Consider the following 128,087-nt stretch of genomic DNA (forward strand, 5'->3'; position numbering starts at 1 on the left):
CTGGCCCCAGGATATTCTTGAGTGAAGCTGACTTTCTTTTGCCTTTGCCAGGCCATAGCAGTAAACAGTCAGTTAACTCCTAGTACACTGATTTCACTGATGCTAAGGCATGACTTTTGCTGATAATTGCTTTTGCACCATCCATGCACATTTCAACACAGTTGTATCAGAATAAACCATAAGATTCCGACAGTTATTCAACACTTTGGCTATTTCAGCACATGTGTGTTTGTTGCCAAGCATTTATGTAATAAAATATCTTCAATCATTAACTGGGGCCAATAAGAACAAAAATAAGAAAAATAACAAATCCAGTTATATCTGTAGATGTGTCCATTTTTAAAGCACAAGTGCAATTCTGCAGATGGTATATTAGTCTTCATGTTTATAGTGAAATCTGAAATTTGACGAGTTACTGTGTTTTGGGGAAGTGGCACTGGTTTCTTTTACTCACTTGTCCTTCAGCAGGCATTGAGCAACGTCAACTGTGCAAGGCTTTGTCATTCAGCTAGTATATGTACTTTTCCAGCCAATGCAATATGATAACTCACCCTGTAGGATGCTTTGGTGTCTTTTTCATTTCTAGTTTGAAAACCTGAAGAAATATTTAGCTTTTAAAAAGCTCATATTTTGTACATTAAAAATATTTATTTTCCTTTATACTCTTATCAGTCTAAAAATAACAATTTGAAATTGTTTTGTTGCATAAGACACAATAAGGGGAATTGTTAGTAACCACAAAGGGAGGGAAAGATATCTTTCATTGTGTTTTCATTTCTTCCTCCAGTTTTTTTTGAAGTTGATCCACCCTTCCATGAGTCAGGGAACTCTGATATTTCAGGTTCAGGTACGTCAGCATCTGACATGTAGATGCTACATGTGGTAATTGAGAAAGCAAGCCAACGTTCTATCCTTAATGATAAGAAAAATATTCTATAAATAACTTTTCTTTTTATTTTAGAATGTTGAACTCTAAAGCAACAACAGTTTTAGATGATTTTTTTTTAATTTATGAAGTTTTGAAAAAAATTTAAAATGTTGCAAAACAACACAGTATATTATTTGTTGTTGAGTTTTCAAATAGATGCAAGGGAAATTCGGGATTTTGAAACAACAATACATTGGACAATAATGAGGTTACAGAAATTATAGCAGGTATAATGAAAGATAGATACTGCAGTCAAAGTATTAAGAACAAACTGAGTTAATCTCCGAAAATGCACATATATATATTCTAAATCTACCACCTTAGAAAATTCTAAAAAACACAAGAATACGAAAAGCACTTGTTGCCAGACAGAACAAAGCATCCTAGGTCATGTAGCCTCTGGAAGCTCTACCATATTCTTAAGAAAGGATGAAAGCAAGAAAAACAAATGATGTCTTCATATTATTGTAAAATAGTTTTGACCTCACAGTCCTCCTGAAAAGATCTTAGCGCCCCCTGGAGTCCCCAGACTACATCTGATGAATCACTGGTCTAGGGAGCCATCAGTTTTAAATGAGTTTTGATTATCTTAAATATGCTTATTACACTTTCTTTATTTGATGCACCTTGTAGAACCTAAAATTAGATTTCAGGAGCTGCTGATGCTTTGAATGAAGTAAGAGACATCAGAGGTTAACAGTTCAAGAGCCATGAATTCTCATTTTGATCCATTAACTCCTTCTACCTTTGTATCATGAGTCTGGAAGCCCTGATTCAGTCCTTGTTAAAAAGCTGGAAATAGGCCGGGTGCTGTGGCTCACACCTGTAATTCCAGCACTTTGGGAGGCCGAGGCGGGCAGATTACCTGAGGCCAGGAGTTCGAGACCAGCCTCACCAACATGGTGAAACCACGTCTCTACTAAAAATTAAGAAAAAAAAAAAAAAAAAAATTAGCTGGGCGCGATGGCACATGCCTGTAATCCCAGCTACTCTGGAGGCTGAGGCAGGAGAATTGCTTGAGCCTGGGAGACGGAGGTTGCAGTGAGCTGAGATTGTACCACTGCACTCTAGCCTGGCCAACAGAGCAAGACTCTGTCTCAAAAAAAAAAAAAAAAAAAAAAAAGAAAGAAAGAAAAAAAGAAAAAAGCTGGAAATAGCTGTTTTGCTGTTGATAAATGAATGGATTTAAATTCCCACATGTTGCTTCTCCAGATCATTTCATGATCACTCAAGCGGAAACTGCAGCAATTAGAAGTGTTGCATATGGTTGGAATTTAATCACTTTACATTTTGAGCATTCCTTCTAAAAGCAATTTCTTTTGATTTAATGTAAAAATTCGTAAGTACATATCAGGCACCCATACTATCCATGTATTAAAGGGAATACAAAAGGTGCATATCCTACTCCTCAATTATTAATTTTTGCGGCTGGGCGCAGTGGCTCACGCCTGTAATCTCAGCACTTTGGGAGGCCAAGGTGGGCAGATCACCTGAGGTCAGGAGTTTGAGACCAGCCTGGCCAACATGATGAAACTCTGTCTCTACTAATAGTACAATAATTAGCTGGGCGTGGTGGCAGGCACCTGTAATCCCACCTACTGGGGAGGCTGAGGCAGGAGAATCTCATGAACCCAGGAGGCAGAGGTTGCAGTGAGCTGAGATTGCACCACTGCACTCCAGACCGGGATTTAAGAAAATGTGTAAATATTGCCTCAAATGTAATCAAATGCTTGAATGTAGCTTATAAACAATGAGAATAGGGCACACAAAGAGATTTTCATTCTTCACAGAAGTGAGACTTAAAAAGGCCTTGAAGGATAAATAGAAATAGATGGAAGCAGAGTAGAAGGGTCATTCCAAGAGAGTATTAGTTTGGATGAGGGTACAGAGGCAGGAAGATGGAGCTTAGCTTGAGGGAATGGAGGTCACTGGTGTTGTGAATATTTGCAGACAGCCATATCCAGAGCTGAGAGGTGAAGGAGCAGACTGGAATAGTTCTTTTTTTCTTCACTCTCCTACCCTATTTGCCTTTGGTTTAGCAAGGAGGATCGAAAGTAAACCAAGAGAAATGGTGGGGGGCAGCAGAGGGAGGTGGGAGGGAAACTCCAGGATGTTATGGTTAGCCAAAAGAAGCTGTTGAAATAAAATGACCAAGAGTTAATGCCATTTTAGGTGTGGAGATGCATAGCCTAGATCCCCTTCCTCTAAAGGACTTGCTGTCCATCCACTGAAAGCTTGGTCATCAGCCAACCTGCAGCTATCAGCTCTTTCGGGGCCTGCCTTGTTGCAAAGGGCCGCCTCCCTGCAAAGAGCTGCCTTGCTCAAAGAGCCACCTTGCACTAGGTCATGCTCTTCTGGTGGCAGCTTGCATCCTATCACGGAGAGGCAGGGGTGTGAAAGGGGTGTGAAAGCACAGCCATCTCATATGCTGTGCAGGACAATATCCACTCCAGAGTTCCTGCTAGACTGGCCAAGATCTTGTTGCAGCTCAACTTCTTTCCCATTCTACTCATGCCCTCTTTCCTTCACAGGTGTTGAGCCCTCATAAAATTTTGCACCTGAAATTCTGCCTCATTATCTGTTTCTGGAGAATCCAACCTGTAACATTTTCCTAGCCAGGGCTGAATACACACACACACACACAAACACAAACATATACACACACACACACTCTTACTCTGTCTCTATATATATATGTTTATGTATATGTATATATGTATGTACATTTTTAATTACTTTCCTCCATTTAATAGCATACTGTTTATCAATTATTAGCAAATTATGTTTTCAAAGCATGATTGCTTTGGCATTAGTAATGCTAGTCAGAAATATGAGTAACTTTTGGTAAGAATGGGAAGCACTCAACTTGTAACTTCAAAAAGACATTATCTGAAAGGTTGAAGGCCAGTTTCTGATAGTACCTGGTGTCTTGGCTTCAGGGCTCACAGCAATCCTGTGGAGAAAGTATGAGTATCCCATTTCAACAAAGGAGGTGAGGCTTAGAGGGAAAGGAAGTTGCTCAAGATTTGCTCTGGAACAGAGCCAGGATTCCCACTTAGATCTTCCAACTCTGAATCCTGCAGGCCTTCACCTGTCAAGCACTGAGCACCTGCCTGCCGGCTCCAGAGCTCCTCTGGGGCCTTGGTCAGTGTGGTGGTGTTTATGTCCAGCACACATTCCCTTGGTCTACTGGAGGACAGTTTCTCTACATGCAGATGACTTCCTTCCCCAAGGACCTGTGCCTCTCTCCCTGAGGGCTTTCTCTGACACCATCTGCACATGGGCAGGTTAGACTGAAAGTTTCAGAGGTCAGTGGCTTCCAGAGGCACCTCTCTAACAATAAGGGCCCAGATTGAGTGGAAATACCCCAGCTTCCTTACCACTCCAGCCTCCGTGCCTTTGGTGGCGTGATTCCGAGATGCATCCTACACTGACTTGCAGTGGCTCCCTGGCCACAGCATTCGCGTGGCCCTCAGCAGCTCTCCTCCTTCCCTGGCTGTCTTCCTCACCACCTCTCCATGATTCCAGGAATCAGCTCCCAAATAAACGACTTGCACCCGAATCCTTGTCTCAGGGTCTGCTTCTAGGGGCACACCAAGGAAGACAGCAATGCTGTCTTAAGGTTTTGCACATCTGAGCCAGAGGGACCCCCTGGGACTGGGGCTCAGGACTGAGTTTGGAGGAGTGGGAGACACTCAGGGTGTAGCTTGAGGAGGGATGAGGTGAGGCTTTGAGGTTGGCAGATGGCATTTCTGGCAGGAGCCTAGCATGGAAGGTGTGAGAGGAAGAGGGAGGTTGGGGATAGTGGACATCCTTGGGGGTGGTGGGGAAGGAATCAAGGCTGGGAGCCCGCCTCTATCAGCAAAGGGAACTGTGCCAGTGGGCCCCAGGGCCAATGCCAGGGAGGCCACGTTCACCCAGAGGCTCAGCCAAGGTTTTTAAGGAGGGGAATCAGAAATGCTGTTTACTGGCTTGCTGTTGGCCCAGTATTTCTTGTTTTACATTTTTGCTCTGGAATTTCCATTATCCTTACTCCTTAGAGGTGACTACACTTTTGCAGCTAGTAAAATATGTTCTCCAGGTTAAATGGCATTTCAGCAAGTGCCATCATTACATTTTTCAGCACCCAGCCACTTACATCACTCTTCCATTTTGTCCTTTTAAAATCACCCTGTGCAGTGAGCAAGGCAAGGGTTATATGCCCACCTTTGAGATGCTGGCTAATGTGTTCACAGCGCCCCAGCTGTGAGTAGTGTGGGTCAGGGGAGTGCACAGAGCCTATCAATGCGGCTTCACTCCTATGGCAGGCTCCAAGGGTGCCGGCCCTCTGCTGGCAGACTCAGTGCTATTCCAGGAGTGGGCTGGGCTGGCCCCACCAGGGGCAGAAAGCCGGAGCCTATAGATGCAGCTCTCTTCTACCCACCTGTCCTCTTGAGTCCCCACTGTAGCCGACTGGACTTTCTAACAGCAGAAAGCTCTTTTACCAAGGAGATTTCCAAGTCCTGGTTTTTTTCTATTGATTCTAGGGATGGCAATGTTTGGATAGAATATCAGAGCTTGGCTGGTGCCTGGGCAGTCATGACCGTGGGACCTGGCCGTGCATGGGCAGGGCAGCATGGTGATGTGGGGCTGGGCTCAGGATCAAATGAGACAGGCCTGAAGTCCATCAGAGCTTCTTAAAGCCTGGACAAGTGGCCGGTTCTTTGAAGGGTTTATATCTATATAGCCTAGTGCAGCTTTCAGATGTGTGGTTTAGGATGTTGAAAGCACTTGTTATTGCTTGTGTTGATATGATGAAAGCAATACTACTAAAGTGTGGTCTCTGAGGCCGAATGAATGTGATCTCTGAGGCTGCTTTCCCCAACCTGGGGGAGGTGGGCTGCTGGGTGGCCATGTCAGGTTCAGTTCTGGCAGGATGCTGGGGCCCTTCCGGCAGCACCAATGCCCTGGTTCAGAACCTTTTGCTTGTTGCTCCCCAGGGGTGATTAAGGCCAGGGAGCAGCTGTAAGCCTTCCCAGCAGGGCTAGCTGTGGAGCCAGAAGCAGGGACCCGCCGCATCCACCCACCACAGACTCCAAGCCCTTCCAGGCCTGGCCCCGCTGCTCAGTCCTGCTCAGTCCCACGTGGAGGGAAAACTCCGAATCCTAGAGTGCCCTGAAGTCTCCCAACTGGGGGGCAAGGAGTAGGCAAATTGGTACCCTTTCTACTGGAATACCAGCTTCTTTGTCATGTCCAACAACTCCAGGGATTGTGACCTTTTCGACCAGCATTTTCCTCTAACCTTTCCATCTTCCTCCCAGGAAAGTGAGGACTCAACAATGCAAGTTATGAAACCCTTCTGCTGGAATCAGACCAAAAGGAAGCTCTCTAATAAGAGTCTATTGTGAATGTTGTGCTGTTGTGCCTAGATCTCCACAAGGGCACAGATGACTGGGAATTCACGTCTCTCGCTCCTTTTAAACCCTCAAATCTGAGTCTAGCTGCTGCGATACAGAGACTGTTTCCCTGTGAAGTTTCTAGACTTGCCACTGAATTGACCTGGCCTGTAGAGAGGACATTTCTCTTCCCTTTGGATAGAGAAGGCTATCTTTGAAGCCTCGAAAGACAAAAGAGTGGTTTTTGTCTCCCTTGTTCCCATAAGGAAAAAGATGTCAGGTGAGAGGCCAATCTTGTATCAGCCTCCCAGAGACCACCCCCATAGGAATCTGCCCCTCCTCCCCTCTTAGCTGTAACTAGCTAGATCAGGGTGCGCTCTGACTAAAGGGTAGCCTCTCCCAAGGCCACTGAGTTGTGGCCTGGTGAAAAAGATGATCCTGGCCTCTTAAGATTCCTCCTTCAGGACATAAGTTTGGGAAACTGAGTGGCCGCTGACATTTGAAGTGAGAGCCAAAGCAGGATTTTGGTGCAGAAAGTGGGGAGCAAAGAGAAACAGGTCATCTCCATGATGGTCATGTGCAGGTGAGGGCATCAAGGAGCCAGGAGCAGAGTCAAGAGAATGGAACAGATGCTCAGAGAGCAGGGTCAATGCTCCACAGGTTCCTGGAAAGATGGGAATGTGGCCCTAGCTTGGGATGGCTTTGCCCTCTCAGTCCCAGCTCTCATGAGAGCCACCCAGGCCAAGGCTCCTGTTCTGAGACACCATCTCTTCAACATAGATCCTTGCACAAAACCCCCCTTTTCTGAGCCAGCCCAAGGAGGAGTCTCTGTTTCTGAACCTCTGCTTATCAAGGGCAGGTCTCCTGGCTAGTTGAGAATAATGCTAGAAACCTGCCTTGTCCAATGCAGCAGCCACTAGTTACACATGGCTCTCAAGCACTTATAGCTCAAGCACTGTGACTGGTCCAGACTGAGATGTGCTGTGAGTCTAAAATTCACACTGCACCCTGAAGACTTAAGGCCAAAAAAAGAAGGTAAAATATCTCACTAATATTTTTTCTGTATTGATTATATTAAAATGAGAATATTTTGGATATATCAGTTTAAATAAAGATATTATTAAAGTTAATTTCACCTGTATCTTTTTACATTTTTAATGTGGCCATGAGAAAATTTACAGTTACATATGTGGTTCACATTATTATATTAAATATTTCTATTGGATACCCTGCCTTATACTGAAATATCCCAGAAAGAAGAACTGTAGATATTTTAGCAATCACATTAATTAGTTCCAATACTGAAATTGAAGTCTCAAGGAATTAACACACGTAATCTCCTGCCTCCAGGCATGCTGAGCCTCAACAAGTGCAGCTAAAATGGACCTTCTTCTAAAGCCCCCACTGTACCCCAGGGAAACCCTCTCACCTGCACCCAGCAATCCTCTTCATGCCCTTGCAGTTGCTGTGCTATAGTTGCTGTTAGCCCTAGGTGAGATTATGTATGTAATGTTTACCATTTTGGAGACCCAATGCAGATTTTATTATTAAATAATCTCACATTGAATTTACACAAGATGGAGATTTAAAAAAAGAAACAACCTGGGATGTGTCATAAGATCCAAGGACGCCACCAGGCTCTCAGCCATAGGATGGGGCTCTCTCCGTCTTTTATCTGTGTACCTCTTAAAGCACCTGCTCCATTTTTCTCTCTGCTGACAAGCAGCCTCTGCTTCCCCAGGGTGGGAAATGTGGGGACTGCCCCACATTTGACAGAGTTGACAGCCCACAGCTCCTTTTTCGCAGAGAGACACCAATGCTACTCTAGGTCCCACGTCCAGAGGTCCTGGGAAGGGATTCATGGCCCAACTTGAGAGAACCACTATGGCCAGGAGCCAAGCCACATAAGGATATGACTGTCCCCCTCCCCGCAAAGCTGTGTAGTGAGAGGATGGGATGGTTCCCAGAAAGTAGGAAGCGGACCCTAAACAAAACAGGAAATTTTCATGATATCCATGATTATTAGTGTTTGCTTAATCTGGCTCTTTGGTTAAAAAGAACTGTTCTTCCATCCATGGAGGGCTCCAGATGACACCTCCCACTCCTATATCCTCCTTAGAACTTTGCACACCTGCGTGAAAACTTTCACCTCCTCTCCAACTACTAAAATTTGATAATGAAACAATCTGTGAAATTCAACATGGACCTGAGCCATGCAGTCTGTGGGTGGATCACATGAGCAGCAAGGCAGCCATTTGGAAGAAAGCAGTCACTAAATCACAGACAATGAGAGGAGCCCCACGACAGTGATGCCACAGAGACCTAGCAAAATTGGTCACTTCAGGTGATGATAGGGATGTTTCAGGGAGCCTTATTTAACCTGATTCGTGGCAGCACCTGAGGAAAAATCCTGAGCGGGAATGAGTTCATCCATACCTACTGGCTATTCACGTCCTCCCACAGCCATCTGGCCCTGGCTAAGTCACACTGCTTTGGAGTTCATTTCAAAAGCCCAGTCATATGCATGTTAAAGAGGTTCACGTATCATTGACTCATAGTAAGAAAGCCAGTTTTCTGTGTGATTTTCAAGAGTCTGTCGGTGGGCACACCCAGCTAACCTAAAGTCATTTCTCCCACTACTCCCTATGGACCCTTCCACTGCCACCCGGTCAGCCCAGACACCGTCTTGCTCCTGCACACACGATGTGCAGGTCACCTGAGAGTCTATTTCTGTAGCCTGAAGATGGCCTAAAAAGGTCTAAACCCAGCTCTGTGCGTGACCAGCTATGCCATCCTTGGAAAGTTTCTTTTTCCTTGGATAAAATTCAAGTAATTATCACCACCTGGCAGGGTCGTTATAAAAATCAAAAAAGATTTAAAGCACTTAAGCTGTATCTGGAATACTTTTGTTCTTTAAAAAAAATTCTGAAGCACATATGGCAAATTTTAACATGTTCACTGGTTGAATTTTCTCCATATTTTTCTATGTGCTTGTAATTTTTCACTTTCTTAAAAATGATAAATATTATTTTGGGGAAACAGGGACCAAACTTGCCTCCTACCATAACCAGCTACAAAAATGGACAAATTATATACCACACCTGTGTTCAGGTATTAGACAACAGTCAGCCTAGGACTATGATACATGAGAGAAGACAAATGAATGAGGTGAACCCTCTCATTGCCCCAGGTTTCTGCCTGGGGACAGTTTCTGGGACCATATTGCAGGCAGTAGGATCCTGGGAAGAGCATGGTGGTCTTACTGAGTTGAAGTATCAGAGATCAGAGTTCAGGGAGGCTGAGTCAGCCAGAATTTGTGTAACAAAGTACCTTGAAGAAGGGAGTTATGCTGAGAGAACTTTCAGAATCTGCAGAGGGGTCCCCTTGAACCTGCTGCTGAACACTAAGCTGAACTTGAGTACGGTGAAACTCCATGAGACTAAGTAAAGGACTACTAGGCAGATATAAGCTGAACAATTCCCAGCAGTCACACAGGGCTACAAGATACTTGCATTCAACCAGCCGGCATAGAAAGTCCACACTGAGGTTCAGAGTCATTCAGTTAGAGACCACAAAAGAGTCACACCTTAGCAGAAGTGCTACCAAAGCTGAAAAACAATCCTCAAAAGGGTTAAACTATTCTGCAAGTAACTTAACTGCCTGCCAGAGCAAAGATCAACATTCTTCAAAAGAACATAACAAAATCCAACACAGAACAAAATAAAATCCACAATGTCCAGCATCCAAAAGAATATTACAAGGCATGAAAGGAAGCAAGAAAATGGGACCTATAACCGGGAAGAAAATCAGTAGATAAAAATTAAGAAATGACAGAGATGATGAAATTAGCACACAAAAACTTTAAAACAGCTATTATAAATAAGTTTATGTAGTCAAAGAAAAATGAATATAATGAGAAAGAAATGAAAGATATGAAAAAGAACCAAATGGGACTTCAAGAGATAAAATGAAAATTTCACTGGATGAGACTAACAGTGTATTTGGCACTACAGAAGAAAATAACAGTGAATTTGAGGACGTAGCAATATAAACTTATCTAAACCAAAGAAAAGAAAGAAAGAAAACTTGCGGGGGAGTAGGGAGAGACAGCATAGCCTCAATGACCTGTGGGACAATATGAAGCAGTCTAGTACCCATGAACTTGGAGTGCCACAAAGATAAGAGAGAGGAGGAATAGAAAAAAGCTGGAAAATTTTATAGTGAATTTCCCCCTAAATTTAAGGAGAAATATAAATCTATAGAGCCAAATGTCTTACACCAAGATGTTATTAATATATGACCGAATTTCTGAAAAATGGCTCCAAAGAAAACAGCTTTAAAGCATCCAGAGACAAAAGAAACATTTTACACAAAGGAGAAAAGATAAAACTTAATGCAGACTTCTCATCAGAAACAATGCAATTCAGATGACAATGGAATGCATTTTAAAGTATGGAAAGGAAAAAAGCAAACCCAGAATTCTAAGTCTAGCAAAAATATAATTTAAAATGTTGCCAATAATAATTCTGAATGCCATTATCCTGAATGTCAAAATCCCAAAGATTAAAATCCGGCCTGGCATGGTGGCTCATGCCTATAATCCCAGCACTTTGGGAGGCCAAGTCGGGAAGATCACTTGTGGTCAGGAGCTCAAGACCAGCCTGGCCAACATGGTGAAACCTCATCTCTATTAAAAATACAAAAAAATAATAATAACAATAAGCTGGGCGTGGTGGCATGTGCCACTCCAGCTACTCCAGAGGCTGAGGCAGGATAATCCCTTGAACCCAGGAGGCAGAGGTTGCAGTGAGCTGAAATTGTACCACTGCACTCTAGCCTGGGTGACAGAGTGAGACTTCATCTCAAAAAATAAAAAACAAAAAAATTAAGATTAAAATTCCTAACGTCTAAAATCCTGAAAAATCACAATCCTAAAAAATTAAAATCTCAAACTGAACTGAAATTCTGAAAGCCAAGTTCTGGAGAAGGGATTAGTGCGTCTTCAGTTGTGCACAAGATAGTTGAATCATGTTGGCTGCAGCATGTTAGGCAGAACTATTACCTTGTTATTGTCTTTATTTGGAAATTAAGTTTGGTTTAAGGAGATGCGTGTATGTGCCAAATTGACAAGGGGAACTGTGCACTTAATTTCAGGTGTCAATTCAACTGGATTAAGGAATACCTAGAAACCTGGTGTCAATTCAACTGGATTAAGGAATACCTAGAAACCTGGTAAAGCATGATTTCAGGTGGGTTTGTGACGGTGTTTCCAGAGGAGATTGCTGTGTGAGTCTGAGTGGACTAGGTGGGGAAGATCTGCCCTCATCGTTGGTATGCACCATCCAGTCATCCAGGGATCCAGAGAGAACAGATACAGAAGGTGAATGAGTCTCTCTCTGAGAGCTAGGACAGGCTTTTCTTCTACCACTTTGGACATAAGAGATCCAGACTTGACAGCCTCTAGACTCCAGGCCTTACATCAGCAGCCCCCGCCTGGATCCCAAGGCTTTCAGCCTTGGACTGAGAGTTACACCATTGGCTTCCCTGGCTCTGAGGCCTTCGGACTTGGACTGAACCACACTTCCCATATTCCACAGTCTCCAGTTGGCAGATAGCCTGTCGTAGGACTTCTCAGCCACTATATTTGCATGAGCCAGTTCCCCTAATAAATTCCTCTCATATACCTATATACAAATCCTATTTCTTCTATCTCTCTGGAGAACACTGCCTAATATAGATTTGGTACTGGGGAGGCCAAGTATCATTCCTTCTTACCGTATTCCTTACAGAACAATGGAAAAGAGCTGTGAAATTGTTCCTTACAAAAAAAAAAAAAAAAAGTGAAAAGTTAAAAGTGTACAAGGTTACTTAATGATGAAAGATACAAATTTAAAAGCTAATTTTAGGCCAGGAATGGTGGATCACAGCTGCTATCCTAGGACTTTGGGAGGCTGAGACAGGAGGATCGCCTGAGCCCAGAAGTTTGAGATCAGCCTGGGCAACATGGCAGAGAACCCATCTCTACAAAAAATTTAAAAAATTAGCTGGGCCTGGTGGCATAAGCCTGTAGCCCCAGCTGCTACTTGGGAGGCTGAGGTGGCAGGATCACTTGAACCCAGGAGGTCGAGGCTGCAGTAAGCTGAGATTGTGCCACTGCACCACTCCAGTCCTGGGTGATAGAGTGAGACCCTATCTCCAAAAACAAAAACAAAAACAAAAACAAAAAAAAGCTAATTATGGCCGGATACAGTGGCTCACGCCTGTAATCCCAGCACTTTGGGAGGCCGAGGTGGGCGGATCACCCAAGGTCAGGAGTTTGAGACCAACCTGGCCAACATGGTGAAACCCCGTCTCTACTAAAAATACAAAAAATGAGCCAAGCATGGTGGTGGGCACCTGTAATCCCAGCTATTCCGGAGGCTGAGGCAGGAGAATTGCTTGAACCAAGGAGGTGGCGATTGCAGTGAGCCGAGGTCGCACCACTGCACTCCAGGCTGGGTGACTGAGTGAAACTATGTCTCAGGAAAAAAAAAAAAGTAATTATTTTTGACACCGCAAAAACAGAAAATTGCTTAATTGCAACAGCCAAGCAATAACCAGAATTTCAAAAGGACATCATATACTTACAAAATTTGTACACCACAACCACTCTCCAAATACAGGTTCAATGAGTGTTTCAAAGATCAAAGAATTGAAAATGCAGGCAAAAAATACAAGAAATCTCCCCTGCTAAGTTATTCAATTGTGTGTGATTTCTGCCCCTTCACATATAACACCAATTTGCTATGCTATGTATTTCATCTTCAAATCATTTCCAGTACTAAGTATAAATTGTGTAAAGACTTTTAGTGAGTTCTAATTTGTTTTATGAAATTTTTGCAAATGTAATTCCATAAAGTTGCATTATCACAGCGTTGACTTTGTCGTATAAGCATTGTCCATGGATGTAAAATATTGAAACTTCCTCAGCAAACGAAAAGATGTTCTTTTTGTACATCTGCACTTGAGAAAGATAAAATGTCTCAAAATCTTGGCTCTTTGGGCCACTGCATATACAGTGGTGACCCACCGAGGTTTTTGATTGATTTCATCAAAAGACTTAGGTTGCCCATCATGTTATTTCAAATGACAGCGGTTATAAAGCTGGGCACACACAATTACTGACCATAATGACATGCATGTATACATTTTGCATTTTCACCTATTCCTTTATGAATATGATTCATCTGCTTATAACTATTATATCCATGTGACTATTGTTAGTATACCTGAGTGTTTATGCTTGTAAAAATATGTATGTTGTGATTGCCCATTTTATTGGGTAAAGTATGAAGTGCTCTGTTGTGTCTTTATATGTTTCTCAAGGAAATCTCTCTTTAAAAATGTAAATAAATGTCTTTAAATAATTTTTTGAAATTAGTTTTTCCAAAATTAGATTTTCAGACTTTGATCTTTCAGCGTTATGATTTTTAAGACTTTAGACTTTAGGGATTTTGATCTCTTGGGATTTTAACAGGATTATGGCATTTATGATTATGTCTTTTAAGATTATGGCCCAAACCCACTTTTAAAATGAAGGTGAAATGATGACTTTTTCAGGTAGACAAAAGATGAGAGCACTTGTTCCCAGGACTACCGGACTTAAAAAGGTATGAAAGTTCTTTAGGCAATAGGAAAATGATGTCAAGTGGAAACTTGAATCAATACAAATAACTGGAGAGACTAGGATATGGCAAATACATGGATAAGAAGAAACTACTTTTTTTCCTTTTCCTTTATTTAAAATTAGTTTTTAAAACAATGATTTGAAACAAAAGAAAGTATTGTGATGTTAATAACATGCAGCAGTAAAGTATGTGTATGACAACAATATAAAAATGAAAGATATTTTTGGAAGGTTTTTATATTATATGTGAATTAGTATAATATTATTTGAAGGTAGAGGTGATATATTAATTACGTATATTTTAAACCCTATTGCAACTACTAAAAACAATAAAACAAGGTGATATATTTTGCAAGTCAATAGTGGAGATAAAATAGAATACTAAAAAATGTACAATGAATGCAAAAGAAGACAAAAAGGAATAAAAAGGGAACAAAGAACAGATGGGACAAATAGAAAACAAGTAGCAAGATGGTAGATATATATCTGACTTAATCATTACATTAAATGTAAATTATCTAAACACTATAATTCATAAACGTAGATTGTCAGACTGGATTTAAAAGCAAGACCCTACTATACACTCTTTAAAAAGAAAACCCTAAAATATAAAGATACAGTTAGATTAAAGGAAAGGGATGGGAAAAGATATACCATGCAGTAATACCATGCACAACATTAATTATTTAAAAAGTCAGTGTAACTATGTTAATATCAAAGTACACTTCAGAACAAAGAATATTGTAGGACTGTGGATAAAGAGAAACATTTCATAATGATAAGGGGGTCAATAGATCAAGAACAAAGCAATCCAAAATGTATATGTACCCAATATGAAAACTTTAAAATACATGAAGCAAAAAAATGACAGACCTGAAAGAAGAAAGACACAAATCCACAATAGTAGCTGGAGATCCCAAAATTCCTCTCAGTAACTGATAAAACAAATAATCAGAAAACAAAGATATAGAAGACTTAAACAATACTATCAACTAACTTGACAGAAATGACATATATAGTACACTTCACATGACAATAACGGAAGACACACATTTTCAAGTACACATAGAACATTTACCAAAATAGACTGGATGCTGAGATGGAGAGTAAGTCTCAAAAAACTTACAATAACTTAAATAATCCAAAGTACTAATACTAATATGAATGATCATAGTAATTTGAAATTAAATTATAAATCAGTAACAGAAAGATGTGGAAAATATGCAAATGCTTAGAAATGTAAAAACTCACTTCTAGTAACCCATGGATCAAAGAAGAAATCAAAGGGGATGGAAACATATTTGAACCAAATGAAAATGACCATACAACATGTCAAAGCTTGTGAGATGCAGCCAAGCAGTGTTTGAGGGATATTTATAGCTTTAAATGCTTATATTAGAAAAGAAAATAGCTTTAAAATCAGTGATCTAAAACTTCTAGCTTAAGAGTGTAGAAAAATAAGAGTACATTAAACCTAAAGTAAGTAGAACGAAAGAAACAATAAAGGCAGAAATCGATGAAATGGATTGAAATCAATGAAATGAACAAATAATGGAATAAAATCAATGAAAAAATTGTTTCTTCATATATATCAATAAAAGTAATAAACTTCTAGCTAGACTGATCAAGGAAAGAAAGAGAGAAAATATAGATTACCAGTATCAGGAATTCTATATAAATTAAAAGATCTTATAAACAGAATAATAAGGAAATACTATGAACAATTTTAAATAAATTTGACACTGCAGAGAAAATGAATAAATTTCTTGAAAAACACAAATTACCAACATTGAATCAAGAAGAAATAGAAAATCTAAATAGCCCTACATCTATTAAAAACTGGATTTTTGATTTACAACTTTCCATAAAGAAAAATATAGCCCCTGGTAGCTTCACTGGTGAAATTCTATCCACCATTTAAGGAAGAAATACAAATACTACACAAACTCTTTCAGAAAATATAGGAGGGAATGCTTCTCAATTCATTTTAGGAGTCTAGCATTACCAATACTAAAGCCAGGAAAATATATTATAAGATAATTACCAACCAATATTCCTGACAAACACAGACACAAAAGTTCCTGCAAAACATTAGCATAAAGAACCCAGCAATATATAAAATAAATAATACCTCATGACCAAATGGGACTTATCTAAGGAATGCAGAGTTGATTTAATATTCAGAAATTAATCAAGTAGTTCATCATCTTTACAAAGTAAAAAATAAAAAACAGTTATCTCAGATGCAGAAAACAGATTTGACAAATTTCAACATCATTTATTGTAAAACTCTCAGCAAACTGAAAATAAAAAGGAATCTTCTCAACCTGATAAAGAAAATCTAGGGAAAACCTATAGCTAATATCATCCATAATAGTAAAGACTGAATGCTTTCTTCCCAAGAATAAGAACAAGGCAAGGATATCAATTCTCACTACTCCTATTCAACATTGTACTGGAGGGCTAGTCAGTGTACTGGCTGGCTGTTTCTGTGAAGATTTCTTTTTGGATGAGATTAACATTTAAATTAGTGGACTTTGAGTAAAGTAGATTATACGCTATAATGTGGGTGGGCCTAATACTATCAATTGAAGGCTTTAGTGGAACAAAGACTAACCTCCCCCAAGCAAGAAGGAATTTTGGCAGCAGATGGCCTTTGAACTTGAACTGCAACATTGGCTCTTCTCTGGATCTCCAGTCTACCAGGCTACTCTGCAGATTTTGGACTTGCCAGCCCCCATAATTGCATAAGCCAATTCCGTAAAATAAATCTTTCTAAATAAATATATGTATTCTATTTTTTTTTTTTTTTTTTTTGAGATGGAGTCTCGCTCTGTCGCCCAGGCTGAAGTGCAGTGGCCGGATCTCAGCTCACTGCAAGCTCCGCCTCCTGGGTTCATGCCATTCTCCTGCCTCAGCCTCCTGAATAGCTGGGACTACAGGCGCCCGCCACCTCGCCCGGCTAGTTTTTTTGTAGTTTTAGTAGAGACGGGGTTTCACCGTGTTAGCCAGGATGGTCTCGATCTTCTGACCTTGTGATCTGCCCGTCTCGGCCTCCCAAAGTGCTGGGATTACAGGCTTGAGCCACCGCGCCCGTATTCTATTGTCTAAATGTTGATTTCCCCAAAAAAATCATGTTAGAATTTAATCCTCATTGTAGTAGTATTAAGAGATGTGACTTTTAGGTCGGGAGGGCTCCACCCTCTTGAATGGGATTAGTGACCTTATAGAAGAAGCTATAAGGTCTTATAGAAAAAGTTACCTTATAGAAGAAGCTATGAGAAGCCTGTTTGTCCCTTTCTTTTTTTTTTTTTTTTTTTATTGAGAAGCCTGTTTGTCCCTTTCATCATGTAAGGATGCAGCAAGAAGGCACTGTCTTTGAAGCAGAAAGCAAAGCCCTCACCAGACACTGAATCTTTTGACACCTTGGTCTTGGACTTCCCAGCCTCCAGCAATAAATTTATACTGTTTATATTACCCAGTCTAAGTTATTTTGTTATAGCAGCTAGAAGGGACTAAGACATACACAGATGCTCACACACACAACCTTTTGGTTCTGTTTCTCTAGAGAACTTGGATGAATACAAGCAATAGTGTTTAAAGTGTCAGGCTCGGCACAGTGGCTCACATCTGTAATCTCAGCACTTTGGGAGGCCGAGGTGGGTGGATCACTTGAGCCCAGGAGTTTAAGACCAGCCTGGGCAATATATCAAGACCCCATCTCTAAACAAATACAAAAAATTAGCTGGGCATGGTGGCATGGGCCTGTAGTCCTAGTTGTTCAGGAGGCTGAGGTGGGAGAATCACCTGAGCCCAAGAGGTTGAGGCCACAGTGAGCCATGATCACACCACTGTACTCCAGCCTGGGCAACAGAGTGAGACCCTGTCTCAAAAACAAAAACAGAAAAAAACAGTCAGTTATTCCCAAATTGCTTTACAGATTCAGTGCAATCCCAATCAAAATCCTAGCAGGCTTTTGTATAGAAATTTATAAGATTTCTACAAAATTATTATTTTGTGGAAATTATGCTAAAATTTATTAGAAAATACTAAAGACCTTAAATAGCTAGGAAAAAAAATGAGAAGAAAATACCATTACATAATTTAGATGCCCTGATTTCAAGACTTAATAGTAGTGTTCACTTCAAATCACAAAATTTGTAAGTTTGGAAAGGATAACTTTATTTCTTATAAAGGGTTGCAACCTGAAGACTTGGAGGTGTAGCCTCTGGCAGAGACTGAAAGCAGGTATTTCGAGGGAGGGAGTGTGTTACAGGAGTCTCATGCTTGGTCAATTGGATAGACATACATATTTAACAGGTTACAGCAGGGGCCATGAATATGCATGAGGGAACGTTGCACGCATGCAGAGTAAGCAAACATGTGTTATATATGTCCCGTGTTCACTTTGGGGTGGAGACTTAACATTAAAATGCAGTGAAATTAGGCTGTACACATCAAAAGTTAAAACAAAGGACACACAGGTGCTCCGTATGCAGCCTCCGTGGGCACGCCAGAGCCAGTCTGTGGTCAGCAGTCTCTTATCAGGAAGGAATGCTGGTTGATTGTTCTGTTGAAACTGAAAGAGGAGGGAAGTCTGGCCAAGGTACCAGGTTGTTGAGTGGATCTTCTCTTCTTTGTTTTCCAGGGCTGGTTTCTGTTTAACTCTTAGGGAAAAAGTCTAATAGTGGTTAGCAAGGGAGGGGGTAAATGGGGCGTGACCAACCTCCCATCTCGTCTTGGTCAGAACACTTAGTTTTTAAGGTTCTTGGGGCTCTCTTTGGCCAAAAGGGGTCTGTTTAGTCAGTCAGGGAGCTTTGGATTTCATTTTTGTTTCACAGGAGTAATCACGACTGTTGGTATTGGCATAAGTACAGAAATATAGATCAATAGAACAGAATAGAGTCCAAACATAGACCCACGCTTATTTGGTCAATTGATTTTCAACAAAGTTTCCAAGGCAATTTAATGAGGAAAGGATATTCTTTTCAAGAAGTGGTTCCGGAACTATTAGATATCATATAGAAGAAGACAAACTTTAACCCTTACACCACACCACACAAAAGTTAACTTGAAATGGATTATAGACCTAAATGTAAAAGCTAACACTGTAAAACAGCAAGATGAAAACGCAGGAGAAAACTTCAGTCATCTCTGGATGGATAAAGATTTCTTAGATAGGACACAAAAAACACAAATTACAAAAGGAAAATTGATAAATTTGATTTCATAAAAATTAAAATTTTCTACTCTTTAACACTACTCTTTAAGGAGATAAAAAAGCAACAGACCTGAAGAAAATATTGGTAATACATGTATTTTACAGTGGACTTATATCTAGAACACCTAAAGAACTCTTACTAGTCAATTATTGGAAGGCAAATACCCAATTTTAAAGTGGCCTAATTATTTAAACTAATTTTAATCCAGACACTCATAGAAGATATACAAATGTCGATAAGCACAAGTAAATACTCTACATTATTAATCATCAGGGAAATGCAAATTAAAACCACAACGAACTACGACTACACACTTACTGGAATTGCTAAACTTAAAAAGACTGACAATACAAAGTGTTGACAAGTAGGTGGGGCAACTTGAAGTCTCATACATTGCTATTGGGAATATAAAATGATTAACCAACTTTGGAAAACAATTCATCAGTTTGTTATAAAATTTTTCACTCACCATATGACTCAACAATTCCACCTCTTCATGTTTATCCAGGAGAAATCAAAACATGCCTACACAAAGGCTTGCACACAAAGGTTCATAGAAACTTTATTCATTAAACCCCTAACCTGGAAACAACTCAAATTGTTCACAAATAGGTGGGAGGATAGCCTTACAATGGAATACTATTCAGTATTATAAAGGAACATCTACCGATACATGCAACGACATGGATGAATTTCAAAAATATGCTGAGCCAAAGTTGCCAAACATGAAAGACCACTTGCTGTAGGATTCTATTTATGTGAATTCTGAAAAAAGCAAACCTCATCTACAGTGATGGAAAGTAGATCAGTGATTGGCTGGAGGGAGGGAGCTGGTGACTGATCACAAAAAAAAACATGAGAATGATGGAATTTGAGAATGATGGAAATGTATACAGTTGTCCTTTCATATCCAGCAAAGAGGTTGTTTCTAGGAACCCAGCCAATGCCAAAATTCGGGTCCTCAAGTCCCTTATATAAAATTGTGTGCTATTTGCATATAACCCACCCACATCCTTCTATATACTTGAATCATCTCTAGATTACTAAAATACCTAATACAATGTTAATGCGATGGAAATAGTTGTTATGCTCTATTGTTCTTAAAATTTATATTGTTGTTCATTGCTGTGTGTATATATATATATATATTTTTGTTTTGTTTTGTTTTGTTTTGTTTCCTTTTTGAGACAGTCTTACTCTGTTGCCCAGGCTAGAGTGCAGTGGCACAATCTCAGCTCACTGCAACCTCCACCTCCCAGGTTTAGGTGATTCTCCTGCCTCAGCCTCCCAAGCAGCTGGGATTACAGGCATGATAGTGTTATTTTTTTATTGTGGTTTTTTTGCAAATATTTTCTGTCTGCAGTCGGTTGAATTCATACAAGGGGAGCTGCAGATACAGAATGTTGTCTTGTATGTTGATTGTAATGATGATTACACAGGTATATACACTTACCAAAACTCATTGAACTGTGCACTTCAAATGTATGCTTTTTCTTATATATGTAAATTAATACTAAATATAGTTGATTTAATAAGCGAGATAATATGCACAAACCCCAGCACCATTCATGGTACACAATAGGTGCTTAGTAAATGTTATTTCTCATCTCACCAGCACCACCTCTTTAATTTCTCTCTGTGTTCCTGCTCTTTTCACACACTCTCAACTTAATATGCTTCTCATACCTCGCTGCCTCTCCAAATTCCTCCCATCCTTCAACGTGCAGCTTAAATCCTTCCAGTCTGAATGTTTTCCAGGTTACTCCAGGTCACAGTGCAGAACTCTTAAAGCATCCACCACTTGCTTCTCCAAAATTAAGCATGGTTGTGTGGTGACATGTGTCATTCACAACTCGTTTGATGCATCTGTGTCTTGCTTCACCGTTGCTTTTGAATCCTGCAAGGATGAGTACTACTTTTTCTCCACTGAAACCTCACCACTGGCTGCTACAATACTGCCAGGAGGTGTTTCTCATTGCCTGGGATGGAGCCTCCCATCTTTGCTGGAACCCTGCAGATCTCTTGCCACTGGACAGGGAGTCCCTGGGGGAAAGAGGCTGGTCTGCAAAGATAGTACGGTTGCCTTTGCAGCCTAGCTGTCCTGGTTTGCATCTCAGCCCTTCCTGCTGCCTACCTGTGTGGCCCTGGCCAAGTTACCTAGCGAAACTGATCCTCAGCTTGCTTATCCATTTATTGGGTGGTATTGTTGGAGTGAAATGAGAGAATTGTGTCAGGACCTGGCTGCCATCTGCTGTCACTGAGAGCTGGGTGAATGGGAGCAAGACCAGGTTCGCAGTCTGGCAGGGAGTATGTGAAACTGGTAGGCAGGTAACACCTTGACCTGGGTTTTTTTTGCCAGTTTTAAACTAATTTCCCCTGAGAGGAGAGAAACAGGCTGGGTCTCTGGGCTCTGCATCCCTCACAAAAGCTTGGTGTTTCTTCAGCCCCATCCACACATCTGGTTGTACTTACTGCTCCAAAAATGTATCCATCCTGCTTACCATGTTCACATTTCAGAACATGGGGCAGCCTCAGGGGGAAAAGATCTCAGAAATCCCAAGCATTTAAAAAAAGTAATGACATGCATTTACATACTTCCAGAAGATGAAGGCCCAGGAACATAACTTGCTCTGCAAGCAGCAGGCACCATGAACACAAGGGCTGACCTGCCAGGGTCTCCCTGGGCGAGGAAAACCCCTCCAAAGCAGTGAACAGGACTTCCTGTCTAGGAACCCAGAAAATAAAAGATTCTTTTGTCTTCCTAGGAAATGCTCACTTCCAACCATGAGAGGAATAACAAGGAGAGGTCAAGAGTCGAGACACCTGGCTCTGCCTTTCAACTTCCTGGGTGACCAAAAGCATGTCACTCAGCATCCCTGGGCTCTCTTACCCATCTGTGCATAATTGCTTCTCTCCACTGCAGCTGTGACTCTGTGAACAACTCTGAAATGAGTGAGACACAGATATGTGTCCACGTGTTTGTATTCACGTATCTTCATGATGCCTAGTGCTTGGCATGTAATACATTCTCCACAAATGGTTTCGGGTTTTCTTTCTTTCTTTTTTTTTTTTTGAGACAGAGTCTTGCTCTGTCACCCAAGTATGACCTCTGCTCACTGCAGCCTCCACCTCCAGGGTTCAAGTGATTCTCCTGCCTCAACCTCCTGAGTAGCTGAGATTACAGGTGCATACCACTACGCCTGGCTAATTTTTGTATTTTTGGTAGAGATGGGGTTTCACCATGTTGGCCAGGCTAGTCTCTACCACCATTCTGCTTGTTGGTTTTGCAATGGCTATAGGCATTTCCCCCTTTCTTTTGTCTCTTCTCTCTTCCACCTTCCCACTCCCAGTGTGATGGTGTACCTCCTGGAGTTTCTCACTCAAGGGCCTGTCTCTGAGGATCAGACCAAAGAGAACTGGCTTGTGTTGTAGTAGGAGGTTAGATCCAGGTTACAGCTGAACAAAGGCTGTGAAGCTTTGAGAGAAGTTATGAAAATCGGTGGAGAATCTCTCCACAGAAACTCTGCTGGGGAAAGATACAATAAATGTTTTCCTCAGCGTGGACTAGCTCCTGTGTTGACACATGGGGAGGGGCATGAACTCTATAGGCCCGTGAACAGCTCACAGGCATTGTGATGAGGCCAGCGGGCTCAACTAGAGATGCTCTGTGTGTGACCTGCTCTACACTGACTCACAGGTCTTTGAGGTTAAAGAGCTGCTGAAATGCAGTACTGTTGCCTGAGGACAGAGTGAAAGAAGCAGAGCCCTGCCTGGTGCCCTGAACCAGCCCAATACACGGCTTTGAAAGAGAGAATAGAGAAAGGCCCTCACCAAACCTACTTTTCCATGAGGCCCCGGTGTGTCCTTCAGAAACCTCCTTACAACCTTAGAAGTTTACCTAAGGACACCTTGGACACTTGCCTGGGTTCCAGCACAACTTCAATGGCCAGGTCAGTTGCGGCCAGGCAGGCAGGGCCATCAGCTCTACAACAACCCCTTCTCTCCTTCTGTCCATTTCACTATGGTCTCAGTTTGCAATGGGAGAAGAGTCATCACACTCTCAGCTGAGCCACGTATCCTCCAGGGCTTTCCATCAGGGCTGGAGCCTTTGCCAACCATCCCGCAAGTTCCATATTCAGTAACAAAGCTGGGTCCTTGGACATTGTTATGAGCACCTGCAATGGGGGTAGGTGGAGGTAACGGGGAATGGATGTCATGATTGCGGTTTGAACAGAGAGGAGATAGGAACCTCTGTTCGTGTGTCTTACTTCACTAGCTTTGTCTGTGGCAGTTGGGGATAGGAAGTGCTGATCCATGACTGACAGGCAATATGAAGAGCTGGGTTAAACTGAGCAGAACTGAGCTAAAGTGAGTTGAGTTGAGCTTAGTTGAACCAAGCTGAGCTGAGTTGAGCTGAGATGAGTTGACCTGAGTTGAGCTGAGCTAAGTTGAGCTGACCTGAGCCAAGCTGAGTGAAAATGAGTTGAGTTGAGCTGAGCTGAGCTGAGTTGAGCTGAGCTGAGCTGAGTTGAGCTGAGCCAAGCTAAAATAAGCTGAGCTGAGCTGAATTGAGCTGAGTTGAGCTGAGCTGAGCTGAGCCAAGCTGAGTTGAGCTGAGCCAAATTAAGCTGAGTTGAGCTGAGCTGAACTGAGTTGAATGAAGCTGAGCTGAGTTGGAAAGACAAATCCTACCCTCTTAGAATCCCCGGGGATGAGGCACCCTTTCCAATGCCAGAGATTGTTATTCTCAAAACTGTTTCTGGCACCTGAGAGTCATGCTTTACTTGTGGATGAGACATCCCTGAAGACCACGTCTGGGTCCTCTCTGGTCCTCAGAGGAGCATTCCCACAAGTGTTCCTATAAAGCCCCTCCCTCCGGCCAGCCCCTGGGACGCCTCCTTGTCCTGTGCACCTTCCCACCCCTGCTCCTCATCCCCACGTCTCCTCTCTGCTATCACTCCTCTTCTCCCATGGATGGGAATGACTTCCCAGGGCCTTCTCCATGGGCACTTCAGAAACAACTCTGCTCCAAGAGCATCTGCATTTACCCACCCATATATTATCTCCAATTGCTGTGTCTGTCCCTGGCTCATTTTCCCTGAATAATTGTGAGTATTATGTAGGAGAGTCTTGAAATTCTTTTGTGTCTCCCAGAATACTGAGTTCCGTATATAACAGTATATAATAGGTGCTCATTAAAGACTTACCTCATATCTTATAGTGCACTTTTAATTAATTTATTTATTTGGCTTGGGAAGCCCAAGATCAAATATAGTGTAGTTTTTGTTTTTTTTTTTTTTTTTTAGGTTGTGTTAAAACAGGTATGCACTCAGCTTATATCTTACGATGTGTTACTGAGAAATGTGTTTTTTCTCTGACTCCAGGCTTGAGTGCTCTGAAGTTAATGAAGAGCAGTGAAGTAAGAGTGAGGATATTAGGACCATGCCCCAGCCCTGCCACCAATCTGTGTGTGATCGAACATGAATCATGTAAGCTTTCTCCACATTTCCCTACCTGTGCAGCCGGTCAGCACCTACTCTTACGGTGTTGCAAGTGTACAATGGCCCAAAGTTTTGGATGAGCTTGTTAAATGCTGAATACATGAAGGAGATTATTATTCTAAGGGGCTCATGAAGAATGCGTTCAACAAAGCTGTATTGATGATTTACTCTCTGCATCAGCTCCTGGGACTGCAAGTATAAAAGTGATTCAGACCTTGCCCTTGGAAAGCCAGGGAGAGACTCAAATAGCTAACAACAGGGTAAGTAAGCCTTATAGTGAAGTGCCAGTAACAGAGGGGAAGGAGGCAGGAAAGCGTAGGAGAGGGGGTGCAAAAGGGAGCAGCATTTGAAGAGATCTCAAAGAAGTCACCAGATGTCACCAGAAAGAAGGGGAACAGGCAGTAGCATATTCCTGAGAGCGTGCTGAAGGCTGAAGGCGTGGCAGGGCAGTGAGTGGTGCCTCGTAGCTGCAGCAGAAACGATGAGGGTGATGAGGCTATGTGGAGGTGACCAGAGGCCCAAAGAGATGGCAGCGGTGGCTGTGAGGCTGCAAGCTCTGTTACTCGAGCGGGGTGTCGTGTGGGTTGGGGGAGGTTTTGGAACTCCTTGGGACTCTGGCCAGGTGCAGGCTCTGGCATAGCCTGGAACTACCGGGTGAGCAGGCAGCCCAGGCTCTCTAGGGAGCTCTGTAGGCCATGGGCAGAAGCACAGGGCCTGGTCCTTCCCACTCTAAGGAGCTGCAAAGACAGAGAAGGCCAGGGAGGACCCCGGGGCTTGCAGGTAGGAGGTAGGGAGGAGGCCCAGGACCAGATTCTTCTCCTGCTTCCCAGATAATGTAAAGCTCCCTGTCCTCCCGGACTACACTTGCCTTCCCTCTGCACGTGTTGAGTTCTTCCTGCCTCTCCCTAGCCAGGGCCCAGCTTCCACATCATTCTTCTGCAGGCCCTCCTTCCCCCCAGTCGTCTTTGCTATTCTCCATTCTCTATCACAGTTTGTTCCTTTCAGGACACTTAACACAATTTGTTTGTGTTGGGCTTTCTAGCTCTTCTCTCCCCACAAAAGTGTCAGTTCCATGAGGGTGGGGACTTCATCTCATCCCAAGGCATTGCCAGTGCCTGGCACATGATGTGTGGCATACAGTAGGCACCGAATAACTGAATCAATGGTCTGGCTGTGCAGCATGACTTCAGGAGCATAGCATTTGGACACACAGTATTGTCTCTGGGTTAAAGGAGGGGTCCACATCCCCCTCCGTAGAGACCAAGAGATTGGGGTCTCACTGTTACTCTGCAAGATAAGACATTAAGTGTCAGCTCTCCTCCCCTTCTAGTACAGAGCACTCGATAATCCAGAGTGGATTCAGTCCTAAATCCAGCCTGGTTAAAGGACACCCAGGCTAGGACATATAAGGGTCTCTCAGTGGACCCCAGCCAGCTACAGAATATGGGAAGAATAGGCTTCAATGGGCAAAAGCTGCCGTTTCCTTACTTAGCAATACATGTGTCTTTCTAAATAACAGATTTAAATAAGTAAGGCAAACTGTGAAAATCTGTGGTTAAAAATGTAAGGGGTGGGGTGGGAATAGAGAATCTAGCAGATGGTTGCCGTGCCTCCCTCTGTGACAGGTGGGATAGACTCATCTGCATGAGCACATCTCTAAAGGTCTTCTTTTTCATGGGCACATTTATTGGCACACTGTAGAATGAGCCCTGTACATTCAAACAGCAGAGTCGGCCCAGCCCAGAACAGCTCTGGAAAGGAAGACCTTGGCCTTGGCTGTGCCTCACTTATGACAACAAAGCTGCTTCTCATCAAAAAGAGGAAAAGGAGAGAAAATCAGAAATGCCTGGTCAAAAGTGTAGAGACCTGATGAAGGTGGGGCAGGGAGACCTGAAGCTAGTCCTTGGGGTGGGTGGCTGAGTCACAGCATCCCACACACATGCCACCTCCCACAGCCCCTTGGCCTTCTGCCCATACCTGCTCCCAGCCCATGGCTCACTGTTCACTCTGCTCTCCGATGGCCAGAACCACACGCTGCAGTTGACCCTTGGAAGACCCCACCTGGGCCACTCATTGGTTCGTGTGAAGAGTCTTCTGTCCCCAGCCAGATGGTGCCCTGCTTGGAGGCAGAGGCCAGGTGCTGTCCTCCAGCATCCCCATGGCCAGTCATCAGCTGCCTCTGTCTAAGGCATTTCCACAGGCCAGGTCCTGCCACACTTGGGCACATTTCCCAACATGCTAACAGTTTGGGGACAGGCTCCATGGGTGGAGTCACTTCTTATTAGCATTTCTCCCTCTGTGGTTCCCACTGCCTGTCCTGAGCTGGACCCCTCATCTGTGAGTGCAGAAGCCTGGAAGCCTGAGCTCATCTGCCCGGATGATGGCAGGGCGAGCTCTCCTAGGGACAAACCATGAGCTCAGGGATGCCTGCCATGTATCCCGCTCATCTGGGCAGGCCCTGCTAAACCCTATGTATGCAGAATGGTGTTAAAGCCTTACAACCACTCCAGGAGGTGGTGTCCTCATCACAATCCTCAATCTTCATTTCATTTATAAGAAAACAGAGACATAGAAAGACCTTGGCCAAGGTCACAGAGTTGGTCATGGTGGGCCAGGATTCAAACTCCTCCAGTCCGACTTCATGCTTTCTGCTCTAAACTCCAACTAGGCTGCAGTGGTATTGTACACCGCACCCTGACTTCACCTGTTCCACAATGTCACAGGCACCTGTGTGAAGGCCATAGGACAAGTGCAGGCTCCAGGCAGGAGGCCGCCTCTTGGCGGTGGTACCCTTGGTCAAGTCACTGTTCCCTGCTGAGCCTCTGGGCTCTAAAATGGGGTTTATGATAGAAGCTGCCTCCTTAGGGGATTGGGAGGATTAAATACGCTCATCTGTGTGAGGGCTTGGAGCAGCGCCTGGCACTGGAAGCACTCAGTAACATGCATCTTTGCCACAGTTATTAATAATATGATTATTCCCACGGGAACCTTCCAGGTCTGTCTGTCTGACCTCGTCTCCTCTCCAGGAGGAGGCATCTGTGCATTGACTACCAACATCTCTCTTTTTAACTTATTGCTCCATCTCATTCTTTCACCTTCTCCATTTCTCCTCCCAACCCTGACATGCCATTGAATCTGTTTAATTCAAGCAAATGCTCAGAGCCCCAGATCCCTGAATGCGACAGATTGAGAGGGTGGGGGTGGGGGTGGAGAATGGAGGAGCTTGTGTAATAGGACATAAATAAACTTGCACATGCTCTTCTTTTTAATTGCAGATTCTATCCCATCACGGGGCAATTTTTATTTTGCCTTCTCTTGAATAAGTGGGAAGATGTTTTATTCATGTGCATCTTCCCAGCACGCAGCCCAGTAGGTGCTCAATGTGCGCTGAATGAGTCGGTACATTCGGTTTGGCTCCAGCCAACATGTATGCCAGGCGCTGTTGTAAGCGCCTCACATATGCGAGCTCATTGAATACTCTGGTGCCGTCTTAAAGCCCTGGAGCTGAGCACTCTAAATTCCGGCCAATAAAGGAAATGTGTTTGGTGGCCACCCTCTTGATGGCACACCACTGAATCTCCAGCGTGAGCTGTGTGGCTCCCGCTTCGTCCCCACTTGCTTGTGGCACGGCTCCCCTCTCACATTTAGGAAGAGAGTTTCAGCACAAACTTCCAGCTAGGTGAACGGTGGGGCCTGAGGGATGGTGACAAAGCTGAGCACACACCTCAAGGGACCTCCACATTTTCCAGTAGTGTTTGATCTGAACAGTGCCAAGAAACCCCCTCAGATCTCTGGAAACTGCAAATCATGGAGGCTTAACACACCATGCCACCGCCTGGCCAGACAGGCCTGGGTTCAAATCCCAGTCCCACCACGTGTGGAGCCAATTCCTCGCTGAGCCACAGCGTCCTCCAGGGTGGAGCAGGGCACACACCGTGCCTTGTGGAGCTATGGGAAGATTACCCAGCTCACCGTGTGACATTTAGTGGGCACCTTCTTCACTCTGACAGCCAGCTGAGCACAGGCCACTAAGGAAAGAAGAATTCTGAGGGAGAGAGAAGAGGCCAAAGACAGACAGAAAGGATGCTTCCTCTAAGAGCAGTCAGGCTGGGGTGGGACAGGGTGGTGGGCGGAGGTTGGCCGGGAGGGAGCCATTTACCGGCACAGTCAACAAACAAGGATTGGGAATATAAAGCTCAGCATTGTGCTAAGTGCTGAGGAAGTAAAAAGGAATTTTTATTTATAATTTATACCCCACCTACTTCCAAAGAGAATTTTGAAGGTGACTCACAATGAAAACCACATATGCAGCAAGATCACGAAAATAGAAATAGAAAATCAAATCCATGGAGATGAAGAGAGGAAACCCACATTTATTTACCCCAGGTGCCGTGTCCTTGAATGCACTGCATCATTTAGTCCAACAACCCCATTTTACAGATGAGGAAGACAAGCAAAGAGGCATGTCCAGGGCAGGCAAAGGTGCAAGCAGGGCTCACTTCTCCAATAGGCACAGGGCCCAGGATACTCAGGGGCTAAAACTAAATGTTTTTAAATTTCTTTTAAAATCAGAAGAAAAGAAAGGAACATTCAAGTTGAAAAAAATGTGTTAACATATGATATTAATAGCTTTGTTTCATGCCAACACAATGGTAAAATATATTTAATTTTTTTAATGGAAGAAGGAGTCCACAACTGTAAAAGTGCCTGGAGTCTACAAAAGTCACAATCCAGCCCAGGCCACAAACCCAGGCCTGCCAAACTCCAACTCTTGTGCCCCTTCCACACTTGTGCAAGAACATTTGTTGTCACTGAATGTAACACGCGAGTCAGCTCTACAGCTAAAAAGAGGCCACAATGAGATACATAATTCTTAGTTTCATTAAAAGTATGTGTAGTGACGTGTAGTGGGGAAATGGGGAAACATTTACTCACTCTACAGTGCAATTCTGGGGAAAAAAATGTAACTTTTACAATTTTCTTTCTTTCTTTCTTTCTTTCTTTTTTTTTAAGTGATGGGGTCTCTATGTATTGCCCAGGCTGGACTAAAATTCCTGGGCTCAAGTGATCTGCGTGCCTCTGCCTCCCAAGTAGCTCACGTTCTCAAGTAGCACATGCCACTACACCTGGCTAAAATTTTCTTTATAATGAATGTCTTCTTATCAGTTCCACTGGGAAGCAGGAGGGTAAAATCCTAACTTTTATCCAATTTGGTAAATTTCAAGCTTGATTCAAAATTGTCTTTCATAGATAATTTGGCTGACTCACGTAAATGTCAGCCTTTTGGAGACTGCCGTCTCTGGCTGCTGAATCCCCGTGTGGCAGATGATTCTGACCAGAGTCTTGCACAGCCCAGGAGGGAGGCCCTTGGGTTCCCGTGGTATTGCCTGGATCTTCACAACCTGCTCGCTGAGCTCATGACCGCTGTGATGGGATGGCCTCATCTTGCTTTCTGGGGCGCTGTGCCTGGAGCTGTCGCTGGAGCCCGTGGTCCCTGCCAGTTATCCTAGTGGTCACTCAGTCCTATCACCAGGCCTCTGCCTTTCTACTGGCATTCTCAAAACCTGCTCAGGTGCTGTCTCAGGCTCCCCTACTTCCTACTTCCTGTGCTAGCTCCACGCCTTTGTATGGGTGCTTCTCCTGGACCCAGCGTACCTGGAGAAGGGTGCCTCCAGCCCAGACACTCCCTGTGGCCTTCAGGCATGCTTTAAAAGCATGTCTTTAAAAGCTCCCAACTTTCTAGGTTGTGCCCGGACACACTGGTGGGGAAGGTGGGGAAGGTAATCATGGTAGTGGCAGAGAAGAGCTCTGGTGCCTGATCTACCTGTTCTCTCTCTATCCCCCTTCCCCTTCCCACAGTCTATGAGGATAGAGGGATAAGCTTTCCTTCATCATCTTCTAAAATGTAGTCAGCCAGGCCTACCTCTTGATGTGCTAAATGAGGGTCAAAAGAATTTAGTAAACCTTTTCTCTCTCAACATCTAGCTTTCTGTCTGAGACTCAGACATTACTCCAATATACAAGAAACTCCAGAACAACACGGTTTACAGGACATGAAAATGTATCTTAAAACAATTCCAGAAAGTATTAATCCCATTGCAGATGCATGTTAGTTCAACAGGAGAGACTAACTATACTGACACTTAATTCCAAACATAATATATGAGTCCTTATGTAGGGAATGTCGAACAACATAATGAACACCATCTCCAGTATTTATTTGGCAAACCTTCTTCCAATAGCTGTTTGTTCTATCAACCCTCAATATAAGTAGACCAGAACATTAGGCACTTCTCTGGTGAAAGGGGCTGATCCTGGTGAGTCTTGTTGTGCTGTATCTGGTGTTCTCACATCTGGATGCAACTTAGACACCCCAGAGACAATAGCATAGCATAGCACATATCGCTTCTTTCAACCAGTGCTAGGATGTGGGAACAAAGGCACAGTCCATCTCTCTCACCCTGGAGGAGGGCACAGAGAGCTTCAAAAAGGGATATGGACACAGCCAACCTCTCAGTCATCACAGTTTTTTTTTTTGTTTTTGGGGTTTTTTTTTGACAATTAGTCATGATTCAAAATATGAACCAGAAATGGCTTGGGAGTTCGAGGAGGAATGGGGTTTTGAGAGGAAATTACTCAACCAATACGAAATGTTGGAGAAGAGATCAGACTCCAGGATCTTCTACATTCAGGCTAGAGATATGCAACTATCAAAAGTCTGGATATAGCTGGGTGGTTCATGCCCATAATCCCAGCACTTTGGGAGGCTGAGATGGGAAGATCACTTGAACTCATGAGTTCAAGATCAGCCTGGGCAACATGGTGAAACCCTGTCTCTATGAAAAATACAAAAATTAGCCAGGCATGGTGGTCTGCGCCTACTCGGGAGGCTGAGGTGGGAGGAAGCCTTGAGCTGGGGAGGTGGAGGTTGCAGTGAGCTTAGATTGTGCCAGTGCACTCCAGCCTGGGCAGTAGTGCCAGACCTTGTCTCAAGAACATGAAGTCTGGATATAAATTATGATTCTCAGTCTCACTCTAGAAGGCTGTGGGTAGTTGCTTGAGCCAGAAAGATGATTATGAGGAAAATCAAGATCTTTACATTGGAAAGAGATCATCTTGTCCAACCAGCCTTTGAGATGGAGAAAAAAATGGATGGTTACTATCACTACTTCTATTAATATTGTACTAGAAATCCTACCCATTTCAATAAAGAAAGAAAAGGGCCAGCCATGGTGGCTCACACCTGTAATTCCAGCACTTTGGGAGGCTGAGGTGGGTGGATCACCTGAGGTCAGGAGTTCAAGACCAGCCTGGCCAACATGTTGAGACTCTATCTCTACTAAAAATATGAAAATCGGCCAGCTGTGACAGCAGGCGCCTGTAATCCCAACTACTAAGGGGGCTGAGGCAGAAGAATCACTTGAACCTGGGTGATGGAGGTTTCAGTGAGCAAAGACCGTGCTACTGCACTCCAGCCTGAGCAACAGAGTGGGACTCTGTCTCAAAAAAAGGAAGAAAGAAAGAAAAAGAAGAAAAAGAGAAATAGGAAAAAGAGAAAGAAAGAAAGAAAGAAGAAAGAGAAAGAAAGAAAGAAAGAAAGAAAGAAAGAAAGAAAGAGAAAGAAAGAAAGAAAGAAAGAAAGAAAGAAAGAAAGAAAGAAAGAAAGAAAGAAAGAAAGAAAGAAAGAAAGAAAAAGAAAGAGAAAGAAAAGAGAAAGGGAGGGAAGGAAGAGAGGGAGGGAGGGAGGGAGGAAGGAAGGAAGGAAGGAAGGAAGGAAGGAAGGAAGGAAGGAAGGAAGGAAGGAAGGAAGGAAGGAAAGAAAGAGAAAGAGAGAAAGAAAGAAAGAGAAGGCTGGGTACAGTGGCTCATGCTTATAATCCCAGCACTTTGGGAGCTTAAGGCAGGAGGATCACTTGAACCCAGGAGTTTGAGATCAGCCTGGGCAACAAATAGAGGCTCTGTCTGGAAAAAGGAAAAAAAAAAAAAAATTAGGCAGGTATGGTGTCGTGCGCCTGTTGTATCAGCTACTTAGGAGGCTGAGGTGGGAGGATCATTTGAGCCTGGGTGATCAAGGCTGCATTGAGCCACAATTATGCCACTGCACTCCAGCCTGAGTAATAGAATGACTGCCTCAAAAGAAGAAGAAGAAAGAGGAGGAGGAGGCGCAGGGGGAGGGGGAGGGGGAGGAAAGAAAGAAAAAAATTAAGTCTTAAGTTTGGGGAAAAAAGAGACAAAACTTTAAATATGTATAGACAATATTATTGTGAGAAGAAGAGGAGGAGGAGGAGAAAGAAGAAGAGGAAGGAAGGAAGGAAGGAAAGAAGGAGGGAAGGAGGGAGGGAGGGAGGGAAGGAAAAAAAGAAAGACAAACAGCGAGAAAGCAAGCAAGTTAAGACTTAAGTTTGGGGAAAAAGAGATAAAATGTTAAATGTATACAGACAATATTATTGTGTAAATAGAAAATCCAAGTTATTAGACCAAGTAAAAGAGTTTAGCATGATTGCTGGATATAAAGTTAACATGCAAATCATGAGTTTATTTCAATATATGAACAGTAAACATTGAGAAGATAAAACATTTTAAAGTGATCATTTACACTTGCAACACAAATGTAGTATTTATGAATAAGTCTAACAAAATGTACGCTAATTTTGTATAAAAATATAAAATTTTACTGAAAGACATTAAAGAATGCATTAATAATTCAGAGACATACTATGTTTATGGATGAATGAGTCTATATTGTAAATATGCCATTTTCCCCAAATTTATATGCAGATTCAATACATCACAATAAAGATCTCAACACATTTTTGCATGTAGAATTTGGTAAGCTTATTGTAAAACTCACATGAAAGTGCAATAATTATAAGAAAAACAAGGTGATGGAATTGCCCTACCAGATATCATGACTTATTATAAAGCCATAGTAATTAAGAGAGTGTGACATTAGCACAGGCGCAGAGAAATAGATCAACAAAACAGAAGAGAGAGCCATGAACAGACCCACACATATATGGACACTTGATATATGACTGATTGCAGATTACAGGGCAGTGGGGAAAAGTCGTTTTAAGAAATGATACCGGGGAGGGGGCCGGGAAAGAGCTATAAGGGGGAAAAAATGAATCTCTATTTCACACCACATACTAAAATCTCTTTAATTTGGAATAAAGAGCTAAATGTGAAAAGTAAAACTACAAACCTTTTAAAAAAAGAGAGAGAAAAAAATACCTTCGTGGTCTCAGAGCAAGAGTTCTTTAATGAGATATGAAAGTAAAGAAATAGCTAGGTGTGGTGGCTCACACCTGTAATCTCAGCACTTTGGGAGGCTGAGGTGAGTGGGTCACCTGAGGTCAGGAGTTTGAGACTAGCCTGGCCAACATAGTGAAATCCTGTCTCTACTAAAAATACAAAACTTAGCCGGGTATGGTGGCTCATGCCTGTAATCCCAGCACTCAGGAGGCTGAGGCAAGAGAATTGCTTGAACCCGGGAGGCAGAGGTTGCAATGAGCTGAGATTATGCCACTGCACTCCAGCCTGGGTGACAAGAGCAAAACTCCATCTCAAAAAATTAATTAAATAAATAAATAGGTCCATGAAGCAGACCGGCATTAAAACTAAGCACCTCTGTTTATCAAAAGTTATTATAAAAGTTGGTGATATTAAATTCTTTTAAATATTTTTAGATGTCATACTGGTATTGTGGTTATGTTATGAAGAGAGAGACTATCTTTTAGAGAGAAATCCTCAAAATTTTATGATGAATAGTGTTTTAGATTTGCTTAAAAATAAAACTAGAGGAGCAGATATTGAAAAGGTATAAGTGCAACGAGATTGTCCATGAAATTGTAATTGTTGAAGCTGAGTGATAGGTACAAGGAGATTCATCATATTATTCCATCTACTTTTGTATATGTTTGGAATTTTATCATAAATTATTTTTGAGAGAGAGAGAGATCAAGGAGGGACTATAAAGAGATGAAAACAAACCATAAACTGGAACTACGCATATAAGCAATGAAGGACTAATATTCAGAACGTAGAAAGAACTAAAAATCAAGGGGAAAAAACCAATTTTTTTTTAAGGTAACAGACAAGTCTGAAAAGTGGAAATCCAGACGGTGAAGAAACAAACAAAAAGCTCAACTTTGTTAATAATCTGGGAGATAAAAATGTAAACTGCAATAAGATACTATTTTGTACCCCCCAGCTTGGAAAAATTAAGTCTGTAATACCAAGAGATGACAAGGATACGGATGCCTCTGGGAGCATAAATTGGTACAACCAATGTGGAAAGCAACTGGACTTGATCTAGTCACGTTGAAGACCATGTCATCCAGCAATTTTATTCTTAGATAAATACCCTAGGGCAACACATGCACGTGCGCACCAGGAGACAAAAAAGCTTTACAACAACATTGTCAGTAAGGACCAAACACTGGGAACAACTCAAATGTCCATCAAACATAAAATGCATTAACTGTGAGCTTGTCTCAGCAGTGAAAATATATATAATGAAACTGTAGCTGTGTTGACCAAATGAAGCAAATCATCAACGAATGCATACAGTATATTTATTTCCAAGTTTAAAAATAGACGAGTAGGTTAAACTATATGAAGCTGTATAAATTTGCAGATATTCAGCTACTTTTCTCTTACGAATGGCATTTATCATTCACTCTAATACTGTTTAGGGTGCGTACATAAATGGTAAAACCATAAAGGAAAGCAAGATTCAATCGGACTTTTTCTGATTAACAGAAAAGTCAGGATAGTGTTACCTCTGGGCAAAGGAAGGGAGATTTGACTGAGGAAGGACCTGGGGTGATGGAGGTGGCGAACTTCACAGGTACTAGCGATGTTCTAGTCTATATATTTATCTCATGGGTGGTTACAAAAATATTTGCTTTATTTATTTATTTTAGAGACAGGGTTTCACTCTGTCGCCTAGGCTGGAGTGCAGTGGCAAGATCATGGTTCACTGCAGCCTCCAACTCCTGGGCTCAGATGATCCTCCAGCCTCAACCTCCCAAGTAGTTGGTGCCACCGGCATGTGCCACCATGCCCGACTAAATTTTTAATGTTTTGTAGAGATGGGATCTTGCTCTGTTGCCCAGGTTGATCATGAACTCCTGGGCTCAAGTGATCCTGCTGCCTTGGCCTCCCAAAGTACTGGGATTATAGGCGTGAGCCGCCATGTGCAGCCAATATTTGCTTTATAGTTCTGCTTTAAACTATGCATATGTTTCCTGCATTTTAAATAATTTTATTTTTTAAATAAAAAGAGGAAATAACATTTTAGATGCGAGTTCTGAACTCAGGACACACCAGCCAAGCAAGAGATCAGGGCACAGTTGAGAGGTAGAGAGAGCGGACCCCCTGCTGCTGATGGATCGGGGACTCACATCACAGATGACCTGTAATGGTCACTCCACACACGTGATTTGTCTTGCTCTGTCTTGTTTTTCCCAGATAACAATTGCTAATATAATTATTATTCCACTTGGAATGCTGAATATGGTAAATTTATTTATCCATGACTTCACTTATAATGATACATAATAAATTACTTAAGTGTGTTTCCCCAGCAGAAGATGAGTCCCCTGGGGGAAAGGACTGGGACATTTTCATGCTTGTACCAAAGCAGAGTGCCTGACACTGTAGATCCTCAATTAAAAGGCCACTGAAAGCATGGACTCCAGATGACTGGATGGACAGGTAGATGGATGGATAGACATCTTAATGGTTGCAGGTCTTTGTTAAATAGGGGATTTTATTTTCAGTGAAGGGATTTTTTTAAGCCTCCCATGGGGAATAGAGTGGTTTTATAAACATAAAAGTGCTAGTGTAGTATAAACAGAGACGGCAGCATATTTAATGATTTAGCGAATAGGACAACACATTCTATATTTTGAGTGCTCCATTATGTCCCTGTACTATTATGCTGCTGGGATTTGTCAGCCACACAGGGTGTGCCACCTCCTTGCACCGCTCCAGGGCACCTGTTCCCTTTGTGTTGTAGGTAAATCCTGTTCCTGGAGTTGTGCAATGGGCGGGTTCTGAGCCCACCTTTTTTGGGGAGGGTCTGGAGCGACAGGCACAGCGATGGGCCCAGGACGTGAGCTGAGCATGTAGGCTGGCTCGACGCACCTCCCACCCCCTTGTCAAGGATGGCAGCACTCAGATGACATGTTTTGGGAAACATTTTCCTTCCTCACTCTTCTTCCTTCTGGTTTTGTTTCTTCTCGCCTGCTTTTCTCCCTCCCTTTTTCCTCCTTCTTCTCCTTTCTCTCTTCCTCTTGCCCCCTTTTCCCTTCCTTCCTCTTGCCCCCCTCACTTCCCTCTTGGTCCCCTCAGCCTCTCTCTCTCCCTATCCTTGTCCTGTCCTTGTCCTTCTTTTGTCTCCTTCTCCTTCCCAATCCCCGCACTCAGAAGTGATCTTTCGGGTCCTCTACGTCTATTTCCTACTCTCAGTCGGCTGGCCCAGCAGTAAAGACCTTGAAACTTAATTCTGCAACCCTCATCGCCCCTCCCCAAGAGACCAGCTCTGACTGTGGTTTTTAGGAGGCCCAGTTTCCTCTGGGACCTTCACCCTGTGCACTCCCCACCCCACTGCCACCCACAATGTGCAGACCCCTCTGGGTGGCCTGCAACCTGCTCCACTAGGTGACCACAAAGCCCCTTTGGGCTGGCTTGGGAGTCCTTTCCAAAGCTGGAGGCAGGAGAGGAACCCTCTTTTTACTTCGAAATGTATCCATCCTTAGCTCCGTGAGCAAATGCCCCGCTCTTCCTGGACCCCACAATAGAAACACAGACTTTGGCTGCCCTTCTTTTCACCCCTAAGGAGGGCTGCTTTTGCACTAAGGGGCATTAGAAGATCATCCTCTGCCAGGAATGCATAGATGCTTTTTCTCTGCAGACTCTGCCCTGAGCTGATTTGACCTGATTGACTGGAGAGGCAGGGATTGTGGAGCAGAGGGGGAGGAGCATAGTGGGAGGGGGCTGGGAGAGGGAGGGGGAGAAGGAAAGCTCAAGTCTACAATTCTAGAACCAGAGGAGGAGAAGGAAGGACCCTGTAGGATCCAGCACCCCACCCCACCCGTTTCTCTGCCAGAGTCACAAGCAGTCTGCCCCCTTCCTGTGTGGGTAATTGGCAAGGCCCGGACAAGCAGTCAAGTCTCCGACTCCATCCCAGCCCAGCACCGCCCACCGCCTTATTCAGGCAAAGAGAGTTGACTGTCTTGGCAGCAAAATGAAACCTTTTGATTTACGAGGAATTCTGAGATATCTTCCAGCTGACAGTCTTTGGAGAATTGCACAAGCCCACACTTTTGTGGGGGCAGCATTTAATGAAACGAACACATGAGTTATTCGTTTTTCATTAAGGATGACATGCAGAGAGTACATATCAGGATGAAAAATGGGTCCTGGCCTGGGGCTTCACAGCCTCATGATCTTGAGTGAGCAGGAGAGCCAGGAGCATCCATTTCCAGAGGCAGGGAATGGGAGGAGGGAGAGCTGACACCTTCGGAGCACTTACTGTGATTTTCATTGTCTCCCGTAATTCTCACTAGGTACTATTGCTCCAGAGTTACAGATGAGAAAACTGAGGCTCAGAGAGAGCAAGGAACATGCCCAGAGTCACCCAGCTAGTGAGGGACAGAGCTAGGATTTCAGTCCCAGGCTGCTTTGGCTGAGCTCCAACAAGCTGTCCATGCGGGAGCAGGAGGCCAACTGTGCAGGGCCTGGGGACCAGTGGTGCAGACGGGGTCCACGCTGCAGACGCTCACTCCAGATGGATGCTGAAAGACAGAGGAGCCCCGGGGCCTGGCAAGGAGAACCGTAGGCTTTGGTGGTCAGCCAGGCCCGGCTGGAGAGTGGCTGAGCCTATGAAGTCTGGGGAGCAGTTGGGCCGTGAAAGTGATGCCCGGCAGTCTCTGTTTTTGCTGTTTTCCAGCTTTCCAGCCTCAGAACGACTTGGCATCTGTATCAGAAAACCCAGTCAGCCCTCATCTCAGATGCAGGTGCAACACATATGGCCCTCAAGCTGGGCAGACCCGAGTTTGAATCCTGAGCCTACCGCTCATTAACTGTCAGACCCTGAAAAAGTGCCTCAACCTCTCTTGAGCCTCCACTTTCCATACCTGTCGTGTTTATTTAACGATACCTACCTCTCAGCATTTTCATGAAAGTTTTAAAATGATATTATTATGAGTAGCAGCTGTATAACAGTAATAATAACTCATGTATATTGAGTACATTTATATGCCCTGTACTATGCTGAGAACTTTACATACATTACCACATTACCCGACTTAACCTTCACAACACCTCTCCGAAGTACTGCTGTTACATAACAGGCCCATTTTACCTGCAAGAAATGGAAGCTCAGAGTTCTTTGCTGCCCAGGTCGTATAGTTAGCAAATGGGGTCAGGGCCAGAATTTGAACCCAGGTCTTCATGTGCCTCCAGCCCACCAATATGAGTCTTAATGAACAAAGTACCTACTGCGTAGTAGACCCTTAACAAATGGGAGTTCCAGTCCTTTCTTTCTCCCCTGAAAGCACAGATTTTCACGGTGCCCTCTGAGATTTGCTTTAGAGCTTGCCCACATGGAGTTTTCAGAAAGTCAGGAGAAAGTGAGGTGGTGGGTGCATCCCCCGATCCAGGGCCCCCTCCCTGCCCCCGCTCAGCCTTCCTTCCTTTTAGGGTTTGGCAAAGGCTGCTTCACTCAAGGCCTCTCGTGGAGCTGGAAACAATGCGAGTTTATTTTGGCACAGGAAAGAGGGCCCGATTCCCCTTCTCTGGATGCCTCTGTGGGAAGAGGACTAGAGAACGCGGCCCAGGCCTCTGTCAGTTCCCGTTACTCTCCCCAGCACGTCCACCACCGAGTCACAGCCATCACATGTAGTTCTGAGAAGGAAATGAGATAAGAGCTTTCTTTCCACTTCAGACGGATCATAAGATTTCCCCTCCTCTCTCCACACTCCCCTCCAAAAAGAAGTTGAACCAAGGATGTGGTGCTGCAGTTAAACTCAATACTCTTAGCAGGTATCTTCTCAATCCTGTGGGTACATCCTTACCTGGGTATTTGACTACCTGTGGCAGATACAATAAGCAGGACCCATGGTCAGTGTGGTGATGGAAGTCATAGACACTCAGAGTGCCAAGGGACTGTCACTGTCCTCTGATCCCAGCCCCCACCTGGTTTAGATTCAGATCCAGCCAGTAGTTACTAGATGCCAACCCTGGGCCAAGCCAGGAGTGCTTTTGCATCTGTTATTTCATATTTCAGAATCCACACAACAATCTTTTTGGAAAGGCCTTACTTTCCCATTTTTACAAATGTGGAAACTGTGGCTCAGAGGGGTCAAGTACTTGGCTCAAAGTCATGACATGAGTAGGTCAGTGGTAGTGCTGGGATATGGTCTTCCAGCTCTGAGACCAAGCCCTGTCTGTCCCAGGCACAGGAGGAGTCTCTTCTACAACACTCCAGGTAGAAGGTTCATCCAGACTTTGAACTCCTTGAGTGTTCCTTATTTCTAAGGAAAGTCTCATCTAAAATGTTTTTAGGGGTTGAACTAAAACCTACCTCTCTGTACTTTCATCTATGGGTCCTATAAGTCCTAAATCTAACTCCAGGCAGAGGGACGAAAGCCAGAGCTCTGCCCTTGGCCATGTCTGTTCTTCAGAGATGAGAAGGTGGCCCCAGATGACCCTTGGCTGCCCCTGTCCTTGTCCTAGAACCAGCCCTGCCACTTCCTAAATGTGGACTCATTTCTTAACATCTCTGAGTTTCCATCAAATGGGGGCGATTGTGTCTACATTGCCAGATGGCTAAGGGACTCAATGAGAGGATATCTCAAATGCACTTCCCCCAGAGCCTGCACACAATTAGCTCTCAGCCAATGGTAGCTATTGTCGTTTTATCATCAATAGTATTTAACCTCTCCAAACCTTGGCTCCTTTTCTATGGAGTGGGAATTACAATACCTACTTTCGTTTCCCCCATCAATGCAAGTGGACATTCCAATAATGCCAGCTTCACATGTCTGGCAGGAACGCACAATGATGCAGGCAGAGAGGGCTCAGAAACCGTGAAAAGCAGGTCACGCGCTCTGGCACCCTGGCCACCTTTTCGGGGAGCCTGTTTCCTGAGCCTTCTGTCCTTCACCAGAATTTTCAGGGTTGTGATGTTTTTCTCTTCAAAAACATCTCCTCTGTAGGCCACTCCCCAGCCCCAACAAACTTTTTTAAGCTAAAGAGAAAAAAAAAAAAACAACCATAAAAATAGACAAGTATTTCATTGGCCAGGTTCAGTGGCTCACGCCTGTAATCCCAGCACTTTGGGAGGCTGAGGCAGGTGCATCTCTTGAGGTCAGGAGTTCGAGACTGCCTGGCCAACATGGTGAAATTCTGTCTCCACTAAAAATACAAAAAAAGTAGCCAGGTGTGGTGGTGGACGCCTGTAGTCCCAGCTACTTGGGAGGCTGAGCTGGGAAGATTGCTTGAACCTGGGAGGTGGAGGTTGCAGTGAGCCGAGATCACGCCACTGCACTCCAGTCTGGGTGACAGAGTGAGACTCTGTCTCCAAAAATCAAAACCAAAAACAAAAACAAAAAAAACAAAAGAAAAGTGTTTTATCTCTTTTTTACCTCCACATGCACCCTGGGGTCAGCTGGAGTCTTCCCACCCTTTACAACATAACAAGGGTGATTCAAATCCCCCATCCTGGAGGTGGTAACACTCAAAACACAATTGAGGGTAGAAGATGAAATGGCACACATCTCAAAGACAGAGAGCAGAGAAGGTGTGCAGGTGCAGAAAGGACTGCTAGTGTCCACAGGGAACCGAAGGCCACTGATCTGGAGGGTGGGAGAGAAATGGGTAGGAATCGGAGGATGTTGGGGGTGGAGGAAGGTGGCCTACACCTCAGCTGGGAGGCCCTACTGGAGTGCACAGGCCCCTTTGCTTGAAATCCAGGAGAAGGGGGCTCCTGAGGCCAGAATTTGTGTAGTTCTTAAAAGTTTTCAGAAGCACATTTCCCCCTGTAGATTCTTTCCTTGAACAATCCCACCAAGCCTGCAAGTTGAGGAAAGAAATTGAACACACCCTTCCTGAGCTCCTCAGGTGCACCTTGTGCTGCTGTCCTGGGGCCATCTCCCAACTACTCCCAACCCCTCCCAACCCCTCATGGCCCTGCTCTGGGGCAAATATTCCTCATGCCAGCAGGTGAGGAGGCTGGGACCAGAGAACAGCTAGTGAGGGAGCAAAGACAAAACGGGTGAGCTTGCGACACAGCAAGACCCTGTCTCAAAAAACAAAAACAAGACATGTGAGCTTGGACTCCAGTGTGGAATCCTGTGTCCACTCAGTGCACCCCTCTGCCGCTGAAAGTACAAGTGGAGAGGGGAAACCCACAGGTGGAGCTGACCATGAGGACTGTCATAGGTGAGCTCAGGGGCTTTGGCGCCACCCCACAGGCCATGGGGAGCTGCTGACCAACTCTGGGAGTGACATCATGAAGAATGTGGCATTTCAGGACAGTTACCTTCTTAATGAAGAGGACTCTGCTGAGTCTGGTGTAGCCAGGGGTGGCAGGAGCCAACTGACATGGGTATGAGGGCTACTACCTGGCCCTCTCAGGAGGGTATTACTAGCAGCAGCTGCTGCAGCCCTGAGCCCCAGGAACACCACTGTGGAGGTTTCCAGTGCCTTCTTGGAGCTACCCAGCTTTCCCTCACCAGTGGCTGGTCCTTGCTTCCCACCTGCTGTCATTCTTCCAGCTTTGAGAGGCAAACCCAGAAATCAGCCCTCCACCTTCCTCTACCAAGAAGACTGGTGTTTACAACCCTGGCTCTGTGGGGCTTCTCTTGCCCTCTCTTCTGACTGCCCCACTTGGCTCCAGGGGCCAAGTGGAGAGGAAGCTGGAGATGGAAGATGCAGCTGGGGGAACCCACCAGGCAGGTCCTAGGTGAGAAGGGTGGGTGGGGAACCCAGCCCTGGCCCAGAGAACTGGAACTGTCCAGCAACCCTGGGGAAGGTACCAAACCACCACTGAGTAGGCAGTGACCTTTTGGGGGCCAGTGAGGGGAGCCCATGGGCTCCAAAAGGCACATAGGGGGCTTCCTTTCCCCATTCACACTCCACCCTCCATTGACCCCAGCTTGACCCAGGGCCAGGCAGGGGAGGTGCTGATCAGTCATCAGTAATGCGGCGATCACAGTTTTCAGAGCGCCTTCCCACCTTAACCCTCATGATCCCTCAACAGCTCCTTGGAGGAGGGAGGTAGGGCAAGCTTTGTCTTAGTTTACAGATGCGGAAACTGAGGCTCAGAGAGCTCATATGACTTTTCAAAGCCATACAGTTGATGAGGGACAGAATGAGTTCCAAATGCAGGACCTCCCAAGAATGGTGGACTTTTCCTCTCTGCCTTGTCCCCCCACTTCCTCTGTCAACTCCAGGAAGATTGGTCTGGGGACCCCTCCAAAGGCACAGATGGGAATAAGCACCCTTGGTCAAAGGATTGTAAGGAAAATGGTGGACAGATGGGTTGAAGAAGGAGTGATTGATTGAATTATTGAGACCTTACTTCCCTGAGCCTCCATCAGGTGATCCTTATATCTGTCCTGGAACACTAGCCCACCCAGAAACAGGTGCAGCAGCCCAGGCCAGCCCAGGCTGCTCAGTCGCTCCTCCTCTTGCCTCGCCTCCTCCAGAGAACTCCTTGAATAAGAGGACACCAGATCATGCCTGCAGTTCCAGCCCAGGGTGAGGTTGAAACACTTATGCTTCCTATTTAAAGCCACATCTCATTCATCATTTCAGCACCAATCAACGATTAAACCTGATTCAATGAAGCCCTGACAACTAATTTAAACCGGGCCTCTCCATCGGCCTGTCGCTGGCTATTTAAAACTCTGTCCTGGCCGCTGGGGCCTTTCGGAACCAGGACTGTTTGTCCTGCCAAGAGCAAAGCCCCACCCGCTGCACCCTGGGATCCCCATATATGTAGTGTGTAGGGTCTGTTCCAGCCATCACTGTCCCTGCCCGGCTCCCTGTGGGTCTGCGGGAGGGTTCTGGGAGAGGTTGGGAATGCCAGGAGGAGCAATTGGTGAAGCAAAGAAAAGGCAAAAGCCCACTGAGAGGTCTAATGAGCCCCAGGTGCACACGCTTGTGTTGTGTGGCTTTCTTCAGGCCCTGGGCAAATGTGGCAGCCTGCGGTATATTGGGAGCATCGAACTCGGGTCGAGTCCTGACTCTGCAATCCATAAACCAGTTCTGTGACCTTGCCCAGGTCCTTCCTTAGTTTCCTCACCAGCGTGGTGAGAATAACAAAGATCTCTTCTCAAACTGTCTCCCTTTGAGTTAAGAGATTCCCCCATATCTGGTGATCCCAGGTAAAGCACCTGAAAAACCATCAAGTCCTAAAGCATAGAAGTTCTGAGCAGAGCAGGCCTGAGCTTGTATGGGGCCTGGGGCTGTGGGGCAGCATGGCGGATTCCAGCCCGTGGTCATGATAGGGTTGGCTGGTGTCTCCATGGCTCTCTAGGGCTGATGGAACACAGCCTCGTGTCACTAAGTGTGGACAATAACCCCTCCAGGCTGAGGACTGGGTCCAGACTTGTGTAGTCAGAGACATCTTCCTGGAGGCAGTGGACTTGAGCCGAGCTTTGGAGGCTGGAAGAATTGAGTAAGTCGGCCAGGCGCAGTGGCTCACACCTATAATTCTAGTACTTTGGGAGGCCGAGGCAGGTAGATCACCTGAGGTCAGGAGTTCAAGACTAACCTGGCCAACATGGTGAAACCCCATCTTTACTAAAAATAAAAAAAATTAAAAAATTAGCTGGGCATGGTGACAGGCACCTATAATCCCAGCTACTCGGGAGACTGAGGCAGGAGAATCGCTTGAACCTAGGGGGCGGAAGTTTCCGTGAGCCGAGATCGTGCCACTTTACTCCAGCCTGGGCAAAAGAGCAAAACTCTGTCTTAAAAAAAAAAAAAAAAAAAAGGAATTGAATAAGCCTAGAATGAGAGGGAAGCCAAACCAGACAGAGCCACTTAGAGATAGCAGAGCTTCCACAGCCATTTCCTATTGGATTATCAAACTCCCATTTATTGGATGAGCACATTGAGAATTTCAGTGACTCGCCACTGAGAGCTTAAGACAGCAGGACACTGGCTGGGTTCTCCTGATATCACTTGCTCTGCCCTTTTCTACCCCATCCAAAGAGCAGGGAATACCAGAAGTAGGGGGTAGGGAACAGGAGAATGGGAAAGAGGAAGGACTCCAGCAGGGCTCCTTCCTCTAGATTCCTAATGCAGACCCTTCTGGAAGGAAAAACCCATATAAAAGGTGCAGTTGGAAGGCTGAGGGGCACCACCCAACCCTATCACTGCTGGAAACCTGAGCTGCCCCCGAAAGAGTGAGAGGGATCTCATGGGTCCCCAAGCTCTCTGTGTGGGAGGAAACAATAGCCACTTTTCTGAGGCCTCCAGGGAGAGGAGGAGTGAGATCACATCTGGGGAGGGAGGAGGCAGAAACACAGGATATGAGCATCCTCCCGAGGGAGCACGGGGAGCCAGGAGCAAGGCCTGGGGCTGGCTGCCTCCTCCCAGAGTCCCTCCTTCCTCTAGGTTCCTGGGCCACACACTCTGGACTACCTGCTTCTGCTGGGATTCTTCAAGGGTCTCATAGACCCAACTACACTGTAAGCTTCTTGAAAGCAGGTCACAGTGTCAGACTGTGGTTCGGGGCTCAGGTCCTGGAGTAGGGCAGGCTGGAGGCCGACCTACGTATTAGCTGTGTGATTTTAAGCCAGTCCCTTAACCTCCTTGAGATTCTCTTGTTCAATGAGGATAAAAATAGGACCTATCTCATGAGATCATGGGAAAAGTAAATGAGTTAATGAGAGTAAGTGCTTAACAAAAATATCTCCATTGCATGTGCCCCCAGAGCAGCTAGCACCAGCCTCAGCATGGAGCAGGACTTCAGCTCCAGCAGCAGGGACTGAGATCAGACACAAGAGAAAGCTCCCTGATGAGGAGGGGTGATTCTAAACCGAAGGGCAGAAGTTATCTAGGGAATTTCCTTCCCGTAAAGCCTCAGGAACATGCCAGTCCCCCACATCGGTCTGTCCTGGGGGTCTCACACCCCTGTCCTCCTGGGGAAATCTAGATCCTCCAAACTCTGCCTGGCTTCTTCCTGGGGAGTCTTGACCCCTGCCTTGTGGTTGATGTGGGATGGGGGACCCGGGAACAGGGCTGCCTTCTTCTGGCCAAAGCCTGGCAAGCAAGCATGGGATGGGTGCTGTCTTCCTGAGAGGGGCAATAGGAGAAGTGACGGAATCCCTAATTCAAGACCCTGCAGAGGTGGTGTGAGATCTCATAATATCAGTCTCTAAGTCAGTGCCTCTCAAGCTCTCTGTGGTGAAGAATCAATTTTTTAAATATGTAATCAGTCACAGATCAATGCTTTTGTAAAATGCAATAAAAGTTAATTTCCAAAAAAACGATCACACACTTGGGTACTGTGGTAATGTCAATGTAAAATTGCTGTAAAATTGTTCTAAGTGCTCACTCTCAATGTCTGTGCTCAGCTCATCAGCAACCAGTAACAGTTTGTACCACTGGTTTGTACCACGACAACCACACTACACTTGGAGCTGACACTTTCATAAAGGTTAATTTCCCTCTTTTCCTTCCTCAAGTTTGACCTCCTCCTTGATTAGATAGGAGGAGGGATTCCGACAGCCCCTCACCATCTGTTTAGAACCTCTCCACCCATTGCAGGTCCTTCCTGGTCATCTAATACCATATGCCATACGGAAGTGTCCTGATTATACATATTCTGGCTCATGGGCAACGTGTTCTGACTTGGGTCACTTTTTTTTTTTTTTTGAGACAGAGTCTCTGTCACTCGGGCTGGAGCATGATGGTATGATCATAGCTCATGCTGCAGCCTCCAACTCCTGGGCTCAAGCGATCCTCTGGCCTCAACCTCCCTCGTAGCTAGGACTACAGGTGTGAACCATCACAATAGCTAATTTTTTTTTTTACTTTTATTATTTGTAGAGATGAGGTCTCACTATGTTGCCCAGGCTGGTCTCGAACTCCTGACCTCAAGCAATCCTCCCGCCTCAGCCTCCCAAAGTGCTGGGATGAGCCACCCATTCACGCAGGCATGAGGCACTGCTCCCAGCTTGATTTTTTTCTATTGACTGCCCTACAGTAGATGTGTTCGTGAAAAGGTGAGCATAGATTCTGTATTTGATGCAAAAGAGAACAAGGAGAATTGGGTCCTGAGGCAGGCAATCCCTTCCTGGGATGGGTATAGGAACCAAGAGTGTCCTTCTGAGTGGGACACAATGCAGAGACTTCTGCCTGGAACTATGACAACTGCAGTTACAATTGTTTTGAGCACCTAAGGTATGCCAGACCCTGAGCTTCACAAGCCATATCTCTATTTTCCCCAGCAATTCTGCAAAATAGGTGTGATTTGTCTAATTTAAAATGAGCTATATCAAATCCATGTGGCTTTGCAGGTGCTATGCAGCCTAGAAGGTTTTAAAACGGCATCTTCCAAATGCTGATCTGGGAGTGGCTTCGCAGCATCCTGAGGGGCTTTTTAAAAATGTAGACGCCCAGCCCCACATTCTCAATTCTTATTCAAAGCCTGTGAGCCTTCCCCAGGCCCCCCAGCTGACTCCAAAGCCTGGCTGGCTCTGGCACTGCTGTTCTGGGGCTGCTGAGGGCTGGGGTCTTGTGGGCTGAGGGGGAACCCTAGAAAAGTCCAGGAAAACCACAATGGGAAGGGTGCCCAGGAGGGAACGTCAGTAAACTATGATACAGCCATATGGCAGCATACTATACAGCCCTTAAAAATGAAGAATTTGGCTGGGCACAGTGGCTCACGCCCCTTTAATCGCAACACTTTGGGAGGCTGAGACGGGTGGAGCACCTGAGGTCAAGAGTTCAAGACCAGCCTGACCAACATGGTGAAATCCCATCTCTACTAAAAATGCAAAAATTAGCCAGGGGTGGTGGCGCACGTCTGTGACTCAGTACTGAGTAGTAGTCCCAGCTACTCAGGAGGCTGAGGCAGGAAAATCGCTTGAACCTGGGAGGCAGAGGTTGCAGTAAGCTGAGATTGCGCCACTGCACTCCAGCCTAGGCAACAGAGCAAGACTCCGTTTCAAAAAAAAAAACACCATGAAGAATTTGTAATAACATTAAAACAGACATTAAGGGAGCAAGACAGGTAATAAATTGCATATATAGTTTTGCCACAGCTATGTAACAAATGCAAAAGTGCATTAAAAAAAAAAAAAGACTGGAAGGAAAAACAAAATATTTTATTGGTTATCTCCACATGAAGATTCTAAGTGATTTTACTTTCCTCTGTACACTTTTCTACATAGGGCGCGTGTTACCTTTCTAAACAGAAAAGCATAAGCGCTGTTTTTGAAAGAGAAAAGTCTCTCATCCTCTGTCACCCCAGCCAGCAGGAGTCAACTTTCACATTCTGGGGTTAGGCAGAAATTGCTGGGGTTTTTGTTTTCTTCTTCTCTCTGAGGGCAGGAAATAACTCTTTCCCACTGGGTTTCCTGTTGGAGTTGGAGGTCCAGAAAAATTCTGCCTGAAGACTGGAGACAGGTGTAAACACGCCGGGCTTGCAAGGCCCTCTGTGAGTGGCTCTTGGGTATCTCCGCGTCCCTCTCTCTCCAGCACCTGCTCTGGGAGCAGTTTCTGGAAAGCACCATACCCGCTTTTGCAGGGCCATCCTCTCTACCCGGAAGGCTCTTCCCTGCTCCCCTCTTGCTTAATGAACATCATTCGGCCGTTGTCTTAGGTGTCCATGTTCTAAGGCAATCTTCCCTGACCCCCAGTACTGAGTCAGGATCCCCAAGAGCTCCCAGAACCCCCTGTTCTCACCGATTTGATTGTAATCGTGGGTTACTTCTAAGGCTCCGCAAGGGTTGGGACTGTATATCCCCTGCATTATCAAAACCTGGTACACAGCAGGCACTCAATCAATGTTTACTGAATGAATGAAGAAATCCTGCCTTGAGATCCAGGATACCAAAGGAGCTCTGAGAGAGGCAGGTGTCATCCCGAGGAGCTCTGGCACCTGCCTCTCTCAGAGCTCCTTGGAGGAAAGAAAGGGTCCAGGCAGTTCTTTCCGCATAAAGCTATTATGACTGGTGCCAGGTGATTTGCAAAACCACATCCACGACCTGCTCCAAGGGATTAGACCGGGAATTGGGAGGCAACCAGATAGCGGGCAGGAGGGGGCCGGCCTCCTCCTGGATGGCTTGCTCAGAAACTCTGCCCCATGCAGGGACTCTGTCTGGGGTGGTGGCTAACTGGCACGACAGCTAGCTTCTTGGGAGGAGGATCATTGAGGGAAGCGGTTGTCCTAAGGGCCGCTGAGTTTCATCTGGTTGCTCTGGGAAGGATGCGCTTCTGCAAAAGCCCTGGAGGCAGAGCCCTTTCAGCCTCTCCAGGCCTCAGAACTGAGCACCGTCCCCGCCATTCCCCCATCCATCTGACTCTACTTGACAAACTAAAAAGGCTGCCTCGCAGGGGAGGGCAGCTACCCACGGTGTCACCCTCTGGCTGCTTACCGGCCACCCTTGGGCCTCTCCTCTGGGCTGCCCTTCCTTCTTGAGTGCTGTCTGTGCGAGGGCCCTGGCCCAGCTGGCCCCAAACAGGATTTGGGCACCCAACCCAGACGGGTAGGTTTGCAGGTGGTTGATGAATTCAGGGCCCTGACGTCCTGTTTCCGGGATCCCCTAGCCTGGGGTCTAGGGGCTGAGGTAATGGGACTGCCCCTGCCTCCCACACATCTCCTAGTGGAGTGGGGGACACATCTGGTGCACAGGCCCACTTTGGTGGGGTGGAACGGGCCACACAGGGGAATCAGGGGTAAATAGAGACGTGTTACTGGTGCTGTAGAAACGTGCTGGGGGCGGGGGCTTCTGAGAGGGCAAAAGTGGGCTTCCAGGGCCTGGGAGGGACTGACCCTGTGCATCAGAGGGCAGTGGCCTGCTAAGGCCAGCCCTTAGGATGTCTTGAGTTCTGCTAGGTTGTCCTTGCCCCCACCCTGCCATCTTCTCTGCCCTTTCAATACTCTTCTCCCTTTCCTCTCCCCTCTTTGGGAACCAGTGCCCTCTGGCCTCTGGCAGCCACATGTTCCAGTCTTGGAAGGATAACTCAGATCTAAAATATTCTCATTGCACATTAGCACGTGCGTCACCGTGCTGTGCCTCCCCCAAAGCCTCCTGCCACGGAAGGCTAGTGGCTGACACACTCACCCACACTGAGGTGTCAGGAACTGAGGATGGCTTGGGGCAGACTGTGAGGAAGCGGGGGCAGATTTAAGAGTGGCTCATGGAAAAGAAGACTTCTGTCAAAGGAATGAATCTCTCAGATGAAGGAGTGGTCCAGTCAGAGAGACAGAGTGGGGGCTCCACTCAGATTTGACCGCCTTCTCTGCCACAACAGGGAGGTTCTGCCTGGGGCTGAGAGGTGGGGAGGGAAGCCTGGGGATGTGAGCTTAGTGAGGGCCACCCACCGTGGAAGATGAGCCGCCTCATCACAGCTGAGGTGGAGAGAGCGCTGAGCAGGGAGCCCAGACCCCTGTCAGTGCTAGCCCAGCTCTGCCTCAGATGGCCTGAGCGTGTGCAGGTCACCTACTGGCCCCAGTTTTCCTACTGGTAAAATGGGAACAACCCTACCCACATCTCAGGGCCGTTGTGAGCGCCATTGAGACGAGACAGGAAAGACATGGGCAAGTCGGAGGAGAGACGCTGTGAGGCGGTGGAAGGGTAGCCAACAGGGCGTCAGGAGATGGACCTGGGCGAGTACCTGCCCCTCTCTATACACTGCAAGGGTCAGACCAGCAGATCTCGGAGGACCTGTCAGCCCCAGCCTCCCTCATCACCATCTTCGTTTATGAACAACACTGTTATCTTTCCCTGCTCCAGGGAACTTCCTGAGGACGTGCCGCAGCAGCTCCAGCCACTCCCCATGATGGCTCAGAGCCAGTGCCAAGGGCCTCGCTCCGACACTCACTTGAGGCCACGCGTGGGGAAGCAGGCAGAGGGAGGAGGTGCCCCTGCCCGCTCCTGCAGGTGAACTTGCTTCTCCTCCGTCCTCACCCTCTGGCTTATGGTGGGTTTTCCTGTCGTATTTGCTGTGATCCCCTGACAGCCAGCACCCCTACACACACCACACACACACAAACACACACAGTGTATGTGTACACAGCGCTGACGCTAGACTGACTCACACACACTCACATACACACACATATACTCAGACATTCACATATACACAGTCATGCACACTCACACACTTTCACAGGCACAAACACACATACACACTCACACACACTCATACACGCTTACACTCACACACATGCACACACACACTCTCATACACTCACACATGCAAACACACATACATGTGCGTGCACACACACATGCACGCACACACACTAGTCTCCTGCCCTGCCTGGTCGCCTCTGGTCACGTCCAATCCTGGGTCCAGAACCAAGCTCCTGCCGTCTGGGGCTCCCCAGCAGAACTTCTGTCCTAGGGAAGCCACCTCCCTGCCCCTGCCAGGCCTGGACCCTGGGTCCTGCCCTGCCCTGCAGGGACTGCTCTCAGGGAACAGCCTGGCCACTGATCCACTTCACGGTGGGCATGTTTCACAGCCACCTGGGTCAGGAAGCCCACATTCTCCCAAGGGAAGGTGACTCATCGCTGATGTCTGAGGGTGATCTGAGCACTCTCTTCACCACCCCGTCAGCCCTGAGCTTTCATCTTATCTCCTTGCCAACAGCACATAAGTGTGAGTGAGTCCTCACTGCAGTCCAGGCAGCCTGGGGGCTACGAGGGGCTTCAGAGGTCCTCATCCCCAGCCTGTAGGCCTGGCCATACTGGACCCATGAGATCAGCCACCCTGTCAGCTGTGACCTCAGGGTCCTACAGCCCTCCTCACTCAAGCCCTTGTCCCCTAACTTGGAGGTGAGGTGTTGGGCTGGAGGAGACAGGCAGTCAGATAAGAGTGTGGGGAGACATGGATGCCCAGTGGGCGGCTCTGCCCTGGGTGCTGCTGTTTCTGCCTCTCTTGGGATGGGTTGGGTTGGGGAAGGGGCCTCTGAGAAGGATGAGGCCCCTGTGCCCTTTGCCTCCCCTCCCCCAATGCCCCGTCCTCCCCATCCTCCTTGTCCTGCCTCACTTGCCTCAAGTGCTCTCTGCATTGCGTTGCTGACCTCACCTCTCCATGTGTCTCTGGATCTCTGCCACCTTGTCACTCTGTTTTCTCTCTCTGGCTCCTTCTTTCTCTGTGTCTATGCCTGTGTCCCGCACTCTCTCCAGGTCCTCATGCCACTCTCTGCCTCCCTCTCACTCTGTGCCTCTTTGTCCTGTCTCTCTCTGACCAGTTCTCGGACTCTCCTTCCCCTCCAGAGTTCTCCTCTTAACAACCCACTTTGCAGCAATCTCATGAAAAAAATGGAAAGAGAAGGCACTATGTGGTTTTATCATCACAACAAAACCTGGTGGGCTTGACATGTGGCTGCAGGGTCTGCCTACCCTCGCAGCTGCCACCCTCCCGCCTCCAGGGCAGTCTCTGTGCATTCAGCAGAGGCACCAGCCTGGTGCAGCTCCCCTGCCCGACACTTCTAGAGCAGAAGTCCACCAGCTACGGGGCATGTCCTGAAGGGACAGCCAAGTATAGGGACAAAGCAGGAACCCAGGGCCAAAGCAGGGGTCCAGATGGAATTAGATGTCTGCTATGGAATGCATGTTGGAGATTAGGTGAAGCCCTAACCCCCAAGGTGATGGTATTTGAAGATGGGGCCTTTGGGAGGCAATTAGGTTTAGATGAGATCATGAGGGTGGGGCCCCCATGATGGGATTAGTGCCCTTATGAGAAGAGGAAGAGAAGCCAGAGTGCTGTCTGCCTTGCCATGTGAGGACACAACAAGAAGACAGCCAACTGCAAGCCAGACAGAGAGCCCTCACCAGAAACTAAATCAGACAGCACCATGATCTTGGACTTCCCAGTCTCCAGAACCCTGTGAGGAATAAACCCTGATTGTTTAAAGCCACCTGGTCTACCATATTTTGTTGTGGCAGCCCAAGATGACTCAGATGGTATTTCAACCTTGTTGGCCCCTCTGTAGGAGAGGCAGCAGCCTGGTGAGACTCCAGGCCTGACCTGGACCAAGGTCAACCCTGCCCTGCACTCTGCACCCCTCTACACCCTCACCTATTGTGGCCTCTGGCTTCTGCCACAGAGACTCCTGCAGCAATGTGAAGAAGGCATATGCCCCAGAGGGCTTGACCTATTCCAGAGTCAGCCTAGCAACCTGCTGACTTGACTATAGTAGGCTCAGAGGTCCCAGGAGTGGCCCCTGGCTATCACAGGACACTGACACAGGGTGCTTCCTGGTGGGGGTGGGAGGGGAACAGACACTGGGACAATCCAGGTCTGCCCTCCCCCAATTTTTCCTGTCACTGTCTCACATCCTAGGACTATCTGTGTGCCTTCACCCCCCACATCCCATGCCCACCCAAGGGGATCCACAAGTGGTGAGCCACCTGGAGCAGGCATGAGGAAGTGCAAACTCCAAGCCCTCTCCTTCCAAGCTTTGGGCTCTGTCCTGGTAACAGTTGCTTGTTTTTTGAACATCTAAAGTGTGTAGGAACAAAAGCCTGAATTTTCTAGACGCCATATGTTAGATGTAGTCAAGTTCTGATCAATGGGAGCTAAACAGAGTGTCATTACAACTCTGAGAAAGTATTGATAAATGATGAGGTACCATTCTTCTGCTGTCCTTTTCTACTTCCTTCCAACTGAAATGTGAACATGATGGCTGGAGCTCAAGCAGCCATTTTGGGCCCTAAGGTGGATGCTGTGTATGAGAATGGCACAGTAATACAACTAAGGAAATTGAGATGCTGGTGGTCATGGATCTTCCCATACCTGGGCTGTTTACTTCTACACTTTGCTTATCTGAAGGGATAATCAACTTCTCTCTCGTTTACACCATTATATTTTGGGTCTTCTGTCACTTTAGCCAAATACTATCCTAACTGGTACAAAAACAACAACCAACCAATGAGTCTTTATTGAGTAGTTACTTTGTGCCAAGCCCTGTAATAGGTGAGGTTTTAAAAGCTGTTTTTCATTTAATTTTCACAGCAGCCTTAAAACAATGTGTTAAGACTAATTAAATTTGTGAGCTTCATCTCCCAAATGAATTGTGTTTGTTCATTTGTTGGCTCCTGCTACATACCAGACATTTGTCAAGGCATTGAGGATACAGTAGCAAATAAGAGAAATTCCTTTTCTTCAAAACATTGACAGTTCAGTGGGAGGAACAGACAAGTAAGTGGAAATAACAATGCCATGTGATGATGATAATAATGTTATATTATCATTTTAAGGTGCTATCAATTGTAATATGTACTGTTATTTTATGTACTCTCAAGAAAAAATATACTGCCATTAAACTGAGTCATAATACCTTAACGATAGTCTCACGTGATACATGAACCAGATACACCAACCTCCCTTTACTCTGAAATCGTTTATTATCTATTCCAAGGGATTTCACAATTCCTCTGGCCCTTGGTTGCCTTGCTTGATATGTGATATGCCGTCTTTTCAGACATATCTCAGTAACAAAACATAGCACAACTTCATCTGCTTATATCTTCCTTTCTTGTCCCATAAAGTACCTGGTTGTGATTCTGGAAGAGGCACAGACTATGGCATTGCCTCTGTTGGTGAATATTTGCCCATTAGTATCGAGTTTGTGCCCTGCCACTTGGTTTCACGTTCTTCTTCACATTCAACGAATCCTCATTTCTTTGTTGAGCCATAGCATTCTTGAAGGCAGTTTAGAGGCAGTTAAACTGAACACATAAAATATGTAGGAATGACAAAATTATGCATTCATTTAGAACTCATAGCTCTAAAGAGCAAAGACCAAATTTACGCTTATTCAGGCAATGACAACTATGTGGGAACGCCATAGGATAAACAACAATTATAAGATTTTGAGGGGGCTGGGTGCAGTGGCTCATACCTGTAAGCCCAACACTTTGGGAGGCTAAGGTGGGCGGATCGCCTGAGACCAGCCTGGGCAACATGGAGAAACCCCATCTCTACAACAAATACAAAAATTAGCAAGGTGTGGTGGGACATGCCTGTGGTCCCAGCTACCAGGGAGGTTGAGGTGGGAGGATCACTTGAGTCCAGGAAGTCGAGGCTGTAATGAGCTGTGAATGTGCCACTGCACACCAGCCTGGGCAACAGAGTGAGACCCTGCCCTGAAAAAAAAAAAAAGAAAAGAAAAAGAAAAAGACGTTTTTGATTGTAAGTACTGTGTAATCTCAAATGTTTGAAGAAGTGATTTTTTTTTTAAAGTATCTTCCAGAGACTAGGAGACGGAGGAGGGGGATGACTACCTGATAAGAATGGGGTTTCCTTTGGGGATAATAAAAATGTTCTGAAACGATACAGCGGTGATGGCTGCACAACACTGTGGATGTACTAACTGCTGCCAAATTGTGCACTGTAAAATGATTAAGACGGTAAATTTTATGTGTATTTTACCACAATTTTATAAGCTATAGGTCTTAGATTTGATGAAAATGGTGGCTGCTTTTATGTTTAAATTGCTAGGTTTTAAGTGAAAGAAACCAATCTGAAAGGCTCCTTACTGAATGATTCCAACTATATGACATTCTGGAAAGGGCAAAACTATGGAAACAGTAAAAAGATCAGTGGTTATCAGGAGTTAGCGGGATGGGAAAGATGAATAGGTGGAGGCTAGAGGATATTTAGGGCAGTGAAACTATTCTGTATGATACTATAATGGTGGATACATGTCAGTATACATTAGTGCAAAACCATTGAATGTGCAGCACCAAGAGTGCACCCTAATGTAACATACAGACTTTGCGTGATGATTTGTCATTGTAGGTTCATCAATTATAACAAATGCACCACTCTGGGGGTGGGAGTGGGATAGTGGTAGTACAGGAGGCTATGCAAGTGTGAGGACAGGGGGTATATGGGAAAGCTCTGCACCTTCCTCGCAATTTTGCCGTGAACCTAAAACTACTCCAAAAAGGAGTCTTTAAAAAAATAACTAAATTGCAAGCACTGTCCTTTTCATTGTTGTTGTTGAGATGGCGTTTCGCTCCTGCAACCTCCAGCTCCCAGGTTCAAGTGATTCTCCTGCCTCAGCCTCCCAAGTAGCTGGGATTACAGGCATGTGCCACCATGCCCAGCTAATTTTGTATTTTTAGTAGAGATGGGGTTTAACCATGTTGGTCAGGCTGGTCTTGAACTCCTGACCTCAGGTGATCCACCCGCCTCAGCTTCCCAAAGTGCTGAGATTACAGGGGTGAGCCACCACACCTGGCCACAAGCACTGTTCTAAGTGTATCACATAAATAGTCAAATGTAATGCCAACAACAACCATAAAACATAGCTAATAATAATCACAAACATCCATGGGCCACCAATCTCTCAGTGACTTAGGACTTTACAGGCACTAGGTCATTTCCCTCTCATAACAGCCAATCAAGTTCAGTCTGTTCTGCCATGATGCTTGTTTTGGAAATGAGAACCTGTTCCAACATGACTGGTATATCAGGGAACAATATAAGCATAATGTAGACCTTGCATTTGCTCTTGTGTGATTTTGTCAGTGGGAAACACTGTCAGGGGTTGATAAACTACAGCTCTCCGGCCAGTGGTCTGTTTTTGTAAATAAAGATTTTTTGGAACACAGCAACACTCATTCACTGAACAGCAGCAGCAGAGTTGAGTCATTGCAACAGATACCTCTGCAGAGTTGAAGGTATTTATTACCTGGATTTTTAAAGAAAAGTTTGTGAAGCCCTGTGTTATGGGAAGCCAGAAAATGCACCTAGCTGAACCACATATCACAGAAAAACCACACGTGTACTTTAAAGAGTTAATGAGCTGTCTTTTCATTTCTTGATGTTATCATAAGCACACAATATTTTTTAATTTTAGCATTTAAAACCAGCTTTATTGAGGCATAATTCATGTACCATACATTTCATCCATTTTAAATGTGCAATGATTTTTAGTAAATTTACAGGGTTGTTCATCACCATAACAATCACCATAATCCAATTTTAGATAGAACACCTCCATCACCTCCCAATAACCCCTTGTGGCCATTTGCAGTCAATCCCTGTTACACTGCCAGTCCCCACCAACCACTGTAGATTTATCTGTTTTGGACATGTTGTGTCAGTGAAATCACATAACATGTCATCTTTTGCATCTGGGTTCCTTCACTCAGCATAGTGTTTTTGAAGTTTGTTCACATGGAAGTAACTATCAGTAGTTTGTTCCTTTTAAATTGCTGACTAGCATTCCATCATTTATCCATTCACTATTTGACAGACATTTAGGTTATTTCGCGTTTGGGGTAATTATAAATAATGCTGTCATAATTTAATGTAGTTGTCTTGGTTAGCTTGGGCTGCTATAACAAAACACCACAGACTGAGTGGCTTAAACAATAGACATTTATTTCTCACAGTTCTGGAGGCTGGGAAGTCCAAGATCAAGGTGCTAGAAATTTCAGTTCCCGGTGAGGGCTCTTGTCCTGGCTTGCAGAAGGCTGCCTTCTTGCTGTGTCTTCAAATGTAGACCTCTGGTCTCTTTTCCAATTCTTATAAGGATACTAATCCCATCACATCCCCACCACCGTGACCTTATCTAAACCTAATACCTTCCAAAGGCCCTACCACCAAATACCATCATATTGGGAATTAGGGCTTTGACATATCCATTTACAGTGGGGGACACAAACATTCACTCAATAACAGTAATTATTGATATTATTGGATTTATATCTATCATTTTGCTCTTTATTTTTTACATGTCTCGTGTCTGTTTTGTTTCTATGTTGCTCCTTTATTGCTTTCTTTTATGTTAAACTTATATTCTTCTAGTAAACCATTTTAATTTCGTTGTTCATTTTTACCCTATAATTGTTGAGTTATTTTCTTACTGGTTACCCTAGGGATTACAATATATATCTTAATGTATCACAAGGTAGGAAGGTGAAATATTTGATTTGACAGCTTGTTAGCTTGAATTATTACTTTTTAATATTTAGGCATTTGGCATGTTGTCTCCATTTTTACCCCACCCCAGGCCTTGCACACATTGGGGGAAGGCCTGCCTTTCACATATTTGTATGCATGTGTTTTTTCACATAATTATATTCATACTATGAATTATATATTCTGAATATTGCAGTTACATATTCTGCTTTTTAAAGTTAACATCTTGTCACAGGCATTTTTATTTGCCACACATTTTTATACACTTTTTAAAAGGCTATATTGTATTCCACTGAATGCATGGGGCAAACTTCAGTTAATCCTTTCGCTACTTTAGGACATTTAGGTCATTTAAAATTTTTCCCTTTAAAAAAAATAAAATGCTGCAATGAAGTCTGGGCATGGTGGCTCATGCTTGTAATCCCAGCATTTTGGGAGGCCAAGGTGGGCAGATCTCTTGAGCTCAGGAGTTTGAGACCAGCCTGGCCAACATGGCAAAACCCCATCTCTACTAAAAATAGAAAAAATTAAGCAGGCGTGGTGGCATGTGCCTGTAGTCCCAGCTACTTGGGAGGCAAGGGGGCTGAGGTGGGAGGATCGTTTGAACCTGGGAGACAGAGGTTGCAGTGAGCCGAGTTGGCGCCTCTGCACTCCAGCCTGGGTAACAGAGGGAGACCCCATCTCAAAAACAAAAAAAGACAAAAAAAAAAAACCAAAAAATCACTGCAGTGAGGATTTTTGTACACATAACTCTTTTCACATTGTTGAATTTTTGGCATAAATTCCCAGTTCTAAAATGACTGTTGAATATAAAAAATATTTTCATAGTTCTTGATATCTTTCACCATATTATTTTCCTTGAGAATTGTAACAATTTTCTCAGGTCAGCAATGTATGGGGCTAGCTATTTTATCACATCTTCACAAGTTCTGGGTGTCAAGTTAAACTTTCCACTTAACTTTGCATTTCTTTGGTGATTAGGAAGGCTGCACATTTTTCTGTAAATCCATTTACTAGTTATAACTTGTTTTATGTAAATTGCTTCATTATGCTCCTTGCTTATTTGTATACATATAAGGCTTTTTGTTTGTAACTATCAGTTTGTATGGACTCTTTATGTAATATATCCTCCTCAAAACATTTTAGGAAAGAAATAGAATATCAATAAAAGCAGATAATTTTTAAATTTATCTACCTTAAATGCTGCAAATATTTTTCCCACTTGCCCCTTTTCAGTCTTTTTCTAATACAGAAAATTTACATTTCTCTGTAGTCAAACCTGCTAATTTTTCTTTGTGATTTCTTCAATCACTTCTAAGTTTAATAAAAGACATTCTCCCTCCAGAGATTTTGTAACTGTTCAAGTCTCTCTTTTAGTTTGCCTTGGTTTTTAAAAAGTATGTATTAATAACTTTAATCCATGTAAAATTTCTGGGTAAAAATTCCTTCTGGTTGAAGAAAGAAGAGGATCTCAAAGCAGAAGTTTCTCAAACTCAGTAGTTTCTCTTCTCTGGTTTCCTTGCCTGCATTGGACTGGGCCCTGAGCCTGAAATCCCAGAATTTTGAGAGGTTAAGGTGGGAGGGTCACTTAAGGGCAAGAGTTTGAGACCTGCTGTCCATCTGTCTACAAGGAGATAACACAGAATCAGAGCTTGCCTCAACTCTCCAGCGCTGGACCCACCTCCAAGGAGAATGGCCCAGAGTAGTGGAAAGAACATGACTTGGAAACCGAGTTTGGACCCTGGCTGTGTGTGAACACTCAGACTCCAGTTGTCCCTCTGAAGAATGGTGCAAAGAATGCCTGACTGACAGGACTGCTGTGAAGATAATACAAGACGATGTATGGAATGTTCTAGAAAAGTACCTGACCCATCATGGATCTCTCGGGGCCCTGCCTGTGCACTGACTTGGCTCCTGGGTCCCACCCCAAGATCAAAGGTGTTCCTGGGCCTCCTTGTTCTCTCCAAGGAGCATGGGCAGGCCTGCCAGAGCAGTCCAGAGTATCGGCAACTTTAGATGAGGAAACTGAGGCTGGGAAAGGCTAAGTGGTAGAGCAGCAGATGCTCTTACCTGCGCTGACATGCTGCCTCCTCCAGCATCGCTTTTCTCACAGCACCTCAGCCTCCTCATATGTCAAATTGAGCTAATGGCCTTTACTGGTCTCTGCTGCTGAGGGGTTACTTGAGCAAATGAAAAGTTCTGAAAAAGCCATGGAAAAATCGAGAGGCAAGGTTGAGTCCCTATGGGCTGCTCAGTGTACTCCTTCCACAGCTCTGGACACAGACGAAGCCTCTGTGTTAGCTCTGACAGGCTTTTTGCCTCCCCACCCCCAGCTCCCCAGGAAAGCCCTGCAGAGACTCTGTGAAGGCCCCTTGTGCCTGTGGCTCACCAGGCAGGAAGCCTGGGGCTTGGCTGAGGCCCCAGGAAGCAGAGTCTGGGAGGTGAACCGTGCCTCAGGCCCAGCTGTGTTCAGCTTGGAGCAGTTTCTGAAGTCTCAGAGAGTAAAGGTGAGGAGGAACCTCAGAGGTCACTGGGCCACTCCATTTCACAGATGTGGAAGTTAAGGCACAGAGTGGAGAGCCCATGAGTGGCAGTGTCAGCACTTGGGCTGGGGGATCCTGGCTCCCCGTCCGGCATACTTTCCACTTGGCCTCCGCTGCTGCAGTGGCCTCTTTAGAAGGCTCCCTCTGATCCTTCTAGAAAATTCTCTGCAACCTGATGACATTTGAGCAAAACTGCATGATGTTGGAGGATCAGGGCACTTCTGAGAAGCAGAACGAAGCATTAAGAACGAGGTGTTCCCACAGGAGACATGAGGGGGTCAGGAAGGAATTTCCTGGGAACAGGACTTTTCAGAGAAGGGGAAAAAGTGTTTTGAGCAGGAGCTTGGCTTTTTTGGAGCAGCTGGGAAAATGTGGGGGCAGCGGCTAGAGGCAGGCAAAGGTGGCAGGGAAATCTGACATCACCAACCCACCCTGACAATTTAACATTTAAAATTAAAGTTGCCTTCTCTCTTAGCACTGTTTTTTTTTTTTTAAACAGAAGCCATACTGCTGAGGTGTGAGGGGTAACAACGTTTCTCAACCCTGGCTACACATTAGAATCCACTGGGGTGCCCTTCCAAACCCCTCGCCAATTACACGGGAGTCTATGGGGCAGGACCTGGGCATCAGTGGTTCTTAAAACTCCCCGGCTGATTCTAATGAGCAGCCAAGGCCAAGTGCTACCAGCCCCTGGATCATTTTGCCAGCTGACTTATGAACCTAAACCGGAGCAAATGCGTAATTCCATTCACCACTCACACTTGTCCAGGCCTTCTTCACAGGGAGGCCACAGGGAGAGATGGTGCCCTTCTCTCTCTTCTGCCCGGCTTATCTTACTCTCCTCAGGGCCCTGCCTAAGGCCCACCTCCATTCCAAACCAGGATTATTCCCGTCCTCCAAATCCCTACAGAGGTCAGATTGGGCCACCAATGTACCTAGGGCTCTGTGGCCAGCCTGTGAATCTCCCCGGTGGCTGTTAACACAATGTCGGTTGTTATTTCTGTTTTCAGTCTTGCACATGTCATCCACCCAACTCGATGTGAGCTCTCTAAGGACTAGACCCCCATACCTTCCCCCACCCTGGGCTGGCCAGAAGGCTTCAACTAAGACTTGTTATCGGGGAGCTGAATATATTCGCTGCATCCACTTGAGTCACAAGTACACATTTAATGCTGAAAATGGCTCTGGGAGATTGGGACTGTATTTTTTTTTTTAATGTCCATTTTATGCTGAGGAAAACAAAGCTCAACCAAATAAATGGTTTCTGTAAGGTCACAGAATGAGGAAGTAGCAATCCACTGGGTCCACTGAGGCTCCTTCCCCACCACACAGCATTCTACTGCTATAGGGGAGTCTGCAGAGCAGGCAGAGCTGGGCTTAGGGCGAGCTCCGGAGGCCTCTCTCTCCCAGGGAAGGTCTGGTCTGACCAGCTGGGGAGGCCATCTGTGAAGGCTGCTTGGTCTTCAGTTCCTCAGGCCTTAGGAGAGGGTGTAATATCATGTTAAAACAGAAGTTTCCACTGAGATGTTAAGATGCTGGGTATCAGCTCCCAGAGCCACTGGAGCAAAATGCAAATTTTATAAGGAAATATTTAAAACCTAGGTTTTTACAACTCTTACAGCCCTACTTATGGCTGAGGGTCAGGTTGTTGGAGATTAAGGGAGAAAGGAATTGCCTACTGAATGCCATGTTCCTCTTCTTGCAGGAAAGACAGTGGAAGGCACCTGCCTCTCGCAGTAAGTCTATGAGGGCAGCTTCATCAGAATGTCTCTGAAAGAGGAGCCAGGATCCCTGTACTCTGGGGCCCCAGTGGACTGGCCTCCACCTGAGAAAATTTTTTTTTTTTTTTTTTTTTTTTTGAGACGGAGTCTCGCTCTGTCACCCAAACTGGAGTGCAGTGGCATGATCTCGGCTCACTGCAACCTCTGCCTCCCAGGTTCAAGCAATTCTCCTGTCTTAGCCTCCTGAGTAGCTGGGACTACAGGCGCGCGCCACCATGGCCTGGCTAATTTTTGTATTTTTAGTGGAGACGGGGTTTCACTATATTGGTCAGGCTGGTCTTGAACTCCTGACCTCAAGTGATCCACCCGCTTTAGCCTCCCAAAGTGCTGGGATTACAGGTGTGAACCACTGCACCTGGCCTCCACCTGAGAAATCTGAAGGGCTGGGGATGGCGTGGCTGACCAGCTGCTCAGGGATGAGCTGAAGGGGAGGTGGCTGTGCTGAGCTTAGCCGAAAGCTCTTGAGTCTTCTGAGAGAGAGGAGGCCTGGAGGTGTCCCATGGGACCAATGAGAGCCACAGGGTAGACAGGGTCTGTTGTGGGTTGAATCCTTCCCCCGAAAAGGAGATGTTCAAGTCCTAATTCCTGGTACCTGTGAATGGGACCTTATTTGGAAACAGGGTCTTTACAGAGATGAAATCAAGTTCAGATGAAGTCATATTGGATCAGGGTGGCCCAGTATCCAATGACTAGTGTCCTTATATGGAGAGGGAGACTTGAAGACATAGAGACAAAGGGACACAAAGAGATAGGAGAGAAGGCCATGTGATGACAGAGGCAGAGACCCGAGTGATGTGGGGACAGGCCAGGGAAGGCCAAGGATTGCCAGCAGCCAACAGAAGCTAGGAAGAAGAAGGAAGGATCCCTGCCTAGCACAGCCCCGCTGACAGCCTCCATCTGCCCTTTTCCTCCAAAGTCCTGCCCAGGCTCCCCTTGGATTGAAGAGTCCTAAGCCCAGCCTTGAACTGCTCACTGCAGCCAGGGAGTGAAATGTGCTGATTTGCTGCGCCGGGAGCCGGTGGGGTCAGCCCCGTCTAAAGCACAGGAGCTCAGCACAGGAGAAAGGGTAACTCCCCAAAGGAAAACTGAGGTGCTATTACCAGAAGCAGAAGAGCTGCCACTTAAACAAGCAAAATAACCCATGTCCCCACACCCTTCAGTACCAAGCCCATCAATCACCATCTAAGCTTACATATATAATGCAGATAGGACATGAGAGAGATGGCAAAGGTTTAGATAAAATACTGTGATAATTTAAAATACATGGGGTTTTTGCCATATAAAGAGTCAGGGACTGCCTCATGGAGGAAGTAGCTTATGAACTGGACTTTCAAGGAAGAATGGAATTTTGTGTGTGTATCCGTGAGAGGCGGGCACTCCAAGATGGGAAAACTATATGACCAAAGGTGTGGAGGAGCGAACTATAAACAGGGAAAAGTCAGTGGTTCCATGCAGGCAGAACACAGGCCTGGCAAGAGAAGCAGTAGTCTATGTGGTAGAAGGAGGAGGTGGGGATCAGATCTTAGAGGGCCTCAGGTGCCAGGATAAGATCTTAGATGGAAGTGTATAGAAAGTAGAAAACCACTGAAGGTCAGATTAATTTAACTTAAAAAGAAAAAAATAAATGGAGCACAACCAGGCAAGAGGCTCCTGGAATGGTGTATGCAAAAACAAAGATAATCTGAATGTTCCATTGGCACCTCCAACCCAGCTTGTCCACGATGGAAGCCGGCCTCATTTTTCCCCATCCGTACCTGTCTGTCTGTTTCCCCTCTCCTCGTGAGTGGCATGGGCATCCCCAAGAGTCACTCAGGACTCTTCCCTCTCCCATATCCCCCACTGCAAGCTCATCTCCAAATCCTGCTGATTATTCCTTCCAGATGTTTCTTGAATGCACTTGTCTTGTTCCTCCACATCACTTACTCTTCAGCCACCATCATCTGTCACTTGGATGACTCCAACAGCCTCCTCACTGGTCTCTCGCTTCCAGCCTGGCACCCCATCAGTCCTCTACATAGCAGGCAGGGTCCTCTGTTTAAGTTATAGCCAGCTGGGGACTCCCTGCCACCCCCCTTCAGAATTGGTCTTTAGCCCCGCATCTTCCTGCTCCCGGATTTGGAACACACCAGCCATCCTGAGCTGCTTTCCATTCACAAAAGTAGTGTGACCCGTCTCCCCTCTGGCCCTTTGCATGTGCTGTTGCCTCTGCTGCCCTCTCTTTTCCCCATCCCCTGGTTTAGGAGCTAGAAGGTTGTTCCTGGTAGAAAGGTTTTTTAGGAGGCTGGGGAACAAGATAAAGAAGTTGGGAGAAAGCAGGGAACTCCCTGTGGTGGACACTTATCTCTCATCTGCCCTGCACTTTCCTTCTCCTGGGAGCAGTCACCACCCCCTTGTGGAGCTGCTCCTACCCTCAGCTGTGTGGTCCAATGGGAGCCTCCATCTTTTTTTTTTTTTTTTTTTTTTTTAATGGAGACAGGTGCTCACCATGTTGCCCAGGCTAGTCTTAAACTCCTGGGGAGACTCCATCTTTCACGATCCTTCCTTCCTGTCCCAGTGATGGGTTGTGAGGTTGGCAATCTGACCTGAGCCAGACTAGCCATAGACTTCCCAGAAATTGTTCTAAATAGAGCTAAGGAGAGAAAGCCTCTTTCCTTTTCGGGTGTAAGGCTGAAAGGACAGACTGTAGACCTTCAGGCTGCTAGACGTCCTGCCTTGTGGAAAAAGGTGGTATACAGAAAGGTGGTATACTGAAAATGACAGGCCAAAGGACGGTATCCTGACAAGGCTCAAGTCACTTCTAAGTTCCAGGGTGACTTGTTACTTCACCATCCCCTAGAGCAGTGCTTTTCAGGCTATCTAGAGGAAAAGCCAGATTTTTTTTTTGCCCAATTTGCTATAAAGTAATAGTACTTCTGTGGAATACACTTAAAACTTAAAAAAAAAAAAAAAAAAAAAAAAAAAAAAAAACACAGTTTATTTATTTACTTATTTGATTATTTTTTGAGACAGAGCCTCACTCTGTCACCCAGGGAGTGTAGTGGCACCATCACAGCTCATTGCAGCCTCAACTTCCTGGGCTCAAGCGATCCTCCCACCTCAGCCTCTCGAGTAGCTGGGACTACAGGCATATACCACCATGCCCGGTTAATGTTTTTGTTTTTGGTTTTTGTTTTTTTTTTGTAGAAACGGGGTTTCACCATGTTGCCCAGGTTAGTCTCAAACTCCCGAGCTCAAGCAACCCACCTGCCTTGGCCTCCTAAAGTGCTGGGATTACAGGTGTGAGCCACCACGCCCAGCCCAAACACGGTTTTAAAATCCCATTTTTTTTTTCTACTGTTATAGTCAATAGGCCTAATATTAGTTTGTCAATTTGTTATGAAAGTTTGTAAACACTTCATCTTGATTTCTGTACTCACGTTCTCATTGACTGTATCAAGTAGCCAGTTCCGTGAACCAGACTTTGAGTAGCCCTATCATAGAGGTTGTCACAGAGCTCCACCCTTGCTGGCACCAGCTCTGCATTCCAGCCTGTAGGAAGAGGAAGTCTAGGGCAAGCAAGTTCCTTTTAAAGAAGCAACACAGGCCAGAGCGAGACTCTGTCTAAATAAATAAATAAATAAGCAACACAGAAGTTGCACATATCACTTTCATTCTATTCCATTGGTAAAAATATAGTCACACTTAGTTGAAGGAAGTCTAGAAAATATAGTCTCTAGCTGGGTGGACTTGTGCTGTTACTAAAAAGAGAAACGAGAGATGGCTCATGGCAGACTATAGCTTCTGCCACACACCGCTGCTAGCTGCCTCTACAGCCTGGCTTTGCACTTAGGGGTGCTGGGGGCTTGGCTAGGTGAGAACTATAGAACACATCTACCACCCTACAGCAAACCATCCCAAAATGTAGTGGAGAAGCAACAATTTTACTGGCTTGCAGTTTTGTAGGTCTGCAATTTGGCTGGGCTCAGCTGGTGGGTCTCCTGCTGGTCTTGCCTGGGGTCATTCATGCAGCTGTAGTTATCTGGTGGTTTGACTAGGGCTGCCTGGTCAAAGACGTCTTCACATTTCTGGCAGTTGACCAGCTTAAGGCCTCAGTTCTCCATATGGTCTCTCCAACAGGCTAGCTCAGGCTTATTCACATCATGGTCTCTACATTCTAACCACAGCCAAGGAGAGGGCAAACCCCATGAACAAGTATTTTCAAACCTCTATTTGCATCACCTTTACTAATATTCCCTCGGCCAAAATAAGTCGCCTTGCCATGTTCGTATTCAAAGGCAGGACAAATAACTTCACTGCTAGATGGGAAGAGCAGCAAAGTCACATTGAAAGGGGCACATTATACAGGAGGAATTATTGAGGCCATCTTCATAAAGGGTCTTCCACGGTAACCTCAGGCTGAGGCACCTTTATATAGAACAAGGCATGTCTGTCTGCCCTTGTTCTGGTCAGGATCTAGTGGCCCCAACGAAAAGACTTCGCGAGTGTCTCAAAAGTCAATCATTCAAAAGTGGAATCAGAAGTCTCAGGGAACTTTTGAAGGTACACGTGGCCCTCCCATGTACCTGAAGGGCTGCCAGCAACCAAAGCCATCCCTGGGAGCAGCCTGTCTCTCCAGTGGGCTTCAAGATCTCCCTTGTGGCATCTCTTTCCTCACTGTGTGTCTCCTCACTCTCCTCTCTGCTCATTGGTTTCCTCTATTTACGTCCAGCACCGGCTCCCTCGCAATTTCTGCTTGCACTGGACACACATGGAAAGCACATTTCACCTTCTGACCCTGCTGCAAACTGGCTCAGGCTCTCCATGTTTCCCACCTCCCGTTTCAGAAAGAATGAGCTTGATCAACCCAGCTCCTGCACTCAGTCTACACCACGTCACAGGAGGCTGGCCATGCTATGGATGAACTGCCCTGAGCTTAGAGGCTCACATCCCATCCAGTCACCCAGAGAGGTGTGTGTGTGGAGAGGGAACTGCAGTAGGTTGAATAATGATCCTCCCAAAAGATATGTCCACATACTAATCCTCAAAACCTGTGAATGTGGCCTTTTTGGGGGAAAAGGTCTTTGCAGATATAATTAAGAATCTTGAAATGGCATCATCCTGGATTATTAGGGTGGACCCTAATTCTAATAGCAAGTGTCCTTATGAGAGACACACAGAGGAGAAGACAGACACAGAAGAAGGCCATGTCATCGGAGGCAGAGGTTGGAATGATGCAGCCGCAAGCTGAAGAATGCCTGGAGCCACGGGAGACCGGAAGAGGCGAGGAAGGATTCTCCCCCACAGCCTTCAGAGGAGCACTGCCCGGCCAATCCTGCCATTTCAGACTTCTGGCTTCCAGAACTGTGACAGGATACATTTATGTTTGTTTTGTTTTGCTTTAACATTTTTTGTAGTGAAAAATACATAACATTATATCATATTTACCATTTGTAAGTGCAAAATTCGGTAACATTAATTACATGAACAAGGCTATGTTATCACCATTATCTTTTTCTTTACTCTTTTTATTTTTATTACATTATTATTATTATTTTGAGACAAGAGTCTTGCTCTGTCGCTCAGGCTGGAGTGCAGTGGCACAATCTCGGCTCACTGCAACCTCTACCTCCCGGATTCAAGATTGTCATGACTCAGCTTCTTGAGTAGCTGGGATTACAGTCATGTGCCGCCATGCCAGGCTAATTTTTGTATTTTTAGTAGAGACAGGATTTTGCTATGTTGGCCAAGATGGTCTCGAACTCCTGGCCTCAAGTGATTTACCTGCCTCAGCCTCCCAAATTGCTGGGATTACAGATGCGAGCCACTGCGCCCGGCCACCATTATTTTTTTTTTATCATGTGCAACATAAATTTTAGCCATTAAACAATACTCTCCCTTCTGTCTTCTCCCTGTCTCCTGGCAAACTTTGTTCTGTGTCTCTATGAATTTGACTACTCTAGCTACCTCATGTAAGTGGAATCATACAATATTTGTTCTTCTGTGTCTGGTTCATTTTACTAAGCATAATGTTTTCAAGATCCATCCATGTCATGTCATGTATCAAAATTGCATTCCTTTAAATTGGTCAACAGTATTCCACTGTATGTATATACCACATTTGGGTTATCCATTCATCTGGTGATGAGCACTTGGATTGTTTCTACCTTTTGGCTGCTGTGAATAATGCTGCTATAAACATTGGTTTACAGATATCTGTTTGAGTCCCAACTCTCAGTTCTTTTGCTTATATACCTAGGAATGGAATTGCCGGATCTTATGGTAATTGTATGTTTAACATTTTGAGGAACCGCCCAACCGTTTTCCAAGCAGCAGCACCATTTTACCTTCCCACCAGCAATGTGCAAGGGATCCAGTTTCTGCACATTCTTGCCAACACCTGTTATTTCTCAATTTTTTGTTTTGCATTGTTTTCGTTTTTATGGCCATCTTACGAGGTGGAAGGTGGTATCTCATTGTTCTTCTGATTTTCATTTCTCTGATGACTGATGATACTGAGCCTATTTTCATGCGCTTATTGGCCATTTGTGTAACTTCCTTGGAGAAATGTCTATTCAAGTTCCTTTGTCCATTTTTGAATTAGGTTGTTTGTTTTCTTTGTTGTTAACTTTTGTTGCTTTAAGCCAACAAGTTTGTGGTAATTTGTGACATGAGCCCTAGAAAACGAATACATTGCTCAAAATCCAGCCTCTTGGGCAGCAGGACCCCACGGTCAGGCAATTTCTTCCAGAAGGCTGAGTAGCCATACAGGTGACATCAGCACTGACCTTATTCACCTGCCAGTGGACGAATTCTTCAGCTCTTCCCTTCCAAGGCCTGAGACCTACAATCCAAGAGGGCTCGAACACCAGTCTCCTCTTGAGTGTGTGCATGCACAACTCTTTCAAGAGGTTTGGAAGTAAAAAGAAGGAGCAGGATGGAGCAGCAGTTGAGGAGAGGATTATAAGATCCCCTCTCTCATCAGGAGGTGTTGCTGTGTTTGGTTGTTTGTCTTGAAAGGATGCGAAAACCTGAGTATTTGTATAGGCTGAGAGAAGAACCCAGGGGAGAGGGAGAGGGGACCTGAAACATCACATCTGGATGCCAAGCACATCATCTTTCTGTCTCACTGGTCAGAGTCACGGGAGCTTAGCCCTGAAAGGGACCTTAGAGTTTAGCTCCTTCATTTTGCAGATATAGAGAGAGCGGGCACAGAAGAGGACCTGCCCGGGGTACTTCTGCAGCCAGCTACTTGCTCCTGACATCCCATATGTCTAGGACTTCATGGTGTGCCCTCTGGAAAGACAACTATTTTTTAACTGCCTTTTTTCACGTCTCCACAAGTTGTAAAATAACTCTTCTATTTCTTATCTGTTCCTATGCCCTTACCCGTCTTCCCAGAACACAATGGCATATGAACACTTTGTTCCTGCCAAATGCAGCTGAGGAAGTGGGAAGGGCCATTGGGTTGAGTGGACCAGGAGACTATGCCCTGATGACGGGGATGCTGCCAGGCTTGGCAGGCCTCCACTTCCCCTCTGCCTATCCTCTGTCTCCCGGGGTAGGGAAATCCAGGGATCTTTATTCCCCAGCATTCCTTTCCAGCATGGTTCTAAGTTAGATTCTGGCAGTAAGATGCACTTGCACAAGCGTCAGAAGCTGAAGGCGAGAGAAAGTCCTTCTCTGAATTGGCCTGGGCAGATGCGTGGTAGACGGCAGCTTTCAGACAAGCTCCTGCACGCTGTCTGCTTTCTGCTTTGGTGCTACAGGCAATTGAGATGATCTCCATGCCTTCTCTGCGATCTGGCACTTCCTGATTCTGTGAGGTCTGACAGTGGCTTCCCTGATCTTCCCTAATTCAGCCCTTCCGTCCATTATGAATGCCTCTAAATCCCTTGTATGAAAACCCTGTGTATTTGGAATATCTAGAGCAGCTTCCAGTATTATAACCAAACCCTGACTGACACACTGGCACAGATAAAGAAGCTACGTAAAATGATGTGGGGGAAACATCCTGTTCAATCTTCCCGGCAGTGCTGATGTTAGACTGTCATTTTCCCAGTTTCATAGATTAGAAGCCTGAGGCTAAAGAGGTCAAGGTTGCCTGACTCCCAAGCCATTCTCTTTCTGCTAGATCATTCTACTCTGCTTCTCTTAATAGATAGGGAGAAGCAGGCATAAGAGGAAAGAGAAAAGCAGCAGGGGAGGACATGATGGAGATGGACAAAGAAAGAGGCGAGCAGACTTATTTGAAGTAGAAAGGGAGAGAGGAGAGAGAAACTCCAAGGGTTCTGGAAAGTTGGAGAAACTTCTCATAACCTCTCCTCAGACGGTGCTTTACAAGGTTACCCTTGCTCTTGGGCAATAGTAATTAGCCAGGTAACGACCGTTCACAGCCCTTTGCCTGTTCTTTATTCTCAGGCTTTTGAGATTGCAGTGTGAACAGAAGACATAGAAACCCACGGAGTGAAGAATTCTTTGGGCTGCCCCAGCAATGCAGAGCAGTGGTCCCCTGGAGAGTGGGTGGACTCAAGCAGAAGGGCAGCCCCAGCCCTGGGCTCATGGGGAATGGGAATCAGGTTTGCCCTTGAACCCCAGGGTAGCTGGTGAAGGCTGTCTTGGATAATCTTTGGCCTCTCCCTTCCAGACTCTTCTCAAAGCATCCCCATCTCACCTTGGTATCCTAGTCCTTCTGCTACTCCCGTGCTTGCCTTCCTGGGACAGTGATACTTGCAGTTCCTGCTGACTCGGAGTGCCCCTCCTTGCTCTGTGTCCTGTGAGAAAGCAGGTAGGTTGATGAGGGAGGGCAGGGGTGGGAACCTGGAACCCTCCTATGTGACACTCTGGTCACGGTCCCTCTATGTGGATAGGAAAGGCCAGGCCGGAGTTGTGGGGATTAAAGGCAGTACATGAGATCTGGTCCAAATCCCACAATATCCTGAATTCCCACAGCATGGACGGGGGCCTTAGGGTTCCTATAAGCCAATCCCTTTATTTTATTAACAAGGAAATCAAGGCTCACAGAGGTGAGGGCAGGAGTCCAAGGCCATACCGTCTGCACACTGGCTCAGGGCCTGGCGCCCAGCCCAGCGCCCTTCCCTCACCTTCTCACTGCCTGGCAACCCTGTGCCTCCCCCAGCCCTGGCGCCCAGTGAGCCGGCACCTCGCATATGATTACAATTACCGTGAGTTTGGCTTGAGCCCAGCCGTACTGCGAGCACAACCAGGCCTGGTCACTGGCCAAGTTTCCATCTCAGTAGAAAAATGAAAAAGTTCAAGGGATGAATGTTAATCCCAAACACACGAGCAGGAAGGAGTGGGGTGAGGGGGAGAGGCCCAGCCAGGATCTCTTAGGGCAACATCAGTCCAGCAAGAGCTCCTGAGACCCACCCCTGGGGCAGAAGGCCTCTGGCTGGCCACGTTCATGCTGCTTTGTGGTTGTAAATGCTGCTGCCTCCAGGGCCTGAGATGGAACTCAGCTGGTGAGACTTGGCTGGTGGTCCCGGCCCTTCTCGGTTGGCTCCTGCTTTGTGTATTGTTCATGACCTTCGGGTTTCTGTCATTTACTCGAGCATCTCCCTCTCCTGCCACAGGTAAGGAAGCAAGCACAGAGACCAAGGGACTCGCCTGAGGTCAGATAGCCACTGAGGAGTGGGACTAGGCTGAAACATAGGCATCTGGGCAGCCAGGCTGTCGGACAGCCCCTCTCCGTCAGAGCTCCCCAGAGCAGCCTGGGCCTTCCTAGGATGTTCCTGCTCCCTTCTGCCTGCCACTCTGCTCAGCGTCCGAGGAGCTACCTAGCTCTGTCTGCCCCACATCTTGCTGCATGGCCTTGGTGAGGCTCTGAATTCCACCCCGACTGCTGACTTCTGTCCTTCTAATGCTGACGTCTCACATCTTTGAGGCTTCCAGGCTGATGTTTTTCCAGATCTTTCTCTCTAAGACTAAGATTCCTGTTTTTTTCTCCCAGACTTGAAACATTTCTGAGTAATACAACTCTCCCAGATTGCTCAACTCCCAGGAACTCCTGTCTGCAAACTATGCTTGGTTCTAGTTTCAAGAAGGGCAGCAGCATATTGGAATTTTTGATCAATGATATATAGGCAGTTACCCTAATACATATTTACCCCAGGTTAGATAGATATGAGGAGAGCCACTGCTCCCCTGCCTTGGGGACAAAGGAGTTATCATTTTGCTGGAACTCTAAGAACACCATGTGATATTCTTATGGAGGACAGCAACCATCAATTAAATATCAGCTGTCAAGTGGGGAAGAGCTGTGGTCCCATAGGGAACAACTGACTTTTTGATTGCTAGCGTCCCCGAGGGGATCCACTTCGTCAGAAAATGAGGTCTGTCTGAGATAAATGTGCTTATTTACACCAGCTTCTAGACTGGTTGAGGTCGGCCCAGGGCCTGCAGCCAGGTGTCTGAGCAATGGCAATGGGGAGAGCTCCAGAGTGCAGCTTCTTGCCGACTTGGGGATTTATAGGCTTCCTGACAGGCAGAGCAGCCTCAGTTTCGAGGCTAGCAGCGGGGAGCCAGGAGATTGGCCAAGGTTTTCCCAGAGGCTTTGCAAGAAACTGAGCCCTTGTTGGAAACGCCTTTGAAACCCAGGGGTGTCATCTTCCAGCTCCTCTTGAGTCAGAGCCACAGCAGCAGGGCATTTTCGGGGGCCGTGGGGGAGAGGGGGAGAAGGGCATGAAGGCAGCGGGTAGGTGAGCAGAACGTGGAAATAAAGCATTGTTTCCAAAAGGTCATCTCTCTCTTTTTTTTTTTTGCTTTTCAAAGGCCCAAATGATCACTTTGTGTTTGAGACAATCGGGTCTTAAAAAAAAAAAAAAAAATGAAGAAAGGAAAAGATATTTTTCCAGGTCTAATTATAAGAGTCATAAGGCTGGAAAGATTTGGAGAAAACATCTATCTCTCGGCTCTGCCCCCACTAGGTACACACCTAAGTCAAGGGGGAGGTGTTTGTCTATGACTAACCGGCTGGCGGACTCCATGGGTCTCAGGGCACTCCCACCCTCAGTCTATCCACAGTCCCATCGCTGGAGTTAAAGTCCACTTCTTCCTTTTAATCCTCATGGGAACTGGAAAGTGGCCAAGAGACTGGAAGAGCCAGTGATTTGGGTTCTCCTGGAATGTTAGGGAAAGCAGGTTGGGGGTCTCTGTCCCTCACCCCAGGGCACCCTGTCTTTGAAACCTGTGCTGCTCTGAGAAAGGGCAAGTCTCAGAGCCAGGGCTGCCTGTGGGTCTTCTGTCCCCAGCAGGAGTGGACTGAACAGTGTGCCCCTGGGAGGTTTGTCTTCCTAAGCAGATCCAATCAGTCTTCTTGTTCTGATCAAGTAAAACAGAGTGGATATCCCTTGAGTTAGTGCTGGTGGGAGGAAGTTTGGGGATGGAGAAAAAGTCTCATTCTCTCCCCCACCTTTCAAAACTGCAAATCTCCAATTCCCCAAGGTGAGGTGGGGGTTGGGGAGGGAACAGGCAGGTGTCTGGCAGGAGAGGCTGGTCTCCAAGGGCCCCTCCAGCTCTGATCAGCTTTGTGCTCTAAGCCAGGCCCTGGTAGGACCCCTGTTCCCTTGCTGCAAGCCTCTCCTTGTTTCCACGGCTGTTCACAGCCCTGACTGCTCAAGATGACATTTTCTAAACACTGGAGACAGAGATAAGAAGCAGACGGAGAAAGTCTGAGAACTGGAGCTGGGCCCAGGGAGGGAAGTGGGCTCCTTGCTGAGAGCAGGCGGAAGCATCCAGACCCTGCCGCCGATGAACACGCAGGCAGGGACCTCTCACCGTTGCTTTGACACAGTGCTGAGTCAGGGTCCAACGCCACCACCAGAGCCTGACCCCTTGGTCCAGCCAGTTGTTCTCTGGTCAGAACATGTGCTCCCTGAGCAGCCTCCTTGCAGGTACCACCCCATCCCCTGAGGACTCCTTTATTTATACCCAGAAAAGGAGAATGGGATGGAGTTTCATGAAGCGCTGTTCACTGCTACGCCCTGGTCCCTAGATGAGGTCTGGCACATGGCTTTGCGGCACTCAGTAAATATCTATAGAAAAAAATAACTTGCTGTATTAGTCTTCCTGGAATGAGCTGCCATTTGAGCTGGGACCAGTTTCCTGGAGAAGGGATTTCAGAAAAAGCAACCAGGTATCCCTCGAAGCAAACACAGAGTGGCTCGGTTAGGTACAGATGACTTGCATGGGGGAATTGGGGTGAGCTGTGCTCTTAAACCTGTCTGGGTGTTTTCAAGGAAGCCATATAACAGTAACCACAACAGTAAAACCAGTGCTACCTTTATGCAGAGAGGGAGGGGCTCTTTTGACAGGGCCTCCTGAGAGTGGTCTCAAGGTCACTTCTGGGCTTCCTCCGATCCCTGAAAAAGAACCAGACTGGCCTGCTTCTCTGCATCCCAGGGCCCTCATAAAAGTGAGGGCTGTTTGGGGGTCCTGGGTCAGGTCCCCATCCAACTCCTATCCCATTGAACTCCCACCTCCAAAGGCAGTCTAATAGCTCCTGCCGGGATCTTGAGCGCCAAGGGAGACCTTCATGCCACGCACATTCTGGGACCATCTTTGGTTCCCCTCTCAGCCTGGACAAGCAGTGAAATACAGCATCCAGCCACTGCCCGGCTCAGTCATGCTATCTTGGGACAGAAACCTTGAAAGGCATCCCAGCTCTGGCCAAGGAAAACATGAGTCAGGTCTGGCTAAGCCAGGTGGCTTCCCTCTCTCCACCTTCCATCCCCACACCCCCAACTCCACAGCCAATGAGTTCTTTGGGTAACCCCAAGACCCCACTCCCACACAGCCTACGGCCAGCAAAGGCATGCCGGCAGGATTCTAGAACCTTGGCCTGGCTGTGGGTTGCTGACTTTGAAAGTGTAGCAGATGTGGGGCTCTAGCTCCAGCCCTCCTCAAAGGAGGCAGGAGCATTCCCTGTGGCCATCCGGCCTTCCACCTACCCTAGCCTTCTCTGCACAGGGTTCCCTTTTGGGGCACTGTGATGGTCCTCAAAGGCAGAGCCCACCCTGGCCAGGAGCCGCACATAATGCGGCTCATAATGGCTTATCCCACTCATAATGGAAGACTTTTCCTGACTCCTCGTCCCAGCCTATCCGGGGGCTTCCATTCTCCTGCAGGTCTCACCTCAGGCTGAAATGTTGATATTTCCTCGTGTTTGGGGACACTGCTGCTGGACTTTGTGGAGAAACCTTTCCTGCCTTTGTGTGGCTTCTGTTTTGTTTGTTTGTTTATGTATTTATGTATTTATTTATTTTGAAACAGAGTCTCACTCTGTCACCCAAGCTGGAGTGCAGTGGCGTGATCTCAGCTCACTGCAGCCTCTGCCTTTGGGTTCAAGTGATTCTCCTGCCTCAGCCTCCCGAGTAGCTTGGATTACAGGCACCTGCCACCATGCCCAGCTAATTTTTGTATTTTATAGTAGAGATGAGGTTTCACCACATTGGCCAGGCTGGTCTTGAACTCCTGACTTCAAGTGATCCACCCACCTTGGCCTGGGTACTAGGATTACAGGTGTGAGCCACTTTGCCTTGCCGGGGCTTCTGTTTTAAAAGCTTCTCCACTATCTCTTCTCCAGAGGAAGAGGCACAGGGTCTCACACACAGGGACCTCAGAGTCCCCTGTTTGGTACACTGTAGAACAGCGTTGTCTAATAGAAATATACAGCAAGCCATAAATGAGTCACCCATGCAACCTAGTGTTTTTTAACCACCATAATTTCGTAAGAAGTAAAAGAAAAGTGGGTTTCATTTTAATACTATATTTTATTTAACCCAATATATTTATATTAACCCAAATGAATATTATCAAATCAATCATTTAATTCATATAAAAAGTTACTAATGAGAAATGTCACATTGTTTTTCCCTACTAAATGTATTGCTTCCTAGGGCTGCTGTAATTATCACAAACTAAGTGGCTTTAAATAACAGACATGTATTGTCCCACAGTTCTGGAGGCCAAAAGTCAGAAATCACGGTGTCAACAGAGCCATGCTCTCTCTGAAGACTGCAGGGAATGTGAAAGCAAAGTAAAAACTTGGGAGCCCAGGCTGGGCACAGTGGCTTATGCCTGTAATCCCAACACTCTGGGAGACTGAGGCAAGGGGATTGCTTGAGCTCAAGAGTTCAAAACCAGCCTGGGGAACATAGCAAAACCCTGTCTCTATGAAAAAAACAAAAATTAGCCAAGTGTGGTGGTATGCACCTGTGATCCCGATTACTTAGGAGTCTGAGGTGGGAGGATCACTTGAGCCCAGAAAGTTGAGACTGCAGTGAGCTGAGATTGCACCACTGCACTCTAGCCTGGGTGACAAAGTGAGACCCTGAAAAAGAAAAAAAAAAAAAAAAGGAAGCAAGCAAGAACGAAAGAAAGAAAGAAAGAAGGAAAGAAAGAGAGAGAAAGAGAGAGAGAAAGAAAGAAAGAAAGAAAGAAAGAAAGAAAGAAAGAAAGAAAGAAAGAAAGAAAGAAAGAAAGAAAGAAAGAAAGAAAGAAAGAGAGAGAGAGAGAGAGAAAGAGAGAAAGAGAGAAAGAGAGAAAGACAGAAAAAGAAAGAACAAACTTGGGACTCCAATTCACCCTGCCAAAAGAAAAACATATTAAGCTGAAAGCTGAGTCATAGAAGAAGCTGCCTCTTTTTTTTTTTTTTTTTCCTGAGCAGATAGCGACAGATAAAAAGTAAAATACCTCCACAGTAGCTACTGAATGTTCACCTTATCTTACAGTGAACTCGAAAGGAATACAAAATTGGCGATTCCCCTACCTACTTTTCTCTTGCAACATATGGATTCAGTTATGTGACCTCTTTCCCCGAGCCTGCTTTTCTCTGAGGACCTCTTTTCTGAGGTCCTCAGAGTCATCCTTGGAGAAAGGCACAGACCTGTCTCCTGGGCGTGCGTCCTTAACCTTGGCAAAATAAACCTCTACATTGATTGATTGATATCTGACTCAGACACTTTTTTGTTTACAGGAAGCACCCCTCCATGCCTCCTCCCAGCTTGGGTTGGTGCTGGCAATCCCTGGCTTTCCTTGGCTTGTAGCTGCATCATTCCCACCTCTGCCTTCATTACCACATGGCCTTCTTCCTCCCGCGTGTGTCTCTGTGTCTTTATGTGGCCTTGGAGAACAGACATTGGATTTATGATCAGCCAAACCCAGTAAAATCTTATCTAATTACATCTGCAAAGACCCTATTTCCAAATAAAGTCGCATGCTGAGGTTCCATGTGGACATGAGTTTTAGAGGGACACTATTCGCCCAGTACAATGTTGAGTGCAGTGACCACTCACCCACCTGACATTTGGCTTGCAAGGTCCTGTCACTGTCGGCTGTTTTTCTGTTGTCTTTGTTCTTTATTTTCATTCTGGCAGGCCTTTGGGTAGGATCAAAGGTAAAAAGAAACAGGTGAGATTAATTTTAATAATATTGTTTATTTGACCCAGTATATTCACAATATTATTTCAATGTACAATCAGTATAGATAATTATTAATGAGATATTCTTCATTTTTTTTTCACACCAAGTCTTCAGAATTCTATATGTATTTGACCTGTGTACCACATGCCAATTTAGACTGACCACATTTCAAGTGCTTGACAACCACATGGGGCCAGTGGCCACCCCCATATTGGACAGCACAGCTCAGGAAGTTAAAAGAAAGGGGTGAGGCCTCTGGCGAAGCCAAGGACACCTCTGGGGAGGCCAGTGGATCCCACGGAATGGTATTCACCTGATGGCCTCACCCCCTCCAGGTTGTCTCCTGATTATGTTTCATCCATGAGAGGTGATCTCATGGTGACGAAGGGAGGAATTCATGCAACATCAGCTCACACTGTATCAAACCAGAAGGATGATATGGTTTGGCTGTGTCCTTACCCAAATCTCATCTTTAATTGTAACTTCCACAATTCGCATGTGTCGTGGGAGGAACTCGGTGGGAGGTGATTGAATTATGGGGGCAGTTCTTTCCTGCACTGTTCTCATGATAGTGAATGAATCTCACGAGATCTGGTGGTTTTAAAAATGGGAGTTTCCCCGCACAAGCTCTCTTTGCCTGCTGCCATCCACATAAGATGTGACTTGGTCCTCCTCGCCTTCCACCATGATTGTGAGGCTTCCCCAGCCATGTGGAACTGTTAAGTCCATTAAACCCCTCTCCTTTGTGAATTTCCTTTGTGAATACCCATTCTCAGGTACATCTTTATCAGCAGCATGAAAACGGACTAATACAGTGGATTTGTTCATTCACAAGAAAAGAGGCAAGCAGCTGGCTGCTCTCTCTCGTCCCTACATTCAGTCCCTCCCTTTCCTGTAGGCACAGTGCTTAAGGAGCCAGGCCTGGACTTCTGGGCTCAGAACCAGGGCCTTTCCTTACTGAGTGCAAATGATTGAAAATCTCAGGCTACAAAAGTGGGAGGCGTGCACCCCCCCAACAGAGACATGCCGTTGCCAGTGGGGACACTGGACTCCCTGTCTCCAGGCAGTGTGGGATGGATGTGGCCGTGTGCCTAGGACTGGCTCTTTTCTACTTCTCTGCTGCAGACCTGACCCCTTCTGACCAGCATCTTTTCCTTTAGATATGTGGGTCCCACTGGCCTGGATCCCATTCTGTCTCTTTTTAGCATGGCTTGGCCTCTGTCTGCTTTGATTTCTATGTGTCAATTTTATGGTCAAACTCCCAAAGAGCAACCTCATTCCTCTAGAGAATGGGCTCCCTCAGTTTGCTCCCTTGAAATACCTGCAATTCTTTATTCTCCTGGGCCCTGCTCTATAGCCTCTGTGTTTTTCTGAGAAAATCAGAAATAACCAGAACCCAGACCTGGAAGCTAGACCCGAAGACATAGTTCATCCACCTCTCGGGCTCTGGGGCCTGCTCAGGGTGTGCACGCTGGGGAGTGGAGCACCCTCTCAATGGGCCTGCCTGTCCTCAGGCCCCATGACAGACAGTGGTCCTGAGCTGGGACAGCAGGATGACGAAGGCTTGCATTTGCACTCTGGAGCAAAAACATCACCGGATGGAAATTGAAGTAGAGAGAAAAAGAATGAGTGCAGGGGATCAGGAATCTATGATGTTAACTCAGGGGTACCACCAGTCCCCTAAAGCTGTAAATAACATGAATCAATCCCTCTCTCTCTCTCACACACACACACACACACACAGACACACACACACACACACACACACTCATCTTGAGAGCCTTCCAATTTTTTTCTGTAATGCACGGACCTCACAGAAAAATGACTCAGCCTTACATAAGAGATGGGAATTTGAGGGGGACCAGGAGGGTGATGACTCACTGCCTTGAAATTTCCAGTGGGATACACATGTTTTCTTAGATGACTTTTTAAACATTTATCTTTAATGATTGTCCAAAATAAATGGTTTGGGAGGCAAAACGGAGTAAGGATCCCACGTCAGGGCAGGAAAGAATAGTCATGATGGAGAGGAGAGGGCAGGAGGCTGAGGACAGGGCCCTTTCAGGTCAGGTCTCAGAATGTTCTGGTGAGAATCCAGAGCTCTTCTCCCAGGACTTCAGGGCATTTCAGGAACCATAATAATACAATCACTTCATATAGCAAGAATCAGCCCCTGAGGCCTCCAGGAAGTACCTTGATTTGAAAGAGCTGTGACCAACCTCGGTGGCATCTCCGACTACCACGCTGCAGAAGTCTGCGAGGCCATGGTCCTCAGCCCTGTGCACAGGCTAAAACCCCAATCCCAGCTGCACCCCAGACCAATCAATTGGGATCTCTGGAGATGGGGCCCAGGCATCTATCTATCTATCTATCTATCTATCTACGTATTTTGGTTCCTCAGATGATTCCACTGTGCAGCAATGATGAGCAGCTGCTGGACTGGAGAGACTGGGGCCATTTTACACCAGGTGAGTAATTCAAGGTGTTGACGTCACCCTGATCCTTAGAGGGCTATTAGTCAATCCCTTGAATTTCAGATACAACCAGTTATCGCTGTCCCGGGAGCTTGAGATTTTTTTCTCCCTTTTCTGTTATTTGCGAAAAGCAAATCCCTGCAGGGAAGCCTGGCAGCTACACAGAGCTGACAAGGGGGCAGCTTGGGGAAGTGGGCCAGGCTTTGGGAGCAAGTGGGCCCCTCCAAGGAGAAGGCCCTTGGATTCACCTACAGGCAGCCCAGAGTCCTCCGACACCAACCCAACTCTCCCACGCCATGCCCGGCCTAGAGGCCCAAGGCCTCCAGCTGGATTGTACCAGTGATCTGCTGTCAGGGCGTCCCGCCTACACCATCCATGGCTCCGCTGGCAAAAGGATAAAGTCAAGGGCTTCATGCTGGCACTTAAGGTTATTCCCAATCTTCCTTCAATCTTCCTCTCTCTCTCCCCAATGCACATGGACCCTGCCCCACCAGGTTGCCCTCCCCCCACCCCAAATACCCCGCGGGTTCCTACTTCCAGACTTCAGTCACACCCAACATTCTCTTACCAGTGTACAAGGTCTTCAGGCATCTCCTGTGGAATGCAAATCCCCCTGGCAGGAAAACCCTCGTGTCAGTCCACAGCTCAGGGGGGATCTACTGGAGATTGGGTGGAGGTGCAGAGAACAGGTCCTGAGCACCAAGGGAAGGTGAGAGAAGGAGGCCAAAAGCATCCTGGACACAATTCATCCCCATGGTCTTAGCCTCACCCCCAGATTCCTGGAGCCTGGGCCTGGCTTCTGTGTGTGGCCTCTTGATGCCTGGCACTACCTGTCCCATGACCTGTCGACCTCCACAGGCATGTTCTGCTCTCCTCACCTCTGTGTGAGAACTTAGCCTCCCCTCCAAGAGCTGCCAAAAGGGGGCTGGTAACTCCGGGCCATATCTGTCCACACTGTCACATACTGGCTTTATGTCTGAAGGAAAGGGGTTTCATGTCCCTGAGCCTCCACTTCTTCCACTGCAAAACAGAATTGTAAAAGCACTAGCCACAGAGATTCGTTGTGGGGATTCGGCGAGGCAGTGCGGGTGAAGAGCACAGTCCTTTCAGGGAGGCTGTCTCTTAAATGTCACCACCATTATGGTGCATGATTATGTATAATCCTTGCAAGCTCACTGGATTCCACATTGGACTGTAAGTGCCAGGAGGGTAGGGACCTTGCCTCCCTGTATGCTGGGTGCCCAGCATGTGCCTGGCACCCAGTAGGGACTCCACAAATATTACTTGAATAAATGAATGAGGCAGAAGCTATTATGATTATTTTGTTATTGTTCTCATTATCATTGTCATGGTTCTTATTATTGTTTTTATTGTTATGAGGTCCTTCAAATAATGCCACCAGGCTTGAGAGTATTGTGCCCTCTCCCTGCCCCTCTCCAAAAGCTGCATTATCTCTCTGCATAGCCCCTGTTGGCTGTGAGCCTCCTCTGATTTCTTTGCAACCGTCCTCTTTGGGGCTGCTGCTGTCCCCTGCCTCTCACTCTACAGCTGTGAACCGGAGACACCTGCACATCCATGCGACTCCCTGCAGCTAAACAAGCATCTGCACAAGGAAGCCCGTGTGCACAAGGTCAGCCCCATGGGCGAGGAGTCCTACTAGGTGACTCAAAAGTCTATCCTTGAGCACCCACTGCCAGGCAACCTTTCCACCCGTGACTGAGGGATTGCTGCAGTGGGAAGCTGGGGAAAGTTCTGTGCTCGCCTCAGGTCGGTCTCTCCTGGAAATGCATGAACAGGGTGCCCAGGCCAGCCACACACCCCCAGTTCTTGATCTTTTTGTTTCAGACCTCGTATCTCACCTACTCCCCTCCCTTTTCTCTCCGTCTCTCTAAGGTGAATCCCTTGTTAGCAGCAGTCAATACCTCCCTGCTGCAGCTCCAGGGTTGATGGGAAGTTAGTGGTTCCTGAGCCTCTGCCTCCAGGAGCTACAGCTTGAATACCCTCACCAGCCTCTCTCCGCAGGGTCCTGACCTCGGGGAAAGGCTGGAACTAGGGATGAGGGTGGGAGTAGGAGGGTAGGGAAGGAGGTAGAAGGTAGGTTGCAGCGCTTGTGACCCTGCTGTGCCCTGTTTCGCACCTGGGAAAACCATCTCAAGCAATGCAGCAACTAAAATGGAACAGAGTTGGGACAATCTGCTTCACACACCTTCATTCTGAAGAAAATTGGAACCAGGCCAGGCGCAGTGGCTCACGCCTGTAATCCCAGCACTTTGGGAGGCTGAGGCGGGCGGATCACGAGGTCAGGAGATTGAGACCACCCTGGCTAACACAGTGAAACCCGTCTCTACTAAAAATACAAAAAATTAGCCGGGCATGGTGGTGGGTGCCTGTAGTCCCAGCTACACGGGAGGCTGAGGCAGGAGAATGACGTGAACCCAGGAGGCAGAGCTTGCAGCCAGCCGAGATCGCGCCACTGCACTCCAGCCTGGGCGACAGAGTGAGACTCCGTCCCCCCAACACCCCCCTCAAAAAAAAAAGAATAAAAGAAAATTGGAGCCAGACGCGGTGGCTCACCCTGTAATCCCAGCACTTTGGGAGGCCGAGGCGCGTATATCACGAGGTCAGGAGTTCGAGATCAGCCTGGCCAACATGGTGAAACTACATCTCTACTGAAAATACAAAAAAATTAGTTGGGTATGATGGTGGGTGCCTGTAGTCCCAGCTGCTACTTGGGAGGCTGAGGCAGGAAAATTGGTTGAACCCAAGAAGTGGAGGTTGCAGTGAACTGAGATCTTGCCACTGCACTCCAGCCTGGGCAACAGAGCCAGACTCTGTCTCAAAAATAAATAAATAAATAAATAAATAAATAAATAAATAGAATTGGAAAGGTGAGCCTGCACTCCAGGCTGCCTCTGCACTGCCTAAGCATGACAGTGCCAGGTGACCTATTAGATGGGAATCTAGGAACATAGCCCCTGTCGTGTCCCCCAGTTCAGGAGCCAGCCTTCAAAAACGGTGGTAAGGAAAAGTCTGGAGAAGACTACGAGTTTTTCTTGTTGACTTTCTCTCAAAAGAGTCACAGTAGGTCCCAAATATTCCCAATGTCTTCTTTATTTGTGTAGCAGTAAAAATGCAACCTGTAGCTCAAGACTTTAAGCCTTCCTTGGCCTAATTAGTATTTTCTCCTGTGTTACTCTATACTGCAGGGCTACCACTGATTAGCCCAGCTGAAGGATGAGGGTAGCCTCGTTAATCCAACACTCTAGTTAACTCTCATATCTGTATCAACAATTTTCAAAGGATTATTATAAAGCAAGGACCATCTTTGATAATCATGTTTTTCTCTTTTTATTCAGAAGAACCTTCTAGGGTCTTAGGGCAATGTTTGCTAAAGTCTATTCCATGAATCTTGAGCTTTGTGAGATGTTAATTGGTGTTTTATATACATTAAAAAGTCTAATAAATTTGGGAAATATTGGATTTTTTAAATGAATATATTTAACTTTGGGAGGCCAAAACAGGCAGATCACTTGAGGCCAGGAGTTCGAGACCAGCTTCGCCAGCATGGCAAAACCCCATCTCTATTAAAAATACAAAAATTGGCTGGGCGCAGTGGCTCACGCCTATCATCCCAGCACTTTGGGAGGCTGAGGCAGGCGAATCACATGAAGTCAGGAGTTCAAGACCAGCCTGGAAAAAGTAGTGAAACCCTGTCTCTACTAAAAATACAAAAATTAGCTGGACATAGTAGTGCACACCTGTAATCCCAGCTACTCAGAAGGCTGAGGCAGGAGAATTGCTTGAACCCGAGAGGCAGATGTTGCAGTGAGCCGAGACTGCACCACTGCACTCCAGGCTGGGCAACAGAACGAGACTCTGTCTCAAAAACAAAAACAAAAACAAAAATTAGCTGAGTGTGGTGGCACATGCCTGTAATCCCAGCTACTCAGGAGGCTGAGGTGGGAGAATTGGTTGAACAGGAGGTGGAGGTTGCAGTGAGCCGAGATCACACCATTGTACTCCAGCGTGGGTGACAGAGTGAGACTCTGTCTCAAAAAAAAAAGTTTATGCATGATTCTGAGACTTCACTAAATGGGTTAATGGTGGGTAAAGTGTTTTCCAAACTTCCTTGACCACTCAACACTTTTTTTTGAGAGGATGCCACATGACTGGTGTTTGTGCTAGACTTTGGGGAATTCGGTCTTTGTCAGGCTCAACACAACAAGGCTTCTCATTGCTCATTTTCTTGTTGCATACGTTGTAGGATGTTACCCAGAAATGCCTGGAAAGCAAGGAGCAACTATCAGAATGTTTGGTGACACAGCTCCTCCTGTTGTGGTTCCTTCAGCATGGACTTCACATTCAGCAGGCCCATGAGGTGTTCCCTTTCGGATGAGCTCCAAGGTCTTAAGAGAGCATCTCTGGTCTCCATGAGTCCCTCTGAACGACGGTCCTGAGCAAGAACCACCTATAACCATCTGCTGAAATTAACTCAGGGGAAGTCAAAGCTTTCTATGTGGAAGGTGACTGAAACCACATACACAGACCACTGCAGCATTCCTGACATTGTGGAGCTTGGAAATGATTCCAAATGCAAACATAGCTTGCTACGTCAGTGACATGTTTTTCTATGACAAGAACTTGGAGTGTAATCCTTCCCCCATCAAGAATGTGACATCACACCTTATCAGATTGTATGCATGAGCTACCAACCTCAACCACTGAACTTCAAACTATGTGAAAACCTAAGGGTTTGACAGACACTTTGAGAGCTTGGGCTGTGGCAAGCTACACTCTGTCAGCCTCTCTTCGACAGGGCCCCACCCTGCTAGCCTTTGAACTTGGAAGCCTCGCCTGCCAACACTGGTGCCGCCCTCTAGCATTGACAGACCGTATGTGTCTTTGTGAATCTCCGTTGTGTTGGACGGCTTCTCTCCCAAGAGCTGCTCTTATAAAAGAGACACGCCACACTTTAATGAGCCTTCGCTCTCCACCGAGGCCTGCTTGCATCCTAATTGAGCAAGTAGACTTTAGTAACTTTGGAACTCACTCACTCTGTGACTAATACACCCCATCTACCCAGAGCATTCCCTGTGAGATTTGTTCATGTTGCTCTCCCCCTCCTTAAGCATTGTGAACCTAGGACAAATATCATCTTTGTAGGGCAATAAACCATGTGATTTGTGAAATCATACTTTGAACATCTCCTAATTTTAACCATACACGATGCCTGAGAACTGGGAAATGAAGAAAGGAGGAATTGGATCTAAAAATGTGTTTAACAAAGTATAAATGCCATAGATATCCAACAACAGGGTGCCTGATCAGATAAATAAAGGCAGGCTACCTCTTCCAAATGTCATAGACTACACAACACATAGAAAGAGGGTCATGGTAGAATATGAGGTAAAAAGAGGCCGTAATGCGGAAGGAGGAGAATTGTTGGTTTACAAGATGGTGTGGAGTCTGCCATAGAGAGCATCTGTTTGGCCCAGTACCAGGAGGCCTCTTTGGTGTGAAATGTGAAGCCCCCAGGGAATGGCCCTGACAGGATAAAAGGAAACACAAAATGTGAAGGGGACGGTGGGGGGATGGCTACTAAATTAAAAGAAATAGCAGGAATTTGAGAGAGTTGGGGCTGGCTGCTGGAAGAGACAGGAGCTGCCCAGTAGGACATCCAGGCATCGAGCGGGTGTCTGTGAAGGAGCGTGCACAGAGGATTCCTCACGCCAGAGTCTCGGAGGTGCGGGACGTTGTGTTTTAGTCATTTGCTCTATTATCACATAAGGTCGTGCCCGTCTTGATCCTCATGCCTTTAGTAAGCGACCAGGGCAGAATCTCCTAGTGAGGAAGAGCTGAACTGGGGGTGGCCCCCAGCCCCACCTGACGGAAATCCTCAGAGCAGCCTGGAGGGCTGACATACCCAGGTGTCAGGCAGGGCCAGCAGGAGACAGCACCACTCAGAGTGGATGAGTGAGCAGGGTTACAGAGGGACCATTTTACAATGGTGTGGGCGGGCTTGGGGGAAACCAGATGCGGTCGGTCATGCAGTCCTCAGAGGCGGTAAAGCTCAGCACCATTAACTCCACCTGACTGGGGGCAGGTGGGGAAAGAGAGAAAGCAGTGGGGTCAAGGGAGCTGGGGCGCTGCCTGACAAAGCTGTGACCTTCTGTCATGGGACACAGCCGGCCCTCAGTGACCGCACAAAGAGGAAGGAGAGAGGTGATGTTATGCTGAATTGTTCCCCCAAAATCCATATGTGGAAGCCGTAGCCCCCAGTAATTTACAATGTGACCACGTTTGAAAATGAGCTTAGACAGAAATGATTAAGTTAAAATTTGAGGCCCTCATCCAATCTGACTGGTGTCATTGGAAGAAGAGGTAATCTAGACATATTAAGAGACACTGGGGTCACACACACACATAGAGGAGAGACTATGTGAGGACACAGGGAGAAGGCAGAACCGAAAGGAATCCATTTCTGTTGTTTAAGCCCCTGAGCCTGTGGTACCCTGTTATGGCAGCCCTAGCGAGCAGATACAGTGAATCCCCAAACCTCCTTCCTTCCTCCTTATTGTCTCTGGCTGGGGCTCCCCTCTGGCCAAACCCCACCAAGGCCAGAGGGCAGGGGTGTGAGTGGGTACATTCAAGACAGGCCAGCCTCCCAGGTCCAGAGCAGGGTGACGAACGTGGAGAGACAGGGGTGTTCGCACACCTGGGAGGGGTGTGGAGCCGAGGTAACGTATCTTCAGATGGGTGCCCCAGGCTCCTGACACAAATAGGACATAGAACAGCATGGTGAAGGCAGGCCAGCACCTGGACCAAGATGGGGAGAAAAAGGGAACAATGACAATGGTTGGTAGGACTGCAGCTGATTTGTTTTCCCCAAGCTTTTATTTTATTTATTTCAGATATGGTCGTGTTGTTTTAGACTAAAAGGAGCCAGTCCAGAGGCAGACTTTTCAAATGAAACAGCTTACTCTAGCTTGGGGGCAGGGAGGCTGTTGGGGCAGACTGGTGGTAGACGGGGGCAGGCAGCACCTTTGAACTGCTGAAGCTCCATCAGAGAAGAGATATCCGGGTCTCCTGTGCCCTTCACCCCTAGGTTCTCTCATGATAAAGGATAGACCAAGAGCATGACCTTCTGGGTATGATGGGTGCTTCCCCCAGCTCCGGACTCCGTCTCAACATGGGTCCAAGCACCCAGGGCCCAGCTCTGAGAAGAATAAAAGCTTGGGGAGCTATCCTAATATCCCTCACCCCTCGCTTCTTCTCCAGAGTCCTGGGGAGACATCATTTGTGACATCTGTTGCCCGGTATTCTTGTCTTAGGTTCACAGGCATGTGAGTTTCCTCTCTACTGGATGAGACAGGTGAGGCTGTGAGCTGCCTGCCCCAGTCATTCTCCCTCTCCCTGTCTGCGGCTGGAGCCCTTGCTCTGGTGCCCCAGGACTGTCCACCAGCTCATCCTCCCTATCGGCCCCTCCCTGCTCAACCCCTGGCCCTCCACACCTTAGTTTTGCAGACTAGGAGGTGCTGCCTGTTCTCTATTCTCATGGGGACCGCAGGCAGGACCACATGGGGGGTTCTAAATACACACCCATCCCCCTTTCACAGGGTTGCTATGGGGACACATGCTCAGCTGCTCCCAAACCTTCTTAACCTCTGGAAATTGCTCAAATGGAAACATTAACACAGGACCACCCTCTCACAAAGCCCATATGAGGGCAGAATGAGAGTCAGGAATGGGCTCCGAGCACAAGGCACGCAGGTGTGTTTCACAGATGGGGTAGGGGCAGATAAACCTCAAAGCAACTAGGTCACCAAGTCCTGGGAGACAGCCCAGCTTTGTGAGACCCGCATGGGAGCTCACAACTATGCGCCAGATCCGAGTGGGCTTCTGTGCCACCTTCTTTCACCCTCCTGGCCACTCCATGACGGATGCTGTGATCTCCACATTGCACAGACAAGAAGCCGAGTTGCAGAGTGGCCACATAAAGTCCAGGGACATGCATGTAGTCACGGTGCAGCCAGGATTTGAACCTAGGCAGATTCCAGAGGCTGCTGTCTGAGTTGCTGGTCTGAGTTTCCTTCTAGGTAAAGGTAGCAGGGAAAGAACCTACTGCCTGTAGGAAAACAAGATCGATTTTCTTAAGCAACATGAAACCCTCATGAGGATGACAGGACTGGTCATGTGAAGTCCAAAAGAGCTCCCTGACTTCTCCTGGCTGAGGTCCACTTCTGTCTGCAAGCTGATGAGGCTGGCCCTGAAGTGAGCAGATTTTTCTTACCCCACTGGGGCTTAGCTGGACTCAGAGCTCCTGTAGCCCTGACCTCCCCAGGGCATCCACAACTCCCATATTCAGCCTAGGACTTATAGAGCTCCCTAGAAGGAATTAATTGTGGACAGCAGCGGGGACAGTCCATTTTCAGTCTTCCTAATCCTCTCTGGGAGCTGTTTGACTTGAATTCTTTGACCTCCAGGGTTTTAACAGAAGCCTACTTGTTTAGGATGCGTTCATCAAATAAAGGATGCAAGCTGTGAGTCCTCTTGGGCAGAAATGGACTTTTTCTGACCACAGCTGCCCTCCTCCCACTCAGGATCTCAGAGGTGGACATGGGATAAGCATCTCAGTGGTCTCAGCTGTCTGGCTTGGAGGTGGGTGGAGGGGAGAGGGAGAAGGTATAGACCTTTAATCTTCCTCTTTTTGACACCAGAAAGTATCCCACATTAATCAGTCTCATATTAATCAGCTCCTCCCTCAGGCAAAAGCTGAGCTGGGAGAGTCCCAGATGGGGCAGTGTCCCCATCATTCATTATGAGTAAGTCAGAGATATCTGGCAGGGATCAGTGGAGTTTGCAGTCCTCATCTTATATTCAGGGAGCATAAGACATCCCAAGGCAAAACTAGATAGTGGATACTTAATAATTCATCGATGTTGTCCAACACAAGCTTGCATGTAACATATCTCATCATACCCACTAACTCATAAAACAAGCAGTGAGAGACATTTATCCGACAAACACTTCCTCAGATCATTTCATCCGCCTGAGAGAACAGACCTGCCACAATGGGCCTTATCCAGCAAAACAGGATGCGTGTTGGGAGGGCAAAATGGCTGTTACAGGAGCCCACCCGTCTTGCCATCAAAGGGATGTGTTTGCACCCTGAGCGGTGGCAGGGACGGCTTGCTATGTGAAAGCTATAAGAGAATGACACCTCAGAGACCAAGCCACCCAGCTATGGGATCCTCTAATGTGGGAGACAGAACATGCTTTTCCTGCCCCTTTTTCAGTGAGGCAAGAAGCAGTAGGGATGTTTTTAACTGCCATCAACAGAAAACCCAACTCAAAGGGGCTTAACCAATAAGAAATTTATTATCTCCTATAACAAGAAACCGCAGGTAGCCTTGCTCCAGAAAAGGAGCAAGCTCAGTGGCATCATCAAGGCCCCAGGTGCTATCCTCAGTGCTGCTGTGAGCTTCAGGCTGGCAGCGGGATGCCTATAGTGGTTCCATGCACAATATCCAGGGCATCTCAGGAGAATAAAATGAGAAACCTTCCCAAAGTACCCCTTACAGACTTCTCACTGGCCAGGATTGGGTCACAAGCTCATGCCTAAGTCAGTCACAGGTAAGAAAAGTGGAACGGTTCTCACTGGCTCAAACCAATTGGGATCCACCTTCAGGGGCTAGAGATGGCCCCAGCTGGGCTAAAGCCCGAGGCTGGCTGGGAGAAGGTGGAAGCCCGAATAAAATCAGTCTCTGTTAGTGAGGAAGAAGGTAAACTCCAGCTGAGAAGACCAACCCCAGGAGCTAACAGATAGTGGGAACTCAATACATAGAGTTATTTTCTTTAAGTGACTTGCCAAAGGGCACAGAGCTATAAGTGACAGAGCCAGAACTCAAATCCAGAAAGAGAACAAGGATGCTAAAGATAAACTGGGCTTAGTTCACAGCTGTTCCCAGGACAGCCCCCATGGTGAAGAGGCCTCTTCCTCTGGGAGTCCGGCTGCTTTGTCATCCTGAAAGTGAAGGGCACAGCAATGCTTTCTGAGGTAGGGGACCCCCTCCTCCACCATGGCCCCAGGAGTCCTTCCTCTGCCAACATCCAGCCAGCCCAGCTATCACATCACAGCTGCATTTTTCTACTCTTCTCTACAAAATAACTCCAAGGAGGTTGACAGTTTTTCTTCTGTCCGCATTTGATTTATAGCTGCAATTACAAGCTTTCCTTCACAACGCCTGCATGCCAACAGATGTCTTTTGCAAGTCAGCAGTGCTGCCATCACAGCTGCTGGCTCAAACTCCCAGCATGTGTGCTACTGAAGACCTTTCCCTCCACATTCTGAGGGATGCCAGGCCCTGCCCACACCCCCTCCCACACTAGCTGGGTTTGAGCTGCCAGGGATATATCAGAGTTGGGTGAGAGGTTAATGATCTCTTTCAACAGAGACCCCAAAAGACAGGAGAGATTACTCCCTCCACCTAAAACCCACCTGGGATGGCTCAGAGAGCAAGGTCTGCAAACACGGGGGATAGGGGTGGGCTACCTGCCTGGAGCTTCCTCCCAAATGAGATCTGTACCAAATATTTCAGTGGGGATCCCATCCTTAAGAACAGACAAACTTCTGGGCCATGTTTGATTAGTTCTCCAACTTCATTTCTGCTCCTTCTTGCTACCTCTTCCTAAAATGGCCACTCTGGAGTCAGTATCTCTGGGTTCAAGTCTTGGTTCTGCTCTTGAACCAGTTCCTTACCTCTCTGTGTCCCAAATTCCTTTTGTAAAATGGAAATAGTATTTCAGGTTGCCGTAACAGACTACCATCGGCTGGGTGGTTTATACAACAAGCATTTATTTTTCGCAGTTCAGGAGGCTAGAAGTTCGAGATCAGGGTATTTCATGCATGGGCAGGTTCTGGCGAGGGCCTCTTCCAGGTTGCAGACTGCCAACTTCTCTGTGTCTTCACACAGTGGAAAAAGAACTAGCTAGACCTCTGGCCTCCATTTATAAGGGCACTAATCCCGTTCACGAGGGCTCTACCTTCATGACCCAATCACCTCCCGAGGCCCCGCCTCCCATACCACCACGTTGGGGGTTAGGGCTTCAACATGAATTTTCAGGAACAGAAACACTCAGTTCATAATAGATAGTATCTACCCCATAGAGCTATTCTGAGTGTTAAATAAGATTAGATTTAAGTCCTTAGCTTAGTGTCTGGCACAAAATGTGTACTTTCCCTGTGCTGGTTTTTATTACTACTATCTGAGTTCCTTTTTAAGTCTGAAGTAACTGCTCATTACCACTTACGGAGCATCTCACAGAGCAACCTGGACACTCTACAGGTTGTCTCCACAGTGATCCTTACAACCACCAGGAAGATAACATCCCCATCCCCTGGGATGAGCAAACGCAGGCTGTGGGAGCTAGGAACCTGTCCAGGGTCTCACTGCTACATATCAGGAAAGTGGAAACTGCAACCCAGATCTGAATCCAGAGTCCACACTTTTTCACTATGCCAACTGCTTGCAAATTTGTTTTATGTAAGTCATTTTTTTGAGGAATTTGTGGGAATCAGGAATACTCTGAGGTGTGGGAAGGGGGCATCACAAATTAGGACACAATGCCAGGATTCAGAGGTCACCAGGCATCCTGGGCCTTCTCTAAGGAAAGAAGGTGGGGTCTGCAGAACCCTCCCAACCTCCTGCATCTGTGACATATGTTGTCTGCTACCTGATTCTCCATTGAGATTTGGGGGAACCTGGTAAAGGAGAACAGCCTTCAAAGTCACCGCATGGAAGCAAGCCAGGCCCATTGGGGCAGGGAGTAGTGCTGTGGCCTTCTGCAGGAAAAAAAATGTCTCTGTACCTTCTCACTGTCTTCCTGGGCCAACTCAGATGTCAACTGGGTCACTGCACTAGTGGGTGGGGTCACTGTGCCTGTTTAAAAACCCCAGTGTACATGGGCATGGCCCCTTTCTGGCTCTGCCAGGGCACTGCTGAGCCTGGGGCTGGTTCCCCAGCCCTCATCCACTTTGCAGAGTGCAGGGAGGGAAAGCCCAGGGGCTGCTCTCCCTTACAGCATGTGTTTCTCTGTCCAGGTTCCTTCCCCATCTGCTTCCAAGTAGCCCGAGACATCTCTTTCTTGCACCTTCTTCTTTGCTTGCTGCAAGTCCACTCCCATTCAGACAGTGTGATCCTAAGTCTGTTCCCTGGCAGGCCACCTGGACCACAAAGGCCCACACATCGAGGCACCTGCTGCTTCTTGGTGCTAGCCTTTGCTCACCTAAGACTCAGGTGTGGCCGTAGGAGAAAGAGGTTCTTTGGTGCAAGGCTATGGGGCCTGACAGGCTGAGGAGAAAGGTGGCCCCAGCATTGCTTCCTAGGTTGGGGCAGGGGGGTCAAAGCCCCAGCTGGCAACAGGGTATCCTATTACTTTGCTTTACATTTTTCTGTGAAGGATTGAGAGGTTAGGAAAGATTTGAGTACTTCTGAGTCCTCTGATGGAATATGCATCTAAAGCCATCTCCATCTCACCATGACCCCTGGAGTGGACAGTGGCAGCGACTGAAAAAAGAAAAGAAATTTTAAAAGAAGAGAAAGAAAGAAACAGGAGAGTGGGTGGTGTCCTTGAGCCTTTGGAGATAAAAAGGTTGTGTCTTTGGCCCTTGGGAGTTTGCAGTTGAAAGACCCACTTCCCTGGCATGTGGTCACTGACCCTAAAAGCATTTAATTTTGTAAGGGTGACAAGTCCAAGAAAGACAAGAAGCTGGAGGTCGGAGGGCAGATTATGGGGAGGAGGAGCACAGAGAGACAGCTACGTCTTGTGCCCCATGGAGCTAACAAAACCCCTAGACTCAGATCCAATCCTTTCATGTTCTATAGACAAGTCTAGTGATCCCAGGGTAGCAGGGAAGGGCTAGAAGCAGCTCCTGACAAACCGCCTATATGTCCCATAGCAGACCAGAGCTTGGTTTCAGGCCTTCGGTCTTTAGGGTGAGGATGTGGTAGCCAAGGCCAAAGTCCAGCTGGCCGGGAGGAATGTGGGCCGGGTCCTCGGGAGGGAAGTTGCGGCTGGGGCTGCAAATTTGAAAGCACACATTGAACATACAGTAATGGGTGACTCTGTGTGGTGATGGAGTGGGGGTGGATGGGCTCTAAGCAGAGAGAGGAGGGGAGGGCTGGCCTCTGGGAACACTGAGTTCTCAGGAAACAGCAGTTCCTGTTGTAAACCCTGGCTCCTCGCCTGTGACAAACTTCCTGATTCTGAACTGTACAACGGCCCTCAGTGCTGGCACCTTCCCAGGAGGAGCAGGAAGTGGGGGTGGCGGGGGGCCCTCGCCTTAATGAAGACCTACTGTGTGCTGCCATTGTGCCTCGTAACATTTACCGACTCCTTCAAAGCAGGTGCTGTTGTTCCCACTGTGCACATGTGTGAGGCTGATTCCTACCTCGTAGCTCCTCAGAGTCAGGGCTACACCTTGGAGGGGTCAGGGTTTTTTTTGTTTTGTTTTTTGTTTTTTGTGTTTTTGAGACGGAATTTTGCTCTTGTCACCCAGGCTGGAGTGCAATGGCGCGATCTTGGCTCACTGCAACCTCCGCCTCCCGGGTTCCAGAGATTCTCCTACCTCAGCCTCCCAAGTAACTGGGATTACAGGTGCCCATCACCATGCCTAGCTAATGTTTGTATTTTTAGTATAGATGCGGTTTCACTATGTTGGCCAGGCTGATCTCGAATTCCTGACCGCAGGTGATCCACCCACCTCGGCCTCCCAAAGTGCTGGGATTACACGCATGAGCCACGGCTCCTGGCCCAGCTTGCTTTCTGAGGCAGCCTAAGCCCCAAGCTGGGATTGCCCAAAGTGCTGGGATTACACGCATGAGCCACGGCTCCTGGCCCAGCTTGCTTTCTGAGGCAGCCTAAGCCCCAAGCTGGGATTGCAGGGACCTACGTTCTTGTTCCAGTTGAGTCACTAACTACCTGGGTGTGCTAGAGCAGAGCCTATCACTTCTTTGGGCCTCAGATTCCTTGCCTGTAAAGAAGGTTGGCTCTCAGAGCCCCCTTGCAATTTTAAGGTTCTAGAATTCCACTTTTGGGACCAGCTGGTGCCCCATGAACAGCTTGTTGTGGTTTCTACGTTAGTTTATATTGGGGTGTCCTACAAGTTCCTGCGGTGAGAAAGGGCATTCAGAGCCTACCTTGGCAGAGGTGTTGGCCTTCCTAATGGGCTGAATCTCCTTCTGCCTCTGAATTATGTTCAACTCGACAAATATTGATTGGGCCGATCGACATGCCTGGCTCTGTGCTGAGTGTCACTGAACTCAAGGAACTTCCCTCCAGGAATTCTGAGTCTAGTAGAATAAACAGGCAATAAAACCTTACTGAGAGAAGGGCAGGGCTGGGCATGATGGCTCATGCCTGTAATTCCAGCACTTTGAGACACTGAGGCGGGAAGATTGCTTGAGGCCAGGCGTTCTAGAGAGAAGGGCAAGAGACAAGGTCCATGAAGGGAACAATTCACTCAATCAGGGAGGTGAGGGATGGTTTCACAGAAGAGATGTTTCCTAGGTTGGATTTTGAAGAATGAGTAAGAGATCAACAGATTGACAAGGCACGTAAATTTCTCTAGGCAGAGGAAATAGAATGTACAAAGGCACGTCATTATGAAACAGCATAGTACAGAGGAAAACTGCAAGGATCTGAACTGAAATGAAGACGAGAGGAGCACCAGGGATGAGGTGGAGCTACATGTAGGGGCAAAGCACGCAGGTGTCCCTGACCACACGCCTCCCTCCTAGTGCTCTCCTGATGGGATAGTCAGTGTTTCCCCAGCCCACCAACCCGACTTAAAACAGATTCCAGGTTCCAAACAGCAGCTCTCCTTCTGTCTTGGAGGCTCAGAGTTCTGTTTCCCATGATAAGAAGCAGGAAACGGGACCTGGGAGAGATGAAGGGACCCACCCCAGGATTTGCCAGTGCAGCCCCTTGGCTCATCTGTCCTGTGGCCCATCTTCACCTGTCTTCCCTTTAGACCCATGGCTCTCAACAAGGGGCACCTTTGGCAAAGTCTTGAGAGGATTTTGGTTGTCATGATGGGGTGCTACTGGCATCTAATGGGTAGAAGCTGGGGATTCTGCTCCCTGAAATGCACAGGACAGCCTCCAAAACAAAGAAGCCTCTAGCCCAAAATGTCACCAGTGCCCAGGCTGAGAAGCCCTGCTGTAGGCAGGGGTGTCAGGGGTGGTCCTGCACACAGAAGCCAGGAGGAGCCCAGATGCCTGAGCAGGGCTCCCCAGAAGGCTCTCCACTGATGAGAATAATTCTGATAATAGCAATAGTTATAGTCCATGTGCGCATGTCACCAGTGAGGCTTAGACAGGCTGTGAACTACCCAAGGTCCCTCACGGGCAGGAGCAGGGCCAGACTTGGAGCGCCCATTTCTGGCCTTCTAGGCCAAGCTCCCTATGTGCCTCCTGGACAGAGTCCCCGCAGACTCCCGAGTCCTCAATGAAGGTCAGAGACTGCCCGAGTTTGAGGAGGTCCTTATCTCCCGTTTCCAGCATCCCCAACTCCAGGCAGCCCATGAGTTTGGAACTGACCACATGTTCTGAGTCTCCGACACTGCGGCCCAGTGCGGCGTCTAATAGGAGCAGCTCTCAAGCGCACCCTCGTCCAGCCTCACTCAGGGCGTGTGGCAACTTGTTCTGTCTCCAGGACATTGTTTGGGCCCCCCTGTGGCTCCAATTTTATTTGTTTATAGACCAGATGAGGCCTGCATTTGCTGTCATTTTAACCCTCACTCCCAGCTCTCCCAACTCACTCCTCTGCTATCTGGAGAGTCCCCCGCCTTTCTTCCCTCCTACTCTTTTCTTGCCCCCACTCCCTGCCTGGGCCCGTGTCTTGCCCCTCCCTCTGCACCCTGAAGCCCTGCTCAGCTGGCCTGCCTGCCTCGGACCCCCAGGGCCCCTTTGCCTGGCAGGCCTCACCCAACTCCTAAGCCCAGGACTCCAGGGCACTGATCCCAGAGCCCCAACAGCGCCCAGCCCTGAGTTTGGCAGGATCTTCTGAGTGAAGGACTTGCTGGCTGTAACAGAAACCCTCCAGCAGATCAGTACCTGTCCAGTGGGAGCACAGGCCCACAAGCTGGGCTGTCTGGACTGGAATCCAACTGCTCCCCTTCCTGCCCTGGGACCTGGGGCAATTCCTTCACCTCTCTGTGCCCAGTTCCCCATCTGTAAAACGTGGGTGGCAATAGCAGGGTTATGGTAGGGATTCCAGCTGTAAAGTCCTTTGAGCAGTGCCAAGCACAAGATAAGAATGTGTTGCTATTATTATTATTATTATTGTTCTTGTTATTATGTGCCTTTGTGCTCACTTTTGAAGTCTGAGCACTAGAGTCCCGATCTTTGGCCACCTAGCGGTCTGTGCAGGGGTGAAGACCACCCCATCTCCTGACTGGATCCTAGGTGAGCACCCCAAACGCCTCCACCCAAGGTGCATCCAGTGCTGACTGAATGAGAGAATGAAGGGGGACAGTTTTGATGGCAGACGCCATTCTATTCCTCCTCTTAGCGTATACAGTGCTCCGAGGAAGATCCAAGCAGCTCTTTGCTCCTGGACACGTAGCTCTAGGGAGGGTGAAAACCTGGCCCTGATATTGGTCCACAGAGAGACCACGGAGCTCACTGCCCAGTCCCTGGAGCCCATCTCTGTTCCTGCTCTAAGCCCCTGTCTGCTCCCCAGCCCCACCTTCCCCTCCTCAGCAGTACCCAGCCCCTCTGGTGCCTCAGAAGCATCCACACATTCCCACAGGGCTTTTGAGCCTGACTCGGAGCCAGAGGGATGAGGGCATCAGAATCCGAGCCTGGGGAAGGCCAGCCTTCTGCTCCAGGCTGTGACCGTCTTCACTCTTGCCTTTGGCTGTCCCTGTGTATCTGAAACTCACACAGCTCACCGCAATTTCCATCTCCTGCCACAAGTCCTCCCCCCTGGTCAATATACCAGGCTTCTACCCCCTCATCCCAGAACTGTGATTCATCCCCTACCTACCTGAGAACCAACTGTGGGGCCCTCTCCCATGCTCAACCCCAGGAGGCGCTTTGCCCTATTCTCTTCCAGTTCCTGTGCTTCCTACCCATCCCCATCCTGCCCACCTCAGCCATCCCACTCCATTCTTTTTTCCTCACCTCTGTCCTGTGGTTCCTGTTTTATCCCCCAGGAGCTGGGCCCACAGAAGACTACCCATCACCAGGGCAGTATTGGGCAGTCACTTATAGGGAAAGTGAGTCTAGTCCTTAACCATCCTCAGAGCCTTGACATCAAGCCATCCAATCTGCAGGCCCTGGCTTTTGAATGATCTGTTCCTAATGTTGTTTTTGTTGTTTAGCACTCTCTTATCAAAGGGCTCATTTATTCCTTGCAATAACCCGGCAGTTAGATAGGCCAAGTCTAAGGCTTCTCTTGTGAGTGGCCCCAGCTGGGAGGAGTGTGAAGTCCTCCTAACACCTGCTCCCAGACCATCTTGGGTTCCTGTTGCCAATTTCAATTAATTGCTATGAAGGATGAGAAACAGGACACAGAGAAGTTCTGTCTTCCCTTTAAGACCAGGAATACCCTGAAGGCATTTCCTGAGGATAGCTCAAAAGGAAGGACCACATCTCCTCCACACCAGGACAGCCCCAAGCAAGGTCCTGTCTTTCCTTCTCTCTTCGGTACTCAGTCCACAGGACTATATGAAGACCACCAGTTGGTGCTTTTTCTGGGTGAGTGACCAGCGGTGCAACTAGGACTCACTTCCCCCTCTGTCTCTTTCTTTCATAAAAATGCTTTTATTTTGTTCTGGAGATAGCCTGACAGTGGGGCCCTGGGGCCCATCTGCTGGAGGAAAGGGTCAGTGAGGGACAGAGAGCACAGCTGCCAATCTGGCTAGAGCCTGCCTCTCTGAACTGGAACTCCTCTGGAGATGAGTATGGGTGTGAAGGGCCTGCGGCCGAGGATGTTGAGGGGTCTCCACCAACTATCCTCTCCTGATCAGGTTAACCCTTGAAAACAACCACTAGAACTTTCATCTCTGCTTGGCCTCGGCCCAGTCATTTCCTTCTGCCCTCCCCAGCATGCGTTCTGGAGCTTGAAAGAGACCAGGGTTGGGAGAAGATGTAAATACAGAACTACTATGGCTTCCAGACCTGGTCACCTTCCGAATCTACTGTCTCAGGCTGTTCCCTCTGGTCCATCTTCCTTATCTAATAGGTTTAAAGCTGAACTGTCCTTCAAAGTTAACCTCAGACTTCACCTCCTCCAGGAAGATTTCCCTGAATCTAGCCATGATGTTGTCTCCCTTCTCGGAATCCCTGAGGCCAATAGAGTCTGTACCGGGAAACTGCATGCCATGTCCTCTGGTTGAGCATGCAAGTTATTAGGGCTGTTCACAAATCCTCCAGCCCTCCCTCCTCTGGACTCTTGGAAGGGGTTACTCCCGGTCCACTTGAAGTTAGGCGGCACCATGTGACTTGCCACATGAGCAGAAAGGATGAGTGTTGCTTCCAGGTGGAAACTTTTAAAGTCAGCATACTCTTTTCCATGACAGTTGTCCAAGTGCCAAATAATAGCTGCTTGGCCCTCTGGCTGACTAGGACAGGCTAAGCACCTGAAGATCTGTGGTGAACATGTCATTGTGAGCAAAAAAGAAACCTTTGTTGTTTTGAATCACTAAGATTTTCTAAAGCTGTTTGTGACTTAGCATAGCCTGGCCTATCCTATGTGATGCATTATATGAGCAATCAGGATGTCCCTTGACAAGCTTGAAGTTCAGAAGAAGTTCATATTTTCTCCTAATTTTCATTCAAATTAGAAAAGCTTTTGATCCCAACCTGCTAAGACTGGTAGGAAGTAGTCTTTCTCCTGAAGTTCTCACTCCTAAGCATTCCCAGACTGCTTAGTGTCACTATAAAGGAATACCTGAGACTGGATAATTTACAAAGAAAAGAGGTTTATTTGGCTCTTGGTTCTGCAGGCTGGGAAGTTTGAGAAGCATGGTGCTAGCATCTGCTCAGGTCCTTGTGAGGGCATTTGTCCTGCATCACACATGGTGGAAGGTCAAAGGGGAGGTGGAGATATCTGAAAAGGCAAAGCCCAAGGGGCATTTTGGTTTTATAATAGCCGACTCTTGCAGGAACCAATCTACTCTTACTAGAGTGAGAACTCAATTATTACCTTGGTAACAGCACCAAGCCATTCATGAGAGATCTACCCTCAAGACCCAAACATCTCCCACTAGGCCCTACCTCCCAACACCACGCTGGGGATCAAATTTCAACACAAGATTTGGTGAGCACAAATCACATCCCAACTATAGCAGACTCTAGGATGGCTTCCATGGATCATTTGAATCTGTCTCCCATTCCTCCTTCTTATCCTCGGTTACATTGGTCTTCCTGTTCCTCCTTTGTTGAATAAATAGATGCTTTCCCAACTCTACAACCGGGACCCTGGACGGGCCCATCTGCTGGTGGATGTGCTAACCAAAACCACAGGCAGGGCAGTGGTTTTGGGATTACAAAGTGCTGGTATTACAGGCGTCAGCTGATGATGGCTTTCAAACTGGCAATTTCTGGTCCCCCTGAGACATTCCTCATGCTCAACACTCCAGTCTCACTTTGCACCATCCATGGATTTCTGAAAAGATGCCATGAAATCGATTACGGGGAAATTATCCCTTGTTCTGAATTTCCAGTGCAGAGTGCTGTGTTGAAGCACATCTTCAGTATATCATCTCATGAAGTAACACCCCCACCAGCACCCCATTGCACAGATCTGGTGAATTCCTCTAGGCTCTCCCCTCCCCTCCTGACTGAATGAGATCTCTCCCTCCAGGCTCCTCTGGGTTGGAGGTGGAGGTCAGGTTAGGGAGACCCCCATCACGGAAGGTTTGAAAGGACAATAATGAGAAATTTGCCGTGAGGACCTTAGGACCCGCAGGCCTATTAGTCACAGGTGATGAGTCACCCTGCATTGTTTGTGTTGGTGATCCTTTGCAGATGCAGGCAGACTGCAGGAGGAGTTGAGTTCCTCCTCTTGCTCTGGGTGTGTGGACTGGTGCATGCACATATGTATGCACGTATGTGTGTGTATATGTGTGTGTACATACACCCATGTGCTTGGGCCCCCAGCCCAAAGTGCACAGGACAGCTTATATCTGGGAGATTACTATTTCCTAACACATTTGGGGTAACAATTACTGTCCTTCAATTAGGAGCTTGTGTCTCAAAGATAACAGGGCACGTGGGCTGTATGGGCATCAGTTTCTGGTTGGAATCATCCCTTTGAGGTTACATGGAGGTTTAGGGGCTGTCCACTCAGCATCCCACCCCACTCCTTTTCCCTGGGAAATGCCCTCCACCCACCAGTTCTCTTGGTTACAGCTACAGAGACTTCTGGATCTTGTCCATACAATGTCCCCCTCACCTGGACACAATTTACAAGGCCAGGAGTGGGCATTAGACATGGAAAATTGGAATTGGGACTACAATTCCAGCTTTGGCCCAACTGCACTGGCCGGAAGCCATGTAAATTGAGGGCTCTGGTTGGCTGTTTTCCCCACTCTGCAAGTTGGAAGCAGAGAGGTGCTGTTGTGAGAGACAATGAATGCCTAGATGCCCAGACACCCAGAGACACTGAGCAGGCAGCCTCTTCCTCTGTCCTTGCCACTTGTCCTGTTTTAACGTCAATCCCCTGTCCTGTCTGCATCCTTCAAGATCAGCTCAGGGTTTACCTCCTCAGTGAGGCCTTTCTCTATTTCCCCATACAGGGCACCTCTTCCCCCTCTGGGTTACCTCCCTCTCTTCTTGCCAGTCACATCAAGGTGATTTTTGTTTCCCCCTAGAATGAGCTCCCTAAGAACAAGAACTCTGGCTCTGTGACCTTTCTACACTTAGCAAAATGCATCGCACATAATGGTGCTCATAAATGCCTTGGGACTGATGAATCCAAACAGCTGTGTCCTACAGCCAGTTTTGACCTTGTCTCTTTCTGTTCTTTTTAGGAGGAAAGAGCCAGGCTTAATCTTGGTCTTTCCTGTCTCTGTGGAAGCCTGAATTCCCCTCAGTTTAGGACGTAAAGAATAGCTGGTCTCCTTCACATGCTTTCCCGACCCTATCCTGGAGAAACTGAGGCAGAAGGCATCTGCTTTCTACTCTAACGATGTGGCTGCCAGGGGTGCCTTCTGGAGAACTCGAATGCTGCAGGCAGAGGGGCTAGTTTCTGAATTGCTTGTGACACGTTTGACTACCAGTGACTAAAGTCCCCTATGGCTGACATTCTTTAGTTTAAGGAATCGAGGGTGTCTCTTAAATCAGGGATGAGGGCCTTGGAAACCTTCCAAAAAATTTTTATACAATGCGGGTACATACAACTTTTTACAAATATGAAATCATACTGTACATCCTTTCTTTTGTGACCTATTTTCATTCAATAACATTTTACATTTTTCATGTTAATAAACCTAGCTGTACATTACTGATATATACTAGTTACTGGTATATTGACATTTATGACCAGTTGTGTTTCCATGGTAAGGTTATGTCAGAGCTGGATGCATGTGCCCTGTTGTTGGATATTTATCTTATTTGTTATTTTTACATTGAAACAACGCTGTGAATGAATAGTGTTGTAAGTGCATCTGGACTGATCATCTCTACTGGATAAGTTATTTACAGTAGCATTGCTGGACTAAAAGGTAGACCTTTTTTAAAAAAGTTTTTTGATGCATAACACTGTCAAAAGACAAACTTAGGCCAGGTGCAGAGGCTCATGCCTGTGATCCCAGCCCTTTGGGAGGCCAAGGCAGGCAGATTACTCGAGGCCAGGAGTTTGAGACAAGCCTGGCCAACATGGTGAAACCCCATCTCTACTAAAAATTAGCCAGGCATTGTAGTGTGACCCTCTAATCTCAGCTACTCAGGAGGCTGAAGCATGAGAATCACTTGAACCGGGGAGGCAGAGGTTGCAGTGAGCCTAGAACATGCTACTGAACTCCAGCCTGGGTGACATTGTGAGACTCTGTCTCAAAATAAATAATAATAATAATAATAAAAGATAAAATTACACCAAATCTAGTTTAAAGAATTTCATTGTTTTTTATTTGCAATTCATGAATCGGGCAACACCTGTTTTGGAATGAGTGTTCAAAATAGCTGAACAGAGGAGGTTGGCTTTATAGACAGAAAAGGGCTGAGGAAAGGAACAGTGAACAAAAAGTGGATCAGTCATTTTAAAGTTACTCTCCTTATAGGGTTAAAACAGAGGGGATTTCCTTATTCTGCCTGCTAGAATTGGCTTGTTTGGGAATCTGGCTACTATCTCTCACTCTCCTGATTTCTGGGAAGGTCAGATAAACAATTTATTTTCGGCTTTCTGGGGTGGAGCTTCAGCACCAATGACTCCATTTTGGTTTGGTCTGTCCGATCCTAGCACAGGAGCTCAGTCCTAACCAATGAGCTCTTCTAAATGTATTTGACAATACCCAACCACTCTGCAAGAAAAGACTGTACCAGCGAAACTCCTCCCTCTCCAGCAGCCTATGAAAGTGCACATTCCCTCACACCTGCACCAACACTGGCCTCTATGATCCTGCAAATGCTTTTAAAGGAGTCAGTTCATCCGTCATAAGAAATAAACATTGCCCTCTGCTGCTTAAAATATATCTTTGCAGGAGAAAATCCTAACTCCCTGGGGAGGGACTGAAAGCTATTGAATAGATTCTACCGCATGTCAGGCACAAGATAGGTCTGCTCTCATTCAGTCCTACATGGTAGACATGATTGTTCTCATTCAGATGAGCAAGTGAACGCTTAGAGAGGTTGGGTAATTTGTCCAAGGTCACAGAGCTAAGGAGTGGCTACAGTCAGGCTGTGACCTCGTCTGAAGACAAGGTTCATGTTCTTTCTCCATGTGGCTTCTGTCTCTCCATCTATGACACCGAACCATCTGGCCCCAGCCTCCGTCTTCCAGCCTCACTCCTTCTTCCACCCAGCTAAGTCCCCACGCGGTAGCCACACTAATGCCTTAGAGGGGGTTGTGCCCTGTGTTAGCCCGGGCACTGCTAGATGGTGGAATCAGAGAGATTTTAAAAGATTCCTTATCAGTATTTTCTACCATGGCAATATTTTACCTATTTAATAAACAAATGGAGGGTTTTTTAAATTAAAAAAGAAAAACCCATTGCCAAGATTCTCTTGGAGAAAAGAGTCTCCTGGAGAGCTTCCTGATATCCCCCAGACACGCGCGCGCACACACACACACACACACACCCACTCACACACATACACACCACACACACAGACACAAACGCATACACACCACAAGCACTCACACACACACACATACACGTACCACACATACCCATACATACTACACACACACCACACACACACCACATACCTGTACACACACACCACACCCACACACATGCACACACCACACACACCACACACACTACACACATACCACACACACCACACATACACCACATGCATACACACATACACATCACACACATACCAGACACACCACACACACCACATACACATAAACATACACCACACCCACCACACACATACCACATATACACCACACACATACACACATAGATGCACACACACATACACATCACACACATATACACACACCACACACATACACACACACCACACACACTCCACGCACACCACACACACACCACACACATACATACATCATACTCACCACATACAGATACATACCACACACATACACATGCCACACAATACACATGCCACACACACCACACACACATACAGACACACACAGACACAGACACACCACACATACATTCACACACCTGTGCCAACACCACATACACACACACATACACGTCATACACACCACACACCATACACCATACATAGACACCACCCACATACACACCACATACACATACACACTCACACATACATACACGAACACACCACACACATACATATACACCACACACATACACATGCCACACACACACACACACTCACAGACACACACATACACAGACATACCACACATACATTCACATGCCTGTGCCAACACCACACCCACACACACCATACATACACACCACACCCATACTCACCACACCCATACACACCACATGCCATACACACCACACATACACCACACACATACACACCACACATACACCACACACCACACACGTATACACCACACATACACACACTCACACATACACCACACACACATACACACCACACACACATCACACACATACACCACATACATATACACACACCACAAATACACACCACTCAGACACACCACACACACATACACACCACACACATACACAGAGCACACACACACCACACATACACACATTCACATACATACACACACACACATACATATACATACACACCACACACATACACACACACCACACCACACACACACACACAGTGTCCGCCTGGGCTGGGTGGGCTGCAGACTATAGGCAGGAGAAAGCAGAGCGCCTCAGAAATATCTTGTGACCCTCAAAGGCCACAAGGGGTAGCTGGAGCCAAGCCCACCCCAGTCAATTCTCCCACAACAGGCCACTGGCCTTCGAGCATGTCCCAGAGCTACTGCTGGTCTCTGACCCACAGGGCCCTGACTTCCCCCAACTCAGGCCAGCCGTCTCCAGCACAGACCATCCACCAGCCAGGCCCGAGGGAAACAACTGGAACCAAATGACTGCAGTGCCTGCTGCTAAATGACCAGGCCTTCCAAAATAAGCAAAGGAAAGTCAAGGGAACCAGGACTGCCAGCATCAACGAGGGAGTCGGCTGAGGGCAGTGAGGGGGAGGCAGAGCCTGGGAACATGTTGCTGGCAGGGGTTGCCAGGGCAGCGACAGGGCTACTCTAAGAAAAGTCCCTCAGCCAAAGGGTAGACATTGGGGAATAGGATGGAGGGCAGGGAACTCCCCCAGTAATCCCACATCCACACACATATGCCAGAATGTACACTTTTTTGGAACTTCTGCAATATATTTAAGGCTTAGAGGAAATTTGGCATATATTGGGAGGATATGTAGATGGATGGATAGAAGGGTGGGTAGGTGGGTGGGTGGGTAGGTGGGTGGGTGGGTGGGTGGATGGGTGGAAGGATAGATGGATGAATAGATGGGTGGGTAGATAGATGGATGGATGGGTGGATGGAGGGATATATGAATGGGTGGGTAGGTAGGTGGGTGGATGGATGGATGGATGGATGGATGGATATATGGATGGGGGGTAGGTGGGTGGGTGGATGAATGGATATATGGATGGATATATGGATGGGTGAGTAGGTAGGTGGATGGATGGATGGATGGATGGATGGATGGATGGATGGGTAGGTAGGTGAATGGATGGATGGTGGGTGGATGGATGGATGGATGGATGGATGGATGGGTGGATGAGTAGGTGAGTGGATGGATGGATATATGGATGGGTAGGTGGGTGGGTAGGTGGGTGAGTGGGTGGATGGATGGATGGCTAAGTGAAATAATGAATGCATGCATTTATGGGTAAGGAGTAAGAGTAAATAGGCCCAGGGTTTTTATTTAGGCCAGTAACACTAAGGTGAATCAAGAGGCATAAATTCATACTTGTTGAATCCTTAATGTCATTTTTTAATTATTCAGGAGAAGAAAATTGTTCTGGTCCCAAAAGTTTGCAGTAGCACTGCTTCTAATACAGCAAAATCAGAGTGACCTGAGCCATGACCTGAGCTGCTGAGTAAATTAAGTTAAAATGTTAAATTGTGCAGCTATTCAGATGATGACTAGAGTGGTAGTATAGACAAAGATAACCACATTTCTGAAAATAATATTAGGTAAGAAAAGAGTTTAAAATGCATAAGTGTGTAGAGCTATGCAGAAAACCAGGGGACAGGTATTTTGGTGGACCAGGGGACACTACAGGCTTAGATATTAGAAGAACTGTATTAAGGCCACTTGCATCTCAGACAAGTCATTGTAGTGTCTTAGCCTTGCTTTCCACATCTCTGTGAAATGGGAACAATAAGAAAACCTCCATCTCCTGGTTGTGAGGACTGGGTTAGCTCTTATGTATGAGGGTGCTTTGTAAACTGTAAAGTTCAAGTCACATGCTATGCAAAATTACATATGTCTCTGGGTTGAAATTAGAAGGCAACCCAATAAAGAAAGTGGTCGAGTGGGGGAGGGGTAGAACTGGTATTCAGGAAAATGCAAATTATAACAAATTATAATTTCACCCAGACAACACAAAACAAACACAAAAAGCACACAGACAATGTCCTCTATGCTTGAAACCTGAAACCAGGTTGGGCTGCCTGAACCTTGTTGCCCACCTTGACCAGGCAGAACTGGGTCGTGGACGTGGACCATGGGGCCATGGGATGGGGCAACTGGAGACAGAGGGCTTTGCTGTCTCCTGCTCCCTGGAAAAGAACCAGTGAATTCAGATTCACTGAGAAACAAGAACCTTCTATGTGCCAGCACCTTCATGGACATTAGAATGATAGCAAACGTTTACAGAGGTTTGCTCTGGGCCAGGGACTTTGCAAGTGCTTTTTATGTATTAACTCAATTAATCCTCATAACAACTCATTGACAGAGATAGTCAATTTCTAGATGGAAATTTGTCACTTTCCAGAGATAGTCACTTTCCAGATGGGAACACTGAGGCACAAAGAGTTAGCTAACTCTGCCCAAGATCGCTCAGCTGGTAACTGGTAGAGCCAGGTTTAGGAAACCTTCCCACCTGTGCCTAGTCCAACTTCTCGCCCCTGCCATGCCTGTCCCATGCTGTCTCCCAAACATGACTGTTTCAGTGTCCTGAGATTGCCAGGAGCAGCACTGAAATCACAATGCAGGTGTCTGGTTCCACTCCAGGGCTCTTTCCAGGAACAAACCCCACTCATTTGTCAGCAATTGACCATTTTTTCTGGGTGAGTAGGTATGCTGCATTGGAGCAGTAGACATGGCCTGGACCAACTCCAGATGCTCTTACGTGCACCACGCTGTCTCAGCATGTGCCCTGCCGCCCCATCTCCAGCTGCTCCCCTGACCCAGCACCAGCTCTCTCCCTCCCAGGCTCCATTCCCCCAGGGAAAAGGGGGAGTATCCTCCAGGGGTCGCCCTGCTCCTGAGTGCAGACAGCCCTGGAAAAACACTTGGAAAAGAGAAACTGACTCTGTGACCTGGCCAAATAGCTGACTTCCGCTGATGCATGTTTCCTTATCTGTCAGTACGAAGAATAATACACATTTTATTCCCAGGTTCAACCCCACACAGGGTTGCAGATGAGGTGAGGAGGCAGGCTGGGAGTTGTGGGCCATTCAGCCTCAGGTGGGAGGAGGGGCAGGCCTTGTCTGGACTGTGTGCTGATGCTGACAGGTGGACAGGGAGCCTTGGCAGGACCAGGGCATGGGCTGGAAGTCCTGCAACACCAACCCTAACTCACAGCTGTTTGGAATTCGGTTCCCAAACATTTACTCTGCCGTTGCTGCAAATGAACTGTGTGCTGGTGCGTGTGTTTGGGCCCCGTGGAGTATGGGGGAGGCAATGGAATGGAAAGCAGCGGTCAGGTGGCTAAAACGAGCCATCTCTCACTATGCACCAGACTTACCCGTTTATTACTTCACTTAACCCTCATCACAACCTCAAAAAGTGAACGCTCACCCCCTTTTACAGACAAGGATGCAGAGGCCCATTCTAAACTTCAACCAAGGGGTTGGGTCTAGGAAGAGATGCTTGCCAGGGCCTCTGGGATCCTGGCTGAGTCACCTGGCCTGGATGTCCATTTCATATCCTCTCTGTTACTCATTGACCGAGAATATGACTTAAATCCCTGTGGGCAATAGTCACTAGGCTCATGAGAAAATGGATAATGACCGTGACACAGAAGCTAAAAGCCTCAATTACCCTTCATGACCAAAGCGTGGGACTTTTCTATATAGAGAGAAATTGTTGCCTGATAAATTGCACTTGTGAGAAATCAGTGCACGCAAGCTGGTGGCCATGGTTACCTCTTCTACAGTCAGAGGCAGCCTGCCCTGGACAGCCGGCAGGGTCACCCCAGCTCCCATCTGCCAGGAAAGCCTTTGGAGGGAGCACCCCGGGGTTGGCCAGAGCAGGATTAGGCCAGGGCAGGCAGCATAAAGAGCCAAGTTCAGGTAAACCCCTGGCTCTCAACCTCAGCTGCTCGTTGGCAGCAACTCTGAAGGAAAGGGTAGCAGAAGGGCTTTCAAACATCCTGTTGCCCAGGTCCCAACCCCAGAGAGTCTGATGTCATTGTTCTGGGTGGAGCATGAGCCCTGGACTTTAAAAGCTGCCCAGGTGATTCTCATGCACAGCTGAGGTTGAAAGCTAAATGGACCTTACCCTGTGTGGCCAATCAACCAAGCAGCAAGCTTCTAGCAAGAGCAAACTGGGGAGGGAATCAGAAATAGGACAGAGTTTCTACCCAGGAGAAGCTGACCATGCAGCTTGTGTACATGATGCCAGACTTCTGACTCCCAGCCCCCATGGGCAACAGAGACCCTGGGAGGAGGCCAGAGTGCAGGGCATAGCACCTTAGGGAGCAGCAGCTGTATCCAATCCAAGCCCAGAGGCCCAGAGGGCACTTGGGAGCCACGTGGGGATCACGCTAGTTTTCTGCTCACCACTCTCAGCTTTGGAAATTGAGGCAATACCTGTTGGCCCAGCAAACCAGCTTTTGTCCTTGCCCGTTTCACATGCATTCATTTCTCATTCACTTGTTCCTTGCTGGGCCTCATTTGCCAATTCTATTTTTCTTCATAGAACTTGGATCTGTTTGGGGGCTCCCACCATTGCACACAACCGTTGCCCCTCAATGCCATCATCACATGTGCACACGTCCTCTTGGTCCTGCTCTCTTTTTCCTCTGCCTTTCATCAAATATCCAAAGGCAGCAGACCCACCTGCCTGAGAATCCCTATTCATTCCATTTACAAACATTCGCAGACCACCTCAGGCATGTGAGGAGCACCAGGATGATGCTGGGCAGTGTGCTGCCCATGTGAGCTAGCGACACAGAGGTAAAGGAGGCTGTGCCTGTGCCCTCAAGGCCACAGTGACTCTCATCACATGACGGGGCAAATCCATTCATTTGATGAACAGGAGGATGCAGGAAGAGGCAGGGTCTCCCTGTGTCATCCAGGCCAGAGTACAATGGCAACCTCACAGCTCACTGCAGCCTGGACCTCCTGTGCTCAAGCAATCCTCTACACTCAGCCTGCCTAGTAGCTGGGACTACAGGCACACCACCATGCCCAGCTATATATATATGTATTTCATATACACATATAGAAACATATATATATTTACATATGTATATACTAAAATTTATATATATGTATATAAATATATATGTTGCTTTTGTAGAGACAGAGTCTCACTGTGTTGCTCAGACTGCTCTTAAACCCTGGCCTCAAGTGATTCTCCTGCCTCAGTCTCTCATAGTACTGAGATTACAGGCGTGTGCCACTGCACCCAGCCTCCAATTTCTATAATAAAAAAGTCTAGTTCAATTGCATATCAAAGGCTCAAACTCTCACCCAATGTAAACATTGCCCCTGCCGACTCCCAGCCCGAACAGGCCTGAGTTGGCTCCTAAACTGCTTGTGCTCTGGATTCTCAGGTGTGTTCAGCACTGACTCCTTGGAAAGATTCTGTGTGTTCTTGGGAGACTCCCAATGGCTGGAGACGCCAGCCTACAGTTTCCTGGACTTGACTTGACGACTTCTCCTAGAAACTGACATGACAGGATAAGCTCTGTTTAACAATTGGTTAATTACACAATATTCAAACTTCTGCGGGTTTTCGTTTCTGATGTTGTTTTCTAATAAAAGCATTTAAGGGTATGAATTTTCATCAGAACACAGTAATTTTTTAAATTAATATTTGCATCTACTGCTTCCCTTGCCCTTCAACAGTTATATATGCTCATTGTGCCGTGATTTATTGAATTCAAGAAGCCTTTCATTCAGTCATTCATTCAATAAATATGTATCAAGTGCCTTCTGGTTCTTAGGGATGTGGATATATCAAGAAATACATTAGTCAAAGACCCTGTACTCAGAGAGCTTACAGTCCCCCCGAGAGTAGAGTGTCAGAGAGAAACTAATCATTATAATGACATGCAATGCAGACAGTGAAAACAATGCAAGTCACTGGTGATCTCAAAGCCCAGAGATGACCATGGTTCACATTTTAGTGCATGACTTCCCAGTACCAGCCCTGTATACAGCATTATATTGTGAGCAGTTTCCCACATCAGCAAGCATTTTTTAACAAAATGATTTTAGTATTTCAAAATGTGGATGAATCATAAATCTCTTAATCATGGAATCTTAAGCTGAAATACTTTTTAATGGGTGTCTATTCTACAGATGAGTGAAGTGGCAGGAAAAATTGGGAAATGGTGGCAACTCTGAATTGTAGTGGCATGCTCCTTTAAGAAAGGGCAGGGGCCAGGCACGGTGGCTCACACCTGTAATCCCAGCATTTTGGGAGGCTGAGGCGGGTGGATTGCCTGAGCTCAGGAGTTTGAGACCAGCCTAGGCAACACAGTGAAACCCTGTCTCTACTAAACTACAAAAATTAGCCAGGCGTGGTGGCGGGCGCCTGTAGTCCCAGCTACTTGGGAGGCTGAGGCAGGAGAATTGCTTGAACCTGGAAGGCGGAGGTTGAGGTGAGCCTAGATCGTGCCACCGCACTCCAGCCTGAGCCACAGAGCAAGACACCGACTCTAAAAAAAAAAAAAAAAGAAGAAAGAAAGGAAAGGTGCTGCTTCTACCTTTTCCACAAAGCCCAAGGTTGAGAGAATCCACTTTGAAAGCTAACTTCTTCTCTCTTAAAGGGAAGACACTGTCTTTCCTGGAGCTACAAGGCTGAACCCTTTAATACCTTCTTACTATGAAGGCTGGATCTGGCTCAAAGCCCCTTGTCTCAATTGCAGCTCAACTGCTGCTGAATTTCAACTTCACTTAAACTTTGGAAATGTCCAGGGCGTGTTTTCAGCTGGGAGAGTTTTTTTTTTTTTTTTTTCCTTTCTTTTAATCAGCTCATAAGTCAATAAGCAGCTTGGGCAGTAAAGTTCAGACTTTGAGAAACCAAAAGCTAAATCGCCATTTGCATTCACACCCAGGGTGGACAGTCTCAGCTCTCAGGAATTTTATGTTTGTCTTGGAGAAAACTGAGAGGCTAAGTGCAGCCAAGGGAATGAGGAAGAAACGCTGCTTCAGCCTGAGTGCTGCTTTTCCTACAAAGATGGGGGTGACGATCAGAGAACCACAATGCAGGCAGGGAATCCGGTCGAGGAAGATGGTGCCTGTGCGGGTGGTTCGTATGAAGGATGTGAGACTATCCTGCATGGCCCTCGATGTGTCTGTGCAAGGGAATTCACTAGCCTATCTGCCAATGGCGAAGCCCTCCAGGGCTTGACTTGGTCATCATCCTCAGGAGATTCCCACATGGGTATTTAAGCTTTCCAACTAAACTGTAAGCTTTGGTTAGGAATTTTGTTGGTTTGGGTATTAGGTTTGTTTTAACACCAGCTATCCACCCAGGTCTCTGTACACAGGCTCTGCTGTCATGGGATGGGATGGTGGGAAGCACAGTTGGCCCTCGGTATCTGTGTTTTCTACATCCGCAGATTTCAGCTAACCACACATCAAAAGTATTCAGGGGAAAAATGGATTGCTGTGTTTGTACTGAACATGCACAGACTTTTTTTCTCATCATTGTTCTCTAAACAATACAACATAGCAACTATTTACATCGTATTTACATTGTATTGGGTATTATAAGTAATCTAGACATGATTTAAAGTACACGGGAGGATATGTGTTGATTATATGCAAATAATACAATATTTTTTATCAGGGACTTGAGCATCCATGGATTTTGGTATCCACAGTGTCCTCGTGGGTGTGGGTCCTGGAACCAATCTTCTATGGATACTGAGGGACAACAGTACATCAAAAGTTTCTGTTCCTGCCTCGCTTAAACACCACATGACTCTAAGCAAGTCAACTTCTAGGAACCTTGGTTTCCTCATCTGGAAAATGTCTGTGGTGTAAGGTTATGCCACATGAAATACAGCTTGTTAAACTGTAAAAGATTACATAAAGTTACTATTATCCTTCCTGCTAAATGCTAATCATCCACACCGAGATTTGAATTTCATCATGAAGTATGTTCATTTCATTTCATTCTCTCCCCGGTAAGTTCCCAAGGGGAAAACATTATAGGAAACTTCTAGAGCAAAAGAATAAACTGCTAATCACTAGAGCCTAGCACTGGGCTAGATGCTTTCTCATACTTGAAGACTCATTTATTCCACAGCTCTAGGAGGTGAGAAATATAATAGTCCCCTTTCAGATGGAAAGACACAGGCTTGGAGTGATTTTCAGTAGTATCTTCAAGGTTACCCAACTGAAGAAAAGTTGCAGTTCTGTGCTGGTAAACTGACTCTGAAGAAAGAGACAGAAAAAAAAAGTTTGCCAATTACTGCGGTGTAAATGCTCCCACTGTGGCTGATTTCAGGCACACGGGTATGAGCTAGCCTCCGGGCACTACTGGAGGAGCAGCATTTGAATGCAAGCTCAGGTTTCCTGATTTTGGGTAAAGATCATTTCCTAAGCCCAGGGCAGCGACACTCCTCCCCAAGCAAAGAATCCCCTCACACCAGGAAGGACCCAGAGCTAGTTGGATCACTTAGGCCTCCACCCTCAGACCAACCTAACCAGATCCTTTGAGGCAGAGGCTGAGGATCTGCAGTCTAGAAAAAGACCTATACATGCACTGTAATTTGGGTACCACCCAGCCCTCAGCACCGAGATCAAAGGCCTCTCCTACTCCTGTCTCCCAAAAGCAGTGGAGGGAGGAGCAGACATGTCCCAGGAGACAGAAGACAGCATTCTGTAGCCGTCCCCTGTACTGGAATTCTGATTGGGTGCCTATGGGCTGAATTATGGTGGTAAGCTGATTGTTCTGTTCCTATCATTAAACTCTCTTTACGCTTATGCTGCTTTTCACCAAATCTAAGATTCCGCTGATTGTAAGTCACACTATTATTTTTTTTACCACCAAGAATTAAAAACTGTTATCAAAGATGTTAAACTATGAAAAAGTACATCTCAGAATCATGAAATATCATATAAGTGGGTGTATATACACTCCTTTATCTCCCAGTTTTATAATAGCACAGTAAATACTCTATTCTTTGAAAGCTGAAGTTGAGTCTTACTCATCTTAATTTATGTCCTCAGAGATCCAGCAGGCTTGGTTGAATGAATACACGCCTAGCAAAATATTAAAATAGACAATTTATTAGTTAGTCATCAGTAAATGCCCCAGGTTTTGCACCAAGCACTTTCTATTTAATTTCCATAACAATCCAATGAAGTAAGTGCCAGACTTTCTCCACTTTACAGAAAAGGTAACTGGGGCTTAGACAGGCCATGCAACTAGTAAGAACTCTGCCTGGGACTTGAATCCCAAGTCGGAAGCTCCTGATACCATTCACAATATGGAGAAATCCTTGGAGATATTAAAATGTTTTCACCAGGCCAGGTGCAGTGGCTCCTGCCTATAATTTTGGCATTTTGGGAGGCCAAGACAGGTGGACCGCTTGACCCTAGGAGTTCGAGACCAGCCTGGGCGATGTAGTGAAACCTCATCTCTAGAAAAATTACAAAATTTAGCCAAGCATGGTAGCATGTACCTGTAGTCCCAGCTACTTGAGAGGCTGAGGTGTAAGGATCACCTGAGCACAGGAGGTCAAAGCTACAGTGACCTGAGACCACTGCACTACAGCCTGAGTGACAGAGTGAGACCCTGTCTCAAAAAAAAAAAAAAAAGTTCACAAAATAGAATTGTACAGCACTACTATCTTAGTCTGTTTCTCAAGGCTTGACAATAAATAAATCTGTTTGATTTCTCTTTGGTGCTTGTGTTGCAAGAGGATGGCTAACATTTTAAAAAGCAAAGTTACCTTATTTTCTCACCTCCGTTGGACTTTTAGCTTTCTCAGACTTTTTGAAGAGGAATGGTAGCAGGAGGGTTTTCTCGACTTTGGTAACTTCTGGAGGACTTGCTGAAACTAAAACTTAAGGATTCGTGTTCCCATGGAAGCCCCAGGGAGCAAAGCAGTCAGAGCCCTCACTTCCTCTCCCTTGGGGTCTGGCCCTTTCAATCTACCCAGTTGTCCAAATTCAGCTTGTGTGCCATTGGATCCCATGTTGCTCGTCTGCTCATCCCCACACTCACTGCAGCGCCTGGGGTGGCTGTCTCCCCTGGGTAGCAATCCTCATGAAAGGGTGGGGAAAATGCCTTTTCCCATCTGCTCAGCTGCTACCAGTTTGGAATTTTTCAGGAAGCATTTGCATTGGTGCAAGAAAGCACAGTGGCATGGGAGCTGACAGGATGTGGATTCCCTCTTCGAGGTCTAGGCACAAACTGCTTTGGACAGCTCAGGGTTTACGGGGTCCACAGTGCCACCGTCACCTCTCCCTTTTCTGGCCATCACTGCTGTTTGGGGAAAGGCTAATAATTCCTTTCCCCAAAGCAGGTCAGTGTGAGCGTTTTGATTCTTTTCACATTCTTATTCATTTTCGAGTGATTTTGGGGGGTGTGTGTGTGTGTGTGTTGTGGAGCTTTTCTGGTGGCCATTTGATACAGGGAGAGGTGAAGAGCAGTCATTCCTGGATTTTACAGGAATGAAATAGAAGTGACACGTAAAAACCCTGGATGGGATACTAAGGCCTAGAAAAGGACATTCTGTGGGACACTGCTGCCATCTAGTGGTTCATCTGCAAATGACAAATGTTGTATTAAGAGAGCTAAGGGGTTCAATGATTGTCAGGATTGATAATCAGAACTTCGAAATCTTAAAAAGTTGGCCATCAAAGAGTTATCACAAGTAGATTGTCAACAAATGCTGAATGAACATTCCTTCTGGGCCCAGCCCCTGCCAGGCACTGGAATGCGGGGAGTGGGGTAGGAGTGCAGTTCTCGGAACAAAAGCAGACAGACTTGGGTCCACTGTGCACAAGAATCCACCACCCCATAGAATTAGGCAAGTGGGTTGAAGATGTGATGGAGATTGAACTTTAGTACACATGTACTTGGCTTGCATTTTTAAAAACACATTATTTTGGTGGTTATAATGAATGTGTTATATGTTACTGAACCTGTGCCATCTAGGCAAGAGCTCTTAACCTTGGGCCCACCAACCCTTTCTATGTACTGTTCAGGGACTTATAACCTTGGGTGGAAAAAAATTATGTCTTTGCTTTGATGAACGTCAAACTAAATTTAACATTTTCTTCAATTATGAATAACGCAAAAAGTCATGCTAGAATCTGCAACTTCATCGCTCACAGAAATTATAAATATTTCCATATCACATTATGGTTGTTGCAGATATCTTAACTCATTTTAGTCTTCACTACTTTGAAATTACAAAGATTGAGCCCAACACAGTGACTCACGCCTGTAATCCCAGCACTTTGGGAGCCGAGGCAAGCAGATCACTTGAGGCCAGGAGTTCAAAACCATCCTGGCCAACATGGTGAAACCCCATCTCTACTAAAAATACAAAAATTAGCCTGGTGTGGTGGCGCACACCTGTGATCCCAGCTATCTGGGAGGCTGAGGCATGAGAATAGCTCAAACCCAGGAGGCAGAGGTTGCTGTGAGCCGAGATCCCTCACTGCACTCCAGCCTAGGGGACAGAGCGAGACTCTGTCTCAAAAAAAAAGGAAAAAAAAAAAAAAAAGAAAAAGAAAGAAAGAATTGACAAGAGATTGGTAGACCTGCTGCTAGATCTTACTATGCTAATTAAGAAACACATATATTCTGACAAAGCCTTATAAAAAGAAAAATAATAAGCACATGTTACTAAATCACTCATTTAAAAAATATTTTGATGCCTACATTTCAATATGATTGATTTCTTCGAAATCCTTTTATGCATTTGAAATGCATAAAAATCCACTTATTTTATGCATTTGAAAACATTGCTCTGTAAGGGGTCCACAGCACACAAAAGGTAAAGGATCACTGCTCTAGAGCCTCAGAGAGGGGACAGGTGACTATGGCTGGACTAGGCAGAGAGGGCTTCCCAGAGGAGAAAAGACACAGGACTTTGCACTTTATTAAAAGAGAGCCCCAGGAGCTCTCTTTTAATAAACAGAGTTTATTTAATAAACAGAGCACCTTTGGGAGGCTGAGGCAGGTGGATCACCTGATGTCAGGAGTTTAAGACCAGCCTGGCCAACATGGTAAAACTCCATCTCTACTAAAAATACAAAAAAAAAAAAAAATAGCCAGGCATGGTGGCAAGTGCCTGTAATCCCAGCAATTTGGGAGGCTGAGGCATGAGAATCACTTGAACCTGGGAGGCAGAGTTTGCCTTGAACCAAGATCGCGCCACTGCACTTCAGCCTGGGCAAGAGAGTAAGACTCTAAAAAAAAAATTAGTCAGGTGTGGTGGTGGGCACCTGTAATCCCAGCTACTTGGGAGGCTGAGGCAGGAGAACCGCCTTGAACTTAGGAGACGGATGTTGCAAGCTTGCAGTAAGCGGAGACTGCGCCACTGCACTCCAGCCTGGGCGACAGAGCAAGATGCTGTCTCAAAAAATAATAATAAATAAATAAATAAATAAAGAGAGCCCCAGAGCAATTTCAATACAGGCCTTCTCTGAGAAAGCAGGGCCAGGCCTTTAACCAAAGTATAAAAATAGAAAGATTTCTGTGACTTCTCCTATGTCCAACCAAGAAAGTGGTCTTTGGCAAGAATCTGAGAAGATACTTCATACTAAAGGATAAATGACTAGAAACTTTCATTTCAGGAGGATTTTCATTTAACAAGACTCAAAGCATTTATTTGTTTATTTTATTTGTTATTCAGACTGTGTCTCGCTCTGTCCTCCAGGCTGGAGTGCAGTGTTATGATCACAGTTCACGGCAGCCTCAACTTCCTAAGCTCAAGTGATCCTCCTGCCTCCGCCTCCCAAATAGCTGGGACCACAGGCATATACCAACATGCCTGGCTAATATTTTATTTTTTGTAGAGTCAAGATCTCACTATGTTGCTCAGGCTGGTCTCAAACTCCTGGGCTCAAGCAATCCATCTGCCTTGGCCTCCCAAAGTGCTGGAATCATAGGCATGAGCCACCACACCTGGCCTATTTATTTTTTCCCCTGACTCAAAACATTCATGAACACAAAGGACTGGCCCTCTGTGGGTGGCGTGTGGTTGTATGGCAAACTGCCTGATGCTCTGGGCAAGGTCAGCCTCCCCTTGAATCATACTGTCCCCACCAGACCTGCACCTATGCATTGATAAGATTTTCTTGGTTAAAAGCAATACAGAAACCAAGCTGGCCAGAGTTAGGAAAAGGCAATTCAATAGGAGGCCCCTGGAATCCAAGGGAGCGTGGAACCCCTGCTCTCAGAGCAGCAGGAACTGGGCAGCTCAGGCCTCTTGGTGATAAGTGTTGCGGGACCTCTCCAGAGCAGAGCTTTTCAAATTTAAATGAGCATGCAAGTCACTGGGGATCTGTTGAAAAGTAGATTCTTCAGTCCTATGGGATCTGGAGGAAAAAAAAGTAGATTCTGACTCAGCTGATCTGGATGGGGCCTGATGTTTCACATTAATAAACCCCTGGGTGACACTGCTGGTCCGTGGCCCACACATTGAGTAGCAAGGGCATGGAGCTCTACTGCTCCTGTGCCTTCCCACTCCTCCTGCCTGCTGCTGTGCTCCTCAGGCCCGGCAAAATCCCAGGGAGATGATGTGTTGGCCCAGCTTGGGTAGGAATCCAGGCCTGGCTCTGAAGCTGTGGTCAGTGAGGCTAGGCAGGTCTGCTTTCTTGGAGGGGATGAACTGTGAGAAGAGCCGAGAGGGAGGCACCCCCGTACCCGGCTGTAGCCTGGAGGCCCCACCTTGAGGCAGGGGAGGTGGTCAACTGTGGCCCCAGACTTTCCCTGCTGGCCTCCATGCAGTTACCATGGGCCTCTGCTCCATCTGTACCACCTTCTTCCCGTCCCATGACCTGCTCCAGGACCTCAAGGCTGGACTGTTGATGAGGTTGTTGTGGATGGGTTCCTGGGCTCCCATTAACCCCCAGGTTACAAGAATGGGCACTTCCAAAACCCTTCAAAAAAAAGTCCAGGGGCACCTGGCTTAGCATCCACCACATCTTTGTCCCTTTAGAGACGGTCACCTCGTTCCCTTCTCACACTGGCCAGAGCCCAGGAATTTAACTACAGACACCTGAGACCCCCTCATGGCTAAGCCTTCACTACCTCTTGCACTCTGATTCCCTGGCATGCAGGAGGCTCAGATCTCTCCTCAAGATCTCCTTGATTTGCATGCCCGTTGGATCTCTGGTTTCAGGCTTGCCATCAATGGCCATGCCCCCTCATCTCCTCTTGGGCTGTACCCTCAGCTGGGGGCAGGGGACCCTCAGCCTGCTTCAGTCCCGTGGGACTTGAGCCACTGAGGCCAGCCCTATACCACCCCCTCAAACTCTCCCTCCCCTCCCTGGGCAGCGGGGCCTCATCACTCTGGATGACCTGCAGTCCTTCTCCAGCCACCCAGAGGGGAACTGGAAATCCATGGACAGAAAATGCCCAGCGACTAGGTTTCCTTTCGATTCTGTCAGAGCAAAGCAAATTCTCTGAGAGCCTCTGAAACAGGCTTTTATCGAGAGCACTACCAATACAGTCCCTGGGGTTAAACACTAAGTAATGGGCCTAGTGAGACACTGTCCCAGAGGCCTGAAGTTTCAAACTGCCATTGTGGCGTTGAAAAGATTATGTTGCCTTCAAAACTTCTTTTTAATTTTTTTAATTTTTAGAAGTATAAATAGAAACAGCATCTCACTAGGTTGCCTAGGATGGTCTTGAACTCCTGGGCTCAAATAATCCTTCCACCTTGGCCTCCCAAAGTGCTGGGATTATAGGCATGAGCCATAGCACCCGGACTTAACACTTTTTTTTAAATTACACTTTTTATTTTGATTATTGTAGATTCTCATGTGGTTGTAAAAAATAACGGAGAGAGATCCTGCGTGCCCTTGACCTTGTTTTCCCCTAATGGTAGCATCTTCCAAAACCATAATACAATATCCTAACCAGGATGCTGGCCCTGGTGCAGTCAAGGAACAGAACATCCCCGTCACTACGGGATCTCTCCTGTTGCTCTTCAATAGCTATGCCCACGCCCTCCTGTTCCTACCCCTTCCTTAATCCTTGGCAACCACAAATCTGTTCTCCCTTTCTATAGTTTTGTTATTTGAGGAATCCAGTATAAATGGAATCATACAGTATATAACCTTTTGGGATTGGCTTTTTTTGCTCAGTGTAATTTTCTGGAGATTCATCCAGACTGTAGCATGTTTGTTTCCTTTCTACTGAGTTTGCTCCTTTTTATTGCTGAGTAGTGTTCCATGGAACAGATGTGCCACCGTTCGTTTAACCACTCACTGTTTCCAGTTTTGGCTATCACAAATAAAACTGCTATAAACACTCATGTGCAGGTTTTTGTGTGAACATAAATGCCCCAAAATGCAATTGCTGAGTCATATGGTAGTTCCATGTTTAGTTTTTTAAGAAACTGACAATTGTTTTCCAGGGTGGCTCTACCATTTTATGTTTATCATTTGACCACTTAAAGTGACAGGTGGAAAACTTACTTTTCTTTACATTCTTTTACCCTCGCCCCATTTAAATATCTCCTCTACATACATTTAGAACATTAGACTATGTTACAATTTTTGCCTCAATCCCTGACCATCATTTAGAAAATTCAAGATGAGAAAGTCTATTGTGTTTATCTATATTGTTGCTTACCATGTTCCTGATATTCTAAGGTTCTCTTATGTGTTGTTTTTCTGCTTCTGAATTTCCTTCAGTTTATGCCCTTAATGTAGATGCTAAGAAAACCACAACCACAACAACAAAACCAAAACAGAACAACAACAAAAAAAGAATTTCTGTCCGGGTGCGGTGGCTCACACCTGTAATCCTAGTACTTTGGGAGGCCAAGGTGGTTGGATCACAAGGTCAGGATTTTAAGACCAGCCTGGCCAAGATGGTGAAACCCCATTTCTACTAAAAACACAAAAATCAGCCAGGTGTGGTGGTGGGCACCTGTAATCCCAGCTACTCGGGAGGCTCAGACAGAGAATTGCTTGAACCTGGGAAGCAGAGGTTGCAGTGAGCCAAGATCGTGCCTCTGCACGCCAGCCTGGGTGGCAGAGGGAGACTCTGTCTCAAATAAAAAAATATTAAAAAAAAGAATTTCCTTCCACCATTCTTTTAGGGTACATCTGCTAGGGACAAATTCTCTTAGTTTTCCTTTAATTGAGAATATCTTGATTTCTCCTTCATTCCCAAAGGATATTTGAAATGGATATAGGCTTCTGGATTGACAGTTCTTTCACACTTGAAAAATGTTGTGCCACTTCCTTCTGGCTTCTGTTGAGATAGCTGCTGTCATTCCATTGTTTTTCCTTTATACATGAGCTGTTGTTTCTCCTGCCCTGCTTTTAAGATTTTTTTCCTTTGTCCTTAGTCCTCAGAAGTTTGGCTATGATGTGTCTTGGAGTAGCTTTGCTTAAGTTTACTCTCTTTGGGGTTTGCTCAGCTTCTTAAGTCTATAGCTTCATGTCTTTTGCCAAACCTGTGAAGTTTTCATCCATTATTTCTTTGAGTATTTCTTCAGTCCACCTCTCTTTTCCCCTTCTTCTGGAACTCAGATGACAGGAATGTTAGGTTTTTTGTTATAGGCCACAGGCCCCTAAGACTCTGGGTGTGCATTTTTCCATCTATTTTCTCTCTGTTGGTCAGACTGGGTAACACCTATTGTTCTGTCACCCAGGTCATTAATTCTGTCCTTTGTCCCCTCCATTCTGCCATTGAGCCTACCCACTGTTTTTTGTTTTTTGTTTTGAGACAGAGTCTCGCACTGTCGCCCAGGCTGGAGTGCAGTGGCATGATCTCGGCTCACTGCAACTTCCACCTTCCAGGTTCAAGCGATCTCCTGCCTCTGTCTCCCAAGTAGATGGGATTACAGGCATCTGCCATCATGCCCGGCTAATTTTTTGAATTTTTAATAGAGATGGGATTTCACTGTGTTGGCCAGGCTCGTCTCGAATGCCTGAACTCGTGATCCACCTACCTCAGTCTCCCAAAGTGCTGGGATTACAGGCACGAGCCACTGCACCCGGCCCCACTGAGTTTTTTATTTCAATTATTATATGTCTCAGTTCTAACATTTAATTTGACTTTTCTTTATATCTTGTTTATTTTCTGAACTGTGTTGTTTTCATTTGTTTTATATATGTTCATAATTGTTCACTGAAGCACTTTTAACTATGGATGCTTTAAAATCTTCATCAGATCATTCTGATATCTGTTTTCTCAATGTTGACATCTTTTTTCCTTTATTCGTGATCTTCCTGGTTCTTGGTATGAAGAGTGAATTTTTTTTTTTTTTTTTTTTACTGAACCTGAACATTTTTATAATATGTTATAAGACTGGATCTTATGTAAACCTTCTGCTTTAGCTGGTGTTCTAGGACACCCCTCTGGCAGGGGAAAGGAGGTGTACCACCCTATCACTGACAGTGTCCGGGCTCCCTGCTCTGCCTCCAGTGACACTCAAGGAAAGGACTCATCATTACTGCTAGGCAGGGGCAGGAGTCTGGGCTCCCATGTGGTCTCTCCTGACACTGTGGTGGACATGACCTTGTTATCACCGGGCGGTGCTGAAAGTCCTGACTCTCCCGTAGGCCTCTTCCAACACCATCAGGCAGGAAGGGGAGGGGAGCCTCCCTATTGACAGTTAGGGGTCCAGGCTTCTTGTATGTTCTCCACTAACCCGGTGGCAGAAGTGGGGCTCGTTACCACCCAGGACAATCCCAGCTCCTTCTTGGCCTCCTCTGATGCTACCACAGCAGGAACAAGGAGGGGTGCCTTGGCGAGCCCTGGTGAGGGTGGAAGGCTAGGCTCCCCACTCTGCTGCCATGGATGCGGGGGGGGGCCACAGCCTTCCTGTGGTGTTTGGTTGGAGCAGAGCGGTTATTATCTGGAAGCTGTCTGTCTTGCTTGTCCTTTTCTTCATCCTTTGGGTAGAGAGAGCAAGTTTTTGTTGGGGCCTTTCTACATCCTTTGGTGTTTCTGAGCTCCTGCTTCCTTAGCTCCAAGTCTACATATATGAGGCAAAAGGAAAAACTGGGAAACTCATTACCACGTTGTTGCTCAGGTCTCAAGGTCCCTGGACAGTCCGCTTTCTTTTCTCGACTTTTCAGAATCTTCTTGTTGTTGTTTTTATAATGTCCAGGGTTTTTGTTGTAATTTGCAAGAAAAATTAGGGGAAAGTGCCTCTACTCCATCTGCCTAGAAGCAGAAGTCCTGTTTGTTTTTTAAAGATCCAAAAAGTTGAGGTATAATGTTCATGGTTTCTGCTATTAATTCCGTGGTTGAAATGATTGATAGATAGATAGATAGATAGATAGATAGATAGATAGATAGATAGATAGATAGATGATAGATAGATAGAGTTCTTAATATAATGAATTCTCTCCTGAGGTAGAAAAGTGACTTAGCTCTTTTTATTGAGGATGCTATGCAAAAATACATCTGTGTCCTCTGATGAAAATACTCTCAGGGGAAGCCTTTAAGCTGGGCATGGTGGCTCACACCTGTAATTCCAGCATTTTGGGAGGCTAAGGTGGAAGTGTCGCTTGAGCCTAGAAGTTTGAGACCAGCCTGGGCAATACAGTGAGACCCAGTCTCTACAAAAAATAAAAATTAGAAACAAAAGGTCTTTTTTCTTTTTCTCTTCTTCAGAAAGTATTTAACTCCAGAGCCTAGACCAAAGAAGTTACATGGCAAACACACAATAAATATCCAATGAATGAATCAACAAATAAAAAAACACACAACTGAATAAAATGGTAGATATATGTAGTGCTGGTGTACACAGCACTAATGTGACCAGAAATTTAAAAGCACTAATATCTCGTTGCTCTATGTTTAGGGAAATGCTTGTTGGGATATGCTATGAGTCTAGCTAAAGGAAATAGCCTCTTTATATACAATGTGAATGAAGTTTTAATTAGAGTAACTCTTTGGGACAGCAATTTAGCAATATTGACCAAGGTTTAAAATTGCTCAAACCTCAGTAACTCAATTTCCTCAAGAAATAATGGTAAAAATAGAAAAGGTTTTATGCATGAGCATGCCTTTGGTAAAACAAACAAACATACAATTGTGTAAATACCACGATTACAACTATGTAAGAAACAAACAAAATAGAAACAGGAAAAAAACATCAAAAGGAGATCGACCATAATACAATGGCTATATTGGACAATTAGATTGTCTTTTCATCCCTCTATTCTGTATTTTCAAATGATCTTTAATAAAAGTGTGTTATTTTTATAATAAAACACCAGCATTTTATTCCTCTAGAACCAAGAGTGACAGAGTGAATTACAGTTGTGTAGTCAAGCAGAGTGGGAAAATATGTCACATTTATATATTTTAGAGAGCATTACTATAAAAATCAATTACATCTGACATACAGACTTCCCTCCCTTGAGTTCCCCTGCTAAATGTTCATCCTCACACAATATCCTGTAGACTTTCCCAGTCCTGTCCCCATCTGCACGTCAGCACCCTGGTGCCATTGAATCCTGGACACAGACCAGAACATGGTTGACCTTCCTGTTTGCCTCCCATCTCATCTCTCATGCGCCTTCTTGACATACTTCCATTCTCTCTTCCTGTCTATAGGACTTGGGTGGATGACTTAATTTTTGTAAGCAGGCCTTCCCACTTGCTCAGGAAGTATCCTACTGAAGGGATCTGTCAGTCTCCCGGCTGCAAAGCAGGCGCTCCTCCCTGCTAAGGAATGCCTGGGATGAGGGGAAGCAACCCAGTGTAGATGCTTTGGGTTAAGGTGTTGAGAGGTGTAGATCTGTTCAAATGGCCCTTGCATAGTTGAACAATTTTTGTTTTCCTAAAATGGTTTTAGAGGGGATTGTGTCTGAAAACTACTGTTTGTTCCTGGAAGGTAAGTTTGAGTGATTCCCGGCAGTCAGGGGACAAAACTGGATGATGATGACGTGCTGACAGAAAGAATAGGCAACACAGCTTCCCCTCTTGTTGATGGTGGGGGCACAGGTGAGAATACAGTGCCCACGGCCCTCTGAACTGCTTTGCTGAAGGCCTGAGCCTTCCAATACAGTATAATAATGGTCTCAGCTGAGCCATGAGGCCAGAATACCAGATAGCAGGCAGGAAGGATATTTCTCTGAAAGAAGCGAATAGTCCATTGCCAATCATTCTATGGCATCCAGTGCAGCAGCTCCCCACCTGCCTCTTCCAGTAACTGTACCCGGATTTCCTTCTCTGAAATGCCTCCTCCCCACTGTCAATCATTTTATCACCAGTGGGGCTACAGCCCCTCACCCAGGATTTAGCACATAAGCAAGGGCTGAGCCAACTGGCCCATGTAGCATGGCCCTGGCCTCAGTGATTTGTCCAGGGATGGACTGAGAATAATAATGCTGGCTGTCGCTGAAAAAGTGCTTCCTCTATCCTGGCTTTGTTGTTAGGATTTTACATATGTTAACTCAATTAACCCTCACAGTGGCCAGATGAGGTGATACCATCATTATTATCCCTATTGTCATATAAGGAAACTGAGGCACAAAGGCACTAAGTAGCATGCCCAAGCGACACAGCTAATAAGTGGCAAAACTAGAACTGATACCAAGGTAGTCTGATGCCAGAGTTCATTCTCTTAGCACTATGCCAGGAGGCTTCTAGGTCAGCCGTGGCACAGGTGTGTGGCATAGGTGTGCCGTGATGGCTTTTTTTCTGAAGCTGAAGGGCACGCTCTGGAGTGGGCGCCGCCATCTTGCCCCTACACGGAGCCCGAGAATGCAGATCTGAAGGGAGGAGAGCAGAGCCTGGTGGCACGGTGAGCTCTAGACTTGGTCTGGTCTGAAGCCAGTTCATAACTTGGCCAAAAAATTCTCACGTTCCTACCTCCTGGGCCCGTTTGTTTCTCGTTCCAGGTTGAGTTGGTTTTGGTTACTCTCCTCCTCCTATCACATTTTGTCTTCTCTTCCTAGTAACTCCTATTGATTGGGTATTAAATGTCCGCGATAGATCCTCTTATTTTCTCATCCATTCTCTGTTATCACTTATCTATATGTCTTTTTGTTCTGCGTTCTGGGCGATTTCCCTGAGCTTATGTTTTAACCCTTTTAAGAGAAAGCATGGGAGAGGGGTATCATCATTTTTATTTCTAGATTCTCTTTTCCAGTTGTTCCTTTTTTTTATCGGCATGTGAATGTTGTTCATAGATGTGATGAAGTCCTACCTCTCTGAGGATACTGATTATATATATATACATTTTTTTGAGACAGAGTCTGGCTCTGTCACCCAGGTTGGAGTGCAGTGGCGCGATCTCGGCTCACTGCAACCTCTGCCTCCCGGGTTCAGGTCATTCTCCTGCCTCAGCCTCCCGAGTAGCTGGGACTACAGGCGCCTGTCACCACGCCCGGCTAATTTTTTGTATTTTTTAGTAGAGACGGTGTTTCACCGTGTTAGCCAGGATGGTCTCGATCTCCTGGCCTCGTGATCTGCCCGCCTCGGCCTCCCAAAGTGCTGGGATTACAGGCGTGAGCCACCGCGCCCAGCCTTATAATTTTTAAAAGTTATCTTCTAGTCCCTGCTTTAGCTCCTTGATGTTTCCTTTCAGTTTGCTTTGATTTCTGTTTCACGTTAAAGCTTTCCTTCAGGCTGGCTCTGTGGCTCCTGCTTGTAATCCCAGCACTTTGGGAGGCTGAGGCGAGCAGATCATGAAGTCAGGAGTTTGAGACCAGCCTGGCCAACACAGTGAAAAACTGTCTCTACTAAAAATACAAAAAGTAGCCGAGCATGGTGGTGGGTGCCTCTAATCCCAGCTACTCGGGAGACTGAGGCAGGAGAATCACTCGAATCCGGGAGACAGAGGTTGCAGTGTGCCGAGATTGCACCATTGCACTCCAGCCTGGGCAACAGAACTAGACTCCGTCTCAAAAAAAAAAAAAAAAAAGCTTTCCTTCAGCTGTCTTATGATCCTAAATAATCCATTGAGATTTAAGTGTGAGACACTAGAAAGCTGATCTGATGCTGTCGAGGCATGGAAGGACTCAGTTTAGTGGCTTCTCTGCTGGGAGAGCAGGAGGCCAGCCAGATTTTTCATAGGAACTCCTAAATGTCAGGACTTGAAGGTCCTTTCCCTGGGGGCAGTTTCAGTTTCTCCAGAAAAAGAACCTTTAACCTCATTCCCAGGGCATGTGAGCCTGGCTGCTGTGATCACATGCAGTTCATTGCTGTTCTGTTTTCCGCATGGTCTCTCATTCCCACTCTCTTCTGCTTGGTATTTCCAAGCTGAGAGTTTCTCTGACTCAATTTCTTCAGTGAATCTCCATCCGGTATTCTGAAGAGACAGAGAAGTCACCTGTCAGACCAGGTGAACCACAAACTCCTTTGGCCTGGCTCCTATGTCAATACTCTTTTTTTTTTGAGACAGAGTCTTGCTGTGTCGCCCAGGCTGGAGTGTAGTGGCATAATCTCGGTTCACTGCAAGCTTCGCCTCCCTGGTTCACGCCATTCTCCTGCCTCAGCCTCCTGAGTAGCTGGGACTACAGGCGTCAGCCACCATGCCCAGCTAATTTTTTGTATTTTTAGTAGAGATGGGGTTTCACCATTTTAGCCAGGATGGTCTCGATCTCCTGACCTCGCGATTGGCCCGCCTCGGCCTCCCAAAGTGCTGGGATTGCAGGAGTGAGCCACCACGCCCGGCCTATGTCAATACTTTTGTGTGTTCATTGTACTTGCCATGACCCTTAGTTCCTCCTTGAGAGAAGTCACTCATTAATTCATCCATTTATTCACTCAGCATTTATATGGAGGAATATAAGAAGCTGAGAAGACCCTTTGATCCTTGCCCCTAAAGGGTCATCAATTTCTGCAAAGCCCCTCCAGCCCCTAGTTTTCAATGACGAAGGAGCCCCGGCTCTTCAGCCAGGCTGGGGAACAGATGACTGTTTATTTAGCACCTACTCTGTACCAGGCACAGCACTAGGTGCTTTATCTACTTTCAATTTGCTAATCCTGTTAACCTTCTGCAGGGAACTTTTATTATAGTTATATTTCAGATGATAAACTGAAGTCTAGAAACTTCAATGCTAAGAAACAGGCCTAGGATTTCAACTCAGGCCTGCCTGAGTCCAAAGTTTGTGCTCTTTCCTCATATAAGGCTGCCTCTGCTGGATATACTTACCTCCATTTTAGAGAAAAGGAAACTGGGGTGCAGAGATGTTCCTTATACATCCTGAAGAATTCTTGAGGGAGGCTACAAGAAGCCAAGGCCTCATGTGTGGGAGACAAAGGGCAAATGCAGGGAAGGACCCATCATGCTGTGTCCCTGATGTCCCAGGAACCTCTCCCATCAGGAGAATTTTTTTATAAGGAAAGGCAGGCAAGCAGGACCACAAGGGCTAGCATGGAATGGTTACTAACAGCAGCCAGCTGTGGAGAAAGAAGGTTCCACCCTTGTCTGTTTGATGGGGTGATTCCACTGTCTGAGGATCTGCTTCTCTCCCTCTCCCAGCTGCCAACAACTATGAGCCCATTCACCAGATCCATCCAGAGGGGCAGTTCTGGATGAAGAAGGGTCACTGCAAGGTCCCAGGGTCTCAGAAGGTGGGGACGGAGGCAATGATAATTTCCTTTTCAAAAGGCAGAAAAAAGTGTGTCTTCTCAAAATGCCAGGGGAGACTGTTTTTTGCTTGGGTCTAGTATGTTTTCAATAATGCTATCAAATTAAAAAATAGTCACCAGACCAGGGGAAAACACTATGCATTCTCCTAGAGAATGGTGTCATAAT

General features: G+C 46.4%; 1 non-coding gene across 2 annotated transcripts; it reads left to right on the forward strand.

The window, feature by feature from the left end:
- The first annotated feature begins 7,470 nt into the window (after positions 1 to 7,470).
- LOC103220335 (uncharacterized) lies at positions 7,471 to 85,222 on the forward strand. Of its 2 annotated transcripts, XR_005243324.2 has the most exons (5): positions 7,471 to 11,552; positions 24,576 to 24,952; positions 70,781 to 70,921; positions 79,976 to 80,042; positions 84,313 to 85,222. It is a non-coding gene; the product is annotated as an uncharacterized protein (transcript). The 2 variants fall into 2 exon arrangements; XR_492363.3 differs by lacking the exons at positions 7,471 to 11,552; positions 24,576 to 24,952; positions 70,781 to 70,921 and adding an exon at positions 71,108 to 71,726.
- The last annotated feature ends 42,865 nt before the right edge of the window (positions 85,223 to 128,087 follow it).

Source organism: Chlorocebus sabaeus, chromosome 14, assembly GCF_047675955.1.
Source record: "Chlorocebus sabaeus isolate Y175 chromosome 14, mChlSab1.0.hap1, whole genome shotgun sequence".
Classification (NCBI taxonomy): domain Eukaryota; kingdom Metazoa; phylum Chordata; class Mammalia; order Primates; family Cercopithecidae; genus Chlorocebus; species Chlorocebus sabaeus.